The sequence below is a fragment of the Lethenteron reissneri genome, chromosome 27, assembly GCF_015708825.2.
Source record: "Lethenteron reissneri isolate LAM-NWPU_2019-01 chromosome 27, ASM1570882v1, whole genome shotgun sequence".
Classification (NCBI taxonomy): domain Eukaryota; kingdom Metazoa; phylum Chordata; class Hyperoartia; order Petromyzontiformes; family Petromyzontidae; genus Lethenteron; species Lethenteron reissneri.
Window position 1 is genome coordinate 5,978,258 of NC_083805.1, and position 144,179 is coordinate 6,122,436.

Sequence of the window (144,179 nt, forward strand, 5' to 3'; positions counted from 1 at the left end):
TGCAATTAGCCGTTATAATTGCACCCTCACCAATTACTCACTAAAGCACATTCTCTGAATGTGATTGATTAAATTTCAAACATCATAATGCTCTCTTTGCTCTTCTTGGTTCTTTCGGTAAAGTCACGTAGAAGGGAAATAATAAAATAATACAAATTAAAATAATAAAATAAAATGTTTTATTTTTATTATTTCCCTTTTACGTGACTTTACCGAAAACATAAAATAAAATGTTTTATTTTATTATTTCCCTTTTACGTGACTTTACCTGAAAACATAATAAAATAAAATGTTTTATTTTTATTTTTTTATTATTTCCCTTCTACGTGACTTTACCGAAAGAGCCAAGAAGATGAATCCCTTCAGTCACGAAAGCTTTAAATCGAAGCTCTCTTTGCTCTCTGCAAAAGTAGCACAATTTGCACAGATTTTCTTTCCTGAAAGAAAGCGCTGCATTAAGTAAGCATGTCAAGGAGTGTCGAATAGAAATGTTATTTTACTTACTTTCTTGTCAAAAACACACGGCAAATGTCACACTTGTTATAATTTGACAAACTTTTTCAACCGACAACATATTTTTTAAATTTTATTTCCCGATGGAACATTACAGAACGTTGCCTTTCTGTTCATTTCTATTCGCGAAAATGTTTAAAGGACCATCGTGGAACATTATTGACTTTGAAATGAAACATGATTGGAAAAACAATTACTGGAACAGAACACTTAAGAGGTGAATAGACAAATGTTTGCACTGTGAACCGAACGAAACTGTACATTTTTTTATATTATAGACAGCATTTCTATACTCTTTGGTTCTTTCGGTAAAGTCACGTAGTCAGACCGTGTAGCAGCACCCCCATTTCCAATTCACACGGCAGCGAAAGGTGTCGCAGTCGTAACACTTGAGTCTCACAGAAACAAGCTCCTGGGTTCCATTCCTGATCAGAATCAGAAAAGGTTTTATTCGCCATGAAAGTTCGCACAGACAAGGAATTTACTTTGGCAGGAAGGTGCATACATTCAACATATAGGAATCTCAAATCTTAAATAAGTGGTTTACAAGTCTAACTATACTAAAGGTACAACGTCTAACTAATACTAAGGAGCTAAAGTATGTAAAAATGTAATAAAATAAAATCTTAAATATACAATGGCTATAATATACAATATAAAATTACAAAAATGCAAATAGGATAACATAGTGCAAATATGGCAGGTTGTCATTGTGCAGATATTGTGTTAAAGTCAGTTTGAGCATTAAAGTCAGTTTGAGCCCCTGGCCTTGTTGAAGAGGCCAGCAGCGGATGAAAAAAAACTGTTTTTGTGGCGTGATGTTTTGGTCCTGATGTAGCTAAATACACGATGCAACTGGGCAAACGTACCAATGTTGACAAAAAATATTCTGCCTTTTTTTGTTGTTAACTCAATGGAGGTTTTTCTGGGTAAGCAAGTATATTAATAGCAATGATATTCTCACAAACATCGGCGTAACTGTTCACGGATTGCACTTTCAGCATGGCCACAATTCCGTGCCAGATATCAAGTGTGTTTTATGGCAAGGTGTTGCTTCACGGAGAATGGGATTTAGTTGAGACTTACCTAAGATGTCGTCAGGGTCTCAGGGGTGACAGGATTTTTTTTCACCCCTCTTCTATACAGATTAGGAGATGGATTTGTCCAAAGCCCCTCTGTAGCATGCATTGGATTGCTGCAATAGCCGAATAATCAACCAGAAGCTGGGGATGTGCAGGATGGGGTGGCTGGGGTTGAAGTGATATTTGCTAATGAAGGGAATTCATGCATTTACATTTAGATTTTTGTATGGAGGAGGAGATCATGGGAGAACAGGCATATGATTTGAGGTAGAGTAGTTCTTTTCATTCAATTCACTGGACAGAATATAAAGGTTTCTGCGCCTCTTTCCCTTTCACTTTGTTGATTAATGGGATGTAGTTGACAGAGCAGTGTGGATGGTGAATGTGTTTTTTGTTTTTTTATCACCTCCTCGCCCAGAGTTTGTGATACCACCCGTGGACTTTCTACAAATGCTTTTAAGTGGGGCCAGTGCTGAAAATACAAAATTAGCTTTACATAAACCCCCATCAGCCTGTTTGCCTTCATTTTTAAATGGATAGCACAGATGCTGATGACCATCTGAAAGCTGTGCGAGGGGTACGATTTATGCCTATAAAAAGGTTGAAACAAGTTAATCTTAGAAACCTAGATCACGTGCATGCTGACTGTTCGATAAGGTCAAACTCCGAAACGTCTCGGAATAATGTATTTTCGGTCGGAGTGCCTTTTCTCATTAAGGTTCATTTATAAATGTGATGCCTCGGCATTTTCCGCTGTGGTGGTTGCCAAGAGAAAAGACAAATAGAGCTTTCTAGGTGGTAAGAGCATGGACGTGGGGGTGGTGGGTGGGGGGATAATTTATTTTTTTAATTGTTGTTCTTATAGCCCAAGATCACAGTTACCACGTTCCCATGACCACAGGAAACAGCCTCGCGCGCAGTGTTCTCACGGCAAGTCTTACAGACCAAAGCAAACTTCACCACGAGCCCGCCACCCTGTGCCCCGGACATTTCTATGAACCCCATAACTCCGCGCGTTTACCCGCGGCAACCCAAGAGTCAGTTGGCTTGGTGGTGGAGTGAGTAGCTTGCAGTCGGAAGCTGGGGGAACGGGGGGGGGGCAGGGACGGTCGACTCAGCTCATCATCCCTCCAGGGTCAATCGTGGTTGGCTGTCCTGTGGATAAATCGCTCCTCCCGTAGGAATATGGATTATCCACCGTTGGCTTGGGTCTGACTCTAAAGGAGCTGCCTCAAATGCTCATACAATTTACACTTTGGCGATGATCTTAATTTTAGAGCTTTCGTGACTGCATGAATTACTCTTTGGTTATTTCGGTAAAGTCACGTATAAAGATAAAATAATAAATTAAATAATAGCATACGACGTTTCGATTGCAACACAAGCAATCATCAGATATAAATGAAATAGCAACAAAAAATCTAACCAGAAAACTATAGACAGACATATAAGCAGACAGATATCACCAAGATACATAGAGAGAGAGTAACACAGGCACAGAGAGGTAGATCGTCTCTGTGGCGAGGCCTTAAATAGACAGGGGGGGCGGGGTCTGCTTATATGTCTGTCTATAGTTTTCTGGTTAGATTTTTTGTTGCTATTTCATTTGGCGATGATGTTAGTCGAAAGGCAAACTGAAAAGCAAAACATGCCACACCACAATGCCATTCACCCAATTCAACTTCCCCGGCCACGTTTGTATTGTAAAGACATGGCAAAACAACGTTCGCATTATTTTAAACGTATACTGCAAGCTTTCGTGACTGCAGGAATCCATACTCTTTGGTTCTTTCGGTAAAGTCACGTAGGTATAAAATAAAATAAATCACGAATCACGACGTTTTGGGCGCAACACAAGCGTCCGTCATCAGGTGGGAAAGCATGGCCTGCTGCTGAGGCAGACTGTTTTAAAAGGTTTGAAATTAGTGTAACCCAAGGGTCATCAAGAAGTGGCCGGGGCTAGTGATGTGATAAATTAGCATGTAACTGTAAGATAGGAGAGCGGCCTGCTCGACGAGGGCACGGAAGTGGATGTGTTAATGTGAGAAATTAGCATGATGTTAATGTGAGAAATTTGCATTATGTTAATGTGAGAAGTTAGCATGTAACTGTAGAAAAGGAGGAGAGCGGCCTCCTCGACGAGGGAGTGCAACCCAACGGGTGCAATCCAAAGGGCCTGTGAGCATTGGAGATCTAAGAGAGAGGCATGGAGAGAGAGATACACAGAGAGTCGGATATAGCAGCTGACATAGACTGTGATGTTTCCATCCAACCTGCCTATTTTAGCCGACTCTCTGTCTCTCTCTCTATGCCTCTCTTAGATCTCCCATGCTCACATGTCCGTTGCATTGCCCTCTCATGCCTTTGGATTGCACTCTCATGCTCACATGTCCTTTGGATTGCACCCGTTAGGTTGCACTCCCTCGTCGAGGAGGCCGCTCTCCTCCTTTTCCACAGTTACATGCTAATTTCTCACATTAACATCATGCTAATCCCTCACATTAACATAGCCACTTCCGTGCCCTCTAATCTCTCACATTAACATCATGCTAATCTCTCACATTAACATAGCTACTTCCGTACCCTCAAATCTCTCACATTAACATCATGCTAATCTCTGACATTTACATAGCCACTTCCGTGCCCTCTAATCTCTCACATTAACATCATGCTAATCTCTCACATTAACATAGCCACTTCCGTGCCCTATAATCTCTCACATTAACATCATGCTAATCTCTCACATTAACATAGCCACTTCCGTTCCCTCTAATTTCTCACATTAACATAGCCACTTCCGTGCCCTCTAATTTCTCACGTTAACATCACGCTAATATCTCACATTAACATAGCCACTTCCGTGCCCTCTAATCTCTCACATTAACATCATGCTAATCTCTCAGATTAACATAGCCACTTCCGTGCCCTATAATCTCTCACATTAACATCATGCTAATCTCTCACATTAACATAGCCACTTCCGTTCCCTCTAATTTCTCACATTAACATAGCCACTTCCGTGCCCTCTAATTTCTCACGTTAACATCACGCTAATATCTCACATTAACATAGCCACTTCCATGCCCTCTAATTTCTCACATTAACATCATGCTAATCTCTCAGATTAACATTGCCACTTCCGTGCCCTCTAATCTCTCACATTAACATCATGCTAATCTCTCAGATTAACATTGCCACTTCCGTGCCCTCTAATTTCTCACATTAACATAGCCACTTCCGTGCCCTCTAATTTCTCACATTAACATAGCCACTTCCGTGCCCTCTAATTTCTCACGTTAACATCACGCTAATATCTCACATTAACATAGCCACTTCCATGCCCTCTAATTTCTCACATTAACATCATGCTAATCTCTCAGATTAACATTGCCACTTCCGTGCAAATATTAAAACAGTGGACAGAATAAGTGACGGCAATCGTGCGCATTGCTCACCGCCCCCCTTGTGCACTCAAGAAATGCTGAAGAAACAAAATGTGCCCCCGGTGTTTAATATCTTTAAATTGACTTTTAAGAGTTTAAGACCGTGGGTGGCCGAGCAGCCATCAGCAACGTGGGGAGGCGTGGGGGGGGAGGATGACCTCAGCCCCCCCCCCCATCCCCCTAGACGCTAGGGGGCTGCTGTTACCTGGTACCCAACTACAGATGGAAGCTCGCGTTGGGGTGAGAGTACGTGTGACTAATACTTCAAGGGAGATTACTCGGCTTGCGTTAATTAGCCAGCCACGTCTGTTTCTAGCGTCACGAAGAAAAACGGGGGGGGGGGGGTGCGTTCATTTTACTCGGAAGCGTTTTTACATTTGGGGCAGGGGCGGTTTCTTCATTAGGGCGATTGGGCGACGCACCACCAATGTCATTCAACCACAGAGTCACGCTAGCCGTCACTGTGCCTCTGGATATAGTCCAATCAGCGTCATGTCACGTTCTGTGGAGTACCGCCTCTTTTTGGGCGTTTTCACTCTGACTGAGAATCGCCCCGTGTGGTCACATAGACTTACATTCAAAGATGTTTTTTTTCGAACGGGGGCGCTCCAATGCATTCTCTATGGCTTCCGGGAGGGCTCGCCCTAACGTGCTTACGTCATCATACGTGCTTACGTCATCATAGGTAAGCACGTTTCATCCAACAATATAATTTATCGCCACCTAGTGGAATCTTTAATAAAATAAACTTGAGTGGTTTCTTTTAATAGTGAGTATAGAAACAAACAAGATGTATTGTAAGAGTCACTTTATTTTTCATTAATATTAAAGAAGTGAAGTTGCCTTTACATGCTTAAGCTATTAATTTATCCATTGCATGGGTGGACCTTATCCTTATCAATCATCCAGACATTTGCCCCCCCTGAGAGATTTTGCAGGAGCCGCCACTGGTTTGGGGTCAAGGGGGGCAACGACTACACTTCTAAGTGTTCACACTCGTTTGCTTCGAAGGCGGCCGCGGTGGTAGAAAGTATTTTAATATCAGCGATGCCTCTTGCCGAGCCTGCCAGGGCGGCGTAGACGAGTGAGTGCAAGTTCGAGTTGTGACTGGATGGCTTTTGCAAATTGTGAACGCAGTCAACACCCGGGCAAGCGTCCGCGTGTGGCCGAAACGGGCGCACGGTGACCCCGTGTTAGCAGCAGACACCTAACTAATTTGCAAGCAACACTAAAACGAAAGAAAGCAACAACAAAAAACAACCCGTATTACACTCCATCACAGGTTTTTTTTTTGGGGGGGGAGGTTAGATCGCTTAAATTTAACTGTGTCGTTAAACCCACCACCACCCGACACAGCCAATTAGTAAGGTTTGCCACGTAAACAGAACGTGCAAATTCGTTACTCGTACGGCACACCGGCGTGTTGAAGAGCCAAGCCACAACACCCGTTGTGGCTTGCCTCTCCGACGTAGCACAAGCTGTATTATGGATGATATTGGTCGCGAAAGCTTACGTGTTAAACTGAAAGCAACACTACTAACGCGAGGCATTTGTAACACGCGAGGTATGTGTGGGTCACAAACGGAAGGCACGCGAATTTAAACTGCATGTATAGATGACGGCAAGAGGTGCCAACACACCGGTAGGTTACATGTGCAAGTAGGCTCTATGTCATTGGTACCTCATTTGCCAGTAAAAATATAATTGTTTTTTTACCCTTTTATCTGGCAACAAAACTGACACCTTTTTTACGAGGAGTCATGTTTGCATAGACAGCAATACCTGCAGTCATAATGCAAACAAAAAAGCATACATTATCAGAGTTGTGTTTTTTGTTTGCATTATGACTGCAGGTATTGTTGTCTACGCAAACATGACTCCTCGTAAAAAAGGTGTCAGTTTTGTTGCCAGATAAAAGGGTACAAAAAACAATTATCATAGGCTCTACGTTTTAGTCTTAGCAGTGACGGACACGTGCAGAATGTATAAGTCAGGGCAGACATGTGGGAGCAAGAGACGCCAGAAAAACTAAATTGAGTCCAGGTACTTCAGACTAAAAAATACTCTCGGCTCGTGTATCCCCCCCCCCGTCCGGTTCTGAACCTGCCCTTTCATCTTCTCTTGGGCTCGATTGTTAAAGGGAGCAATTCCCTCCAGCCACAACCATCTGAGACCAGTCTTAATAACCTGCACATTGACCTTTCAACCAAGTCACGTAGGTAGAAAAATAAAACAACATAAAAACAATACTATGATTTAATTATTATTTTATTTTTTATAAAATAAAACAAAAAGTTTTTTTTATAATTTAATTATTATTCCTTTGTTATATTTTTCTACCTACGTGACTTTACCGAAAGAACCAAAGAGTATGGATTATTGCAAGTACCGAAAGCTTCAAATCAAGAATGAAGGTACTATCAATTAAAATACGCGTGCAAGATGCTGTCTCGCACCCGATCAGATCAAAGCAGCGCTACTCATCGACAATATGCTGGGAGACTCTGATTGACGAGTTCCCTGTGGGGGGGAGGGTGGGTGCTTAACTGGGCGCTGGTTGTCTCAGAGCAGGTTCTCAATCCTGGAGGGAAATACCTCTGTGACCTGGCACCTTGTGCCTTCGCCCCTACACCTGGCAGCCCGGCTCAGCACCTGACCTGTGCTCTATATAATGTGGGGCACCTCCGTTGGAATTACACTACTTGAGCATGATAAGCACGAATACCTTTATGGATGGTGAAGTTCTCAAGGTGGCCCTGCAGAATGTTAGCGGAGTGCAGTGCCTGAAGTGTGACCGATAGTACGTGTTGATGGTCTCTGCTCCCCCGGTTGGCCTGCTTGCTGGGGTTGTCGACAGCATTGTGAAGGGCCTGGAGCTCACAGATTCTCCATCATTGGGGGGTTTAATTTTTATTCAGGAGCAGGTTCTTGGGTTTTCACAGATCGTTGTGAGTTCACACTTCGCGTGAGATGTTGTCAAATAGGTGCCAAAATGACAGGATGTTAGCTACCTCGCCTTATTTACAGGAGTTCATGAGTTCGATCCCGACCCTGACGGCTGTATATTTGGAGTTTGCGTGCCCTCCAACGTGGTCGTGTGGATTTTTCACCGGGTCCTCCGGATTTTCCCTCCACATTTAGAATATGTGGCTCCTATGAATGTACACGTGATAAGCCACCTCGTTGAGCTATCATTTGTATCCAGGTCGCGACTGAAAAAGAGTTACGTACCTCATTGGGCCTTACCGAGTAAAATAAAAAAAATATTTAAATAGAGGCAATCTAGTTGGAAAGATTACAGCCTTTCAAAATTATTCGTGTCATCTCGTAGCACAAATATTAAATCATTATAGGGTTTTGTGGCGACTAACGAGATGATAGACAATATAGGCCAACGTGGCTCAGCGTTTAAAGCGAGCTACTCGCAATTGAACGGTGGCGAATTAAAATCCCGGTTGGGGGTTGACGCAATCAATTCAGTGCCACTTTGCGGGAAAGTCATCAGTGGTTGTTCCTGTGGATAGACTCACCACCTGTTGAATTTTCACCACTGACTCAGGGCTGTAAAGAGGAGGCGAGCGCTTCCTAAATGCTCATTTGAGCAGAAAATCGCGCTGACCTGACTCGTTTTCGTTCGAGGATATAATCCTCTCTGTCTTTACTTTCTGAGCCCTTGCCTTCAAGTTTTCCGCGGGCCGCTCGCCGCGAAGCAAGTTGGTGACCACCGGAGCGGGCCGCTCGCCGTGTGCGGGAAGGCCAATGACAAGAGCGAATAAGACGGGCGGCACATGATTGTGGTGGACAATTTACAGACACCGAGGCAGCGGGTTTAAAATAGAGGTAAAAATAAATTGGATGGACTGTTAACCTTTTGGAGTGGACGGATTGCAGTGACAAAGGTGACATCCCACGAAGACAAGTGGCCTCGAGCAGCACGATGTTAGTGGAAAGTCACTGAGACTATTTTCTCTGAGACCGAAAGGTTGAAATGAGACTGCGGTTGTTTTCCTGTTGATCCCACCGTGAAAGATCCTGGAAATTGTCCTTTAAATACCAGAATTGACTGTTAAATTGCTCCGCGTGTTTGGCTCGACCTGATAAGCAAATGGAATTTCTGGTTCTAATCTATCCTCGGGCAGATTGAGTAGTCACCAACTCCAGTTGTGAACCAATTATCCTGTCATTTCTGCACATATACCTATGTTCAGGTCAGAATAAATGCTGCTGCTATTTTTTTTGTACATAGTGAGGTCATTCCTTAAATATTATTTTATTACTGTGTATTTATATTTTTAGACATACACATTTTTTTGTATGTTTCTCTTTATTTTTTTGTACGAGGGTGGAGTGTTGAAATGGTGGTTCGTGCACAGCATCTATGATGAACCAGACAAACCTGAGTTCTATTCCTAGCCACAGCCAACATCAGTCACGAGTGATATACTGAATAAACTATTACTGGCCCCTCTCCACCTTCACTGAGCAGCGTGGTGAAATATGGTTAAACATTTCCAATGACTGACACGGCATGGGAAGGGCTTCATCTCGAAATTTGTTGACAAAAGATTATAAATCCTTAGATACATTTTTATTTTCGAGCTCGTAAAGTTTCATTGCACAGGACATATTTTGTGTAACAGCACTTGTGTGCGGCTTGCCTAATACAACATCACGTGGTCACACACACGCAGAGTCCAAGTCTCCACAAGGGAGGTGCCAAACGAAACATTTCATTTACGGATTGTTGGCACACTGGTGTATTTCAGTGCAATGTGAGAACCAGTTGAGAAACGAATGCTTTACAAGCTGAGTTGGCTTTAAACAGGCACTTAATGTTGCCGTTACTGTAATATAAAACAGACGAGCAAATTGTGCATATGGAACAATATCATTAACGGTAAGATTTACATACCGAGGGCAACCACTGTCATATACAAAATGTGAATACTTCACAGACCTGAGGCAGCTGTGATACCATCGTGTAAAAAAAATAATACTTGAAAACACAAGGTAGTAGTGAAGGTGTAGTGACGTTTATTGAGTCACTACGGTGTTTAGCGCCAACTACTCATACAAGAGTGGAAGTGTGCATGTTAGAGCCTCACTCTGGCAGCAGAGTATGTATGGCATAGAAGGGGGCCCTAGGGGGCATGGTTCTGGTGACTGTCAGAGAGAGGGCAGTTAAGGACGTGACAGTCTGGGTGAACCCGAGAGGGCACGTGAACAGGACAGGACAATGAGGGGGGCCAAAAGGTGGCGAGAGGGACACGTGATGTATAGAACCTTCTAGTCGGATCTAGAAGGGGGCGTGGCCGAGGGCGGAGCCAGGCCACGCTCAGGGGCATAAAAGGGAGGTCCCGAGAGCCGATCGAGGCTGTCTGTTGGAATGGAACCCGTCGGTGCTACGTCTCTTCGATCCTCGGTCTTCGGTCTTTACGCTCGGCATCGTGGGTCAGGCAGTGTGTTACTGACTGACCCAGTTATGTAGTTACCCCGTTGTGATCTAGTTAACCAGTGTACGTTAATGTAGTTATCCTGTTGGGGTGTGAGATTAAACGTGTTTCCTCCAAGTTCAAGTGTGTGCCTCCGTGGAACCCACGACAAAGGGTACCAAATGCATGCGTCTACAGGACATTGCCATGGACCATCGAGTAAACAACTGCAATCTGCGCTCCTTCAACAGGGGTGGAATTTCAAATGTACATCAACTCTCTTCTGAAGCCCTCTTGTGGCTAACAGACCTCGACATTGGCATTTAGATCCTGAACATATCGCCATACACAAGAATAGAATGGAAATGCCGTGATTTAATGGCTGGTGCGCTGCAGTTGCAATCCAGAGGTCACCACTTCGATTTGATCTCCTGGCGTGGCAGTTGCAACAATGGTACCAGTTTATAAAATCTTCCCCACCCCATCCTCAGGTATGTGTGTGTCTACCAGAGGTCGCGAACGGGAACCCAATACCCGTACCCTACCCGATACCCGGCTACCCGTACCCAGCCGGGTACGGGTACCCGTTTGCGACCCTGGTGCGACCGGGTACGGGTACGGGTAGGCCGTGAGTCACTGGTGAGTAACCGTTTGTCACTCATTTCGGGTAGGGTACGGGTAGGATACGGCTACCTGTACCCGGCCGGGTACGGGTACGGGTATCCATTTGCGACCCTGGTGCGGCCGGGTACGGGTACGGGTAAGGAATCAAAACCCGTTTGCGACCTCTGGTGTCTACCCAGCAGCATAAATGGGTCCACCAGCGTTAGTGGATTGGAAGGTCACGTGTAGTGGGCAGAGTGTTGGAACTGCATACCTCTTCCGAGACATTTGGCCGTTGTGGGTGAGTCGGCCTAATAGTCTTTAATAGGGGCATTCGAGTGCTCGCTCCAGTGGAGGCCTTTCTGCCAGGAGTAACAAAAGCAAAATTGTAAATTTTTGTTTGTCACGAAATATCCCACAATTAATCCACGTGCTACTAAACTTAACGTTTTATTTTACAAGGTAAGGCCCACTGAGTTGTGTAGCTCCTTTTCAGAAGCGACCTGGCCACAAGTGATAGCTCAACAAAGTGGCTAATCATCATGTGGAAATGTTTAGCAGCCAAATACATGTTGATTGTAAATGTGGAGGGAAAAGCCGGAGGACCCGGAGAAAAATCCATGCAACCACGGGGGGAAACATGCAAACTCTAAACACTCTAAACATACAGGCGTCAGGGTTGGAATCGAATCATTAAAGAGGTATCGTAATCCAGTGTAAAATACTCTTACAGCAATTCAACAAAATGCACAAATATACAGCAGTACCGGAGCTGCTTCGTAGACCCTTTAAATCACTCCTGTCGTCGCATGCGGACGTTTAATTAACATGATCATCGTGTAGCAATCACAGCCACTCTGCCTCCATCGCCATCACAGGATTCAGTCTACTCGCCCTCATTTATTATTCCATCAAGCCATGTGACCGTACATAAATGTTTGTTTTTAATGGTGTCCAGAGTTTGTAACATGCACAGTTTTCATTCAATCTCAGTAGGGGAAAAATGGAGAGAAGAGACTGATTCAGAGGCACGGGGAAACAGACGGATGGGAAGCTTGCCATGACTGGTTCTGCCAACAATTGTCCATTGCTCCGTGGATATTTGGTCAACCTACATTTATGAGTGTCTATTCGTGTCGGAGGACAGTGGAGTACCAAAAGAAAAAGGCACAAATTGGCAGTGGTTTCAGCAAACAGAGGAATCTGTGATCTGTCCAGCGGCTGGACGAAGTAACGACATGAAACAAGCAGAGTGACAGTGGCGGTAATGCAATGGTCAGCAGCAGCAGCAGTACCATTATTTTTTTCTTATTTTTTATTCTATTTTTCTACCTACGTGACTTTACCGAAAGAACCAAAGAGTAGGAATTGAGCAATAGCGATTGCTTGGCCTGTCCAAAAACTATTCAGCAATTGTCATGGCTTTAAGTATCCAGAGTTTGTAAACATGCATACTTTTCATTTAATCTAAAAAAAACAGCGAGATAATTATTCAAAAGCACGGGAAAACAGAGATGAGTGGGAAGCCAGCCACGACTGATGATACCAGTAATTGCCCATTGCTCCGTGGATGTTTGACCAACCTACATTCACGAGTGTTTATTTGTGTAGGAGGAAACTGGAGTACCGAAGGATAAATGGCATGAATTGGTTGTTGTTGTTGTTGTTTTAGAAAACGGGAATGAAGCAACAGGGATTCCTTGGCCTGTCTATGAACGACTGATGATACCAGTAATTGCCCATTGCTCCGTGGATGTTTGACCAACCTACATTCATGAGTGTTTATTTGTGTAGGAGGAAACTGGAGTACCGAAGGATAAATGGCATGAATTGGTTGTTGTTGTTGTTGTGCTAGGAAACGGGAATGAAGCAACAGGGATTCCTTGGCCTGTCTATGAACTATTCAGCAATAGTCGTGCTTTAAGTAACATTTTTTTTAAATAAATAAACGTACACTTACAGTGCGCTGGACATGCCACGTCAGGGCCGTATTATCCGATAGGCACAGGAGACACTTTGTTAGGAGCTACGAAAACTGAAGGGCCTACGAAAACAACCTTTTTCCATGTTTTTTTGTTGTTGAATATGTTATCAATGAAAATGAACGGCATCCTTTTAAAGCTGCGTAATTCAATATGATTATCGAGGTAAAAAAAATTGTTGAAGTAATTTTCGCTTTTAATATTTTTAGGCCTACCTTGTTTTTTTTCTTCTCTCAATAATCTCAAATTCAATCTGCTTATCTGCGGCGCACAGTGCGCTGCCATCGAATTAGGGCAACAGACTAAACAATTAACGGTATCAGCAGTAACGACATCTGCCCAGCGGCTGGACGAAGTAACGACGTGACACAAGCGGAGTGACAGCGGCGGTAGTGACACCGGGGGCAGTAGCAGCAGCAGCACCAACTGCAGAAAGTGATCACTGAAGGCCTCCGAAAGAGAAGTGCCTAAGGCCTACACGAACCTTAATCCGGCCTTGTGCCACGTGACATGTATTTGCACTCGATGAAGCTTGCCTCTCTTTTTTATGTAGTGCGCTTGAAACATTCGGCTTGTATTTCACAAGGGGCGTGTTAAAGCTGGGGAGATCTCCTTGAATCTAATTCATCTCCGAAGGAAAAAAAATTCACAATTTTATTGCAGGTGCTCGTTAAAGTCATGCAAAATGAGCTTTTAATGCACTTTGATTTACGGTGAGGACTTTACCACCTGGCTAAAAGTGTAAATCTTTGCATTACTGAAATAAAGTCCCATTTATTTTCTGTCCGACAAGCCTATATCCTCACATGATTTCTGGATTTAATAAATACTCAAACTGTAATTGAGTTCCAAGTCCACTCTGTTTTAAATTACAAATGTGCGCTTCGCTGGTAAAACATTGAAGGCATTGACTTAATCATATGCCATACATGTTTACTAGGTATGCTATGTGCGTTATTCTCAGTGATGGTTTAATCATATTGATTACTATAACAATAAACACTTCAATTGTGTTCAACTGTGTTTATGTGTGTGCTGCACTGGATAGTAATACTTGTTATGGCTTCAATAGCAACACCGGTTTAGATTCCTACATCGGTTGCCAAGTGCCCTATTGCACGCTGTGGTATAACATACGCGTGGATGTTCCTTTGCAGAGCGAGTGTTTGTCTAAGTTTTTCTCTGTCGACGCACCCCGTGTTGGTTTTTCGGAATTAAGCAAATTTAGCCCGTCTCCCTTGGCACGAGAAGGCCAACCCGGTAGAGAAAATCGAGCCTAAAAAAATGCAATTTCAGCACGTGGCACCGCCTACCACAATCTTTACGCAAATTGGGCTGGCGTTGGTGACAGCCTTGAGAGGGAGAACGGGGCCGCGTACACCTATACTACCTCCGCGACCGATTGACCAGCCACTTCCGAGGTGTGCCACGCCGGTTTGAACGAAGTGTCTGAAGCGTCGCGTATCAGCAGGACTTGGACGTCACAGCGGACAGTTCAATGGTAATTCACAATGTCTTCGACATACCTGCGGACGAGCTTGGCTCATTAAAGACGGGTCCGTTTGGCAACAGGGGCACACTCATACTCGCGTGGAGTGCGGTCAACCCAAGTCAGCGTTCTGTTTTCAGGTGTTGTTCAAGGTGTCCTCTTGACAAGGTTCTCTTCCTAGCTCTGCACTGGCCGAGTTGAGCTTGGTTTTCAGAGGTTTGGGAACTCATTGGCAGCACCTGCATGGAGGTTACCATGCAGGAATGGCCTCTGCACTCAGGGTCAACTCAAATTTCCCGAACGCAGCTTCTTTACAAGTGACACTCGAAATTTCTGTGGCTGAGCCAGTTCAGAACCTACGCCTCCTGTCATGTATTGATTTGACATCGTGGGTGTATGGATGTCATTGTGATGCATTATGTAACTGCGGCGGTAAGGAAAATGTGGAGACTCATTCGAGCGGGGTGCCAGAAGTGGATAAACATCATCAGGATGAGTTAGTGTCCGGTTGAACTGGGGCATTGATTAGATATACAGTGCATATATCAGCAATCTTGACGTTTCATGACATGCAAAAATAACTTCTCTTATCCGCAATGATGTGGGGGAGCAATATCGTGGACAATGTCAGATGCACAAAATAACACGACTTCTGATTATAACAATAGTTTACGCAGACAACAGGCGCTGCGGTTAATAGGGTTACGGATTTTTTATTGTTTTATATTTTTATTATGTTATTATTTCCCTTCTACGTGACTTTACCGAAAGAACCAAAAATATAGGGTTACGGATTTTTAAATAATGAGTTGCCCCGCCAGCAGACGACCTCTACACAACCGAGGCCAACGTGACCACAAACCCACGACGTGGATACGGTCGGCGACGGACCGAGGCGTCGCACATTTTTTGACGGCTTGGCCACTTATTCTTAGGTTTTTTTTATTCCGGTAAAGTCACGTAGCAAGCGTGCTGTGACGGTTCCACCTGAAAACGGAAGCTTGTGTTGCCTCCGAAACGTCGTGATTTTTTTATTAATTAAAACATTTTACCTACGTGACTTTACCGAAAAAAAAACCTAAGAATATGAATCCTTGCAGTCACGAAAGCTTAAAATCTGGGGTTGGCCACTCACCGGCCTCGACTGTGCTGGACTGAGGGCCCCCCGTACCTCCACAATGCTGCTGATGAAGCAGCAGCAGCAGCTGTCGCCTGGCTCGACAAGACGAGCGTTCGATAATGAAACATGTTTGTTTGTTTTTAAGTAGACAGTGCATCGTGTCCCATTACTTGGAGATGTGCAAAGGCCATGGAAACGAACGTAGCGCTGACAGCTGGGGATGCTCGCAAAGAACACGCGCCTCTCACAAACGCAAGCCGCTCACCACTCCACAACTCTCATCGCTCGTGCTCCCGACGCCGAGATTACACATCCTCGTTGTGAAGCAGCGAGGATGACAAGACCCCTCTTGGCCAACGTGAGACTTGGGCTTGGAGTCCAGTTTCAAGCTGTGTTTTGTTTTAGAGGGTGAGCACGCAGGAGACCGCGATAGTCTCATTTTCGAGAGCGACCTTGGGACATTATACTGCCAGTAGGGGGCAATGATTGCTGCTGCTGCTGCGTATACGGTAATCCCAATTGAGTGATTTGCCGGCGAATTTTTTTTTATTTGGACCCCACCATCCCCTCCCCACCAACACCGGCACAAAATTGGCCCACGTCAGGGAATCGTTGACGTTCAAAGCGAAGCAAACGGGCGCGTTCGTGTTAATTACGATTCACACATCCGCAGTAATAATCAGGGCGATTCTGTGCTGGATTCTCCAAGTAGCAAAAGTAGCTACATATGCTACGGGCCCCGCACTTTCAAGGGCCCCCCGCTAAATGCTTTCAAGCTATCAATTCCGGTTCACTGTTTCTGCACTTGCTCTATTACTATAGTACTATACCGCCTTCCACTTTTACGAACGACTGGGTGTTTACGGTTAGCGATTTCTCGTATTATCTGGGTGTATAGCAAATGAAAAAATATAATTACTTTACTACGCAAGTAACAATTTTTGTGTTTTAATGGTTTTTTAAATATATTTAGGGCCCCTTTATAACATTCGCTACAGGCCCCGCACTGAGCTTCATCCGGCACTGGGGCGACTGCTGCATTAGAACCGCAACCCACCCACCCACCCAGCCCCATCAATGAAGGTCGCGGCAAACGCGATATCGCTGGGCCATTCTCGACGTTCCCTCGGGCTGCTTAAAAGGTTCGGGATGAGTCGTGTGTGCGTCCGTGCAGCTTCGGGGGCGCTCTGAACCGATTGTCCATCAAAGTGCCGTGTAATTCGGTGTAATGCACTGAATCACTGCCCGCCAATGGAGTGCGTTGTTTTCACCATGCCCATTGGTGTACAGGCAGGATGACTGAAAAAATAAAACGTCCATAACAAATGTAAAATAACTTCTCTCCGAAAATTGTCAGCAATGTTTTTCTTTCTTGGTGAGGTAGAGCGAGCGAGTCGATCGGCAGGTCGCATCTGGTGGGGTGCAGTGTGGATAAGCCCACCTCTTGCTAGATGTCTGGGTCAGGGAAGAAGGAGTAGGCCAAAACACCCCCTTAAAGGGGTGCTCGACAACTCAGTCTAGTGGTAGTGCCCTTCGAGCCGCAGTGGTCCGAGCGAGTAATCTCAAGGCTGCACTTTTACATTTGAGAGCAAATATCTATGAATAAAATAAAATAACTTAACCTTAAACGACACCTTACAGGGAGCATGAAGGACACAGCAAACAGCGCACATCCATCTGCGAAATGCAATCCATTGGCTTTATTACAGGTTATTTTTCATCGTAAAATATGTGGTTCCTTTGATTTAGTATTTGTTTCATATTTCTGTCACTAAAACACTGATTTGCTATTACAATGTAATGCTAAATAAGGAAACCTGTAGGTGTAGTTATGGTGAGGATAATTTCCTCTACATTATTTCAACACTTGTTCATTAGTAAGTGGTGGGGATGGGTTTTGGATTAAACATTTTTGATTTTGGATGTTGTCAGATCGTCAATAACAGTTTCGAATCTCTTTTTCTGAGGTTTTAATCATTCACATTTTTTTTACTAATTTAAATGCCTCAAAGATCACAATCGTGATGTCACCCAGTGCCACATGTTTGGCTAAGCGTGGCAGTGATGTTATTTAAGGCTTTCTGATTGATTCTGAAAACAATATCGGGTCGTTCAAACTTTAGTATTCTAGGCCAGACTTTTGGAATATTCATCCTAAAATCTGAAACGCATCCCAAAAATGGGTTCGTGGCACAGTGGTGCTCCTGAAATTATAATCTGTCTGGCACTTATGCACAGACAAGCAGACAGGTTTGGCACAAGGTAGAGCACGTTTTCTACCCACAGTTCCCCCTCCATTATTGAATATCCAGTGCCTGGCTCCCCCCCCCCCCCCCCCCCCACTGCCTTTAAAATAACAGTAAGAGGCACTTTTCCCAGGAGCGGCTGTGTGCGATCTACCCACCAGCCATGCACTCCCGCTCTACAAGTGTAAAAATTCACCCCACAATTCCCACAGAAATGCAATGTTGCGTTGTTGTTTTTTTTACCATGCGGTCAATTGAAAATTGTAACGTCCTCCAGGAGCTTCCAGAGGTCACAATCACCCTTGGCGTACAATGCACACGAATCGAAAAACATCCATTCCCCCGCGCCCGCAATTTGATGCATCATTTATACCCTCCCAATTCCAACCCCCCCCTCCCCCACACAGAATCCCACGTACTGAATTAACACTTACAATTAATGCTTTCATTTACACATTCCGTTGTTTCACGTAGTGATGTGCAGGCCGAGTCACCGCTACAATGCTGCCATCGCAGCCCCGCTGATATATCTCGGCAACCGTGCGGCCGAAAACCTCTTGGCAAGAAAGTATGGATCCACCCATGAAGTCCGCAACACTCTGTCGTCGATTCACTTGTGCCGCATCCGAAGCTGCTTGTATATGAAAAATCCTGCAATGGCCAGCACCAGAACAGCGAAGACACATCCCAACACGATCGCCAGCGTATTGTCTGTGGAACAACAAGAAATCAATCTTTGAAAATGTTACGTCGTGGTCATCAGCAGCTGCAGCGACATATAAGTAATTAATAAATCTACGTGCAGTTCAATGAGCACTGAAATAACAGCAAATTATTAACAACTCCCATCTAGTGATGCAACATGGGCACATTCTGGAGAAAAAAAAAATGGCGACGATAAAACAACTCGCTTCTTCGTGTTGATCTCTCCGCCCTGAAGAAGGGCCCTTGCCAGAAACGTTGCGTCTACACGTACCATTTTCCTTTTAGAGGCAATGTTATTTCCAGATGGATATTGAGATGTTGCTATTTTGTGCACCGCTGCCGACGTGGAATCAGCACGTCGTTTCGCGCTGATCAAAGCAAAGCCGATTCACGAAGCACATCCCCTCCTGATTGTCCGTACCGGTCACGCAGGAGACGTCCTGACCAGACCACCGCCCGTGGGGCTGGCACTCGCGCGCGCTGGACCCGCTGAGCACGTAGCCGGAATCGCACGCAAACGTGAGGCGCCCACCCTCCAAGTACACCGTGCCCTCCTTGCTGCCGTGCTTCGGAGCCAGAAGAACGCCGCAGCTTACCACTGCGCAACGCACGGACGCACCGCACACGCGTTAGTTCGCCACGGTTAACCGGACAATCACGTTCGGGCCTCGCAACCTCATCCGTGCCCCAATTGAGAAGTGCCTTCAGTGCCCTTAAGACTCGTAACAGGGGAAGACCCGTGAACTAATCACACTATTCTAGCACTGGTTGATTCCCATGCACAATGTATCTAAAGCCACTCTGGAGAACACCTTGGGGCTCTGTCGCAGTGATCGCTGATCAGAACAACAGAACGGTGAGAGGACGAGAGGGGGACAGTGTTGCCCCATCTGGCTCGGTCGGGCAGGAAATCACAGACGAGCTAGAAGGCTGCCAGAAACCGGCGCCAACAATTGCAGTTAGGAGCACACTTGCTGTGCGTAATCCTAAGCGAGTAATTTGCGGGGCAATTTTCGAATTTGGCAAAAATTCGACGACACGGGCACTCAATGGCATACTCTTGCAAATGGCGACACGGGATCTTTAACGTGCCACTGTGAAGCAGACGGTGTGTGTTCGTTTGGTTAATAGACCTGCAATATTAATTAGGGTGGCTGCTGCATTCCTACCCCGAACGTCTGCAAACAAGCTGTCGAACGCACGACCTGCTCGGCCATGTCACTGGGGACGTGACGGCGTGTCCGAGACGCCTGCTCCTCGATTGACGACCCGCACGAATGGCTTGGCCCTCTTGCGCCAAGACTTTACTTTCCACCTGCCGCTCTTTCAATTTACTTCTCTCTTCTCCAATTCTCCAATTCTTCCCCTCGCTCTTCAAATTTATTTCCAGATTGCCAACTAGTGACACCCACCTTTACACGTGTCTATGCCGGTCGTTCGGAAATTTGTGCAACCCGTTTCTCTGCTTTGCTCCCTTTGCTGTTGTTGAAAATACAAATAAAATTTAAAAGAGCTACCGTGCTTTTTTCATTTACATAGAATGTGTTTCCTATGCTCAAGGCTCACTCGTTGAGTGGAAATTCGAAAATGTCACAGGAGTACGTGAATTTAGCGGGGAGATGTTAACTGCGTTTGTATTTTAGTGAGGCTGGACCTGGCTGAGAAGACTGGAATGCGAATTGATGATTACACCACAATTAATGATGACAGCGCAATGCTTAATGAGAGGCAAAGGCTTCTGGCTAATCAGTAATAGGTTGAGAAATAGTTGGAAAGAGCAAAGCCAATATCGTGTGAGCAATGGCAAGGCTCAGTAAAATGGCAATGCTAGGCACTGCCTACTAAATAAGCTGAAATGCCATTATAGCCGACGAGCCAAGCAAACGTCGTCTCTGTCAAGTAAAAGTTCAGCCCTGCAATTGCCTGCTTGAGCCGCTGCTGGTGGGAGGGCCTCCAGTAGGAAGGAACAATCGAGAACCCCTCTTCCAGCCCGGCCAGACGTCTCAGAAGAGACAGGAGGACCCACACTTTACCCCACCACACGCAACATGCCAACTGACTATCCCATGCGTACTCTAAACATGGCAAGCCACGACAAGGGGTGCTCTACGCACGGCACCAACATTGCACGTCCGTCATGCGCCCCGGTTGCAACGAAAAACAGATGCAGCGTCGCTCGTGGCAGATTGACGAGGCCGGCAGTTCGGAGAGCGTTTTTCGAACGACGCCAGGGACTCGGCAGATCGGGCGTTGCAGTGTCAACGCCTGCCCCGGGCTCGTGGGCCCAAGCGACGGGGGCCCTTTTGGAAGGCATCGCCGTTATCGGGGCAGCACTGACCCGGAGTGAGGTCTCGCACCACGCCCTGGTGCCACCGATGAGCGAGCAGCGTGGCGTTGGCGGCGCTCAGGCTCGAGGTGGCGGCCGCGTCGAATTTGCACAGTTCGTCGGGGCCGCAGAGCTGCGCCACTACGGGAGGCGACGGGCCGCCGCCGCCTCCTGCCACCGGCCGGAACTCGGGACGGAACGCCGGGTCGTGTCGCGGCTGGTGGTAGTAGCGATCCAAGAGATCTTGCGAGTCGTAGGTGAAGAGCGTGCTGGAGTTGTCTATTGCCCCTGTGATACAAACACGCGCGCGCGTGGACATCCAGAGGTCACGGGAAACATCCGAGTAAATGCACGCTTAACCTCAGTTCACTGTTACCTTGCAACGATAGAATAGGTAAATGTGCAGCCATGCAATTCTTTGCTCACACCAGTGCGAGTGGAATTGCCTCCACTCAAGGGAGCTCTAGAGAGAGCCTTCTAGAGGATATCTTAAGCCTACTGTTCCACACTGGTCTAGGAACGTGGATAAGTACCCATAGCTTATCCAACCACAAACAACCTGCTAATTAACTGACTGTACTGTACAGAGGCAGGTGAATTTAATCAAACGTGAACCATTGTTGCAATTGCCGTGCTGGCAGATCTAATTGAACCGGTAACCCTCTGGATTTTGAGTCCAGTGTGCTAACCATTACACCATACGGTTACAGTATTCCTGTGACCGTATACAATTAAAACAAATTTGACCTGTCCATACTACATTCCAAAGACCATTTGGCAACAGGACGGTTGGCCCATGGATGGTCCTGGCCCATTCCAGCACGGCATGGATCTTGTCCCAATTGTTCATGATTTGCTTGGCTCCATGAGCTCAGCCCCTCCTGTATGTTCCCCTTCAACCACCCCCCCCCACCTTCCTCCTCTCCATAGCCTGAGGGAAGCGATCTACGCTGCACTGTTGTCTATAGCCCTTGTGACAAATGGACACAAGTGGAATCCATAATCACAGTGAACCCAGTGGCACCCGTACCCACAGCTCCCTATTATCATGCGCAATGAAAACATAAGAGAAAAATTGGACTAGCCCAGGATGCTTGGCCCCAATCATCCATCAGACATGATCAATCCACTGCTGGATGGAGGTCTCCCCAAGCCATCGCCGTTTTTCACCGCCTTGCGATGAAATAATCCAAATGGCACTTGTACGCAAGAAGCTGACTCCATCACTCCATCTCCTCGGTAGGCGTGCTCTCAGACACGTTCCATTCCTAGGATATTCCTTATATTTGAAACGGTTGGAATTTAGTCTTTAACCCGTGTAAGTTCTCTAATCCACGCGTTTCTCTTTCTGTCTCTCAGTGTACTGGTAGCAGATGGATGAGAGTGAGTTGAAGCGCTCTTGGAAAGCTGAACTTGACAATGAAACGCATGAGACATTTGTGCCTGAACAAGAAGGTGCATAAGCAATGCATACTCCCTCGATCAGGCGCATTGACATTCATGAAGAAAATGGAACAATAACTGAAAAATGTTCAACGATCATAGTCATATAATTTTTGTGCAAAAATGTCGGGGCTGTGTATTTATTAGAACGTCGTGAGTAAAAGACGATTCATAATTGATACTTGGGTTAGATCGCAAAAATAAAAATGTGTTGTAAACCCTCCTCCACCCAACACACTGGTGTGTTGGAGAGCAATTTCACGACATTTAACAACCTCTACTCCATTCATACAAACCCGGCATCTACTCCACCACAGGCCATGCCACACACTCTCCTTCTCATGCAGGCTTCGCCCGCACCGATAGAACTTCTTCTATGCATGCTGATTGCACTCACAGACAACCTTATCATTGATAATCGTCATTCATCATCATTGATAGAATGGCCCTGGTCATGTGAATGTGGAATTTCCACCACAGTTGCATTGCTTGAATGGACAAGGAGAAGCTTTTACTTGTATGTATGTTGAACTTCTTTCGCACCGTACGTAGCCGGCCGTGCTAATCTTTTTTACTTGTGAAGTACAAGATGCACGGATATATTTAAATGTACACGTGTGTGTGTGTAAGTGCAGAGGAGAGCGGTAGTGTAGCAGTTAGCGTGCTGCGCTATGAACCCGACGTTACAACCAGCATCACCAGGCAGTTGCCAGAGAAATCTGAAAATGTCCTCCAGTCTCGGGCCTTGCATGAGTAAATATAAGTGAAGGTTTGCCATTTGAGCGCGCGTATAATTTCGATGCTGACCCTGTGAAAACATCACGACAGTTTCCAAGGGTTGCCTGAGAGTGTGGTGAAAGGAGGCCCTGAAACCCAAGTCTGATTGGCCCAGCAAACCCGCTGCGGGGTTTGCGAGCCGAGTTGGCCGTTTGCCCGATTTGTACAAATTTAGCTGGCTCGCTTCCCGGCTGTGGCTGTGGGTAACAAAGCGGTTGTCTTCCTTGAGACATTTGCTCCTGTCTGTCCTATCAATGGAAGAAAATAAATAAGAGTTCAGTTTGCTTACTCTCATCAGTTCCCTTGTTTCTTCAGCAAAATTATCTCGCTTTATTAGGAATTCCCATGATTGCCTTTGTCTCGCATTTTTGAAAGTGTTTCCTAGTGCTTTGTAATTATCTAATTTAACTAATTTACAGCTAATCACTTCCCAATTCATTTAAATTTGTTGTTGAACTGCAATAGCGAATGTTGGCATGTTTCGACCAGCCTTTGGCTTTTCTCACTTGCAATTGGTATCAAGCAGTGGAGCAATGATCCATTGGTTCCTGCACTATGAATCCCGCAGCCTGTGTTCCAGGTCTTGACCACGGCTAACATCAGGAGTGAGTGGCGAGCTTTCCATGAACTGGTCCTGGCAACCCCGTTCCTTCATCACCCCACACTTGCTGATCTCATCAAGGACCATAAACCATCACGAAAACTCTGGATATCCTCGCTACGGCGGCTTTTAGCCAGCCACAAAGACGGTCACTGCATCACGCACTTTCAGGTGCGCTGCTGTGGCCGTCTGGAACGCTCTTCCTTCCTATATTCGGAAGCCACTGAAGCTATGCAATTTTAATTCAAGATTTTCATTTTGTTTGGAACTGCTTATTGTCTTATTTGTTGTCCTTCCTCCGCACCTCCGATTCGCACGGTTGGCTACCTACAGTGCGAAAGAAGTGCAGCATACGTGCATACTTGCCCAGCGTGGAGAAATAAGGTCAAACAACCCCCATGACGACAAGGCCGCCTGGGAAGGCCTTCATCCAGCAGTTGATTAGTAAAGGACTGTAAACAGCAATTACAAAAGTAACAATGTAGATCGCTCACAGGCTGTTCACCTTGTGTCAAACTTGTGTGCTCCTGATTGCCACGCAAATGACTGCGCGTTTAATTCATTCATTGGCACACCGTAAATGGCATCAGCATGAGCACTTCCCCTTACTGTTTTACTCAAATGTGCCCAGAGCATCCTGCTGTGGGGCTGTGCAGAGTCCCTGCAGAGTAAAGAGGCTCTCTTGTATTCTCTGTCCTAATCTTTTTTAAATTCGCCCCCCCACCCCCACCCCACCCCACCCCGCCATCTGCATTAATTGAAAGAGAAACAAAAAGAGAGCAAATGTTGATCGTTTGACTCACAGGAGGCGCCGAAGCTGTACATTTGTTCGGGTGAGGCATCCTCTGGCAGGGTCGTGCCGTCGGGGAAGGAGAGGCCACCATCCAGTACCCCCAGCAGGCCTCGCGTTTGTCCCGAGAAGTTTCGGGGCAGCAGCAGACTGACGGCGAGCGAGCCGGGCATCAGGCGCACCTCCACGGCCGCGCCCGAGGGGAACATCACCGTCACGTTGCTCATCACGACCGAGTTGACGAACACACCTGGGCAGTCGGAGGAAATGCACGCAACTCGAACCAAACGAGGCAGGGATTTGGTCATGCATTCAACAGTGATTTCTCGGTAGAAAAAAAACTACTTTTCCAGATAAGCAAAAGGCTGTTTCTCTCTTGTGCTCAGACGCATTTTCGGGTTGGCCTACAGCGCGTTGTTAGGCAAGACGTCGAGATTTTCCGCTCCGCACAACGTGGGAGCTTCTATATTCAGCACGTGGAGCGAAACGTTGGACACAGTCCCGAACAACGAGCGGTAGTACGACCCGAAAATTCATCTGAGCACAAGAGAGAAACAGCCGTTTTCTTCTCTGGATAATGGGAGAGCCGCGATAGAGCACAAGCACGAACGCCTACACAGCACTGTCGCTTTATTGCGTGCGAAAAACACGTCAAGAATGTGCAAAAACAGACGAGTTAGAAAAGGGTCAGCTTATTGTGAAAATCATATCTCCAAAACAATCCGCGTTTTATTATGAAACCGAAATCTCTGCAAAGGTGTAATATAGCCGTTGCCAAATGTAAACAAGACACAATTATGAAAGACTTGGCCTCGGCTTTTTCACGTACACAGAGTCGAGTAGACCAGAGGGGCCAAGTTTTCCCCAGCCACAGTCGTGTGAAAGGTCACTGGAGGTTAATTGCAGTCTAACTCATCACACATCAGTGTTGTGATCAGTCCAACTTGCACAGGGTCACATCTGTGACTAAATTACACTTGTTTGGGAACAAGAGCGGTGGCGCTAGGCCCCAAGCAAACCAAGTAGAAGCTTCGAGACTGCATGCAGCTCAAGGGGCCCCAGATTCGCAGGAAAAAAATATGGATTCACACAACATCAGCCCAGATTCAGATCCTAATAAATGTAAATGGCAATTAACATTTTCATTGAAATGTATCTTTCATCTCTGACTTGTCCGCAGCTATATCTTGTCATCAAACTACGTCTCTCTGTCTCTTTCCATCATCTCCTAAATTTCACCGCATTCCCGTCTCCGTCCGCATCTCTCGTCTCATCACACGTTGCTTTACCTTCTGTCCACATTTCTCTCATCTCGCTGCATCCCCGTCTCTTCGTCTACACCGCTTCCGTCATCCCACCAGGAGCTCGTTCATCGAAAGACGAGGGCCCCCGACACAATTTCTTACTTAGGGGGCCTCCCAATAGGCCAGGGCACCGCCCGCTGCCGCCTGCAGCATCGCTCGAAACCAACAGCCATCGCCCCGGGCGGGCGCCGTACCGTGCAGGTCCATCCAGTCCTGCTCATCGAAGGTGACAGCGCCCCCGTTCAGCAGCACCTGCAGCGCCACGGACTCGCGCTGCACCCGCACCTCCACCAGATCGGAGCCGTTCTCCCGCATGGCCGCCGACGTGATGACGGTGGCATTGACAGCGTTGCCTGCGGGGCACAGAGAGTTCCACGGACATATGCGAGCGTGATGTGCCTTAGGCATATTGCCCCAAGGCCTCCGTGGCCTCCGACCCGTGGAAGAGTGGCGGGGGGGGGGGTTGCCCACAAGTGTGCATCTGCCAGTCTGTCTGTCGTCTGATTGCTGAGAGATGAGCGACGTACCGTCCGGGTCGTGGGCCACGTCGGTGCGGATCTGGACCACGAGGGAATGCGAGGCGGCTTCCAGCAGCGTGTACTCCCCACGCCCGTTAAACGTGATGCTGAGGTTGCCGAACGTCAGGAAGTGAGGGTCCCCCAGAGCCGAGCCTTCGCTCGTGACGGGGAGGGCAGGAAGAACACAGTGGACGGATGTCCTCATTGTGATGCGCGTGGAGCACAATCTTCCCAAGCGGCGTGGTCTCCCCCACCTGACATTCAGCACGCTGGCATCATCGCCAGCTCTTTTCATAACCCTGCTCGATTGAACGAACAGACTCACTCTGACCTGTTGCAACTCTGATCGTGCTGTTTGTTGCTGGACGCTTGGCATTTTGAGCCATTTGGGCACATGCTCAGCAACTGTGATTTTACAGCATATATATAAATGATAACTGCCACTGGCTGAATCTTGACTTAAAGCTTTCGTGACTGCAGGAATTCATATTCTTTGGGTCTTTCGGTAAAGTCACGTAGATAGGGTCAAAGAAAATAACAAAAAAATAACAAAAAAACTACGACGTTTCAATCGCAACACAAGCGGCCATCATCAGTTGCGATCGAAACGTAGTTTTTTGTTATTTTGATATTTTCTTTGAACATATATGCCACTGGCTGCGCACTTAAATTCAACTTTAATTTTACCAGGTAAGGCCCGCTGAGCTATATAGCTCTTTTTCAGAAGCGACCTGGCCACAAATGATAGCTCAATGAAGTGGCTTACCATCATGTGGAAATTTATAGCAGCCACATACTCTCAAGGCTTGTTTCTAAACGTGGAGGGAAAAGCCGGAGGACTCCGAGAGAAATCCACGCGACTACGAGGAGAACATGCAAACTCCAAATATACAGGCGTCAGGGTCGGCATCGAACCGACGACCTCCTGCATACAAGGAGAGGTAATTAACATCTCGCCATCATCCCGCGGGATCCACACCTGGAGTAAAGGGTGGAGGAGCGTGATGTCAGCACGCTGGACGAACCCGGCTCTGCTCTGCGGTGGCACCGCCTGCGCCCGCGCGCACTTTCCCGCTCACGCGCCAGCGAGCCAGCCAGCCAGCCAGGCAGGCGAGACAGCCACGGAATCCAGCCAGCGAAACTTTCTTCCTTAGCATCGTACAGCCATCAGGGCACCACTTCGAAGACGCCCAGGGCGCATACCGATTTTTGGAGGCACGTAGGCTCTGCAGTCGCTGGAGGGCCGATGGTGCAGGTAGTAATCGCAGTTGTCCGACCACAGGCAGCAGTAGTAGAAGGTGACGACGTCGTAGAGCCAGTGCGAGGCGGCGGGCACTCGCGGCGGGCGCCGGTAGGGCGGCGAGCCCCAGTCGTGGCCGCGGTCCGGCGTACCGCCCCCCACGGAGTCCACGGTGAGCAGCTGCACGCCGCGAGCGTCGTAGCAGCACTGCTGCCCCGCCGCGTAGCGGGGGCTGCCGCCCGAGGGTCACACAACACACGCCGGTCGACCGCATCGCGCTCCTCCTCCGATGCCGACGACGAGGAGGAGGTCCTCCTAAAACGTCGGCCGGCTTCGCATTTCCTGCGGCGCGCGACTTTAACGGCGATACGAAAAGTGTCGCCCGGTTCGAAAAGGTGGCCAGGCCCAATCGTTTATCGTTCTTTGATTTTTTTTTTTATCGGGCAAGCTAACGGGAATGGCGCTGCTGTTTCAACAGTTAGCACACTGGACTTGCGTTCCGGAGGTCGCCGGGTCGAATTTCACGCCGTGGCAATTGAAACGATGGGAACGTTTTTTGTTTAAATCCCCTCCGCCTCCGCCGCCTATGTCCACCTGGCAGTCTAAATGGGCGCACCACAGTTAGTCGATAGGCATGGCGCGTGTGGTGGAGGTGGTGGTGGTGTAAAGTGTGGGTGCTCCCACCCAGTGTGGGAGAGTGGCGTGAGCAGAGAAGCGCAGCTCTGCCTTGCACAAAGACGATATTTGTCTTGGCTCAGTAGCAAGGGGTGTTCGCTTATTTAAGTTGGCAGTGCCAACTGTTACTATTTTACTCAGCCATGCCATTGCCACTTATTTGGCTTGCTCTTTTCAACTGCCTCTCTCTCAATGAAGTCTTTTCGTATCTATGCACTTCCATCATCGTGCGTAAACAATCATCTCTATCGCCTATTCCCTGCTCTGAAAACAAACTTCAAAACTCTCGAAGTGCATTGTTGTTATGAACACGCTTGTCATTTGCCCATGGAAGGCTCTTTATCGGAATGATCCCGCCAAGATTTTCGCAGCAGGGAGCAATGTTGCTACGCGTGATCACAATATAAATAATACGCAGTCAATATTTCAACGTCGGGTTATTTGGCCAATACAAATTACGTTTTACTATCTATTTTTTTTTTTATCTATGGTTATAAACCTGAAGAAACTGGAGTAAAACCTCTGCACAACAGGGGGAGAATATACAAACTCCACACAGAAAGGCAATCTAGTTTGGTATCGAACCCGGGTCCTTTTTTCTGCCAGGCACGAGTGTTACCACTGTGCCACCCGGCTGCCAAAATAAGGGATTAATGTGATTTTTAAAAAAAACGCTGTGCCGATAAGCGGACATGACTGAGAGCGCCCATGTAGCGAGTACTTTCGTGTACGTGACACGCATGTGTCACATTCCCACCTTGCTTGGATGGCCCTCACACAGTGGACAGCCCCTGGATGGTACGTGCACTTGCTGCCCTTCTCAATGTCACATCCGTAGTCCGCCTGCGACACACAGGGCCACACTTTCCATTAGCGGAGTTCACCGCGTTGGGGGCCAAAGGGCGGACCCGTGACACGGTGGGAAAAACAAAAAAACACATCAGAGTAATTATTCAACACGGGGGCAAAGGTGGGTAATTAAAGAGCAGTGCACAGCACACAGCTTAATTACGAGATTTATCTGAGATTGGCAAGTAGTATTGCCGTACATTTAAATCAGTGCGCCGAAACAAGCCGTTAATGGGATTTGCCCACCACGAGGGCAGCGTCATCGAGTATCTGTCTTTGGTGCCCAGGAACGCGGAAAAAAAATGTGCAGTTGACGTGATGCGGACACGGGCAGGTTGGCACGCATTCGTGGTAGAAGATAAGCAAATACGTCAAACGAGTTGGCAGTTACGTATATAGGTCATGAAGCAGATAGCGATAAAATACGCCTTTCTGAAAATGTTGTTTGGTGGGTGGGTATCCGCCGTGAGCGTTTACATGGTCAGGTGGACAGGTCGTTAAAAGGTGCACGTGTAACCATGCAATGATTCAGCAATCAAAGTCCATTTTCATGCTCATGATACACGCATTGAATCGCGTGCGTGCGAATCGATTATTTACCGTTCATGCAAATTAAATTAGTATCGTGTTTTAAAGTTATATTTAGGTTTAACGCAGCAAACAATTCAAAGATGGTAACAATGACCAAAGGAACGGATTCTTGAATAAAAATGCGACCAAAAATTGTGACCTCATCAAGTCAATGAGGGGACGAGATTAATCGATATACTCTCTATTAACTCGGTACGAACTTTACCATGACTGTTGTCATGATGATGATGATTATCATTTGTGTTTGACATAATTGAAAGTCAATTGAGATGATGGAGATTCGTTTTCTATGGATATTACTTTTCTTAAACGTAAACAGGAGTGAAATGCATTGAAATGAATTTCGTTAAAACTATCGCTACACACGCAGAAACAAACGTCGCGAATGAACGTGAGAGACGGTGTTTAATACTGGGTGCTTGTGATATTGCACCTTGTACGAGCACCAATAATCTTAATCATCCGTTTTATAAAGTATCGTTACGTCATCTTTACCATCGCAGTTTTTTTATTACCCTTCAAAATTTTATTTCCCAACAAACTTTTAAATAGTCATCCCCCTGAGCTGTAAAATAAGTGATTTGCAAAAAAATTCTAAATTTCGGAGTGATTGGTGGCACCGCAATAACATCACGTGATCATTTGTGTACCTCATAGAATGTACACATTAATTTTGTAACTCGCAGCATGTGCCGTTTAGATTGCCATGCTTAGAAATACTCGTGACAGGCTTATGATAAGTGATCTGCAGTTGAAGAATAATTAGTTAATCTTTATGTGTACGAGACAAAGACACAGATCCCCCCCGTATAGACTTAGCAGACTGTTGGGGCACGTGCTGTTAGCGAGCACCTATGAAGGCTGGCACGGCACACGAGGCGGCGGATGGCTAGAACCACGCTCGGCCACATTTGTCTCCCGAGTGGCGATGTTTACACACCGCACCAGGTACTCATTTGAGCTGAGTCGACCTACGGGAGGCCCAGGACCGGTTCAGATAATCGTCACTGGTGTTGGCCGTTAGCGGGAATCGAACCCGTGTCGCCGGGTTCATAGCGCAGCGCGCTAACCGCTACACTACCGCTCCCCACAAAAAAAAAATTCGGAGTAATTGATGGCACCGCAATTACATCACGTGATCATTTGTGTAGCTCATAGAATGTACACATTAATTTTGTAACTCGCAGCATGTGCCGTTTAGATTTTCATGCTTAGAAATACTCGTGACAGGCTTATGTACTAGACGTACAGCAAAGCACACACAACGAAAATGTGAAATACAATAACAGAGTTATGAAAAACTGATATCGCGACAGTCCTCATTTCGTGAAATCGCACATCATATCGCATCGTGAAAAATTCCATCATTGCGGCAACTAGTTTGATCACAGACCTGTTGCCGGGACTATGGGAGGAAGAAAAAAAACCTGCCTGGAATCGGCCAGTGTCCGCCCGCGCCTGGGCCAAAGTGCAAGGACAGTCGGCGATCTCGGGGAGGAAAGGGGGAAGTATGGACGTCTCATTCTCATTCCAAGCCAGGCACTTCTGCAGCGCCCAGGCAGCTGGATCTGCACGGAACTTCTCCTCCAAGTGCCACGCCATCGCGTGATCGTCACTCCACGCCGCCAGCACATTCCTGTTACGCACATTGGGGTGGGAAGTTTTATTCTTGCGTGCGTATGCCACGGTAGTAATTGGCCAAAAGCTAGTGAAACTAAAAGCTCGCATTTCGCTAATTTGTATTCTTGGGTCTTTCGGGAAAGTCACGTGGATAGGTTCAAAGAAAATAACAAAAAATAAGAAAAAAACTTCGACGTTTCAATCGCAACACAAGCAATCGTCATCAGGAGGGAAAGAAAAGGAGGGAGGGAGCTGCTGAGCCAGGCTGTAACAGCTGTAACAGCCTGGCTCAGCAGATTTCCTCTTCCTTCTGTAACAGCCTGCCTCAGCAGCTTTCCAGCCTTTCACCCTCCTTTTTTTCCGCCTGATGGCGATTGCTTGTTTTGCGATCAAAACGTCGTAGTTTTTTGTAATTTTTTGTTATTTTCTTTGAACCTATCTACGCGACTTTACCGAAAGACCCAAGAATATGAATTCCTGCAGTCACGAAAGCTTTAAGTCAAGATTTAGTCAATCTGTCTTGTTATATGCACCGTGGGGATGCTGCCCGTGGTCTAATGGTTATCACGCTGGAATTGAAATCCAAAGGTCGCCGGTTTGATTTGATTTTACCAACGCGGCAGTTCAAAGGTGAAACTTTCTTAAATTGCCCCCCCCCCCTCCCCCCTCAGCGGTATGTGTGTTGGGGTAAAGTTTGGGTCCTCCGACCACTTTCAAGACATCTAGCTAGCGTGGAAGGGCAGGCCAGAATGTCAGAACGTTGCAATAACAAACAATACAAAAACAAGATAGAAGTGCTTAGGATAGAACAGGTGAGTAAATAGCGCAAAAAAAAAATATTTTTATTATACCAGGTAACGCCCGCTGAACTATTAGCTTATTTTTTTAGAGGTAACCGCGCCACAAATGATAGCTCAACGAAGTGGATTATGATGTGGAAATTGACAGCAGCTAAATACTCTAAATAATCCCAATGTGCTTCTAGAGGGGCACTCTAAAACTCCCTCTAGCGGAGGCCCCCTTTGACAGCACCGGCATGAGAAGGCTGCCCCCTTCGTGTGCACTAGTGGCACCTCCGAGTTGACTTCTTGTGCTTGTGACCTTGTAGAGAAATTCGAAGGAAGTGAATAACCCTATGAAGTCACCTGTCTGAATTATTTACACTAAGTAGTGCCTGTCAAAGTCTATTATAGGTCCTGTCACACGACTCTTAGAATCCTCTGGCATCGGGACATTTGAAAGACATTAGCCATTGTTACAACTACTTCACATAATATCCAGGTCTTTACCTCATATCTACCTATTGACAAAAGTAATTAAACTTGCTCCTCTCAGTATAATTAATGTTGCCCGTCAAATAAATGCGCGTTGACAAGTGTGACTGATATTACATCGCATCTTCGCGGCGAGCTAATTTTTTTTTTATTCCATAACACTCAAGTGTCTCAAGAGCAAGGTTGAATTAAGAGCACACATTTGGCTGTCAAAGGAGAGCGTACAATTAATTGCTAAGCCCAGGCCCACCCCGACTGAACCTCTTAAACGGTGCAGCAGAGATACGCGATCAGCCGAATTGTATGAACTTTTCGGCAAACACACCGATCGTTTACCCATGCAGTGGCATGTCAGGGCAAGCCAGCCACTTAACAGGCACTTTCATGAGATGTGCTCACCGTTGAACTCTCTGATGCGAGTGCACAGCACCACCAGTGCCATTTCGACATTAAGTAAATAAGAGTGAACCCTAGTTCACCCAGCTAAGCCTCGTTACGTCTCAAGACTCTGTTCTCGGGAGCAGGTTATTTCGTTTGAAGGGTTTGGCCGTTTCCATCGCTGAGTGTTTTTCATGAGTAGATAAAAAACGGCAGTACCCTGGAGGAAAAAAGGGCCATGAAACCAGAGGGTTGCAACTCTTCAAGCTCCGCACAGATTGATTGCAGGGTTGTCACAATCTGGTGATAACTACGATGCAGTCATACAATACCAGGTGCAGCATACACCTATGGAGTATTTCGCAGAAAGTATTGTTTTCATGATTATCGTGGCTTTTCTGATTTGTTTTTCATGGTTTATTCCCCAAAAAAGTATGCCATAACAAAAGCACAAAAGTTCAGGTTCATTGGCGCTTGGCAAAATATATTTCCAGCATGGTGATTTTATGGCCTCGTCAGTTTCATGGTTCACCTTAATTACGTGATAAATTATTGCTTAACTGCCAGCGTGAGCGTCATGAACGTTTCGATTGTGAAGTTTCAATGATTTAAATACTCAGGGCAGGCGTTGTGTTGAGTGAACCCCGCTGTTGAAGAACTTTAGCGTAGTACACCGGCGAGGAATTGACAACACAAGAAAGCTGAGAAATACGATTACGTACACACACTCGTGGGTAACTGACATCACAATAATCGTCATGTCATAAACACCTCAATTGTACTAGGCCATGAAGGATGAGACTGTTGTAGGACCCCAAATAGATGTAAATATACTTTACGAGTGAAACAGGATGATTTCTCCGCAACTCTGGCTGTCGCCTGATGAAGCTAGTTGTAATTACTGGTGAAACGTCGTACTCTAATTGTAAATGTTGTGGCTTGGCTCTCCAACACACCTGTGTGCTGTACTAGTAACGAATTGGCACGTTTTGTTTACGTGACAAACCTTATTATTTGGCTGTGTCGGATAGTGGCGGGTTTAACGACGCATTTATATGTACGCGATCTAACCCAAACAACTTCTATGATGGATATATACTGTATTGTGCATAAACGCACCGACATCTCCTGCCCACCTGACAGCTGCAGCCAGCTACGTCTGGTTATGCTCAGTCTCGCATGCAACTATTAACCGCATCAGAACATCACCAGGCCGATGCGCAAACGTCCCCTTCATACACGGAACATTAAAGACAGGCCACAGTAGTGTGACTGCAGCCATGAAATACCAAACGATGGGCCGTAGAATAAACAGAGGTCGCAACCGGGTACCCGATACACGTACCCTACCCGATACCCGGCTACCCGTACCCAGCCGGGTACGGGTACGGGTTCCCATTTGCGACCCTGGTGCGGCCGGGTACGGGTAGGCCGTGAGTCACTGGTGAGTAACTGTTTGTCACTCATTTCCCAACGTCTTGTCTCTTCTCACAATTCAAGTTCCTAGAATCAACCCACCCACGCCTGCAACATGGCTTCATCCCAGAGGTCGCAATCAGGTATCTGATACCCTTACCCTACCCGTACCCGGCCAGGTACGGGTAGGGTACGGGTACGGCCGGGTACGGGTACGGGTACCCGTTTGCGACCCTGGTGCGGCCGGGTACGGGTACGGGTAAGGAATCAAAACCCGTTTGCGACCTCTGATTCAGGGCGATTCGGCCACGGGGCAGCGTTTGCAACGAACGGTGTTTGCCCGAGACGCCGCTTACGGTTGCCCGTCGCTGTAATTGCTGGACGCGATCCGGAGCATGCCGAACTCGTAGACGGAGAACTCGGGCAGCGCTGGTTTCGGCAGGAAGGTGAACGAGCCGCTGTTGGCGACGTCCCGAGCCAACGTGTACAGGTAGAGCCACTGGGCAACCCACGCCGCGCCGTACGCCTCGCCTGAGGAGGAGACAGACGCTCGCGTGGAGCCCACGAAAGAGTTACTTGCATTCGCGCGGAGCGTCACGCAACGTAATTTAATTATTGCGGCGATTATTGCGGCGATAGAAAATGCGCACGTGATATGTCACTTTTTATATTTTTTTAGTCTGACGAGATTCAACTTGATGCCCACAGACTTATACCTTCACACACACACACACAGACATTAAAGGAAAACGGCAAATATCCCACGTATAGCCTATAACGGCATGTTGGAGCGACCGCTCTTGGCGAGCAATTGTTGAGACCGTGATGGTGCAGGAGGGGGGTGACGCGGCTGGTCCCACCCTGACCACCTTTGCCTCCTCAGTGCTAAGCTTATCTTATCTAGATTTACATAGCGCCCTATTCCAAGGCACTTTACAGCAATTATTAAATTAGATATAAGGTGATAGTGGTTGAGATAAAGATTGGAAAGGTTGGCTACGTAGGGTACAATTATTAAAAGTGGTGTAGTTATGGTGACAGGAAAACAGTTGGGAGTGGTGACGGAGGGGTTTGGGTCGTGATAGGGGTTGGTGTAGGGGTCGTGATAGGGGTAGTGATAGGGGTAGGGGTAGTGATAGGGGTTGGTGTAGGGGTAGTGATAGGGGTTGGGGTAGAGGTAGTGATAGAGGTTGGTGTAGGGGTAGTGATAGGGGTTGGGGTAGAAGTAGTGATAGAGGTTGGTGTAGGGTTAGTGATAAAGGTTGGGGTTGGGGTCGTGATAGGGGTTGGGGTCGTGATAGGGGTAGGGGTAGTGATAGGGGTTGGGGTAGGGGTAGTGATAGGGGTAGTAATAGGGGTAGTGATAGGGGTAGGTGTCGTGATAGGGGTTGGGGTAGGGGTCGTGATAGAGGTTGGGGTAGGGGTCGTGATAGGGGTTGGTGTAGGGGTCATGTCTTAAATAATCCACCCCCGTGTACTTACATCGACAAGACAAAAAAAAGACTCCTGTATATCCTGAACAGACTATTGGGGCAAGTGCTGTTAGCGAGCACCTATGAAGGCCGGCACGGCACACGAAGGGGTGGGTGGCCACCACCACACCCGGCCGCTTTTGTCTGCCTAGCGACGATGTTTACACACCGCACTAGGTACTCATTTGAGGCTGAGTCGACCTAGAGGAGGCCCAGAATCGATTCATCAGTGGGGTTGGCCGTGAGCAGGAATCGAACTCGGGTCACCGGGTTTGGAGTGCAGCGCACGAACCGCTACACTACCGCTCCCCATCGACGTACTCACATTCACCTGCACATACTTCTATGACCGCATATACTTGTACATACACAAATTTACTCAAACACAGACACATATTCATACATGCACGCATACACGTGTATGTGTGTGTAACATATAAACACATTTACTCAATCTGGAATTGCAATAACAACTATTTGGCATAGTTTTCACGAGTTAGATTTTTATGAATATAAGGATTCAAAGGTCAACTGAGTATGCACAACCATATAGGAGGACAAAAATATCTCAATGTAAAAACACCGTTTTAACACATGGGCTGGATATATTTGGGAAAATAGCAGAAAAATATTGTTTGACCTCATAAATAGATTTAGACTGCAGTGGTTAGGACACTTACGTGAATGAGCCCAGCCAATGAACCCTTACTTTGTGACACACACACACACACAAGAGCGTAAGGCAGCAGGAGTAGGCAAAAGACAGTGAACCAGGTGTCCCGACAGAGCAGCGAGGGATCAGGAAGAGAATGGATTGAGGCTGAGCGAAGCTGTGAAACTCGCTAAAAGGAAAGAAACCCGTGGCTGAAATTAGTTCGGGCCCCATCGTTTGCTCACGAGCCAACAGATGGGACGGATAATGACGCGCTTAGCTTTCTTTTCCGCGTGAAGCGCACATCCGATAGTCACGCAGGACCGTGATAATCCATCACACACCCACACACGGGTTAAATGAGGCGTCATTTGTATAAACTGCATGCGCGCGGGGCCACGGACTCGGTCTGTCGGGTGGCGATGCGTGCGTACCCGTCTCCCTGTAGCCCCACACCTCCACGTTGACTGCCGGCGAACGCAACTTGCTCGCGTTCCAGTTCAGAGTCAGCTTGCCCCCGACGCCCGGCGTGCCGTAGTACTGCCAGTGCGTGGAGTTGTGCATCTGCGCGGCAGCACCTCCTTTCACCTTGCCGGGATGCACTGCGGCACGTGGGAAAAGGAGAGCGACGAGCAGAGTGCGAGTGAAGATGTTTTGGCGAACGAGCGGTGGCCGAATTTTGACGATGTGATCAAAAGTTCGTTCTGAGCGTCACTTTGAGTCATTAAATCCATTATATTAAGTTCACTTTCTTGCTTGCTTGCATGCTTGCGTGCTTGCTTGCTTGCTTACGACCGTGCAAATCTCTCGGTCGTTTTTTAACCCACTTCCCGTGATCAATCGAGCTGACATTTTGCACACATACTCGTTGTGCGTGACAATACATTTTCGTGAAAAATGTTTTCCCAAATTTTACACTGTTTAGGGAAATTTTTTTTATTTAATTACCAATTGCTTAATGGTGGCAGACAATCATCTGACCCATAGGTGGCAGCCATCTCAAGCCAGAGGACGAGAGGACTCTAGCCGCCACGCATATAAAGGATTTATAGTGAAAAACTTTGTTTTTACGGGTCAATTTTTTTTTCGCTCCTTTACCTTCACGCTCAACTTCACTCCGAGTGTGATATCGGCGTCGCGAGACGGAGAATCTATTCAAAACTCTCGCAGAGCCGTGCTAGAGGATAGTCCGTGGAAACAGAACACAGAACTACTGTTGAGATTCCTTAAAGTGACCTACCTCTTAACCACGTAATAAACTAAACTAAAACTATTTTGTATTTTACCAGGCAAGGCCCACTGGGCTACATAGCTCTTTGTCCGAAGCGACCTGGCCACAAATGATAGCGCAACAAAGTAGCGTGGAAATGTATAACAGCCAAACACTCTTAAATGCACGTTGATTCTCGATGTGGAGGGAGAAACCGGAAGACCCGGAGAAAAATCTACGCGACCACAGGGCGAGAGAAAGAGAGACACGCAAACTCCGAATATACAGACGTCCTGCGTACCAGGCGCGAGGCAGTTAACATCTCGTCACCGTGGCACCCTCTGCCACCCAGGTGGCCTGGCAGGTTTCTCACCTGCCACCCAGGTGCCCTCGTGAGGGAAACTGAGTCCCCCGTCCACGGACAGCTGGAAGGTGATGCGTCTCGTCTCGTAGACGAGCGGGGAGACGCAGTGCGCGTGTCCATCTCCGTCCAAGTGGCCGCCCACGTCCACTTTGTCCTCGCCAAACCTTCGAGTGAGTGCGACGTGGACGTCAAGCCAGAGTTGCAAGTGAAATTACCGTCGTCGGTTTGGGGGAGCGCTGTCACAAAAAAATGGGCAATGTGAGACTGCCCTTGATTCACTCGAACGCTTAAGCCGGTGCGGGTACGAGGAAAATGTGGCGTTGCGTGCGTAACAGTTTTCAATTTAAAACCGTGATGGATCAAAACAAATCTTCGACCAACAATGAAATGGCAAAAAGAATACAGTTGCTACGCTCATTCTACAGTTTGTCCGATGGCAAAAGTCTAAATTTAATGAAAGGAATGTTCATCAACGAAGCTGCGTTGACAAAAGAAACGTGTTGATAGAGTAGTAATACTTTCAATTTAACACGTATCGCTTTCCTATTCGTTGGGTCTTTCGGTAAAGCCACGTAGAGAGGTGATCATGCCTGTGCCCTACAGCTCTGCTGTGTTTTCGAGTTGTTGGGCACGATGTTCGACGTTTCGCTCCACGTGCCTAGAACTTCTTCACGAACTGAACTCAAGATACTTCAGAAACTGACTTGGAGAAGCACCCACCACACGATAGTAAAACATCGGGCATCGTGCCGAACACGCAAACTCATCGGAGGGCCATGTTTCACTTGATTTTTGTTTCTGCAAACGAATTAAAATGTTCTGACTGCAGGTGCTTGAAATACCACAGTTTTTTCTTTAATATGCAACGCTTGTGACTGACACTACACGTGCTGGACTGTTGTTGTTATTATTGTTGTTGATCATTTACACACCGGCAGATGACGCCTTGGGTCCTATTGAAGCGAATGTTGATGATTTTTAAGTCGTCTCCGCCCACGTGACATCCTGATTTTGGGGAAATTTCCAAACAACGATGAGCAAAATCAGGGCAGCAGCTGTCCAGGGCTTGGCAGGATGAGGTGCAGGAGCAGTCTCCGAGGGTAACTTGCACACAACGACCCGCGCAGTTTCCCTCTGAAAGACAACAGACGCACACCGGAACACACGGGGGGGCGAGCAAAATCAAACTTGAAACTGAATTATGCCTAATCCAATATGCCGTTGCAAATGTCAATGTCAACAGAATGACGTGTTTATAAAATTATGCTATTAATAAAAAAAAATATTGTTATAGTCAATATGATCCGAGGTTGTGTTTGGGTTTGGCCACGTGGTTGTCTTGTGGCGAAATTTATTTCAGTAACCCGCCACCACATTTACAAATATGTCATTTTTCGATTTAAAGCTTTCGTGACTGCAGGGATTCATCTTCTTGGTTCTTTCGGTAAAGTCACGTAGAAGGGAAATAATAAAATAAATAATAATACAACATAATAAAATAATTCTCACGACGTTTCGGCCACAACGCAAGCAGCCATCCTCAGGTGAAGAACAGGTCTGTCGGGAAGACAGCGTCTGTCGGGAAGACAGCGTCTGACAGACCTGTTCTTCACCTGAGGACGGCTGCTTGCGTTGTGGCCGAAACGTCGTGAGAATTATTTTATTATGTTTAATTTTTATTATTTTATTATTTCCCTTCTATGTGACTTTACCGAAAGAACCAAGAAGAGGAAAGATGTCATTTATACGTGACCAGAATTCATAAAATTTCGAACAATAAAGCTCCAGCTCACCAGTGGCATAAGCCTTCTCATGACTGAATTCAACATCAACACACGACATCTCATTCAAACTGCTCTGAGCTTCACCGGGCAGTGAACTCATAAACCAAGTGCCCTGCTTCATCTGACTGTGCTGACATATCCGTTGCAACATCATCAACTTTCTGCGTAATTTAGTTTTATTGCACTATTGTGTTTACATATATACGATGACAAATTCTACACCTATTTCACTGCTATTGCCTAGTAGCAAGCAGGAAAATAACTCCACTCGAGTCCACCGGAGCAAAAAATCCCATAGCATGTGTCCAGAAAATTAAATTTCTAAATTGAATATAGCACAACGTACTGACCCGATCACAATCAATGGCTTGTGGGGGTAATGAAAAGTCCGTGCCGTGATATATTAGCACAATAGTGGCCAGCAGTTTACGCATGACAGACGCAAACACTCACTGTTGTAACAATGACAAACGCAAATGAATGAATTTCATTATGAAAATAAGCACCTTTATTTCTATTCAGTTATTCACTGGAGCGGTCATCACGCTGGTATGGCCACATTTTAATGAAATGAAATGAAAAATATTTGCCAAATTGGCAACAGGCGATCGGCCATAATTCTCATAAAAGGCCGTTGTTGGCATATTCGCGAAGCCTTATGCAAAGCCTTGAATCTACAATTACTACTTTAAAATATAATTGAATTTTATGATAATTGATGTATAATCTCTTTGTCTCTTCTGGCATGGAACAGGGCCTTCTGAGCTGAGCTGGACAGCTGCCTGTGGTATAAATTGTCGGGAGCAAAGACGTTATTTGCAAGTTAATGATCTCAAATTGAATCTGAAATTTAAGTGTACTTTTTAGCGAACTTAGAAGGTCTATTCATTTTTACCACCCCAATTTTATCCCAATTGTGTCATGCCATGAGATGAAGCATCCGCGAGGATGTATTGCAGCGCAGCGGAAGAGGATACCACAGAGACACATCTGATATCCCTTTAAGTCACCTTTGCCCCGTACAGTAAGGGGGCAGTGCTTTCCCACACACCCCGTGCCGCAGAGAGCAACGTTCATCGCATGACAGCTAAACCGTTGTTTTTCATCCTCATCACTGAACTTCAGACGAATTGAGTGCAGAAGCAAATGTATCCGTGACGCTTTGTGCAGACGTTGGTGACCAGGTCGACGCCATCAACTTGCCACACCTTAAAATCTGGTTTAAAAAAAAAATCACAGGCAGCTGTCCAGATTTAAACCCAGAATCTTCGGGGTGCCAATTCAGCACTTTCACATCTCGAGTCACCAGGTCACTTCATTTATTTTTAATATTTGACAAAAGGCGTGCTTCAGTCGACTTTTAAACAATGCGATTTGTATTTATTAGTTTTACACGAGTAATTTAGACGACTGAGTGTGATTGGATTTTGAACCTGCAATCATGTAAAGGACCCTGCAAATAAATAACAAAATAAATTAACAATCAGGCCAACAAGCATCTCGCGAGATTACACGAACGCGCTCACAGATAATGCAACAATCTGGTAATAGATTTCCAAACTCGTTCAGCAACAAACACAGCGGTTCATCGTTCGAGCATCACATAATTCCTGTTCCACGAGATTCACCGCAAAGCATTGGTCTCGCTCAGCAGGAGACTCGCAAAAGCACAGCTTCTGATCTTCTGTGATGAACCCACTGTGATGAACCCTATGCGAAACCAAAGAGAGCTCCATGTGGCTTAACCCAACAGAATGAATACTGAATAGACAGATGCGGCGGTTAGAAGAGGCAGTTGCGAGTTATATGGAAAACAGGGAGCCTCAAAATATGACCCAGGCTTCTTGGGGCATAGACGCTCACATCTAACCACGATTGCCAAACTCTTCAGGAACCCTGATATGGGATCGATGCAATGTTACACAATTTCGTAATTTTGCAAGCAATGTCACACAGTCTTCACTCTTACTGTCCAGTTTACAACAAGTAATGTCGGTTGATAATTGCCTGAGGAAATTACCGGATGGCTACTATAATTCAACGACTGGATCAATTTCAGTGGTGATCGTGTGGATATCTTCACATTGTTATTATCCTGTCACTCAAAATGAACACCTAAAGGTGCTCCGAGGTAAATTAAATGAACTTTGTTGGGATGCGGGTCGCCTTAGTTTAAAGGTGATCAGAATTTGGAAGATTTCAAACTTAGTTTTATTTTTTTACATGGTACATGTTAAGGCTTCATAAGAGAGATGAGTGTTAGAGCGAATGCGAAAGATGCCTTAAAACGCACCGGACAGATTTAATTAAAAGTAACCATTTCCAAAATTATCACACTTAAACAGGCGTAACCGAATGTACTTGAAAAAAAAACGTAGATTATTTCGAGTTCAACTAAATTCAACAGATACCAACAATGAATGAGATCATGCTTGCATATTAAAAACACATTAATTTCACCCTTTCAGCATCATTCTCGGGTAAACGCTTATCGATTTTTGTCAAACCCTTGCACCCTCTGATGTAATGGGTTTTAGCTCTCTCCCTGATATATAGGTATTATGTTGACTACCCAGTCACCCTGACTTGTCAGCCTCCCTTGTCAGTAAGAATCGAAAATAGCAGCGTGCGTGTGTGTGTGTGAGGGGGTGCAGTGTTTGCGTACAACAAGGGTTGTTTACTAATGTGCTTTCGTAGAGCCTGGAAATCAACAGAAAAACAATAGACGTCTTAATTCTGCCATTGCAACCTGGTCAGACCTGCAATAATGACTGAATCAATATGGTACAAAACACAAGTCATGTATTGTTACGTTGATATAATTGATGTCGCCCATTACAAAGTCGCAACTCTCACTCGACATGCATTAATTACTTCATTGTAGGTTATTTAGTTGTTTGGTGGCCATGATGATGTTTGCATTTGGGATAAAGCTTTGCAAGTGCCTGTGTGTTTTTAGAGCTGCAATGTGCCACTTGTGCAAAGGCAATGTCTAAAATGTGCACTGGTCGTTCTTAAACCGTACAGGACAACTCCTCTTATCTGGAACCCTATTACCCGTGACTCCTATTATCTGCGGTGGCTGTAGGGTCGACGAAAACTCCCATTTTCTGTGGCCATTTTCTTCGTTTTATTTGCAGTTATCCGCGATTTTACCCTTAACGCGCAGCAAAGTGGCTTCCGAATACTCACTACTTTTAATACCCCGTCGGTTATCCACAGGTTAACGAATGTTACGCCATCACTCCTATAATCCGCGATTTTTGTGTGTGTGTGTGGATAAGAGGAGTCCGCGTTGCAATTCCATCCTGTTATCTGCGGGGTTTGTCCAAGAATTGTGACCCGCGGATAGAGCCTTGCGAATAATGGAATCCCCAAGATTCAACGTGGATGAGCGGTGTTCTCATGGGTTTGCATTTGATCGCTGTGATGGGCAGTGTTGGACAGAAATCTGTGCCAAATTTATCTGACAGAGCCAACTCTCTCCAACATCGCCAGTCTTCCTCCCAAAATACACGAATAAGTAGAGACCTCGAATGGCCACAGATGTGCGAGTTTGTTTTGTGTGACATTTTTTGTCAGTATCAAAGTGTGAAAAATAAGAATCGTTTTTACCCTTTCTGGCAATAAAACGGGTGTTACGATGTTCAAGCACCTCACATTACTTGTGGTGAACATGCAAACAAACATGCTCTGATAATATATGCCTTCTAATGAAGGTTGTCTGGTGGAGGCCGATCAGTTTTAAAGACAATGCATCATCAGAGCATGTTTGTTTGCATTTGATTCCTTGAGAAGTGTTTGCATGTGATTCCTTCGAAAATGGTTAAAATTTGGTGTTTGAACATCTTAACACATCTGTTTTATTGCCAGAGAGGGTTAAAACGTCTTCTTATTTTGCACGTTTTGTGTGTTCACAAGCAGCATGACGCACGCTCACACACAAAGAGAATGAAATACACGCTACTTAATCACTCACCCACATCAGTGGTGGTAACCCACTCTCCCAACAACACTCGCGTATACATTCTCTCCGGAGCACAAGTGATATTTCGTGTCTTGATTTGTGTGTTCACGGGAGACTTTGATACACTCACAACCGCATACGGAACAGTAGTAGCTACTTTATTTACAAGCAACTTCACACAGCCCTGCTGCACATAAGCTATGCTCAGACAGACCAAACACTTTCAACACATTCCTGCGGAGGGAGCTGGTAGGAACGTTGGGTTGCTCAGTCAATGGCCAGGGTCAACGGCGGCGTGGTGTATTCCGCAAATATGCCCGACTGTGAGGGCGGGCACAAGCCGGCGTGAGTAGGTTAAACGTTGAGTTTTATAAGGGCACCACGGGGTGACCAGCCCCTCCCCACCCAGCCCCAGGCCTTCCTCACCCTCCCCACCCAGCCTCCCCACCCAGCCCCTCCCCACCCTCCCCACCCAGCCCCTCCCCACCCTCCCCACCCAGCCCCTCCCCACCCAGCCCCACCCCTCCCACCCCCCACCCAGCCCCACCCTCCCCAGCCCCACCCTCCCCACCCAGCCCCTCCCCACCCAGCCCCTCCTACCCTACCCTCCCCACCCAGCCCCACCCTCCCCACCCAGCCCCTCCGTCCCCCCCCACCCAGCCCCTCCCTCCCCACCCAGCCCCTCCCTGCACGACGGACGGACACAATAATCCCCTGTGGGCTGATGTAACCAGGATGTTCCTACCAGTATAATCTGTTTGTACACAAGAAGAGCTATGAGGTATTTATTGCCTTCACATGCCACACTTTACACACTTTACACACCACCTACAGAATATTTACAAACACATAAAGACACACACACATAGGACACATCGGTTATGGTCAGACACTAATGCCAACCCTTCCCCCAACACCTACTGCTATCATATAATTAACTGTGTAACAAAAAGTAAGTGTTATTTTCAAAAGTACAGAAGATGGTTATTATTCCCCACAAACTTTGCTTTTGTGACATGGACAGTGACATTTTTAAATATGCTTATTTTCAATGAGAAAACGTGTGCTTTTGTGTCATTCCTTCACATAATGGTCTGGTCACAAAAGCAAAGTTTGTGGGGAATAATGGCAATTTTCTGCACTTTTGAGGCATACGCAATTAGAAAAAAACACTCACTCCCCAGGAACAAAATCGTGTTACACAGCGAATTATCTGTGTCACTTTACCATACTCACAACACAAGGAAGGATATCAGAACAACAAAGACAAAGATGCCCACCCCACGTATTGTCTGCAACAGACTATTGGGGCAAGTGCTGTTAGCGAGCAGTTCCAATGAAGGCTACCGGCACTGTGGCACACGAGAGGGTGGGTGGCCGAGCGCCACGCCCGGCCGCTACACCGGGAACTCATTTGAGGCCGAGTCGACCTAGGTGGAGGATGCCCAGGGCCGGTTCAGATAATAATCATCACGGATTGTTGGTGGCCGTGAGCGGGGATCGAACTGGCCGGGGTGAGGTAGCCGGGTTTGTAGCTACACCAACACACACACACCAACACACACACACCAACACATACACACCATCACACACACACCAACACACACACACCAACACACACACACAACACACACACACAACACCAACACACACACACCAACACACACACACCACACACACACACCAACACATACACCATACACACCACCAACCAAACACACACACAACACACACCAACACACACACACCAACACACACACACCAACACACACACACCAACACACACACCACACACCAACACCACACACACACACACACCACCACACACACCAACACACACACACCACACACACACACCACCAACCACACACACCAACACATGCACCAACTACACACACACACCAACACACACCCACACCAACACACACACAACAGCAACACACACCACCAACACACCACCAACACACACACACACCAACACACACACAGCCAACAACACACACACCAACACAACACACCCACACACACACACCAACACACACACACCAACACACACACCAAGCACACATCACCAACCACACACACAGCACAACACACACCAACACACACACACCACACACAACACACCAACACACATACACACCCAACACAACCACCACACACAACCAACACACAACACACACCACACACACACCAACACACACCAACACACACACACCAACACACACACACCAACACAACACACACCACACCAACACAACACCAACACACACACTAACACACACCAACACACATACACACCAACACACACACACCAACACACACACACCAACACACACACACACACCAACACACACACACACACACACACACCAACACACACACACCACACATTCACACCAACACACACACCACACACATACACACCAACACCACACACACCAACACACACACCAACACACACACACCAACACACACACACACCAACACACACCAACACACATACACACCAACACACACACACCAACACACACACACCAACACATACACACCATCACACACACACCAACACACACACACCAACAAACACACACCATCACACACACCAACACACACACCATCACACACACACCAGTACAAATACACCATCACACACACACCATCACACACACACACCAACAAACACACACCAACACACACACCACACACATACACACCATCACACACACCACCACCACACACACACCACACACACCAACACCACACACACACCAACACACACCAACACACACACACACCAACACACACACACACCAACACACACACCAACACACACACACACACTAACACACACCAACACACATACACACCAACACACACACACACACAACACACACCACACACATCACACCAACACACACACACCAACACACACCAACACACAACACCAACACCACACCAACACACAACACACACACACCAACACACACACACCAACACACACACACCAACACATTCACACCAACACACACACACCAACACACACCAACACACATACACACCAACACACACACACACCAACACACACACCAACACACACACACCAACACACACACACACACCAACACACACCAACACACACACACCAACACACACACACCAACACATACACACCATCACACACACACCAACACATACACACCATCACACACACCAACACACCCCAAAACACACACACCAAAACACACACCAACACATACACACACCAACACACACACCATCACACACACCAACACACACACACCAACAAACACACACCATCACACACACCAACACACACACCATCACACACACACCAGCACAAACACACCATCACACACACACCATCACACATACCAACACACACACCAACACACACACCATCACACACACACCATCACACACACACCATCACGCACACCAACACACACCAGCACACACACACCAGCACACACACACCATCACACACACACCATCACACACACACCATCACACACACACCAACACACACCAACACACACCCCAAAAACACAACACAATCACACACACACCAAAACACACACACCAACACACACACACTAACACACACACCAGCACACACCAGCACCAGGACACACTCTATCACACACACACACCAACACACACACAAACACACACTAACACACACCAGCACCAGGACACACACTATCACACACACACCAACACACACACACAAACACCAACACACACCAACACACACACACAAACGTCGGTGTTTAACTGTACCTGCTTTGACAGGACCCATGGCCGCAAATTGCACGACTATGAAAGCGAGCCCCAACCGAACAGCAGCTGATGTCATCGCCATTCGAATGACCAATGTGCAGCAGCAGCAGCATGCAGGGCAGGGCAGGCAACAGGGCAGGCGAGTAAGCTTGCGTTGTCGTTGGATCGACGTGGGGAGAAGACGAGTCTGGGTTGGTGTTTGGCTGTGGTGGTGGTCGTGGTGTGAGCAAGGGACTGGCTGGGTTGATGCAAGAGGTGGGGGGGTTGGGTGTTTGGTTGAGAACGAGGGGTTAAAGGGGGGGATGCCATGCACACAGAAGGGGTGTATCTTGTTCCGAAGGTCAAACTGAGAACGTGTGTGATGATGATGATGATGCTGCTATTGCTGTTAAAGTGGGTGTTTGTTTGTTTTGCAATGAGTGTAAGGAGGTGATTGGGTTTATTTATTGGACAATATTTTAATGCGAGCTCTGAAGCAGAGTTCAAACAGCGGCGTCGTGGTATGGATTTGTTACCAAATAAACTTGAAGAAATGCTATTCAGGCCAATTTTAGTTTTTTATATATATAAAACTTTAAGTTTCAGTAAAACTGAGCCAAAGCAACAAGGGAGAAATTGGCTTTTATTGCAGAGATAGCAAATGTTTTTCCTCATTGTATAGAATGTTCTATTTTTTTCTAAGTATGAATGTGATGATGAAGGCACTTTGAGTGGCAGATTTGTAAAATCCTAGAAAAGCACCAGGCGTTTGAGTAGAAATAAAATTGATTTGACTTGAAAGAATCATACGCTTTGGTTCTTTCGGTAAATTCTAGATTTGAAGCTTTCGTGACTGCAATGATTCATATTCTTAGGTTTTTTTCGGTAAAGTCACGTAGGTAAAAACATTAAAAAGTAAAATAAAATAAAAATCACGACGTTTCGGAGGCAACACAAGCTTCCCTCTTCAGGTGGTACCGTCACAGCCACGACAGCTGTATCAAGTAAATGAGAGATTGCAGGAGCTACCACTCCGTTTATATAATGGTCGGAGAAGGTGGTGGGGCAAGGGCCGCATACTTATTATTAATATGGTAAGGTGAGGCTTGAGACTAAGAATAGACTGTATAACAAAGGCTGAGCCTTTGTTATGGAGAGGTGCGGTTTGTGACTCAACCTGCGACAGGGAGACCACCACTAAACATGGTAAAACAGTAATGGTTGTCTGTCAAATAAGATTGGCAAATAAGTGTAGTTAAATCTTTTTTGCATGGTTAATCACATCTTTCCAATGATTACTCAGTTTGTAACCGTCATCACGGTTGAAATTATGTCTGTGTTTGTATATTTGTATGGTTTCGTGTACAAACCTTTGATGGTAGCCAGGAGGTTTGCAGAGAACCTTGGTCACGTAGGTGCCAAAGAGTATGATGGATTCCTGCAGTCACGAAAGCTTCAAATAAAGATTGAAAGAATCAAGCAAGAAAATGTTGGCTATTTATTGGACCAAAGTACCGATATGCTTGAGCGTGTTGATTTTTTTCTGGTGAAATTTTTGATTCGAAAAAGTTCCAGTTTTTGTTTTAATAGAGGACATAGACATCCTGAACGCAATGAAGGATCGACGGCTTTTTTTGATAACTAACAAAAATCACGTAGAATTTTCCGGGTGAAAAAAAATTATTGTGAAAAATCTCCACGTTTACGTTCATATAGAGCTCAACTAAGTTTGAACACAGTGGAAACATTAACCTTTGGACAAAAGTAAAACTGTAGCATTTCAATTATTTAACGTGAAAAACTGAAAATTCCCACTTCCCTATGTTCTATATAACATGCTAAGCCCGAACACATCGAACCTGCTTCCGTTAGTATAAAATTAACTTTTCATGAAAGATAAAATATTTTCCCCCCCATAATTTCGTAGTTCTATTTACGTGCACTTTTTAAATACCGGTTCTCTACATTAGACATCCGAGGGGTGTAGGATAGGTCGACTTCGATTCATTGGGTGCATCACATCCACCCAAGCCTGCGATGACGGCACCCGTTAGGTGCTTCTGGACGACTCACTTAGGGGCCGGCCATAAATGACGTCATGCGATTTTTACCCCCCCAGCATCACAAAAGTCAACCCCCCCCCCCCTCAAATATGACGTCAAAAAGCTCTGCCCCCCCCCCCCAAATAAAACATGCTTTAAATCGCTTTAAACTATTGTCATTGTAGTGCGTATTTAATGTGCCGCTGCACTCTGATTTTGTAGGAGAAAACATTTATTAAAAAGTCTATTTAATTAAGTAGAACGTGTTGTCTATATTTATTTAAATTTGCGCATTTTGATGTGATGTCACATTTCTCAACCCCCCCCCCCCTCGTCACACATCGTCACAAATGTCTGACCCCCCCCCGCTCCCTAGGTGCGTGACGTCATTTATAGACGACTCGCTTAGCCACATTTGGGGATCGGTGATTCTCATTTACGGTTTCGTCCAGCGAGCCTCACACGTCGGTCGGGTTCTCATGCCCAACCTGCACTCCGCAACGCGCGTTGTCCATTCGGTGTACAACAGCAAATAAGTATAACCCGTAAAAACAAAGTTTTTCACTATAAATCCTTTATATGCGTGGCGGCTAGAGTCCTCTCGTCCTCTGGCTTGAGATGGCTGCCACCTATGGGTCAGATGATTGTCTGCCAGTATTAAGCAATTGGTAATTAAATATTTAATTTGTTTTCCCTAAACAGCGTAAAATTTTGGAAAAAAAATTCACGACAATTAATTGTCTCGCAGAACGATTCTGTGTGCAAAATGTCAGCTCGATTGGATCGCGAGAGGTGGGTTAAAAAACGACCGAAAGATTTGCACGGTCGTAAGCAAGCAAGCAGCACGCAAGCAAGCACGCAAGCAAGCAAGCGAACTTAATATAAAGGATTTAAAAAGCAAAAACACGTTCCTGCGGAGGGAGCTGGTAGGAACGTTGGGTTGCTCGGTTAATGGCCAGGGTCAACGGCGGCGTGGTGTATTCCGCAAATATGGCCGACTGTGAGGGCGGGCACAAGCCGGCGTGAGTAGGTTAAACGTTGAGTTTTATAAGGGCACCACGGGGTGACCAGCCCCTCCCCACCCTCCCCTCTCCACCCAGCCCCAACCCTCCCATTTTTAGATGCACGACGGACGGACGGACACAATAATCCCCTGTGGGCTGGTGTAACCAGGAGGTTCCTACCAGTAAAAACAGCCAAGTCTTGGCATTGCTGCAGGAAAAAGTGCAGTTTACGCTCTAATCTCCATAAGTGGGGGTGGGGGCGATAATTTCAAATGCTATGACAGCCAAACCTTCCCGTACATTTTGTAGCAAGAGTTACTTTATTTGATGAGCGGATAGAGTCCGTGTGTTTTTTTTTATGTTTTCTGACAAGACTCGCGGTCGAGTTCTCTCAAACATCGGGTTCACGGCAAGCGCTGGTCCACATCAACATCCCGCTGTTTAAGAAATATCAAGGGTATTACGTCTAATGTTCTGGACATAACGTGTTCATTATTGCTGCTTAGAAGAGGTATTAACACTTTAAACGAGGCTTTCGACTGGTGTGTGGAAATCAACATGCATACATCATTGCAAACCATTCCATCACCTGTGCCCCTTTCGTTACCTAACTACACACACACACAAAGCAACCGTGTGCATTTTGTATTGCACGCCTTTATTTCACGTTGTTGCACTTAAACATACAAAATGTCCCGACATGAACAGCGATTACACATGCCATTATATCGTGTCCGTTAGCGCTGTGTATGAAGTTATATAATGCATAACCCCGTGTTCGAAGCAGGCCCGACATGAAGACAGTTGTAAGCATCCTAAACCTCACGTGTCATCCCTCATAATAACTCACGATTCAACAATGTAATTCTCCATTACATTTTTGTTACAATTTGTAGGCATAGTGCAGCGTGTTTTTTATGTTGATGATGAGAGTAGTAACTGACCTCTATACTGCAAAGTAGACAAACTAAAGTTGCCCACCTTGTTACATCAGCTATGCCAAACCCCATGTTAACAAAGATAAAATGCAGTACTCTTTGTTTTGTTCGGCAAAGTCGCGTAGGTTAAAAAATATATAAATGAAAACTAAATTAAATCACGTTTCGGAGGCAACACAAGCTTCCGTCAATAATTTAGTTTTTTCATTTATTTATTTTTTACCTCCGTGACTTTACCAAAAAAAAACAAAGAGTATGAATCCTTGCAGTCACGAACACTTCAAATCTAGAATAAAATGCAGTATATGAGATGTTGGTTATTAGCGAAATTCGTACGACTTTTGAGTGCTGTCATATGAGACACATTCATTTGTTTATTGCTCATTTCGTACAAAAACTTGCAAACAATAAATATGTATTTACAGCCCTCCGTCAATCCACTGCTGGAAGAAGGCCCGTCCACACCTTTGTGTGCATCCGTGATGGACTGGACTCGTTTGAGCGTGCGAGACAACAAGTGTTGGGACTTTCTTTGGTCATGGAAGTTCTCTGACCATACTTTACCACTTTGATCAGTGCAGTTTTCGTTATCAATGACCCCAGATGTTAGCCATGGCAGAGAATGGTGCAAAAACCACCGCTCCCACAAATGCAAAAGTATATCAATTACCCCCAAATACAAACTGGCAGACACTATCTTAAATTCACAGCATACAGTAATCCGACACATGAAAAGAATCCACGCTTCCATGTACAACAGTCTAAATCTGCCTCGTGTATCTGTCCAGTGAAACGCACCTGACGTAAGGTCTCCGCTGCGGTATCACAGCCATTCATGCGAGGAACAAGTGAGGTTTCTGACTCGGCAAATCCAAAAAGATACTTTGACCTTTGACCTTTGATTAAGGGGTCATGGCTTGAAAACATCCTTACACTTGACTGACAAGTCCAGTCCGTTTTTCTGCTTCATCTGGTGTTTGACGCATTGTAGTGCTTTTTAAATCCTTTATATTAAGTTCGCTTGCTTGCTTGCGTGCTTGCTTGCTTACGACCGTACAAATCTTTCGGTCGTTTTTTAACCCACTTCCCGTGATCCAATCGAGCTGACATTTTGCACACAGACTCGTTGTGCGTGACAATTTATGTTCGTGAAAAAAAATCCAAAATTTTACACTGTTTAGGGAAAACAAATTAAATATGTAATTACCAATTGCTTAATACTGGCAGACAATCATCTGACCCATAGGTGGCAGCCATCTCAAGCCAGAGGACGAGAGGACTCTAGCCGCCACGCATATAAAGGATTTATAGTGAAAAACTTTGTTTTTACGGGTTATATTGCTAGTGAATCCATGTTGACAAAAACGCAGCTTGCTTGTAGCTGCCATCCTGATGATTGGCTGGCACAGGGAAGGTTCGTGAATGACTGCGTCCCTGATGACTTTGCTACGGGCAGTCTCATCAGCCACAGACACTAATCATCAAATTTAATATGCAGTGAAATACAGCACAAGCATCGAAGTATGTATGATGGTTTAACCGTATTATGCGAATGCAATTATTGAACTATATATTGCACTTAAGTTATACCTCAATAAATAATGCAAACTGCATGGAATGTTCTCTGTACTAAAGTAAACAAGCGATAGTAATAAGGGCAATACAGTATATATGACTTCACACCATCACTACAGAAAAGGCCAGCAATGGATGTAAGAAAAAAAATACGTTTCAAACATAACACAAAAAATTAAGGGTAAAAAACACTCATGTGAAATTATCTCAACAGACTTCCAACTTACCACTTGTCCACTTATATTCACTATCATTCCCAATCAGGAATATGCTCAGCAGTGCTTTAGGACAGTGAGTAAACATTAATTAGGATTGTCTTGCCAATGGACAGGCATAAAGTATAATCCCTTCTTTCCTCTGGCAAGGGGCATAAACAATAGTTGAGTACAGCATCAAAGGATACTCTTTGATGAAAAGAAAGGCAGTGCACGAATCAAACGTTCAACTTTCAACAAAAAACCACATTGCAACCCTCTCACCGTAGACTTAAAAAACAGGGCACTGCCTTGCGCACACACAAACAAACCAAGCCTTACAGAGAATGCGAGGCGGGTGCTCTTTCCCCGTTTCCCATAGGAATTGATGTGACAACCTCCACGGAAGTGCCATGCCGTGTGCGAGACGTTCCATTCAAACTCTTGTTCTGAACGTGAGTGAAGATTGGGGTGCCTGGGAAAAGGTTTGGTCTTGTGCTCCACTTGCTGGCCATTTGTGATCCAGCACCCACATCCAAGTGTGCGCTCTTTACCTGGTTAAGTCAAGTACACATCAATGACAACAGTGGATTAGTTTTTACAATCCGTAAAGTGATGTACAATTATTTATTTCGCATTGCACATTTTAAAAGTTGCATATGGAGAGGTGCATGCTGGTCAACAACAGTGGTGGAGTGGCAGCCGAGGAACGGAACACATCCAAGAGTGAAGAATCGGCAAGATGGATAACTGCATCGCAGGATCATCAGAGATGGTGACGGTTTTGGGAAACCTTCATTCAGCAGGGCGCTGATCATGCCTGTTTGATGATTGTGATAATGAAAAAAAAATTGACGTACAGAAATTGTGCAAAGCCTACCTCATCTGCGCCAACAACTTCCTTCTCGCTGGGGTCAATGGCGGAGGCCAGCCCCAGCATCTGGCGATGCACGAGGCGTGCGTACAAACCGCCCTGCTGCATCAGCTGAGCGTGAGGTCCCTGCTCCACCAGGCGGCCGTGATCCAGCACCACAATATGATCAGCACGCTCCACAGAGCTCAACCGGTGGGCGATCACCAACACGGTGCGGCCCCGCAACTCGCCATTGTACAGAGCTTGCTGCACCTATGTACATGAAGACAGAGATCGCCTTTTAAGGCCCGGTTATACTGGCAGAGAAGTATACAAGTGCAGCAAATTCCCGTTGTTGGATTTTCCTTTGACGGCCCCCGTGTCTTTGCTCCCTGCCTGTATTATTCTTACGCAGTTTGTGACGGAATAATTGTACGGTGAATTGCACTGTAATATGAATCCGGCAACCTTAGTTCAATTTCTGACTACGGCTAACATCAACGGCACGTGATATCTGAACTGGTTCTGGGCCCCCCTTCGTGATCTTTACTGAACAGAAAACAACCCCTATGACCCACCCAGTATTGGGAGGCCCTCATCTAGCAGTGCATTGAAAAAAGGGCTGATGTAGATATGCACACGATTGTGGCATGTGCAGTTCATGAACATGGCATGCATGCAGCGAGTGCGGCTGGTACAATATGCAGCATACAAGCACATCATCACAACAGTGGATCTTAGTGCACTGCTCTTCGCTGCCTGCCAAGTGACAAATAATATAAACGTGATTGTAAACACTTTGGTTTGGAAGTGAATGGTCCTGAAGTTCATAAAGCCATTTGACTTTGATCTACAGTGAGTTGATGTGACAATGCGGAATGTGGTGTGAAGACTGGCCATGTGCTCGCTCTCTGCGTCCAGAGCACTGGTGGCCTCATCCAGGATGAGGACGCGTGGGTCCCGCACCAGCGCACGCGCTATCGCCACGCGCTGCTTCTGCCCGCCCGACAGCTGGGCTCCTTTTTCCCCAGCCTCTGTTACACAAAGCGGCAATGCCGGAAAAAAATTAGTACCCCTGGCAAGTTGAACAAGGTCTATAAAAACACAATGAACAATTCGGCTTCGCCCGGGCACAGTTTTAATTAAGTCTTGAAAGGTCCATGCAAGGTAGCCACTGCATGAATGCAGACTTTCCACATTTTCTCATTTGTTTTGCTATTTCCCCCAAATTACGAATTCAATTGTGATATTGACTTCATAGCATGAAAAATCGTTGATCTGTAAATCTTGCAGAGTGCATCACCCAAGGATAGGGACTGACCTCTCACCAAATATTAGCTGGTGCACTTTCTCACTGGCCCTACTATAGAGGTGTTCACCACATGGCAATCAATCAACATTTGTATCATTTTTAATCTTGTTTAGTCCTGAGAGGGTAAAACAAATATTAAATGAAAATTACAACTTAATATGTTCTGTTTAACACGTAAGCTTTCGCAACCAATATCATCCATAAGAGGTTTTTGGGTTAGATCGCGTAAATATATCAATGTGTCGGTAAAACCCGCCACCACCCGACACAGCCAACTAGTAAGGGTTGTCACGTAAACAGAACGTGGCCAATTCGTCACTAGTACAGCACACCGGTGTTGGAGAGCCAAGCCACAACATTTACAATCTGAGTACGACGTTTCACCAGTAATTACGACTAGCTTCATCAGGCGACAGCCAGATTTGTGGAGAAGTCTAACTGTTTCGTTCCTTATATAGAGGCGTCGATGTGTTGACCACGTGCTCTTGCACAATGTGGGAGGGGGATTACTGAGGCAACGTACATTATGCATTATGCGAGCCCTCTGATCTTGTCCTTCCTGTCTATTGTTGTTTATTAAAATAGCCCTAACAACGGTAATCCCTATTGAAGTACGCTGCCCTTTGTAGGAATGCATTTAAATAATGTATTCTTTGATGATTCGCTTCCACGCAACACTAAGGCGGTAGCTATCCGAACGGTTAAAGTTATTTTGATTTCTTTCAATTTCGATAGATTCTCTAATTAGTCTTGGCCAGTAGTAGCTAGTTTTGCACAAAACTTCAACATTATCAAAATCAATTGAGTGTCCTTGTTGCCACGCGTGTTCTGCTACTGCTGACAGCTGTATTTGGGAGAATTTAATATTTCTCTGATGCTCTTTTAGTCTCGTGCTTATCATTCGTCCTGTTTGCCCAACATAACATTTACCACACGTGCAGTTAATCCTGTACGCACCTTCTGTTGATAGCTTCGGTAATACATCTTTTGTACCAGATATTCATTTCTGTATTTTATGTACCATGCCAAATCTGACTCGGATGTTTTGTTTTTCCAAACATCTGGCTAGTTTATCAGTTACTCCCGCAATGTACAGTATTTTGATCGATTTAATTACTTGGGCAGTTTCAATGCTCTTGTTATTTTATTTGATTTTGTATTCAGTGCCCTGTTGATTTGTGCATCATTGTAACCGTTCACTTGCAGCGCTTCTTTTAACATGTTTAATTTCCCTTCTCAAACTGTCACCATCTAACACTTTGTTAGCTCGATGAATGAGCGTCTTGATAAGAGCAGATTTCTGTGCGGTAAAAGGGTTTGCATAATGCACATGCATAATGGATGTTACCTCAGTAATCTCCCCCCCCCCCCCCCCATATTGTGCAAGAGCGCAGCTGCGTGGTTAACACATCGACGCCTCTATATAAGGAACGAAACAGTTAGACTTCTCCACTAATCTGGCTGTCGCCTGATGAAGCTAGTTGTAATTACTGGCGAAACGTCGTACTCAGATTGCAAATGTTGTGGCTTGGCTCTCCAACACACCGGTTAGTGCTGTACTAGTGACGAATTGGCCACGTTCTGTTTACGTGACAACCCTTACTAGTTGGCTGTGTCGGGTGGTGGCGGGTTTTAACGACACATTTATATATTTACACGATCGAACCCAAAAACCTCTATTATGGTTAATATGTTCTGTGCACCATTGGAACCTCATTTGGCAGTAAAAAATATGATAATTGGTTTTTTACCCTTCTATCTGGCAACAAAACTGACACCTTTTTACAAGGAGTCATGTTTACATAGACCACAATACCTGCAGTCATAATGCAAACAAAAACATAACTCTGATGATGTGCACTGCCCTTGAAGTTGATTGGTCCACACCCGAGACAGCTTTCCTTAGAGCCTAGTCTCACATGGGTTGGACCAGATGACGCCAAAAGGCGCATCTGGTCCAACCCATGTGAGACTAAAAGGCGCATCTGGTCCAACCCATGTGAGACTAGGCTCTAAGGAAAGCTGTCTCGTGTGTGGACCAATCAACTTCAAGGGCAGTGCACATCATCAGAGTTATGTTTTTTGTTTGCATTATGACTGCAGGTATTGTGGTATATGTAAACATGACTCCTTGTTAAAAGGTGTCAGTTTTGTTGCCAGATAGAAGGGTAAAAAACCAATTATCATGTTCTGTGCAGTCGTTGGTGACTGGGCAGAGACCATTAACTCACGAAAATTGTGAACCTGGTTTAATCAAAGGTGACTGTCTGGACTCAAGCCCAGGATCTCATTAGTGCGCTTCCTAAGTCCTGACAGTATTAGCTCACTGAGTAACCCTACCACCTTTCTTCCAAGTGCTGCGCCGTGTAAAGTTGTTCACAAGAGCTATTCAAAAACTTTGGCTGATCCGCTATGATTTTAAACTTCATTGCACAAAGTTACTTAATAGCTGAGGTGACGCTGAAGGTTCTCTGCTTGTCGGCAGCCAGTCCACGGCCACCCTCCACCCCCGTGTGTCCCTGCCGAGTCTGTTGGATTGTCTCTGGTGCGTCTATCTGTCTATCTTTGGCAAGTCTATCTTATCCAATGACGGTTCTGCTTCTGGAAAATCTAGCTGCCTCTCACTTGTCTGTCTTTATGTCTATCCATCTTTGGTGAGTCTGCCTCTCTGTCCCTGGCGAGACTCTCTCCCGCTGCGAGTTAGAGCCCCATCTCTATGCAGTGCTTCTCTGATGTCGTCCATCTATCTTCTGCTTTGCCATTACCAGGCAAGAGGATGCTTGGAAACCCTTTCACTGCTCACCCAGACCACATGTGCAAAGTATGATGCACATCGATGCATAAAGTGGGAGGGCTCATAAAAATAAAGGTGCCAGGCATGAGTAACCATAGTACTTGCCTGTTTGGTAAGCAAGAGGCAGGTCAGAGATAAATTCGTGAGCATTCGCTTGCTGTGAAGCAGATATTACTGCATCCTCTGGGCAGTCTTCCATGCCATAAGCAATGTTGTCCCGAAGAGAACGTGCGAAGAGCACGGGTTCCTGTCCTACCAGCGCCACCTGCCAACAGCCACAAGCAATGCAGCCCCGCCGCACAGCCAAATGTTAACGCAAAGAAGAACCCAATTCTCCCCAGCCTTCTCCGAGTGATAACGCCAGCGTGAGGTCGTTAAATGCCAGTCAGGTGACTGTGATGCGTCCGTACCTTAGTGTGCAGGTAGTGGTGCTGGTACTTGTGCACTGACTGGCCATCGAGCAGCACGCGGCCGCCCAGAGGTTCATAGAGACGTTGAAGCAGATGCACGCAGGATGATTTGCCGCTCCCAGACGGCCCCACCAGTGCCGTTACCAGCCCAGGCCGCAGCTCAAATGACACGCCCTGTGGCTCGGATAACCACGCAACAATTTGGATTGTCAGTTAGTCTCCCATTGAGAAAATTGTTTTTGTACCTGAAATTTTGCTCCAATGTTACAAGTGCTGTCGGTGCCACGATACGAAGACTCCATTTGTAGCTCTCACACAGCAGTGCAACTCTGAATGTTAGAAAATGGCCCAAGAAAGCGGATATCACAGAGCCACGTCTGAGATCCGTTCAAATCGCCTGCAGAACACAGTAAACCGCAGCACTTTCCCACCCTGCCTGCCATATGAGAGTAATGTTTGTTGCATGGCAGTCAAACTTTGAGCTGGAAATTTTGCTAGATTGAGCGCAGAAAAATTTGAATGCACTGGTTTTTTTTTTAATTGGTGACCGGGCTGAGACCATCAACTCACGCCACTCGAGAAACTCACTTGAATCAAAGGTGGCTCCCTGGATTCGAACCCAGAATCTCAACGGTGCCCAGCTCAGCGCTCTCACCTCTAAGTGACCTAGCCAAGGAACTGTGAAGTGGGAATGTGAGCAAGTAGGCACCATGTAGCCGCCGTGGAGGCAGAGGGGTTGGGCAGCTGGATGAGGGGAAGAGTTTTTAGTGCTGACCGTGAGAATGGAAAACAATGTTTTGCACTCCCATGACTGAAATGTTAAATTCAGTTTTTTTCCCTCGTGTAAAAAATTTACTTTAAAAGCCATACGATACAAGATACATCGTAAATGGATTTATTTATATACACATACTGTGATCCACTTACGCTTCGTGGAAGACGTTGTTTCACCCTGATCTGGAGGAAATGGACAATGGATTGGTCCACAATGACCTAACCTTGCAAGAGTTATGTGCAAGCCAAACCTAATGAACCGTGCATGCCAATATTTTAACTGCTCTGTGAACGATACTCGGCATCCAAAAGTAAAATTAAATTATTTTTAGATGGGCACTGCTTTACACGGATAATTTGCACTGATTGTCTCATCGGATTTCTATCAAACTGAAGCTCCGTCTCCACTGCAGCAAAATTTCAATAACAGCAAAAGGCATTAGTCCCAATGTCCTGGTTGAAATACTGCTAAGTGTCAATTAAATTCCATTGAAATTCCTAACAAAAATGATGCGTTCCTCTTTCACAACTAGGTGTCCTTTGTGAACGTCACGTAACTATCCCGTCGACATACCTTGTACATTCTGAATGAGTAAGATTGAATCTGCACCTCAACAAAGAGACACAATTTACCATTCACCGAGGCCTCACTCCCGTACCTTCAGCACAGGTGCGTCAGGCCTTGATGGGTACGCGAAGGTGACATCCTTGAAAGAAACTTGCCCCTCCAACTGCACAGGTGCCAAGGTTCCATCGGTGCGCATGCGCGGCTCCCGTTCGATGTACTCGAACACCTTTCCGGCAGCACCAACTGCCTGCATCAGCCCTGTGTACACCGAACCCATGTTCTGGGTACAAATAAGCGGCGTTGAGGACCAAGTAAATCCCTAGAAACTCCCGAGACTTAACAATCAGCATTTATAATCCATTAATTTTACATTTGTCCCTACTTTTTTTTTCATCTATTAGAAATAATAACTCTCAAGTGAAATGAACTAATTAGCCAATTTTTACTTTTCAGTGGCACAAGTTGCATTAGCGAGTTTAACTTCTGCCTTCTGCAATCGCAGTGAATAATGAGTTTGCAGTTCCCATAGACTTATTAACAAACGCTCCGAGTAATGCCAATGGCCAAAGATAGATAAGGAATATTAATTTGGGGGAATAACCTTTACTCTCCATAAAAACAGATACACGTTTTTTTCTATTTATACCTTTCATGCTTTCTTCCAGTTATAAATGCTGCATTCCCACGAGCATTTACAATCCGTGTCATGCATTTCAGGAACAATCCAGTAGCGCGGTTGGCTACGTACGGTTCGAAACAAGTCTAGCATACATACAATCAGTACGGCTCAAGCGTTGTCCCAACACACGGCCCCATGGGTGCAGTCCCTCCACTCCAACCTACCAACGTCCTCCCATCTCTTCCCTTTTGTCAAATGGGGAGCCATGGTGGCAACATGTTAACTACCTCGCCTGGTATAAAGGAGGGTGTGGGTTCGATCCCAACCCTGAAGCCTGTATATTTGGAATTCGCATTCTGTCCCCGTGGATTTTTCTCCAGGTCCTCCGGTTTTTCCCTCCACATTTATAAACATACGTTTAAGAGTATTTGCCTGCTATAAATGTCCATGTGATAAGCCACTTCATTGGGCTATCATTTGTGGCCAGGTCGGTTCTGATAAATAGTTACATAGCTCAGTGAGCCTTACCTGGTAAAATAAAAATAGTTTTTAATAGTTTAATATGTGTTTATTAGCATACACTATCCCAAGAAATAATTGGCTTTAAAATTTCACGCTTTGTGTTTTTTTTATAAATACAAACACAGCCCTCAAGTTGACATACGTGATAGACATTGCAAAGCGCTTTCGTGTTTTTCGATCTGATGTTCTGACGAGACAACTTTTTCCAAGCTCTGCCCGGCTGAACGCGGATAGCCCCACTTGACACAAAACAAACTGAGCCACGTGGCTCGGTTATGGCTCGTAGGCTGCCGTGGGAATCCGCGACTATTAACTGGGCGTGGGAATGCAACGTCAAAGAGCCCTGTGTCCCATGGGTCTCATGCAGAAGGCTTCCTCCGTTTGTACCTCCAGACAGGCGCCTAGCTCCATCTGGTACAGGATGAAGGAGATAAGGTGTGCGCCTGATATGCGGTCAGTCACCACCAAGTGTCCTCCATAGTATAGGATGCCCACCTGCAGGGCCAGCTGTGTCAACTGTCATGCACGGAAACACAAAACAACATTTTTATATGACCGCTGGACACAAGCTTTGATGGCATGCATGCTCAAGGGATGGAGCTATGGTGCAGTGATTTACACGCTGCCCTCTAAAACCGACAACACAAGTTCAATTCCTAACAATGGCGAATATCAGTGGTGATATCTGGACCAGTACTGGATACACCCCCCTTAACACCCAAACTTCATTAATCTGCATAGCGCAGCACGGTAAAGTATGGAGAAACAACCCCCAATATCAACATGGCATGTGGAGGCCTTCATCCAGCAGTTGACTGACAAAGTGTGGTAATCTATTATTTTATCTGAACAGAGCACACTGGCCAATCAAGGTGTTGGTTGGGGAGGGGGGGGAGGGGTAGGTAGTTATTTTTCGATCAACAATCCGACGCGTCGTTACACGCCTACTGAGCGCAAGCCCAATGCCCCGAGAGGACCATAACGCAAATCAATCGGTGCATAACGAGCGTCCCTCTCCTACGGGCCACTCACGCTGTTGCTGCACGAGAAGCCGGCGTAGGCGAGGGCCTGCCGGCGGTTGTGGTGGTACGTGTGCTGCAGCGCGTCACGGTAGCGATGGCACTCGGCCTCCTCGCCAGCCAGGCTCCGCACCGTCCGGACGGCCGCCAGCGCCTCCTCGGCAGCGCCGCTTGCCACCGCCAAGGAGTCCTGCACCGCCTTGGACAGTTTCTGCGACGCCACGAGGCGACTCGAGTGAGCGTCACGCCAAGAATCACCAAAGGTGTATTGCTTTTATGTTAATACAGTAGGATAATTTTTACCTGGACAGAGTTTTGTATCTCTGCATATACATTTAAAAAGAAATGTATTCCATCAGCGTATCACCTGGCCATGCTTGTATAACTGAAATCTGTACTGGATAACATTTGCACCATCGCGGGGTCCCAATGAATCATGGCCTAGCAGCTCATTAGGTCCTTCGTGCTGAAATAAATACAATCTATCTATATAATCCAGCAGCATTTGGACCTTATGGCGGTACCCCGGGGTACCATAGTACCCCGGCTCTCGCATAATGTCTGTGATGCAGTAATTTTTAGTCTGTTGATGGTCGGTGATGTGGCAATCGACTCATCTCGACGAGCTGTACACGATGCACTATGATGTATACGAGCGTTCAGGGTTTCAGCGCAATCGTCCTCGCTGCGTAGCACTGATTTAGGATTGATTGGTACCCCAGTCGTGGAGTTAAGTACACCCCTGGAAAAAAGTGTCAATTTTGTATTATTTGGTACCCCGGGGTACCACCATAAGGATCATTTGTTTAAGCAAGCAAACTCTCTTCCGGTTTTGATCTTCTGTGTCTCATCAGCAGTCAGGCTTGTTAAACAAACAAATGTAGCTGGACTGCCAGATGCTATTAACAAGGACACTCCAAACTGAATGATGGTGCCCTGTTCGTCAAAAAGAAATATTTTACATTATTTATTTTTCATTCGTATACAATCAGCCACAAAATAACAATGTCGACATTTTTTTACGTTAAAATACACCTTCACACAAAGTATCCGAAGGGCTTCAAAATAACGTGCTCAGCTTTTTATACAATAGACCGTTTCACCGACCAACGTGCTCCCTTCTAGAGGTGACATTAAAATTTTTGATTTTGAGATTATGGAAAATTTACATTGTGATAATTTAACATGTCTTCATGCAAAAAAAATGACATCACCCAATTCCACACGAGAACCACCGTCGGTGTGAAACATCTCTGAAGTGATGCCATTTCTTATGACATCATAGACTTGGATCAATCTGAAACAACTTTTTTATTTGGGATCCTAAAATTTGTACCCGTGCCCGATTTTTTCATCTTTATGATTTAATCGGAAAACCAGGAACACATTCCTATCATCCTACTGCCGACTGTCTGTGAATAATGACCTCATATTTTTGAAAGAAAATTACTTTACACAAACAACCTTGCGTGTGTACTGCGAAAGATGATACCTCATAGAAGTCTCCGTAGAACTTGGAGACAAGTGTGACGATGGGCAGACCCAGCAGAGTGAGCAGACTGAGCCGCCAGGAGAGACCGAACATGAAGACGCACACTCCGCCCGCCTTGACCAGGCTCCGCAGGAAAATGTTGGCGTTTTGAGACACGACGTCGCTCACCACAGTTGTATCCGAGTTCAGTCGTGACGTTATGTCCCCTTGCGCAGAAAACAGCAGGAAATGCGTCAGCCGTCAAGAGGCACAGATGCGCCGGGCTCTTTCAAAAGAAGCAAACAAAGCGCACAAAGACCAACACATTGTACGAAACTCATCGAGCGGCGAGCAACGCTGACACACCTGTGCGGGTGGTGTCAAAAAATGCCACCTCCTGGTGGATGAGCGAACGGAAGAGCAAATTGCGAATGCGGATGTTGAGACGAGAGATCGTCAGCGTGAATAGGCCGCCTCGAAGTCCAGCTGCTATGGAGCTGGAGTTAAGGGTTAAGATTACATCCATGGAAGGTCAAAGAAGCACTGCGAAAATCACTTGCATTGTATTGCACTGAAAACAGAGTATATACTTTGTAAACAGAATAAAACATTCATTCATTAAAGCAAACGACTTTGATCATGCAATACTACATGGAAACAATGCCAGTTAAGGCACATTGTGCTGCTCCTAAATACATAATTTACACCTCCTTCCAATGTTTTGTCTCTCCACGTAAAAAAATGAAAATATTTTTACACACCTCATCAACCAAACAGCCTTCTGGGAGTGCATCTTATCAGCAGCATTGGTTCAATACAGGCTAACTCTGAACCGGTTTCGACATTCAATGTCTTATTCAATAAAATCCAACTCTGGAGCAGTTTAAACAAGCAGTCTCTCAAGATTTTTCTTTTTAAGAGGAAAGAAAAAAATGGGATGTAAGGATTAGTTATTGTGTTTTTTTACAATCTTCACAATGATAATATTGTGTTGTGGTATGGCATGTTACTTTATAGAAAAAAAACATATCCAACACTATGGGGACCTCATTTGCCAGTAAAAATATGATAATTGGTTCTTTACCCTTCTATCTGGCAACAAAACTGACACCTTTTTACAAGGAGTCATGTTTGCATAGACCGCAATACCTGCAGTCATAAATACAAACAAAAGACATAACTCTGATAATGTGCACTGTCCTTGAAGTTGATTGGTCCACACCCGAGACAGCTTTCCTTCGAGCCTAGTCTCACATGGGTTGGACCAGAAGACGCCAAAAGGCGCACAACTCAAAGACAATGCACCATCAGCTCTCATACTCTGATGGTGCATTGTCTTTGAGTTGTGCGCCTTTTGGCGTCTTCTGGTCCAACCCATGTGAGACTAGGCTCGAAGGAAAGCTGTCTCGGGTGTGGACCAATCAACTTCAAGGACAGTGCACATTATCAGAGTTATGTCTTTTGTTTGTATTTCTGACTGCAGGTATTGCGGTCTATGCAAACATGACTCCTTGTAAAAAGGTGTCAGTTTTGTTGCCAGATAGAAGGGTAAAGAACCAATTATCAAACATATCCAAGTTAAAATGTACGATATTGTTTTTGCATTCTACACAGTTAACACAATTCCAAACTATATTTGTAAGTGCACATACATGGTGTCAGGTATTTGTTTCAACCAAATACTGAGGAATTTCTTAAATCATTGTTCCCATCAGTGTAAATCTTGACTGTATATAATGAGTGGACTTCCAAGCTTACCTGGCTATGGCAATGAGAGACATATAGAGGATAGCTTTGCTGAATGCAGCCTGGCTTTTCTTTATGACAATTCCATCGATCACCTGGCCCGTGTAGTAAGGAATAAATATTTCTCCTAATTAAATACAACATGCACAGTGTGAACAACAATAATATGACAGGTAAGATTTCTTCATTCTAAAAACATACCAATGTTCTTTGAACGATGGTAATAAAAAATGTATTAGGCTGCGAAAAGATGTGAAATACAAAACACAAATGTATTTACAAAAAGGCTTGTCTTTTTCTCCAATTTTATCTGACGTGCTATCAGCATTATGTCACCAGACCAATGATCCATTCAGAGCTCTCGCAGAACAGCGAATCGCCCTGTATTAAAGAACAGTCTGCTGGCATCCCTTCAATTGACCTCTTCTTCACACTAGGGAGCAGTACTTTCCCACCTCTGATGCGCACGGTTGGCCACGTACGGTGCGAAAGAAGTTCAAGATACAGACATCTGCCATGCTACAGAGTAACGTTGGTCACATGGGAGTCAAGTTAATAAAAATGTAAATCTCAGATCTGGAATTTAGCCAAATTAAGTGTGAAACCAAATGTAACATGACACTTTTTTGTGCAGTCATGGATGACCAGGCTACTAAGATAATCTACTAAATACACTTGAGAATCCAGTTTCATCACAGATGGCTGCCTGGATGCAAACCGAATATCTAACTTGTGCTAGCTCAGCATTCTGACCTCTGAGCCACCTTGCCGCCTACTGTTTTTCCATTCATTAAAATATTTGACAAAAGCCGCACCCAAGATGACTTTTAAACGTTGTAAATTGTATTTATCAGTTTTACAAGTGTACTTTAGACTGCTGACTGTGAGTGGATTTTGAAACAGCAATCATCTAAAGGATCCTGGAAATAAATAAATAAATAAGCACATTGTGAGTGCCTTCCAGAAAAGCGTACATCACAAAAACACAATTACAGATAATGCAACATTTTTGGGAAATAGAATTCCGGGCTCTTTTGAGAAAACAGTTTAATCGCGGTCACCTGACAGGATGCAAATCAGGATCACAGCAGCGCCAGCTCAACATATTGAGCTCTGAGTTAGCCAACCATCTCTAATAGAATATGAACTAAACCTAAAAGTACCACTCTGTATGCTCTATCATACGCTTGTCCATTATTATTAGTCAAATCGTTATTGAGAGCATGTGACGTACAGTACCAGCCTTGTTTTCATAGGGGTTTTTTTTGTTTAAGCAGTTCATGTTAAATTCATTTCTGTATCATGTGTTGGCAATCTACTGTGAACTCACCTATAGAGCATATGACCAGGAATATAAATGCAGCAGCCAGATAGACAGCATCCGGTTTGCACTGGGAAAACAATCGCTGAATGTTGGTTCGAGAGGCCTTCTTGTTTCCACGATCCACATCCTGCCCTTCCAGTCCACTGCCATCCACCCCCTTCCCATGCTGGTCCAGCAGCCTCTGCCGCTCTCTCTCACTTCCCTCCTGCCTGTCGCCGCCTTGCCGTTGGATTCTGCTGGACGACGACCTCAAGCCGACGCCATGGACCTTGGCCAGCTGCAGCATGCCATAAAGCAGGAGCGAAGAAACCAGCGTCCACACATACAGTGCCCAGAACCACGGGTCGAGGTCCCTGTGGAAATATAGTGGCAGCACCGATGTTACTGAGAGTGAACGAAATGCAGGAGAGTGATGAATGTCGCTTTATTCTGTGTGAGACTTTAAAATATGTATTGCGGTGTTTTTATTGGGCCATATGTGAGCAGCTGTTAGAGGAGTAAAATGAAAGGAATGCACAATAAAATGACTTAGTCAAACAATAAGCCTGCCAGACACTTATTTGGTGAATTAAGTAGAAGTCGAGTACTCTGCTCTAATTGCAAGCGATTTACGCTCACATAAATTATCTGCAAATTTATATCAAATTTATTTGAAGTGAGATCACTTTTACTGCACCTCCTAAGAACTAATTTAAAAGAGCTGCAAGGATTTTAGTATCCAATAAAACTTTTAAGCAAGATAGACACTAATGGAATGAGCATGAAATGAAGAAAAAAGGATCCAAAGACACAGTATACTTTACGTGATATCAATAAAGCTTTGAATTAATTAGGAAACTTTTCACGAATATATTATGCAATTATACATCAATACAAATTATGAAATTGTCTTGTCGCTACTAAAATTTCACACTGCACATTTTACCAATTTGCATATTATTATTCTATTTAGATATCGATGTTGCCATACTCTTTAGGCGTACCAAGAAAATAAACATTTCAAAAGCAATATCAGAACACTCTGACAATGCTATTTATGGCTAAGTTATTAATCACCCGTCTCTCTCAATATTTGTTATAATTGAATGACTGCTCGAAAGGATGATTAACAACGGGGAAACATTAAGACATGCCACTGAAAATATGTTTGCAGTACTTACAAACATAAACTTTTTTTGGCCTATTGTAAGGCTCTCTTGGCCTCCCTTTAGTTGATACCCTTTCGCCAGCAACAAAGCAAGTAGGCACTTGTGGGGCTGTGCCTCTACATTTCTAGGGACCACTCTTACCACGGGCAGCTCAAACTCACCGCGTCCCTTCAGAGCAAATGAGCAACTTGACAGTGGCGTAGATCGGCATGGCACAACACAGCACGGTGTAGAGTGTCACAAGTCTGCGCAGGACGTGTGTGGTCCGGTTGGGGCCACACGCTAGCCCCAGGCACACCACCAGCGAGGTGAATACCCGCAACACGCACAACGTCCACAGGTCAAGCAGCGCCCGCGCAGGGCTGGGGTCCGCCACATCTCTCCGGAACTGGTTGACGGAGAATCCGCAGGAATATGCCGCCGTGCTGACCAAGCCATCTGTGGCCAACAGGGCCAGACAGCTGGCCAGAACCCACTCCAACCGTGCCATGTGAGCATGTACACTGAGCAAACCTGCGTCGCAGACACAAAGTGGATTGTTAATTTAGTTCAATGTCACGAATGCTGAACCCTTGCTTCGTTAACGGTTTGACTAATTAGTTCAACTGTTTAAATGTGTCAGCGTCTGTTGGGCTGACAGTATTGCGGGCTGTGGTGCAATTATGGCACAGCTGTTTTCTGTGCAAATGACAGGACACGCCTGGGAGGACGTGTATAGGCCACGTGCGGCTGGCTGCTGTGACAGGCAGCGCACGTTTTACTGCATCACGGAATTGCCACTGTTGTGCCTTGTCCCGTGTCTCCTAGCGCATCGCCAGCTGTGTCTGCGCATTAATTCCATCCCACTGTGGTGCACGCTGTGGCTACTGAGCCCCATTTAATTCGGGTGACAGCCTCTGAATAACTATATCTGATTACGCAGAACCCTCTGCCAGGCGTGTTGGCTAATGCCTCTAATCCTGAGGCATGCGGTTGATGTGTCAGGTAAATACTGCAATTGTGGCCATAAGATGATGGCAAGTACACCAAGTGGGTTCGTCAACCTGTCCGTGCAGTCATTTCAAGTGTTGTCTCCCCTCATTTGCGAGGTGGGTTTATTTACGCCGCTCCGGTTTCCTCTAACCGAAGTAAAACAGTCCCTGTATTTTAGACAGAACTGGCCAACACCGTATCCCATCGCAAGGACCATTGCAAGAAAATGAATCGTGCGAACTCATTGTTTCCTGGATAAACACATTCCTGCGGAGGGAGCTGGTAGGAATGTAAAGTAGTAACTCGGCAGGAGACGACTTCACGGGTAGCACACTCTTTATTTTCACCAACTTGTAGTTACACGGGTGACTAACACCCCACTTAGCTACTCGGGTGACTAACACCCACTCAGCTACACGGGTGACTAACACCCACTCAGCTACACGGGTGACCAACACCCACTCAGCTACACGGGTGACCAACACCCACTCAGCTACACGGGTGACCAACACCCACTCAGCTACACGGGTGACCAACACCCTCCTTAGCTATTCGGGTGACTAACACCCACTCAGCTATACTGACACGGGCTCTTACGCCCCGTAGCCTTCCGGGACCCACCCAGCCGGGGTGCCCGTCTCGGCTCTGGGTACCACCGTCCCGACCCACACGGGCGTCGGACTACGGTCCCCCAGTCTCGGCTCCGAGCCGCACAGGGCCCCGGTCCTCACAAGGACGGCGGGACTAGGGGTCTCGGGCCACTACCTCCTCCACCCCGTCTTCGGTCTTCAACTGGTTAACACTGACCCTGAGTGCTCTCGCGCGTCTCCCTTTATACCCCTCCTGTGGACGTCGCTGAGAGCACCCACTTATCTGACCAATCACTGCGCACTCGCTACGATCCTCTTTTCCCAGCTTGTGTCAGCGCGCCTTACCACCGGCGCGCGCGTCCATACCACGCCCACATCGCGTGCCCAACCCCGCGCCCCGTGATCCATCACTGTCGGCGCACGTCAATACCACCACTACAGGAACGTTGGGTTGCTCGGTCAATGGCCAGGGTCAACGGCGGCGTGGTGTATTCCGCAAATATGCCCGACTGTGAGGGCGGGCACAAGCCGGCGTGAGTAAGTTAAACGTTGAGTTTTATAAGGGCACCACGGGGTGACCAGCCCCGCCCCACCCAACCCCACCCCTCCCACCCCCCACCCAGCCCCCCCACCCTCCCCACCCAGCCCCTCCCCACCCTCCCCTCTCCACCCAGCCCCACCCGTCCCATTTTTGATGCACGACGGACGGACACAATAATCCCCTGTGGGCTGGGTGAACCAGGTGGTTCCTACCAGTATAAAACAAATGACTGGACAACACTGCAGTGCCAACACCATGACCAATCCTTATCCCGCTGCGGCAATTCTACATGGCCGTGGCCTTGACGTCGACCTCTCCAAATATCGATCAGCCACGTTGTGACCAACTTGCTGACCCTTTAAACGCCGGGAGGGCCCCGTGGGGGCAACGAACGAGGGCATCCGAGACGTCATCTTCACAACCCGGTGGGCCTTTAACGATGCAATCAAATATATATATATATATACACAAGACACAAAAAGTATCGTGAAGATGTGTGAATATATTGGAGTATTGGAAAACTGTCCAGTCACTTTAAAAGCGCAGAATTGTTATTATTACACGCTTTTATTTAACTCACTTCGTCTGTTGTATCCTCAAAAAAGAAATCTTGTAACTCAATTTTTACACACTTCCCAAATGTGCTATCGACTGCAAACTTGAAATAGCTATGTCATACTGATGACAACACGATATTCAATCATAAAAAATCTAAAACATATTTTTTTACTTTTTACACGCTTTTATTTAACTTACTGTGTGTTGTTGTATCCAAACATATTGTAACTCAATTTCAACCGTATTCCCAATGTCGTATCGACTGCAAACTTCGTATAGCTATGTCATACTGATGACAATACTATATTCTATCATTAAAAATAAAATATTTTCTTTTTCTTTTATTAATTGTCCACGCTCAACTCACGTTGCCTGTAAATCACCATGGCCCCTTACGTCACGGCAAGCCTCGGGGAGGCACGCCCAGGGGCGGGGCATGTGGAAGGAGGGGAGGGGCGATGGGGGAAGGGGGCAGGGGGATGGGCAGCTCGGACAGTACATTTCATTAAAGCGTGTTTTTTTTTTAAGTACTTTTTATATTTTATTTTTCCCTCGCTTACGAAGAGAACATCTACCAGGCATTCAGCGCGGAACACACAATCAAGGCACGTACTGTTGTATATCCACAAATGAGAGAGACGCTTTGATGTTCATGAGACGGGATTGTGTCTTCCTGAAAGCAACAACAATAACAACTAAGGTCAGAAACGCAAAGCGTGTCACCCCCCTCTCCCATCATCTTCCTCCTTCTCCACACTCTTCCCCTCCCTGTCCCCTCGCCTGACCTCTGCTATCTCTTCCTCCCTTCCCCCCCCCCCCTGTCCCTATCTCATCATCATCATCTCCCATTCACTCTTCCTCTCGTCTTCTCCTGTCCTCCGCTAACTCACCTTACCTATCCCTCTCTTCTCTCTTCCCTCCTGTCGCCCCCCCCCCCCCTCACTCTCTCCTATTGTTAGCTCAACTATTCTTCTTCTTGGTTCTTTCGGTAAAGTCACGTAGAAGGGAAGTAATAAAATAATAAAAATAAAACATAATAAAATATTATATTATTTTATTATATTATTTTATTATTTTATTATAATATTTAATTATGTTTTATTTTTATTATTTTATTACTTCCCTTCTACGTGATTTTACCGAAAGAACCAAGAAGATGAATCCCTGCAGTCACGAAAGCTTTAAATCGAAGCTCAACTATTGTTAGCTCACCTCTCACCCACCCCCCTCCTCTATTTATTGTCTCTTATCTTCCCTCGTTCTTCGCCCTCCCTCTGCTCACCTGCCATTGCCGCGTCTCTCCCCTGCCTCTCTCGCCTTCTCACTCTCCTTCCCAGCCTCTCTCCCCACTCCACGAACCTCTCTTCTACCTCTCCCCTCTCCACTCCCCATCTCCCCTCACCTGTCATCTCCCCTCTCCACCCCCCTAATTCAACCTCTACCCTTCCCCTATCTCCCTGATCCCTCTCCCCTCACCTGTCATCGTCCCTCCTTCTCTCCATTCTCCCTCGACCTCCCTCTCCGTTCCATTCCCCCATCTCCCCCCTCCATTCCCACCATCTCCCCTCTCTCCTCCCCCACCTACCTCTCACCACCCCCCACCCCACCTACCCCTCACCACCCCTCCCCCCACCTACCCCTCACCACCTCCACCTATCCCTCATCACCTCTCACACCTCCACCGACCCCTCACCTACCCCCCCACCTATCCTTCACCACCTCCGACCACCCCTCACCACCTCCACCTACTCCTCACCTACCCCCCCCCACCTACCCCTCACCTCCCCCCCTACCCCTCACCTCCACCCCCTACCCCTCACCTCCCCCCCCTACCCCTCACCACCTCTACCTACCCCTCACCTACCCCCCCCTACCCCTCACCCCCCCTACCCCTCACCACCTCCACCCACCCCTCACACCTACCCCTCACCTCCCCCCCAACCCCTCACCACCTCCCCAACCCCTCACCACCTCCACCCACCCCTCACACCTCCACCTACCCCTCACCTACCCCCCCTACCCCTCACCCCCCCTACCCCTCACCCCCCCCCTACCCCTCACCCCCCCCCCTACCCCTCACCCCCCCTACCCTTCACCCCCCCACCCCCCCCTACCCCTCACCCCCCACCCCCCCCTACCCCTCACCCCCCCACCCCCCCTACCCCCTCACCCCCCTCACCCCCCCTACCCCTCACCCCCCCCTACCCCTCACCCCCCCTACCCCTCACCCCCCCTACCCCTCACCCCCCCTACCCCTCACCCCCCCTCACCCCCCCCTACCCCTCACCTACCCCTCACCCCCCCACCCCCCCTACCCCTCACCCCCCCACCCCCCCTACCCCTCACCCCCCCTCACCCCCCTACCCCTCACCTACCCCTCACCCCCCCCTAACCCCTCACCTACCCCTCACCCCCCCTACCCCTCACCTACCCCTCACCCCCCCTACCCCTCACCCCCCCTACCCCTCACCCCCCTACCCCTCACCCCCCTACCCCTCACCCCCCTACCCCTCACCCCCCCTACCCCTCACCCCCCCTACCCCTCACCTACCCCTCACCTACCCTACCCTCACCCCCCTACCCCCCTACCCCTCACCTACCCCTCACCTACCCCTCACCCCCCCCTACCCCTCACCTACCCCTCACCTACCCCTCACCCCCCCTCACCCCCCTACCCTCCCCTACCCCTCACCCTCCCCTCACCTACCCCTCACCCCCCCTACCCCTCACCTACCCCTACCCATCACCCCCCCTACCCCTCACCTACCCCTCACCCCCCCTACCCCTCACCTACCCCTCACCCCCCCCTACCCCTCACCTACCCCTACCCCTCACCCCCCTACCCCTCACCTACCCCTCACCCCCCTACCCCTCACCTACCCCTCACCCCCCCTACCCCTCACCTACCCCTCACCCCCCCTACCCCTCACCCCCCCCATACCCCTCACCCCTCCCATACCCCTCACCCCCCCTACCCCTCACCCCCCCTACCCCTCACCCCCCCCCATACCCCTCACCCCCCCCATACCCCTCACCCCCCCCCCATACCCCTCACCCCCCCTACCCCTCACCTACCCCTCACCTACCCCTCACCCCCCCTACCCCTTACCCCCCCTACCCCTCACCTACCCCTCACCCCTCACCTACCCCTCACCCCCCCTACCCCTCACCTACCCCTCACCTCACCTACCCCTCACCCCCCCTACCCCTCACCTACCCCTCACCTCACCTACCCCTCACCCCACCTACCCCTCACCTACCCCTACCCCTCACCTACCCCTCACCTCACCTACCCCTCACCCCCCCTACCCCTCACCTACCCCTCACCTCACCTACCCCTCACCCCACCTACCCCTCACCTACCCCTACCCCTCACCTACCCCTCACCTCACCTACCCCTCACCCCACCTACCCCTCACCCCCCCTACCCCTCACCTACCCCTCACCTCACCTACCCCTCACCTCACCTCTCCGAGTCTCCCCCGCGTCTGTTCGCCGGTTCCGCTGCGCGCCGCACGTGGGGGAGGGGGGCGTGGCCTCGCGATCGCCGCGTCCGATTGGACGAGCCCGCGGCATCGCCGCGCGTCACGTGGGTCCAGCGATTCCAAACGATTCCGATTCTCTAAGATCGTCGCGATTCGATTCCTCGTTTTTATTTATTTGTTTGTTTGTCAACGGCTTGTCTGTGGTTGCGCTACGACCTCGCCGCGTCTCCTTTCCGCTCTCGTCTGCACTAGCTCGTCTCGCATCGCCCAAGGCGACAACCTTGTCGGTTCGCGTTTCACTTCGCGATGTAATCGATTCTTGCGAAAGGTGTTCGTAAATGTAAAAATCGATCCGCGCCGAACTAACCAGTCACCTTGGCCCGTTGCGAGCTGGGAAAACGTCGTCGCCCCCCCCCCCCTCCCCCCGTAAGGCCGTCCCCTAGCAACGCGGGGCACGTGACCGAGCTGTTGTTTTTTATGTAAGAAGGGGCGGGGCAGGGTTGCTATTGGTTGCTATAGAAGAGAGGGAGGGCTCCTATTGGTTGCTATGGAAAAGGGGGCGTGTTGCTATTGGTTGTTATGGAAGAGGGGGAGCGTTGCTATTGGTTGCGATGGAAGAGGGGAGGGTTGCTATTGGTTGCTATGGAAGAGGGGCGTTGATATGAAAGAGGGGGAGGGTTGCTATTGGTTGCGATGGAAGAGGGGGAGCGTTGCTATTGGTTGCGATGGAAGACGAGGGTTGCAATTGGTTGCTATGGAAGAGGGGGAGGGTTGCTATTGGTTACTATGGGTAACGTCATGCGCAAGCCACTTCCCTAAACATTGCCTGAAGGAGCTGTGCATAACCCTGCAATGAAACCTGGCGTGCAATCTCTCTTCACGTTTAATTCACAGTTCTAATAATTATTTTTCATTGTTTGGCTGCGAAATTATAAATCACTTCGTTGAGCTATCATTTGTGGCTAGGTTCGCTTCTGATAAAGAAGCTTATAGCTCAGTGGGCTTTACCTGATAAATAAAAAGTATTTTAGTTTTATTTGTAAAAACGTGTCTTTATTTTTCGATTTAAAGCTTTCGTGACTGCAGGGATTCATATTCTTGGTTCTTTCGATGAAGTCACGTAGAAGGGAAATAATAAAATAAAAAAAATTCAACAATCAAATTTGAAAAAAGTGGCGTATTTTTTAGTTAAGAAAAAAACGCCACTTTTTTTAAAATTTCTTGCTGTGGTTTTCACATCTGATGATGATTGCTTGTGTTGCAATCGTAATGTCGTGAGAAATTTTTTTTTTTTTCCCTTCTACGTGACCTTACCGAAAGAACCAAGAATGTCTTTATTTGTTTACCTTTCTATTGTTTTTGCATTGTTTCTTGTAACGTTCTGACCCGCCCCGACTGAACATGGGGCAAAGAGCTTTATAGGTCATCGGATTCCCCCTCCAGGAGTAATACATCTTCTGATTAAATTCGCAGTTGTGAGAATTGTACTTCAAACTTACCCGTAGCGAGATGAAACAATCATAATTTGTCGCGTTAAATGAATTGACGATTTTATTTTGCTCGCTTGCGTCGGGTGGTGGAGGGAATTTCACGACATCAAATTTGGCCAGTTCATTCCGTGGCCGAGCCCAAAATAATCTATTACGAAGCATATTGGATGAGAACCCCAATATGTTAAGTTGCATCCTGTCTAGTTGGACAAGTAATTTGAATCTATTGCTTGAGCTGGCATAACATCAGATTACTTTTAATCTAGAATGGATGTTAACCTTGGTTTCGACTGCATTTTAACCGAGCAATTTTAACCAAGCAATGGAACATGTCCGAGAGGACCCACACCGCGGAGATTGAGCGATGAAATCACTTCACGTGCAGGGTCGAGTTTTCCCATCGCAGGATCGTACGTGGTGGGGGTGGATTGGGGAGACCTTCATCCAGCAGTGGAGCGACCACAGCTAATTAGATGACACGCCATGGTGATCATGACCATGACCGATAATTAATTCAAACGCCAGATTGATTCCAACTCACGCATTCGTCAATATTCGCGTTCTATAGGCGGCAATACAGATCAAGATGTCAAGTATATTTTCTTAATTTCTCCTGTAATGCGGTTGTTTCTGCTCAGTTTTAGTTTTTATTTCCCTTGCCTTATTCATTATTGTGATTTTAGTTAAACAAATTACACTATCCTGGTCTCTTTTCTCAACATTTCCATGGGCTGAAAATCCACAAATATAATGCGGCTATTTCGCCACGTTTCTACCCAGGTCTCTCACTCCACCACCTGGCAACCTCACGCCACCCGCTGGTCAAACTCGTGCATTGCCGCCTTCAAAATTAAGGTGGAAATATGCAAAACAATACAGCACTTTACTCGCCGATTCCTCTGCACACGAATCAGAGGAGTTAACGTTTGAGTTAATTGAATCTAAAAAGTGGTCGGTTTTTACTGCGTACAATTTTTTACTCACGATATAACTGCAAACATGTATATTCTTTGGGTCTTTCGGTAAAGTCACGTAAATAGGTTCAAAGAAAATAACAAAAACAAAAAACGTCATCAGCCTGATGACGACCGCTTGTGTTGCGATCGAAACGTCCTAGTTTTTGTGATTTTTGTTATTTTCTTTGAACCTATCTACGTGACTTTACCGACAGACCCAAAGAATATGAATTCCTGCAGTCACGAAAGCTTTAAGTCAAGATTTTCATACATGTATACAAGATGCCAGTTACTCCAATTAGTAAATGCCAGCTTCAATTTGGAGTTAGGAAATATGAATATGGATACAATGAGACATGTTATCTTTTGTTACTTTGTATACAATTACATCACAAGACAACCCATTAAAGTGCATTTTATTTTTAATACCGTAAATCAAAATGACATGACATACATGTTTACAACAATTACACAAGTCGAGCACTATTATTTTAGGAGATTGTTATTTTAAAGCACATTCTGACGAATTAACGAAATTAAAATGTACACATTTTGGAACATGTGATGTTCTCACAAACGTTCACTCAACACACCAGTGGGTTTATCCAAAGAATATACATAACTTAAAGGATTAGCTGTGTTGTTCTCAAGTGTTTTTCAGTTATATGTTTCGTTCAATGTGTTGGGTCCTACACTTAATTAATGCGCTCCCAGCATGTGGATTGAAACGTCGGACATGTTTCTGAAAACACGTCGTACAATGCAAAGCATATCGCAGACCGATACAACACAACTGGAAAAACCGAAGTAGTATAAATACAACTGTCTTGATTACGTCCAAGTAATATTTTATAGTGGTCCAATAATACAAACCCAATTCTGCCCAAAAAAATCATGAATCATTGCTTTTATTTCACTAATTTCCATGGACAAGGGCATGCAAACAGGGCTCAGTGTGGCATCTGCGTCCAGTAGTTTGAGAAGACAGAAACCTGGAGGAATAAACGTTCTTTAATAACAATGTTTGCAGGAATATTAATTTTAAAAAACACCTAATCCAAAGTTTTGAGTGCAGAGAAAAACATTTCCACCCTTACCTTATCTTTAAGTTGCTGACACAGCTGCAGGGCAAGAGTGAGAAACAGGAGTCCATCTCCCAGCCATGGCACAACACTCTCTACCTTGTGGGTCTGGATAACCTCATACTTCTGCCCCATGAATTCGCTGAGCATCACACAAGCAAATAATTGCAATCGGGTTTCAGAAGGTGCAATCTAATAGCAGTAGACATCAAAGTTTTATCAATAACAATAACTTTGATTGCAAACATCAGATATTACGTGCAAGTTATGAATTTTGAAAAAAATGTTTGCTTCGAAATAACACTCCAGTTAAGAGCATGTAAAATGAGTAGACGCCACATGTGAAAATCTGATGAACCTTTAACTTGTCATATTATCCAGGTCACTCACAACATGGAGCCAGGAGCATGACAGACCGAGCCTCCTGATGGCTTGAAATTCTGTAAAATAACACAAGGTCACATTTTTTTTTTATATTTGACAGAACAGTTAACAACTCTAAATTAAAAACCTGCCTGCTAAAAACAAGTCAATATTAGTTACTAAGGAAACAGCAATGAGTAAAAATACATATTCAAGAGCTACATCAAACAGGTTGGTAGTTCACCAAAAGCAGCATACTACATCATATTTATCTTATGTCAACAAAACATTTAACTGTGAGGTTCACATTTTTCAAAATATTAAATGGTACAATTTTTCTGGAGCGTGTGTTCCCAAACCTTGTTTGCATTTGGCTGCAGAGTGTGCACTTGGTAGAGCACCAGGCAGAGCTTGTTGTGATGAATGTAGAAATTAACCAGCAGATCCTGCGGCAGTGCAGGGTTGAACATACACTAGAAAAGTGACAAACGCAAACACGAAACACACGTGCCGGGCACTTGGTGGCTTTGCACGTAACCGATCTGTTCCATCTGTATGGGTTAGAGTTTGTCCCACACACTCATGGGTTTTCTTCGGGCACACATGTGAACACTTTATTTAATGGCCAATATTACCTTAATAGGACAATTTCGTGTCAGCTCACTGCCTTGCTGCCTTTCCCATTTGCCTGTGGTCTCTCGCTCCTATGAGTCATTCTCTATATTCAAGTGAGCGAATACTGTGCACGTTACATGCTGAAATTACGTATCATATACAAACATAACACAAGTGTTCCATAAAACACAAGTGTCAACAAAATCATGCTCAGCATGGCTTGTGAATAATTATCACTGACCTCTACACTACTGCTCATAACATATATAGAACAAGTTGACGTGAGGACTTACGGCAGCACTGCCATTTGCGAGGTCTGGCAGGGTCATAGCGGCTGGTGTTGCTAGGCGGTTGCGGGCACGGTTCAGCTGCAGCATCACCGCATCCATCAGCTGTAGTCATTGCATAAGAGGACATGAAACGTTACACAATACATAAATCAAGCAAGAATATCGATACAGTCCGCAGTGTTAGCTGCGTCAATGATTAGTATGCGGTTATTTCACCTTGTTTACTTCAGTGCCCGTCTTGAACTGGTAGCTTTGGTCCTTGCTGTTGACGAGCCGGTATGCCTGATGAAGGTGATTTCCAGCATCCTGCACCTGTGTAAAAAAGGAAAATCATCTCCTAGCACTTCTCATTCATGGTTCATACTTTATAGCAGAGAACGCAAGGGCTAGAGAGGTGTTGGTCACAGATGATGTGAGAGTCCTCGGCAAAACAAGTGGGTTTTTTTACTCTGCGTACATGTAAATCATGCGCATAACATTGCAGTTTGAGTTGTAAATAGCTTAGCTGTGCTGTATTTAAAGTACTGAAATATGTCAAACATGATAGCATGGAAGGGATGTTTTATAAACATCGAAAAAAAACGTATATTGTGTACAATATGCATTCATGTAAATGTATGTGTTGTGCGTGTATATGAACGTGCATATTTCAATATTAGTGCTTTATAAGTCCATGTGGAGTGGCATCGAATTGTTCACTAAGTAGCATAGCGCTGGCTGCTGGCAGGGAAGGGGATCTGCAGCTTGTAGCAGCCCTGACTGACAGCAGGTCACGTGATAGACCCGAGGGGGATCTAGGGTAAAGGTTACGGAAGGGACACGTCGAGAGCCCGCTAGTAGGTTCCGGAAGGGGGGCGTGGCCGGGGCGGAGCGAGGCCACGCTGACAGGATAAAAGGGGACCCCGAGCTCCCACTCAGCGCTGTTGTTTGGTGTGGGATCCCTGTCGTTGTCGTCGTTGCTGTTGAAGATCGTCGCCGTCGCCGCTGTCGTCTCGCGCCTTCGTCGCTGTCATCGTCCGCTTGATAATTGCGCTGCTAGACGTAGTTGGCTGTCTCGGTTCAGCGGCGTCAGTGTCAGATGGCTAGCGCTGTGTGTAGGCTAGCAACCAGTGTAGAGTTGCGTATAAGCGAGGGACAGAGAGTGTGTGACAGTGTAGGGTGTGTATTGTATAAAGTGTACAAAGTGTGCTCGGTGTCTAATTAAATAATTGCCTCCGAGAATGATTTGAAGCTTTCGTGACTGCAGGAATCCATACTCTTTGGTTCTTTCGGTCGTCATGATCACGTCGTGATTTGTTTCATTTTATTTCTAACTACGTGACTTTACCGAAAGAACCAAAGAGTATGCCTCCAAGAAGTTAAGTCTCCAAGTCAGTCACTACGCATGTAAACTGTTGAAATAGCAAATGTCTCACAAACCTGTTGCATTTTCCACTGCTTATCTTCTCTGAATACTGTGTGTAGTATCTGGTTTGCCTTCAAAAGCTTTATGTGTAGATCCTGCACCACCATTCACAGGGAAGGGAAAACATTTATTTGCCATTAATTCTGGCTTGACATTCTCTTTGTGTACACGGTGATCCGTTTACACAGACACACCCCACGAAAATAAGAGGGAGAAACTACAGAGAAAATACCATTTAATTTCAAAGTCTCTACATGTCCATCACCAATCCCAAAACGTGTATTATTTAAATATAGTAACACTCTTCAGAAAGATATTGAGGCATTGCTATCACAATTATTCAAGCATCTATGAAGAGGGTGATTAGAAATGAGTGGGACATCAAGAAATGTATCACCAAGTATATATCAAATATCTGTCCAAGGGATACTGTCAGCAGTGTAAACCTAACATTCATTAAACAAGTGCATACTGACTATATTCCCTCAAGATTGGCTTGCTCATTTAATCAATTTTACCAGCAAACATTAACTATTCAGATGACTGCTGGGGGGGTCCCTTGGTGAATAGGACAAACGTGTCAATATTTTGCTGCCAACAATAGTACATTGTAGAGATGGTGGGCTGATCAGACATGGGCTTGTCGATAAGAAACGCGAAATCCTATTGGTCAAGAGGTATGACGTCACCTACCAGACGCTTCCGTAAACACTGTTTAAAGGAGCTACGTATACTTTGAGGTGTACGTTCATCTGGAGATTTGCCATGTATCACTGCTGCCAGACCTCTCCTAGTTTTATCAATCGACATGAATTTCATTGGCATGTACAGTAAGCATAAAACACAACACAGCCATTCATCCTTGCCTTCCCCTCCCTCCTACACTGCACAGGGTGTGCTGATGGGGCCCAGAGTAGGCTGATGAGCTCAGAAAGCGTGGGGAAGGTGGACAAAGTGAAGGAGGGAGATGTGAATAACAGGAACAAGGGAGCGCAGTGGTGGAGACAAGCAGACAATGCCAAGGACAGAGCGGGTATGGTCGACAGGAAAAGCAGCAGCAATCACCACAAATAAACTATTCTGGTGGCACAGAAGGGGTATAACATAGAGGTCAGGAAAGGTCATGTGTCAGTAGAAATAATGGTTATAACAGCAGATGTATCTTCTTGGTTCTTTCGGTAAAGTCACGTAGAAGGGAATTATTTTATTTTATTATGTTTTATTTTTATTATTTTATTACTTCCCTTCTACGTGACTTTACAGAAAGAACCAAGAAGATGAATCCCTGCAGTCACGAAAGCTTTAAATCGAAACAGCAGATGTAGTTGAGGGAGATAAACAAGCAATAAGAGACTTGTAAACAAAGGGTACATATTAGTGGTCACATGTACAAACGTTATGTCAGGACACCATGTGACGTGACAGCGTTCCACGTGGGAGATAACATCATATGGCCCACCGGCACAAGCTTATTTTATTACATGGCCCACCAGTAAATATCGTTGAAGAACATTCTTATTTATTTACTGTATATAGAAGCTTAATCTGCGTGTCAGTCCCTCCATGTTCATCAACAGACTTACCGCCTGACATAGAGTATCTCCATTAAGAGTCAGCACACCCTTTACTGCATCAGATCTGTGTGGAGAAAAAAACGTAAAAGGTAAACTATAAAAAAACAACATCACTCGCTGTTTGATTTTCGTTCTTGCTATTGCAATAGAAATGTATTAATTAACGTAAAAACAATAATATATTTACGTGGAGCTGCCGAGGATAAAGTTTTCTTGTTTCACATGGCAGTCTTCCTCCCTACCTGGCAACACAAACCGCTTACATCCCTCCTGCAATACACAGATAAACACATGGGACATTCCACGTTGAGAACTTTTTTATAATTCATGCATCAATGCTGTCCTCACAGCAGTTGGAAAGTAAAAATGTCAAAGTGTCTCTATGCTCAAACTACTGTGGGAAAGTGCTCATAGCTTCAGAATACTAAACGTGCTATGGCAGTGTATTATTAAATCAACGTGGGATTCCATATTTCAAATGCCACCTTCCCATGTTACATAACCACAAGTCAGTGACCTTGATTCTCATTGACACATTTAAAAATGAAGACTTATTTTACCGAACTATATTGTGCGCGTATAGCCCTTTGTCAATCCACTGAACGAGGACCTCTTATCACCATGAAAATTGTGGAGGTTATTTCACCATACTTCACCATGCTGGTCAGCGCAGGTTGGTGAAAGTGGATATGAGACCATATAGGTAGAGTACTTTAGATTTTGCTGCGATATCCTCTGCTGCACACAATGTAATCCTGCGGCAGGCTACAACAAACAGTTTTGCATGCTGGCCACCAATCCAAGCCCTATCCAGGCTCAACCTCTGCTTCGCTTGACATCGAACAGGATTTGGTACATTGCGGGTGATTTGGTTATAGGTGAAAAAATACTGTATATTTTATTTCAGTTCATTTGTTTCCACTGACAAACCTCTGGTATAATTCAATGCTGCAGTTACACCGCCAGTGTTGTATAAACAACAAAGCAGGCATCACTGAACAACTTGTGTCCTGGTTGACATGACAAAAAGCGCTTTACTGGCAAACAGGCTTGATTGCATCAACACAGTATGATCACCTTCAAAATGTCCTGCAGGTGACTGAGCACGGAATGGACCTCCTCTCTCAACAGCCACTGGAACTCTTCGTGCTGTAACAACAACAAAAAACACCAACACACAATCATTTACACTTACAGCTTTGCAGTGGGGTTTGTGTCCGTGAATGTCTTACGGTATAGCACTGTAAATGTAACGTTCTTTTTGTTTTAAATTAATGATTCAATCCTCAATTGGTTGCGAGCTTTGTGTCCACCAAAATAATGCCGTTGTTTTAAAATGTTATGAAGTTAAGAGAATGTTTGCTTCATATAATTTTGACACTGGACTTGCAGTAAACTGGGGTTGTCAATTCAATTAAATCTCTTGGAATGCCAGCTGAAACACTGGTCAAGTTGTTTAAATCCATCTGCCTTTGTCCACACAACAGAATGATTATGGGTATACCACAGCTAGGCAATCGGCAGTTCACTTGTGGTAAGGTAAAATGTGGGTACTCCCACGATCGAGACATCTGGCCAACATGAAAGTGTAGGCCAAATTCCCTCTACAGGTACTCTGTAGTGGAGACCCGTCCGCCAGCAAGTCACACGAACGAGTAACTAATGGACCCCTCTAGACTCGAAGAGGGTATTTGGCCTACTCTTCCACATTGGCCAGACGTCTTGAAAGAGGTGGGAGAACTCACACTTTACCTCACCACACGCCGATCAGCTGCGGTGTGCTCATGTCTACTGCAGGGTGGGCAGAGGTGTTTAGAAGGGGTATGGTGGGACAATTGAAGAAACTTGCCCATTCACCATTGGAACCTCCTTTGCCAGTAGCAAGATATGATAATTGTTTTTTTTACCCTTTTATCTGGCAACAAAACTGACACCTTTTGGCGTCATCTGGTCCAACACCATGTGAGACTAGGCTCTAAGAACAGCTGTCTCGGGTGCAGACCAATCAATTTCAAGGACAGTGCACACATGTTTTTTGTTTGCATTCCGACCGCAGGTATTGTGGTCAATGCAAACATGACTCCTTGTATAAAAAGTGTCAGTTTTGTTGCCAGATAAAAAGGTAAAAAAAACTATTATCATATTTTACTACTGGCAAAGGAGGTTCCAATGGTGTAAATGCTTACCCTGAGCTCTCATACTCTGATGGTGCATTGTCTTTGAGTTGTGCGCCTTTTAGTGTCATCTGGTCCAACACCATGTGAGACTAGGCTCTAAGAAAAGCCGTCTCGGGTGTGGACCAATCAATTTCAAGAACAGTGCATACATTATCAGAGTTGTGTTTTTGTTTGCATTCCGACCGCAGGTATTGTGGTCAATGCAAACATGACTCTTTGTAAAAAAAAGTGTCAGTTTTGTTGCCAGATAAAATGGTAAAAAAAACAATTATCATAACTTGCCCATTGTTTCAACTGCCAGGCCGGGCGATATAATCGATCCGGCGACCTCTGTAAACAATTCCAGCGTGCTAACCATCCACACCGCGGGGCTGCATCCACAAACAACTGTGCAACGGGGTCAATGAAATCTACCGCGTCCTCTTCTCCCGCACCTCCGATTAGCACTGTTGGCTACGTAGGGAGCGAAAAAAGTTCAACACATAACGTAGATATCGACGTTTCAGATTCAATTTTCGATTTAAAGCTTTCGTGACTGTAGGGATTCATCTTCTTGGTTCTTTCGGTAAAGTCACGTAGAAGGGAAATAATAAAATAATAATAAATATTTTTTATTTGTATTTTTTTTATTATTTCCCTTCTACGTGACTTTACCGAAAGAACCAAGAAGGTTTCAGATTCAGTTTCATTCATTAGGTATAACCCCCGTGAGCCATGCGGCTCTTGACGTCCATGCTTCCATTCATTCACGGCCAAACAGAAATGTTTAACAGATTGAACCAACGCATTCTTTACAGTCGTCCAACGTTGGCGCTCGGAAGTCGGCAACGTTAACAACTCACAACACGCCGGCAGATGCGGATACATCGTCTCTGAACAAAGTGGAAATGTCAAGACCCAGGCCACTCCGAGCAGAACCGTGGGGGACATGCGACCCCCCCCCCCCCCCCAGTGCCTGCCCGATTCACAAACTCGGAGGAGGCATCCATCATCGACAAGAGCGATAAACTCCGCCGACTCCCTGCCGCAAGCGTCTGGATAACCACCTCGATGTCAAATCGTAGTCGACACATGGCGGTCCGGATGTCTTGTGACACCCCCCCCCCCCACTCACAATGAACTGCCCAACACTCCCTAACTCTTACCGACTGATTTCTGTTTTCACACCCGCAGGTTTAGAGAGTTAAATGGTGGTGGGGGGGTGACAAGACATCTGGACCACCCTGTACAATGATTTAAACGAGCAAGCCACCACACGAAGACGACTTGTCCGGCCTTCACGCACAACGCCGCATTGGACGCTCTACCGACGTAATACAATCCAGCATCATCATCATCCAGTCAAGAACATGGAAGTCGTCGTCGTTAATCATAATAATCGCCATCACCGCCACCAATCATCATCGTCACGATCATCGTCGCTGTCGTTACCAGCACCGCACGCTCCGCCTCGGACGCGGTCGCCATTGTCCCCCCGCAGCTGATCGCTGACCCCGCTGACCCCGCCCCCGTAAGCCCCGCCCACATCTAGCCCCGCCCCATTAGCCCCGCAAGCCCCGCCCACATCTAGCCCCGCCCCCATTGGCCCCGCAAGCACCACCCCCCGCAAGCCCCGCCCCCGCAAGCCCCGCCCCCCCGCTGGCCCCGCCCCCTGTAAACCCCAGCCCCCACCTCCCCCGCCCCCAAACCCTCCCGTTTCAAATTCCCCACTGCGCATCGACGCGCTCCGTCTCCGATTGGTCGAGCGCTGCGACCGAGGCAGCCAATCGCACGAGTGCGCCGAGGCCAATGGCGGCGCGCGTACGGCGAGGGTGGCGCCTATGCGCTGTGCGATTTCCATTCGCGTTGACAAACCCGGAAGAATCCGATAAGCTGCAAAGCTCTTTGTCCCGGACGTTCGCAGTAGGAGCTGGGTCCTAACGTTACAGCAACAATCAACGATACACAAACACCGTAAGGGTGCAAAGTATATTTCGATTTAAAGCTTTCGTGACTGCAGGGATTCATCTTCTTGGTTCTTACGGTAAAGTCACGTAGAAGGGAAATAATAAAAATAAAACATCATAAAATAATTCTCACGACGTTTCGGCCACAACGCAAGCAGCCGTCCTCAGGTGAAGAACAGGTCTTGCGGGGAGACAGCGTCTGAATGAAACAGCACCATGCTTGGAGCGTATATTTAAACTGGGTTGGAAGGGGGGGAAGGGCGCCTTGACAAAATAATTTGCATATCAAGAGGAATTTAGCATATTTATGGGAAATGCAGGTATGTGATTAGTACTACTTGTGAAATGCGTAGGTTTGGCGGGGGGTTTCAAAGTCATATTATGCCCGTGCATTATGCAGGATTAGCAGCATCAAAGGGAGGGGATAGGGGTAGCATTAATAAAGGGAAGGAATGTTAATAGTATGTAGCTGCAGTAACTAAACAACCACGTAAAAAACTGAAGTATAAACTACATAGTATCAGTATACTAAATATACTCTCCAATAAGCTGAGCTACTAACAGTAAGTAATACATTACAATTCTATATCGCAAAAAATAGAATATGCTTCCAGCTAAGCTTTTTTCCCTTACATAACACGGGTCTACCCCGTACTATATGCTGCCATAGACAAACCCAACATTTAATTATATACTGTATAACTATACACCACCCTATACCTTACAATAATACATAGTGTAATATTACACTGTATTATTCTATCCACCCTACTGTATATCACACTGCTGTATATTCACTATACAATTACGATACTATATATTGCCTTATACATTGTATAAACATTACAATTTTATACTATTTATCATTATACAATCTGCTATACACTATACCATTGACCGTCGAGTGAAAGTAGTACTAATCACATACCTGCATTTCCCATAAAATGCTAAATTCCTCTTGATATGCAAATTATTTTGTCAAGGCGCCCTTCCTCCCTTCCAACCCAGCTTAAATATATGCTCAAAGCGTGGTGGTGTTTCATTTTGCTTCCTCTTAGTATATTGCACTTTACCGAAAGAACCAGGGTCCCTTTCGTCATGGCAAGCTTCGGGGCCACTTCCTGGAGTCGTGGAGTTCTGCCATTACTAGTAGGGTACATTTCATAAAAGCGTGTTTTTTTAAGTCTATTTAAATACTGTACTGTATTACTTATTTTTTCTTGAGCTCTTGTGGGTAAGTGCCTCGGAATGGTGACCACGATGAGGGTGGGGATGATAAGACGTCAGTGAGCAGCAGATGGCAGTGCAGGAAAACCCCATCGTGTCGTTTTAGAAACCTTTTATTTAATTTTGAAACAGTACTGTACTCGCAACACGGGTTACTGTGGCCGACAGTCGACCCTAATGAGAGAATGGTAACCCAATTTTTTTTAGGAACGATACCGCTCCCAAGAGGACGCCTGTTGCGGAGATGGAGCGATTAAATCAGCTGTTGTGCGGAACGGCTTCCGATGAATGTTTTCGTCGCAGGATCGTGAAACGCGGCGGCTTGCGGAGGGCGTTGATCCAGCAGTGGAATGACCATGGCTACTGATGAACAGTCGTATTACAAGCACACGAAATGAGCAGACGATATCTACGCCTCCTCCACATATCTGGCTTGCCACGTGTCTATTTTTTACTGGGAGGAACCTCCTGGTTACACCAGCCCAAGGGGATTCTTGTGTCCGTCGTGCAGGGAAGGGCTGGGTGGGGACAGAGGGGCTGGGTGGGGAGGGAGGGGCTGGTTGGGGAGGGTGGGGCTGGGTGGGGAGGGGCTGGGTGGGGAGGGTGAGGAGTGGCTGGGTGGGGAGGGGCTGGGTGGGAGGGGTGAGGCTGGGTGGGGAGGGGCTGGTCACCCCGTCGTGCCCTTCTAAAACTCAACATTTAACCTACTCACGCCGTTGACCCTGGCAATTGACTGAGCAACCCAACGTTCCTACCAGCTCCCTCCGCAGGAATGTGTTTTAAAAGAAGTGTTGTTTACACATCCCATCAGCCGCCACACACTTCTGGGAATGCATCGTTTCAGCAGCATCAACACAAGTTCAAGTTCATTTATTAGGTATAGCCCTGTGAGCCATTCAGCTCTTGAATCGGGTGCAACCGCAACAAACAAAAAACAAAAACATGAACAAAAAAACATCTTAAAGTGAATATGTGACTAAGTGCAAACAGAAAATCCAAGAAAAGACAGCAAAAATATTGCAGAAAAAACACCGTACACCAACGCTGTGTGCAAAAATCCCAGTGGGATGCAAGTCAAACAACAACAACAACCACAAGACAACTTAGATTAAGGCCATCAGTCTAACTCTGTACTACAACAACACAAACATGGCTAAACCAATACACTTTTCGAAATCACCAAAATAAAGCCATGAAGGCAATGAAAAAGCAATCATAGGAACTGACGGAATTTTCACAATAAATGGCATAAACAACATGTACTACCAAAACCCTGCAGCCATAGCTGGCTGCATGAGTCACTCCACAACAGCAGGAGCATCACGAGCAACAATAACAACAAAAAACTGGACCGGTTTCGAAATTCAGTATCTCATCATCAGTAGTCGAGGCTCGCTTGGCCCAGTTGCTGGTGATGAACTGCCAGATGTTTTTTAGGCAAGGGCACTCTGATATGGGTCATAGTTCGACACAGAACTGTATATATATATAAAATACAACAATCCATGCAGTAGAATTATTTTAGCCACATTAACAGTGCAGTAAATGTGAACTCAATAGACGGAGGGGTTGGGGGGGGGCTTTCCAAACCGTGGCCTCATGGGGCGCTGATTTCGCGATAGCTTTCACTGGACCGACAACGTCACATTGGGGACTTCTCGTTGGCACTAAAGGGGGGGGGCGGTCGTGACTCCCACCGATTGTGTGTCCTTCCTGGCAACCATGGGCCACTGGCTCAACGGGTTCACGTCCCGAGCCAGGATCCATCCGCGTGTAGCCGACCCTCCCATTGCACCCGGGGTCACCGTGACCGTCGCTCAACTCGGTGGATGTGGTCAGCGAGTGGCCAGTGAACGATCGTCGTACATTATCGACGGGTTTCACCACCCCCCGACCCACCCACCTAACCTGACTCAACGAGAATCAGAATATTTATGTATACTTGTTGAGGAATAAATAAGCGTAATAAGAGAATAGGTTTTCCCCCCTTTTTTCTGGCAACAAAACAGTTAAGATATCCATATTCTTGGTTATTTCGGTAAAGTCACGTAGAATGGAAATAATAAAATAATGAAAATAAAAAAACTATAACATTCTCACGACGTTTCGACTGCAACACAAGCAATCATCATCAGGTGTGAAATCCACAGCAAGAAAATTTGAAAAAAGTGGCGGTTTTTCAAATTTTCGTGAGAATTTAATTTTTTATATTTTTATTATTTCCCTTCTACGTGACTTTACCGATAGAACCAAGAATATGAATCCCTGCAGTCACGAAAGCTTTAAATCAGGTGTTAAGATGTTAAAACACCAAACTGAAACCTTTTACAAGGAATCATGTCTGCATTAACCACAATACTTGTGGTCAGAATTGCAAACAAAAAGTACTGTGATAATAAAGGCATTGTCTTTTAAACTAATTGGTCCACACCAGAGACAGCTTTCTTTTGAGCTTAGTCTCAAAACGGTGTTAGGTCACAAAAAAATGGGAAAACCTATTCTCATATTTTGGTACTGGCAAAGGTGGTCCCATGAAATAATCGTGAATAACGGTGCACTCGAAGCGCTGCCTCCAAACGACCGATGAAACGGCGTTGTCGCCTGGCTTTGGCAGGTTCGAGCATAAGATAAATGCCACCAATATAATTGCATTCGAAGCACGCCGCGTGTTTTTTAATTGATAGCAGATCATCATTAGTTGCACGCCCCTCGCAAACAGCAAATGCCAACACGGCATTGTGAAATTATGTAACCAGTCACGGACCAATGCCTTGTAAGGTCAAATTGTGTGGGGGTGCGTGGAGACGGGTGGGTGTAAATTCATACCACGCGACTGCATATAAACCAGTCTGGAAGAATAGGAAAATCATAACTGAGGAAGGCAGCATGACCGACCAGTGCAAAGGAATTTCTCCCACTTTGGAAGATGTTGGCTCCTCAAGCTTGGTCGACCACCACTAAAGTGTAAGAGTTTAGGAATAATTGAATCTTCCCAAATGTGGAAGTTAAGATGCATTCATAAGTTAATCCAATTATAGAATTATGAATGTTGATGAAAACCTGATTGTAACGCAGCTTTTCACTTTCCCTCTACTCAATGGAGTTGCCGCCTGTTCAAGTTTGACCCAAATCTGAAAATGGAATCAGCTCAGGTGACACAAGTTGATGTACTGAGATCTGGTAGTTATATGTTGAACTTTTATCAGTTTTCTGCAAAGTCTTGGCAAACCGAGGCAAAAAAAATGTCCGCCTTTGGTTTGCTGAAAAGGTTGCAACTTTACTCATAAATGAGCTCATTGAAGGGATTTGACATTTAATGTTGCGAACCTGCACAACAGCCCCCTCCTCTCTGCGTCTGCAAGTGAATAGCAGTGACATTACACGCCACTCCATTACTCTAATTTTAGCTCCCCGATATATGATACTAAACCAGGCCAGGGCAACCCTATAAAAGCAGTTGCAGAGTGTTGGAGAATCGTATGAAAGCGGGTTGGGTTATATGCGTCGAAACGATTATACGCAGGTCAGCCAAGGGAGCCCTATCAGCTCCCCCTCCCCCCACCTGATTGATGCAGCTATGGTCACCAATAATAGCGCAACGAAGTGGCGGCTCATCGTGTGGACATGTCTCACAGCCAAATACTTTAAACGCATGTTGATTCTAAACGTGGAGGGGAAAACCGGAGGACCGGGAGAAAAATCCACGCGACCACGGGAAGAACATGCAAATTCCAATTTTCAGGCGTCAGGGTATTGACCGAGTTATTACTGTGCTGCCAGACCTTATACAAATTATAGATTCAGATCTTTAAAAATTGATTTTTACCTCGGTAGCACCAAGAGATTCCACCCTCCCTTTCATGACAGCACAGGAAGTATCTGCACAGCGATAGTAAGGGGCATTCGGTAGGGAAAGGAACCTTGAACTCGATTGGCATGAAAAGTTTCAGCGTACAGGCAGAGGTATCTCTGAAAGGATTCGAATGGTTAATCTGATCCAAGTGGTGGTTAATCGAGCCCCACACTATTAGGGGCAGAGTGGTCCAGTAAATAGTTTCTGCATGACCTGGAGTTATATAATACCTAATAGTTCGTGCTGTAGGTGCTGTCAGCCTACACTAATTAATTAGAAGCACTAACACCTTGTGATCTTGGGCCACCATTTCAATCAGCACTGACCAAACATCACTCAAAACTGACACCGCACAGAGAGGGCTTTGATTCAGGAGGGGATTGATAGTGTAGTCTTCATTTTCTTTTGGATGCCATGTGAAATGCAACGGATGAGTTTGTCGAGTTTCAAACAGCATATTAACGGGGTCTGTCACGGCCCCCCACCCCCCATAGATTATTTGTACATCCTACAAATGTACAAACTATTGGTGACGAGTGCTGGATTGCATTTCACCAGTCACATTTAGGCAACTCTTAAATACCTCGATTCCGGTGGTGGCAGCCCCTCCTATATATTGCTCGAACAGGGTTACGTATCGTTCAGTGTTTGATAAGCCAGGGATAGTTCCTTCGTTGGATCTTCAAAAAAATATTTGTTTGGGACATTGCGGGCTGAACATTCTCTCTGTTAGTTAACGATGTCTTTGCCGGTTAACAAAACGATTAAAGCATGTCCAGGAAAATAAAGTAAAAAGTGTAGTGTGGCAGTTGTAACAAAGGGGTGTAAAATCATGAAGAGCCATTTCTTCTAACCATGACTAACCATTACACTGAAATGAGAGAATGCACAATTGTAATTACAGTATACCTTTTCTAAAATTGGTATAGTGTTTAATAGTTTTTCATCAGCACATGTAAATAGTAAAAACTACACTACAGCACAACCCATATGCAAAGTGATGTTTTATTCCTTTTTTATTTAGTAGTACAAAACCTTCAATTCCAATTGTTAGCCTTTTTTTCCTGTTTGTGTTTATTTTTACATAGCAGCCACTTCCAAAGCATCAAAACAAGAGCACCGACTCTGTTTCAAACTGAAATCACAAATTACAAAACAAAATTCATATTTCACATTCTCTTACACACCAGCCTGGGGCATGGCTAAGGATCAAAATATACAGGCTTTATTTCATATCGTGTAATTTTTTTCGTCTTTTTAAAACAAAGAAGACACATTTCTCCATACTGAAGACAGGAAACTATTTACCATTAACAGAGTATGTGTCCAAAGCACTGGGACAAAAAAAAACACAAGAGAACATTCAGAAAGTGTAAATGCATGTAAAGTATATTTTACCAAGGCATTTAAGATTCGCTGCTGCATTTTATTACTTTATTTGTATGCTTAAATTTGTTTTTAAAAATTGTTTATGGATACAGAATGTATCATGTACCTACATTTTCGGCAGCAAATCATCAACCCATGTACTTTATGAATTGTGGAGAAATGTTGTATACAGCAGAATCCAACTGATTACAAACGAAAATGCAAATAGGACAAACTAAACTGTTGTTTGCCAGCAGACCTAATTTACCATTAGCTAGAGTTAAAGTATTTAAACTTGTACAGCACATTCAATTGCAATTAACATTCTTTTAATACTAAAGTTCTAGAATTTCCAGTGTAAATATTTACTTTTATCATTCAGTTACTTATTTTAATTTAGCAAGGAAAAAAACTATTTTCAATTGTGAGCGACAGTAAATTTAATTTAAAATAATAGAATGTGGGTGCAGAGCCAACCTTGCGGTCTTGACATTACATGCACTGGAAATGCAATACGCAGTATGTGATACTGGCTAGACTAGGTTATAACCAAATCATCTCCGAGTATAGCAAAAAATTTTGTTATCGAATAACACATTTACTGATTAAGCGAATATTAAAAATGAATAAATAGGAACTTGCTACACAAATCATAACTGAAATTGTACTCGACTGGAATCTAAGAGCGCTCATGAGTAATACGAGGATAGTAATTTACATAGAAGTTAAACAGGTGCACATACTTCATTCAACCAGTCTGGCAATGAGTTGCATATTACAACCAAAGATACCGTTTTATTAAAATGGGTTGAATACTGCCATTAGTGGCACAGAAATTGGTTCAGATTAAAGGAGAGAAAACAAAGAGAAAATCTATCTACGTTAGTTAATAATGCTATTACCATAATCTGAATTACTGTTAAAGAATCGGAACATGTGCCAGTAGCTTGCACTTATTCCAGTGGTCAGCAAGGGTCGTTCACACCACATTGCTTAAAATTCATCAACACAGGTGCTCATTTCAGGTTGGGCCAACCTCTGGGAGTGTTTCATTTGATACAGAACCCAATTTTAAACTGGAATGTTGCCTGGGTAAATATATTTTGGTGCAGCAACACTGCATTCTGCCACATATGGGAAGACTGTCAATAAAAACGATGAAATATGAGACTAAGTACACCTTAACAAATGCAACCATAGGTACGCGTTTTATTGTAAAAGATAAAAAGCTTTAAGCGAGCATTTACAAAAAATTGTAAATCCAAATATACGTATTAACTTTATACCCAACATAGGCCAATATGAATTGTAACATTAAATATATTTTCGGATAGAATCGTTTTACCAATTGTTTATAATAAATTCCATTAACGCAGTATGTACCTCAATTGCAGAATGCAACTACATAACTTATATGTAAATGGGAAAAAAAAGTTCCTTACGAAATATGATTTATTTTAAGGTTAACTCTAATTAGATCCCCTGGATAGCCTATGTATCTATTGGGTGGTTTCAGGATTGTTCTAACGTGCAGCAATAATAAACAGTCAATAAAAATGAATACAGCAAATGTTTGCATTGTTCAGAAACCACATACAACTATTAATTTCACTACAGTTTTTATAATGAAGCATTGCAATATCACTAAATTGTAAACAAAAGGTCAAATAAATTATAAGCATTTTAAGCCAATGAAAATAAGGCCTTACGTATGTGCAAACTACGATGTTCAATGCATTGTCAACTACAAATTTGAATTTTTGTTCCAATTCTTGGTGCGCTTGCCAATTCCACAACATGCAGTTCTGTACAATTTATCACAATCGGCACTGACCACTTCCCCCGCCCACCCCTTCTTTCTCCTCATAGGTGCCACATATACAGCATTTACATTTCTTTCGTTCAAGTCAAAATCTATTTGGTGCACAGTATTACCCAGGACTAGGAATAAGCAAATGTGACACAATATGCTGCCATCATATCCACACTGTACAACTGAGGTTTTTAGCGTTTACTCAAACATTTTCACCATTTACAAAAAAACATTCTGCGCTTGTGTTTCTAAGGCTGGATGCACAAGTTTTTGTTTAATGACACCTTACAAACAAAGAGTGTGAGGCTGTACAGAGGCCTTCTCTCTCAGCATGAGTGCTGGAGGTACGAAGCAAGAGTACGCAAACTCTGTTATTCCTAATCCTCAGGCCGGAAACAAATGTCACATACTCTGCACAAACAATACACCCCAACCTTGCTCTTTTCAGGTCACGGACCACTTGCTCAGACACTCTTGCCATTCTCCCATCATTTACCGATGGCATTTTAAAGTATATTCCCATGACAATAGACGTACCCTTATTACAGTAGCTTTTAATCTTTAACCCACACCAATTTCTTCATCCCTAAAAGTTACATTTATTTTTAGATAGAATATGGGAATTGTTGTAGCTCTGGAGAGGCCAAACTCGAAGTTTACATGTAAAGTTTTATGTGCGCATTTGCAAGGCAGCTGCAATGTGGACACTTAGTAGGACAATCATAATAGAGATAGTTCTTTCCAAAACTGCTAAGCTCACCAGAGCCTGAGGAATAACACCCTGCTTCTGTTACAAAAAAGCACAGTCGGCTATTTCTTTGCAAGTGCCATTAGGCGCCACTTTAAAGTTAAATAAGCAGAACAGCAAACGTGTTTAGCTGGAGCAAATATGCATTTATTATAAACAACGTTTATCATTAGTCCTACAGATATTACAAGTTTAAATGCAATTACTTTATTGGCAATATTAAAATGTGCAAGGTGTGCACTCAAAAGAGTTTACACGTGTTCAGCTGGAGGAGGCGGCGGTCTGAGGCGTCTCAAACTCGTTGACGCGAGCTCCGTCTTTCCGCACGCCATCGCGGCACGTCCCGCACACGTCCAGGGGCTTCTTGCTCGGCGGGGACATTCGACCGTCGCAACAGCTCGCACAAAAAACCTTACCACAGCTCCTAGACAAGTAACAAACCAAAAAAAATATATAAACACATTTGGAGAAATGAGGAGTCGAGGATTAAATACACCTACATATTTCATTCACAATTAAGGCTGCCAAAACATTGACCAGCTTTGTGAATTTTGATCCAGCTTGAGCTAAAAAATGGTGCGAGAGGCAGATTTTGCCCTTCTCAAAAAATAATAAATTGCAAATAATGAAACACGAACCTTGTCGTCCCTTTTTTGTTTTCAATATATGCTAAAGAAGCTCATGCACACACTGCCTGACCGAAATACATTTGTAATAACACTACTTCGATGGATGTATAGATGCTGTAAAATAAAACAAATATTGAGTAGACAATACAAACACAACTACGTTAAAACATACAAATGTATTAAAACTGTCAATTGATTGGTTTAAAAAATATATTTAACATAGCATGAAATATCTCCTTGGGTCAATAAAACACGCCCTAAGAATACAGTAAACAGACCAATGTGCCCTTTCATACAACTCACCAGCATAAAACTGGCTTTGGTCTGGTTGTGCTGGATTAAAAAAAATTTGCAACACCACATCAACTGTACACACATTCTAAAGCATAAACATACAAGGCTGAGCTTTGGAGAGAAAGAAAAAACCAAGCAATACAAAAGGAGCACATGCATGAGAGGAAGAAATGGAAGGAATAACAGCTCACCAGGACTGGGCAGACAGGTCCTCATCCCTGCAAGTGGGGGGAATTGACAGCTCAGGAGGATTGTCGAGGAAGTTTTGGTATCATTGCGATATGAATCACTGCATAGTGTTTGAAGCCTAGGCCCACCGACCAATTAAAATTAAGCGGAGTGCTAAGATTTGCAACATGGAAACATAAGAGCAGACACAAAAACTGTTCGTAGCTATGTGATGTCATTTCGTGGATTGCATTTTGGACTTGAAACCAAATGAGCGAATGTTGCGTTTTGTGCAAACGTTGATGTCACTGCCTTATCAGTTTCAATCAGGGCACATTGACAAGGCAGACAGGACAGAGTTAGGAGACAAGGACATGGATATATAAACACACACACACAAACAGCCCTACTGAAACCTTGGTGAGCAAGCAATTTCAGTTATCAAAAAAACATTGGTGAACACTAAATGGTGTTGCAGAAACTCCTAATCCAGACAGCCATTGGACACAACGGTTAACTAAATTTCCGTTTACTGTTGGGCATAATTAAGTATATTCATGCACGTAATAAACAGTAAGTGAAGGTTAGATTATTTGTCAATTGAAATTTAAATGAACCAAAACTAACCAAAGTAGTAGCTTAAGCGGTAAGCTTAACAAATGTACATATTCATAGTTACATAATTTGGAAATGAGAGGTTAGTTTGCTTTTCAACCCAAGCAAGCCATGCAAGACTGTCGCAAACAGACAGAAGCTGGATCAATGGACCGAGAAAATGCCTTATTAATTTTACCCTTGGGATGCCAAAGCACAAATATGTAAGCTTTGCATGAGTTCACAAATAATAGATACTATTGCATCTCATTTTCACTTAAATATGGCCTATAATTAGAAAATTCAACTGTTCAATTAAGCAGAAAACTCCATAACTGCTAAATATTTAAAATGAGAAGATTTACAAGCACATATTGGACACTGCTTATTGATCAGCCGTTGCCTTTGTACCCTATTTGCCCGGGCAATTCAACAAGTCCAGGACACTGGGTTCAATTATTTTCCACAGACTGTTCAAATCTGGCACACATAAATGTCTGTGGGGTTAACTCATGTCAGCCACATGACTTACAGCACGTGACAAAGCAATGACCAATGCAATGCAAAGGCAATGCACACCTGCAGTAGTGTTCCGTGCTTTGAAGCCAGACGGGCCCCTCGCAGCTGTAACATTGGGATGGCACCAGCTTTGCCATCTACGTTGCCATTGCACACAAACAGAGCAACGTGCAAATATTATTGCCGCTATATACAAGATTGCAGTTGGCTGTAATTCAAATCGCGTAAAACGTCGCGACATTCTCGCTGGAAATAATGGAACAAAACTGCCACGTCAAATACACGATATAATGAGCAGTACATCTTAATTTCGTTCAAGAGCAGATATATTTTTAAAGATGATCACAAAAAAATGCGAATTTTGCAAAGGTGGCACCTGATGTCCATCCTGCGTGTCGATGTGCTCCCAACTGGTCTCCGACACCATCCCAGTACTGCACTGAGACAGCGGACCTGACTCCACCTCACTGTCCAGGTCCGAAATCGTAGACTGATACACACAGCACGCACACCAGATGCACAAATATTTTACAGGACATTTCACGTGACATTTTTAATATTGCTTCCATTATAACTATGGGTGGCCGGGGGGGGGGGGGAGCAATCTGGATGAGCTACATTCTTGTACGTTGCAAGTGAACATTTTCTGGGGGGTGGAGGGAGAGTTATTCATTGCGATTTGAAAATAACAAGGCTAGCACCGTAAATTTCTAACAATACAAAAGTACCACTGAGCATTCTATAGCTCTTCGGATTGTGTACCGTGTGTTGTTTGGGTACGATGTCTGACGTGTCACTCCACGTGACAGGAGTTTCTTCAGGAACTTAATAGTTCGGTTTAAATCCCTGAAGAGACTCCCAGCGAATGAAGCAAAGCATTAGATATGCCAAACAGCACAAAACACAACCCGAAACACAATGTTGAGCTACGCAGCACAAGTGTGGAAAACCGACACAATAATTGCACCGAGCATTCGTGGCAATGTACTCACCAACTCCTCAGGGCACTCGGGTTGCCTCCTGTTCGGCCCACCAGACATGTCCAGCTTTGGCCGCTCCGCCTGCAGATGCTGCTGCCGCTGCCTTCCGCTGAGCTGAGCCCGAAGCTCTTGCAGAGCACGGCGAAGTAGCAGCGTTTCTCTGCGGTGCTGAGCGTCCATCTGGAGCAATCGGCGCTGCACGGGGTCTGGTGCGCAGGGCAAGCCATCTGGATCTCCTTCGCCTTCCTCGTCTCCTTCAGCCTCCTGCTTCTCTTCTCCAGGCCAAGATTCAGTGGCCGTGGCCGATGCAACCACCGTCGTCATTGCTGCCATTGTTGAAGATGCTCTGGACCAGCGCGTGACATTATCACAATACTGGACTGGGTGCGCAGCATTTTTTTCTAACGCTCCACCTTGCCGAGCGGAGCAACCGCAGTGCACGAAATTTTCAGAGGCAGAGTTAATGGAGCTGCAAGCTGAAGGGTGGCACACGCCATTGGAGTGTCTTCTGTCTGTGCCCATGTGAGGCACATAGTCCGCAAGTTGTATCCAGTCATTCCCAATGCTACTGTTGACAGAAACACACCTGCTACCAATTTTATGATGCGTGCACTGATGATGTCCACTGTTAATAGGAATGGTCGATTCGCAATTTGTATTTTTCATGTCAATGGATGCAGTACACTTTTCCTGCTCTGCATCACCATTTGTTAGAGGCCAACCCGAGTCCGCATATCCTTGGTTCTGTCTATTGCTACATTGAGTCAGCCCTGATCCTACAGAGCTGCTAGCCTGAGGATACATTCCTGAACAATCGTTGGGCTTGGAACGTACATGATTCCTTTTAAGATCTGCCAAATGCCTTCCACAGGATAACGGCACCATGTCAACAGCAACTGTCGTACCAATGTCTTTCTCAATGCCTTGTTTACTTTGCTCTAGACCTTGAGTTTCTGTCAAACTGCAATTAGTACACTGCTTTCCAGCCCTGCATCTTCTGGGCTGCTCAGTTGCTCTGTGTGCCCGGTCAAGAGCAAACTTTCCTTTGCAAGCTCCACAGTTATTTCGCCTCCGCCCTCGCTTTTGCTTATGCTCCCCATTAATACAAGACTTGCTCATGCTGCCAGCTGTACCCAAAGCTAGGCAGGCTTTTCGTCTTTCTACACTTCTCAACCCATTGGACTTAACGCCTTTGCAGGACCTTACATTCTCCTTTGCATCCAGATCGACAGACTTTAACTTGTGCATCAGACAGCAGACCTGTGCACTGCGAATATCTCGGGTTATGACCACTCCCTGGCGGTTCTGACCGCAGATGTTATCACTGCTCAGTTCTTGTTCTGTCTGTACTTCATCTGTGATGGTCTCAGTTGAGCTCTCCATGACGGACTTCCTTTCTTGCACCATGCCTTGTTCCACAGCCTGAGAGGCAGAGGGCTGAACTGGAGAATTTTCAGCGGACACAGAATCTGAATTACCATTGACATTCTCACAGTGCCCATTACTCATTCCAGAAAGATTCTTCTCTTTGCGGTAGTTGACAGTGCTATTTACCATGTCAGCGTCGACCCAAGCGAGGTCATCATCACCATTTTTGTCTGGTGGGTGGCTTGTTCCTGCATCACAGGTCTCAGAGCTCCACGTGATCACAGCAGGAGATGAAGCACTGTGTATAACAGTCTGTGCGGAGTCGAGCTTTTCAGAAGCTTGCTCTGCAGAAAACTCTCCAAGCAACTCATGTGGGACATTGATCCTGTTAAGAGACTGAACACATTGTGAAGCTTGCTTTCTCACTTTACCGTGCATATTGTGTCCCATTGCCGGTTGCAAAGAAACACCAGAATCACACCAACACGTGTTTCCCAAAGAGCTATCAGCCTTTGCCACTACATCCAGTTCAAATCCAACCTTGTTCACCAAGGGCTTGTGGTCGTGCATATCTGAGGCGGCCATGCGCTCTCTCCTATGGTGGTCCACCTCGTGACCGCTGCATATTGGCGCGCAGTCAGGGTCCGAGGCCTCGAGGCCCGAGTCGCGCGAGGGGGCGCATGTGAACGTTTCACTTTGCGCCAGGAGGCCATCTTCGGTTGGGGTGTCCGACACGCAGCTGATGATTTCCATGGAGCCGCGCCGGTCGATGCGCAGGCCCAGGCCCTGCAGGCTCGGGTCGCTGAGGCGTCGCCCCCCACCTGGGCCACCCGCCTGAGCCACCCCCTCGGTCGCTGATGGCAGGTCCTCAAACGAGCGCGTCTTGGACAACCTGCAAGCGGCCGATAAATGCGAGGCCGGGCTCAGCTGCATACAAACTACCAGCGTATATGACGCTGACCAGTGTGAAGCATGGTCTGGGTTTGTCGTGATACGAGTACCAATTATATTTGAAGGGAAAGGGGCCATAGGCAAACAAAAATGTCAGAACATACAAACCTTGTTGTAATTAGAGTAGTACAATCTGATACTCCTTTACAGAGTGGAAAGATTCGGAAATATAGTACAGGCTTTACAATAAAAACAGCAATCTGAGATAACGGTGCGAGGTAGAAATCTACACACCTCGGGTGCGGCCCCTCTTCAGCTTTGGGGTTCGGTAGTGGGAAGGTGGGAGGGGGCGCCGGTGGAAGGTCTCGTGGAGGAGGCCCGGCAGAAAAGGGCTCTGGGAGGTACACTCCTGACCACAGCAGCAGACTCCGCACATGGTAGACAGGCCGCAGCACCTGTACATCGCAGAGGGCATGACGGTGGTGGAGCAATCATAAATGTTGAAGTGGCAGAGGAAGCAGATGGCACTGTATACACACAATGGACTTTTATTTAGTACTTGTCATAACCCATTATCTGGATCTGATGTCCACACTCCTTGACTCATTGCTCGAAAAGTGCATTCTTCCCAATTGCTGGCCAGTGCTGCATTTCACCTTAATCAAGCTGAATACAGTCACAATGGATCCCCTGCTACAGGGTGCCTCGAGATTTACTGTATGCGGAGGCGTGGTAAAAATATTAAGTGACAATGATAAATACCGTGTCAGAGCCCGGGGTGTACAGCAAGTTCGTGAATGCCTTGTTAGCAGGCCGCAGGAGCAACCACACGGAGCAGCAGCGGTTGGCTATGCTGCGCTCTGCTCGCTCGCGTGTGCTGTTACACAGAAACGTGCCATAGAGGCACGAATACGTGTGCTGCACCAGCTTCACCTGTAGGCCGGCACAGGGACATGGGATGCGTGTCAGACGTGTGTACATACATCATTGTTCATGCGAGAATTCTGGCCAATGCAAAGCAATATTTTTGTAGACGGAAAATGAAGACACTTTCATATTTCCCTTAAGTGTCAACTATATTTAGTTTAATTTAGTAGTACAGTATAAATATATATAGAAATTCACCAGGCAATAAACACATAAAAAATGTATATATTTCGATATATTAAAAAAACAGCTAAATTTACTGTTACTTTATATATTAATGCAACAGAACATTTGGTAAAAATGTAATGATCTTTAGCTTGGTAATGACAGTTGTATGTACGTATAAGTTGAACTTCTTTCGCACCATACGTAGCCAACAATGCTAATCGGAGGTGCGGGGTAAGGATAACACCACTTTAAAAAAGCAGTTCTAAATGAATTCGTTTTCAATTTAGATTTAAAAGTGCATAGCTCCAGCGGCTTCCTAATATCGGAAGAGCATTCCGGATGGCCATAGAAGCAGTGCATCTGAAAGCGCACAATGCAGTGGGGCCGTCTTTGTTCGACGGCTAAGCCAAAATGTTTGATGGCAAGTCAGTTGCGTGCAGGGGTGTGTTCTATAGCAGTGCTTGTGGTTGGTAGCTTATTAAACGAGTTTAGGCAAGTCGCTTGCTGGTGCTACATATAGGCAGAGAACATTATCGTTAAATTTACCCACTTGGATAGAGTTACTTGACAACATCGCAGCAATAAACATTCTATAAATTACCCTTCACGTGTAAAATCACCGTGCGTTCATTTCCACCGACAAGAATTCTTAAGGATGTGTGGGGGGTTTAAAAAGGGAAGCCAAGGTGGAATGATGTTGTGTGGCTTGGCAAAAACTCACAAGGAAAGCCTCGTTAAACTCAAAGGAGCATGGGAACTGGCGCTGCAGCTGGTGAACGCAGTCGAGCCACTGCAAAAAGACGGGGCAGCGCTCGCTGGCATCCTCGGAGCCATCTCCGTGCCCACATCGGTCCGCAAACTTGTGCCCGAAGTCCAACCACTCCATCTCCACCAGCACTTGAAACCCCTGCACAGCGTACAAGTGGCACAATGTTAATCACCAGAGATCCCTATGCAAGGTTAATTGCCACCATCTTCTTCTCGGCCTTCCTGCCTACTAAGTCTTCCCTCCTTCTCCAACAGATGTTAAAGGCCTCACACCCCAGATCATTATTAACCTACTCCACAATTCCCACACTTTTCCTCTACTTTCCTGACTCCACTGTCGACTATTGCTGTCTGTTTAAATGTTTCTCTCCAGTCTATAAATCTCTCTATGGTCTTTCCCCACCTTATCTTGTTTCTGTCATATCTTACTATTTCCCATCCCAACCTCTACGCTCCCAATCTCTACCGTCCCTCCCTGTGCCCCCCCCCCCCCCCGCCTTACACCCAGTCACGCTCTTTCGTTTTCCCTTCTTGCTCCCTTTCACTTGAACAAACTGCCACGGGCATTTAAAACAATCATTTTCGCAGAGCAGCTTCCGTTCCTCCCTTAAAACAACCCATCTCTACTCCCTGCCCCCACCCCCCAGCTACTGATAGGCCTACCCCAACCCCTCCTTAACCACTTCCACCACCTGTCTCCATAACTACACCTCCACTTTTAATAACCCCACTCTTTATTTTAACCACTATAATCTTATGTACAACTGTATCATTATTTTAAAGCACCTTGGACTAAAGCACTGGATAAATATACATGTAAGTTTAGCTAAGAATTGCTCAGTCATCTGAAAACCAGCAATACGAAAATGACTTATACTTAACTAGTTGCTCTTCGGTAAGTTTCACGTCAACGTAGTCAAAGAATCTCAAGTATGCGAGGGTAAAAGGGACCGACTCGATCAATGTTAAAAAAGACCACATGGTCCCCAACTCAAGCGGCTGGATTTTCATGCCCAGGATTTATCTACGCTCACGCAAACACGAGAAGACAAGTCTGAATGCAATGGGCCTGGAGCGTTTTGCATTGTACGTGCCTGGATAGTACGGTAGTAGGGATCAAGAAGTAACTTGGCCAGTGCCACAATCTGCGGAGTACGGTCCCAGCCATCGGAGCAGTGAACAAGCACGGGACGTCCCTCCCCGGCCACCGCGCCAGCTACAGCACAGCCAGCCTTGAGCAGCAGGGACAGGTGCTGAAGCCAGCGTGTGTTCTCCAGGGCCGACAGCCAGCTGAATACATCATACATGTATATTATTTTTAAAAAATAAACTTGACACACACAGGACAACGATGCACCTATGCAAGAAAATATATTTCAAATGTGCCCGTGTATGAATACATAGCCTTATTGGCATAGTAATATTTACAGAAACATACAAATGAGTGTCTGTACATAAAAAAAGCTATTATTCAATGTCATACACAAGTTCCTGGTGCAGGAGGAAATAGGTCTTTCTCACCTGTTGGGATCTGGCGGTTGGGAACAGAGGGTGCGTAGGCTCTGAAAGCTCTTGCGAATGTAGTGGATGTTCGCCATGGACATGAAAGTAATTTCGCAGTTTGGGTAGTACTCTGCAGGATATGCAAGAATGCCAAATTAATGTCACATTCGCAGCTGCAGATTGTTTTCTCAAATTTGAACACAAGAACGTAAAAAAAACAACCGCACGACACTCATCCACAATTGAACATGCTCAAAACACACAAAGTAGCCAGCACCATAATAAGCATAAAGTTATAGACAGCACAGATAATGTTTCCATTCCACAAACGTTGTGCATCCTACAAATGTGTCCGCACCTGGGCACTCGCAGCCACCCCCCTTGGCTCTGTTGGCCACGGCCGCTGGGTAGGAGCGGGCATCCATGATGAGCAGCGACTGGGCGGCTGGCACCTGGGATGTTTCTGTTTTGGGCAATGAGAAAAGCATACCATCTAGGAGCAGGAGCCAAGGAATGAAAAGTACACATCTAACTATTTAAAAGCCTCGGCTTATGCCATTCTCCAAGGATTAACCTATGCCTTTCCCAGTTCGCAATAGCACAAAGCACCCCGTGCTGAAGGAATGTACAAATATCCACGTGAACTAGGCCCAGAAAATGTCATAACATAAATCCATAAGTATCCAAAGTTGTCCTCGAAACTGAATGCCATCTTTGTCAACTGGATGCTCTCAACCACAAATGCCATTTGAGGACATCGATCATCATTCAGTAAAATTTGCAGCTGCAATGTAACTCTGAATGAGTTATCCTCATATGCCCTGAACATTGACGCCAGGATAATAATTGACAATAGATCCTCTGGTTCCCATAGCACATGGTAGTGGATATCCTGAAAAAAAGCTCCCAATTGGTAATTTAAGATTTAAATACCATGTACAAGTAAAATTAACATCGATTCAAATAACACAATTCTGCAACATAACATTCACAGTACTATTGCAAAGCTTTTCACAGCCACAAACAGGAACTTAATTATAGTTGCATTAAAGGACAAGGCTGCTCAATAGATGACTTATTGAAACGAGTGATGTCAAAATAGCTCACAAAAATAAAAACAGACAATCTAGATGAATTAAAAGTTTTACAATGGATGTAATTTGTTAAAATGACAGGACGCTTTATCTGAAACATCATACTATATGCCAAACGGCTCCTGTTCGGACTACAACACTCACCATATTCACTCTGAAGAGAGCTGAATTCAGCGCCATAGCCATTGCTGCCAGTGCCACCGCCCCCTGGCTCCCATTTATTAAGGGCGCATGCGCGTGCCATTGACTGGATGAGGTGCTCATCCTCTGGGCTCCGCCAGCCCCACCAGCTCACCTCTGGCTGGCTACTGCGTGCTATCACAGCCCCATTGTGCTGATGCCTGCACACACGCGAGCACGTGCAAAGAAAATAAAATGAGCACATTATACCGTGTCAAGTCAGTAAATTTAATGGAACCAAACACTTCATTTTATCATACACAGTAGTGTAACCGCTACAGATAAATTCACCAGCAGAGTAAAAGTATCAATCATTGAAATTACAACTCCGGACATTTAAATTGCAGTAATCAAATTTCTTTTCTGAAAAATGACCGACCCAAAAATAGTGACCTTACTCTAACCAATGCAACTATTCGTATCAGTATACAATTTGACAAAAAAATACAATTTCACACTGTAGTAAGACATTTCATTACCAACATGATAATAAATATATTCAGACACTTCTCGCTCTCAATAGGGCAACAAAAGTCATCTTGCAACATCCAAGGCTCTTACCGGTAGACGACTACAGGGATTCGCTTGCCCGAGCGGAAGGAGGCCACTCTCTCCAGCTCCTTGTCAGTGATCCAGGCGGGCACAAGAAGCTGCTGGGGGTAGCTAGCGCACAGACGGTAGCTGGTGTTCACCTCGCTTGTCCTCCAAGCATTTTCAAGGTCGTAGCCCATTCGCTCCACCTCATTCTGAAACCTTTCCACAATGTGTTCGCCTGTAAAAAGCCCAAGTGTAACACACAAAGGCGATCCATCATTTCATATGAAAGCAGTTTATAGCTACCAGAACTAACGTCAGATCTGCTCATTCAAGATGCAACAGGTATCCAACACAAGGACAGCAGTAGTGTAGAAATATTGCAATTGTTCTCCATCAACAAACAGAAAAATTAGCCTTTGCTCAAACATTTGGTAAATTAATGACTCACTTCCTCAGCCAATGCCCGAATATAAATGGCGCATGTGTGATTTTAAGGCTGAAGTTAGATTTACTGTGTCAAGTCAAACATGCACTGCTGTTCTTCTTCTTATGTAACGTAAAATGAGGTGCGAGGGCGAGGAAGTCGGGAGGTGGGGGGATGGGTGTATGGGGGGGGGGGATCGTGCCCCTCGGGCGAGAACGGGTGGAAGCGGAGAACTGCTATGTGGGACGTTAGTACTCATGTTTATATGTCGTGTGTATATTATTTTATTTGCAAGTGTTTTTTTTTTACATGCTTCCCCCTTCCCCTCCCACCGGTTCCCCAGTCCACCCGTCCCTTTCCTTTCCCCAGTATTTTAGTTACCTTCCCCCTTACCCCTCCCCATATAAAACTTCATATCCATGGGAACTTTTTTTGCCAGTATCAAGCATGTTTGTTTGCATGTTTTGCCAAAAGTATGTGTGGACTTGATGCCTTGCAAAAAAGGTGTCCATTTGGTGGTTCAACATATTAACACCTGTTTTAGTGCCAGAAAGGGTTACATCTATTCTTATTTTTCGTATCTATTTGGTGCTTGTAAACTGTAATGCACCCGCACGTGATCCCCACCTGGGTGGGGCAATGAGCCCAATGTTCCCCCTTCATTCAGGCCGTCCCACCTAAATCGGGTCACTGTTCGCCGAGTGTCTGTTCCCCCCCCCCACCCTCCGTTTTGTAATATAAACTTATTTTTGTTAAACGCAACACACTTCTGTAATGGGAGGCAACAGTGGCCCTCTTACCGGGCTGACACAGCGTGGCCTGCCCATCACCTGAACCCCCGTCCTGACACGTGGCGTGGTGAGCAAATGCAAAGAGGCCATCTAAGCCAGGTGGCAGCAGTGCCATATTGGACAGCCGCTTGCACAAACTCTGACACTCCTCAAATGTCTGCAAGCTGCACCTGCAACACAGCAGTCCAACCCAACCACAGATATGCAATTTGTTAAAAGATCAGTCAATTGATTGTTTTTTAGATACTTTACCTTATTGAATGCAGCAGACCTGAAAGCTCGTTTTTTTACTTTGCAGTCTTGTTTTCTAAAAGCTGTTCACTTGCTCCAATGATTTCAAGAATAAATGAATGCAATTTTACGTTAGCAGGCGTCAATCATGTTTTTGACAAGGTTATGCAATTATGTAAATAACAAAAGAAAGAAACCTTTGAAACATTATCTATCAGTCGAAGATACAAGAATGTCACATTGTATGGAAGAAAATATGTACTCCTCTAAAACTACATCAAAACATTGCAATGGCTTAACAATATTTTACTCAGCTTAGAAAAAGCTTAATTTTAAATGTAGTTACTTTGGTAGGAATACGTACATGTAAACACGGCCATCCTTGCAGGTGATCTGCAACTGAAACATGTCTCGGCTCTCCACACTGTCAATTAATCGCAATGGAATCTGCAAGGAACAATGGGGCATTTTTGGTTAGAAGCACATCAAACTATGTTTTATATATATTTATACTAGCTTTACTACCCAGCTTCGCCCGGGACTTGGGATTCTTTTCTTGGATTAACACACTACGCGAAGGGTGGGGGGGGGGTGACGTCAGCAGGCACACTGCGTGACGCTGCCGCATGCGGGTGACATCACAGATGTGACGTCACAGCTCACTTGCCATGCAAAATATATGCATTATTGCACCATCCCCAAAAAAATACAAAAGTGTATTTTTATAATTTTTGCATGGTGTACAGTCTGGAAAGTACCCACATGGCAGTTTGTTGCATGTCGGGAAGCACGCTAAACATTTTGAACAGACACACGTGTGAACAAATTTCCCTTTTATATACATGGAGATAAACGCATGTTTGCTTCTCCCCCTAATTCTATTTCAGTATCATGCCATGAGACAAAGACTCACGTTCAATCTCATAACCAGTCGTGTAAGTCTGTGCGAGGGAATTACTCTGGAAGATTCCGTAAAAGAACTACTTCTGACGTCAAGAGGAAGCACGCATTGCTTTCATGTGTAAAGAAGTTCAATCAAACCGATTTAACTATTAACAACTGGAATATGCCAAATTGCATGCAACCTATACTCTGTTTTTTTCGGTAAAGCCACGTAGGTAAAAGATAAAATAAAATAAAAATCACGACGTTTCAAAGCCAACACAAGCCTCCGTCATCAGGTGTGACTGCTCCAGCAAAATTACTGGATCCTTGCAGTCACGAAAACTTCAAATCTAGAATGCATGCAAACTGTAAGATATTTTTTTGGTGTGCAGTTATTGTGGTGAGACAATTCATCTCAGTGCGGCACAAGAAGCCTGCTTGATGACAGGTGTGGATCCAAGCTTGGGATGAAAGCAGTGCTGGTTCAGTGCTCTGACATGTATTAGCCTCCTAAGCTATCCAGCCTCCCCCCCACACTGTGTTTATCTTTGAACTGTGTACATTCCACCAGTTGGTCAAGAACAATAACCTTAGCAGTGCCTTTTCCCCTCTTATTTGTTTAGAATTGTATTTGCAGTATTTTTATGTATAAACAGCCTTCAAATAGAAGACAAAAAACACAAGTTGTGGTGGACGAATTAAGATAGTTTGTTTTTTATGTCTCACCCACATTTTGTCATGTATTCATAAACCTTGGTTCACGCAACATTCCACAGCACTGCAGCACGCATGTCTTAAATATTCGGCACCGTGTAATGCCGATGGCACACCTATATTCCCAAGGGATGCATATTTCTACACCATTTCAGACAAGCATTCTTTTTTTTTAGATAAAACTACTCTGCCTTGTGTATATTGCACATTTAAAATGATAACTGCAACATGTGTGCATACAGTCCGTTTTGTCAATCCACTGCTGGACAAGGTCCTCTCCACATCGTGTTGGGAGTGAGCACTCTTTGACCATACTCTACCAAGCTGGTCAGTGCTAGATGGCGAAGGTGAGGAGAGCACAGAACAACAGATTGTGCCGCACTGCCCTTTAACTACAACTGGAAACAAATGACAAATATACCCATTATACAATTGCTTGTGATGGTTCTAGATTTGAAGCTTTTGTGACTGCAAGGATTCATATTCTTATGTTTTTTCGATAAAGTCACGTAGGTAAAAAAACTATTTTTAAATAATAATAAATGAAAATAACTAAATTAAATCACGACGTTTCGGAGGCAACACAAGTCTCCGTCTTCAGGTGGGACCGTCACAGCCAAATTTTACTGTATCAAATGAAGGGAAATCCAAGAGACAAGATCTTATATACACTGGTTAAGGGGAGGGGGGGACAGTAAAATTTGGATGTGACAGTCCCATCTGAAGACGGAGACTTGTGTTGCCTCCGAAACGTCGTGATTTAATTTAGTTATTTTCATTTAATATTATTTTATTTTATAATTATTTTACCTACGTGACTTTACCGAAAAAAACTAAGAGTATGCTTGTGATGGTATATGCATAACCCTAGAGTAAACTCAATGTTATCTTTGTTAACATCCATCATTGATCAGTACATGTGCCATTTCAGATACTCCGCATATGCTCTTGATGAGGCACATTCGTTTAACGCACACAACAACCAATCCACATTTCGTTTTAAGATCCAAGTGAAAAGCTTCAATGTTGAGGTTTGCATGTAAAAGCAGATACTTTGTCCACACGTATCTCTGCACCCCCTAAAGGTAGTCTCCACTGTGACGGTTCTCTATTAGATGGACAAGTGCGCACGTGACGGGCATGCACTCACGTTGGTGGAGTGACGGCCACGGACGATGTGGAGGCGGTAATTTGTGAGTGTCAGCACCGAATCGGCCGCCCGCTGCACATGCTGCACATGTTCTCCACTCAGCACCGCAAAGCGGACCTGTGGGCAGACACATACACACATCAGCGGCATCACACAAATACCTGTTACACACACCGTGGCTTGTAGCTGGTGGGGTGGCAGTTTGGTGTAATTCCATAGGGACCATCCATTTAGTACGTACGCATGAAGGGGAGGTTAACCCAAATGTGTACGCTTGCATATGGGGGGGTATACTGACAATGTACGTATGCATAGGATACGGGGGGGGGGGGGTGTGGATCTCGATAATAATTTGTCTACTTGTTGCCTTCAAATGAGCCACAGTTCAGTTTCTTCAGCTATCAGACAAGTACTACCGGGAAAAGTAGAACTGGGGGCGAGGTGTCACTTGTGTGTACACCGTACCCTGATGGCTGGCTATGCAAAATAAGTAGCCAAGGTACGCAACTTAATTCTTTAATGCAGCCGGCGGTAGACTGTTTGCTTAAACACGTTCATATTATTAATCGTTTCTGCGTGGATTAAATATCGGCTGTTCTATAGGATTCGAGGGGGTGCGTCAAGCGTACGTACGCAGGTTGGGGGGGGGTAAAAAGTACGCGTGCGTACAAGGAGGGGGGGGGGGGTCAAGTTGACAGATTTTTTTTGCGTACGTACTAAATGGATGGCCCCATATCGGAGGCAACCCCCCACTATCGATTGACATTTTGCTTTAAAAACAAACAAAAAACCCCTCAACTATTCCAGCTGAGTTGACTTTTAGAAAAATCGACACAAATTATAGTTTCTCCTCACCAATAATATCTAAATATCTTTCCCACAAATGGATTTGTTGGAAAACACAATAACAGTGTTTGATCCTATGGATAGCCCAACAACCACCATAAGAATTAAATTTATGCTACTGGCTCCGGACCATTAAGAGGTTATGGGTAATCTTGAGCTGAAGCTTTCGTGACTGCAGGAATCCATACTCTTTGGTTCTTTCGGTAAAGTCACGTCTGATGACGGACACTTATTTATTTTTATACCTACGTGACTTTACCGAAAGAACCAAAGAGTAAGGGTTATGGGTAGCGCCTCAATACTATTGAGGAAGAAATCACTTTTGTATTGACGGTCTTATCAGCTGGTTACCTTCAAGCACTCCTCCTCCCCACCAGCACTTTGCTCAACCGGACTCTCCTTGGGAGCAGCAGTGTTGTTGTCCACGCCATCCATCTTGTTCTCTTCTTGCGACTGTAGGAATACACAGTAAGCAACCGTGGGAAATGCAATATAGTTTGACGGAGGTCAGCTACGTAGCTGTTGGCAATACCAATTACATTCTAAAGGCTCTTTAGTTATCAGTACATTAATCAAACTTCTCTGTTTATGTCCAAGTTAGTCATTTGCAAGGGGAAATGAAATTGTGAAGAGGAAAGTCAACATGTGAATCACATCTCATCTACTTTTAGAGATCAGTGCTGGTTGATGATTATTTATATGAAAATGGGTGGAGCAGTGGCACAGTCGACTGGAAACCGCTCTGTGAACCCTGCAACCTTAGCTTAAACTTTGAAAGGGCATCAGCGGCGTGTGATGTCAGAAACAGTCCAGAGCCCCCCTGCATCGACTCACAGGCCCAACGTGGTCAAACAACTCCCATAACCTACACGGCCATAGGGGAGTTCCTTCATTTGGACTAGATTGACAGAGGTGTCTTACTTTATTATTAGATTATACAAACAGCAATACTTCATGTTCCAGAAGTTCTAAATGTGCCGATGACATTCAAGGCATTTTATTAAATGGCTATAGCGTGAGCACACTTTGACGTGGCATAAGTATTACAGTGTATTTCTCTCTTGTCATGCTGCGAAAGATCTTTAAAGAAAAGTCATAAACATCGTTTAAGATAAAAGAAAATTCAAACGATTTAATATATTAATTCGTTTCAGGCTTGCACTCATTTCCACATTCTAAAGTGTACACATCATCATTCATATAGGGAGCTGCAGAGCTGGGGGGAGAGGGGGGGAAATTTGGTGCCCTGCACCTCTGTGTCAGCCTCTCTTCGACAGTGTGCGAGCGTTGCAAGTTGAAATTCACACTTTGAATGTTAGGAATGTTGTAAAAACCGTTTAAGGAATTCAACAAATGTTGTTTGCAAAATTCCACGCATGAATCAGGATGTAATGTTGAACAATGCGGCAATAAATAATGAACCCAAACTCGATGAATGCAAATGTGTATATAACCGATTAGCAAAAGGCCTGGAAAAATCTTTACCTGCTGAGACAATACAACGTATGAATGCATTAAAATCGGAATATATAAAGGCCATAACACCACCAGTGCTTACGTCACCGGCAGAAGGCAAAGCCAAATGAAGGCACGAGCCAAAACTGGTGCAGTGGAGTGGCTCCAGTCCAAATTGGCAACAACGTATTGTCGACGAGGGCAAACCACCAACCCGAAGTAACATTCTTCAGCACTGCTCATCTGGTCATGCTCATTATCACTACCAGCTGGTGGGTCAGGCGACTTAGGACAGTACTAGGCTAATACTCTTCCCAACAATATTGGAGTTACATGACTTTCAGTTGAACGAAATAATACATAGGCAAGTACTGAGCGTTTTGTAATAAACTCGCAAAGAGCGATGACGCACTGAGTTCATGAACCACGCCCTGAACCCAGTGATCTCGGTTCAATTCCCAGCTGTGGCTCGCATCATTGGTTCGTGATATCCGAACCGGCCTAGGCCTTCTTTACCAACCCAAACTAACCGGTGTATTGAAGTATGGTAAAACAATATCAATGAGCACCGCAGCATGGAGAGGCCTTAATCCAGCAGTGGATTTCCAAAGGTTTGTAAATTATTATCTTTTTTTATTGCTGATTATCTCACCACACACAGGTCTCAAGACCATGGGTATTAAACACAGACGCATTATTAGATTGCTATACTCTAGCCAGAATGTATGTACTTTCATGTTATGTATCAATTAAACTGTTACAATTATATTGGCAACTTCAAGATGAGCTCTTACCATACCTTAAACGAAATGAAGTAAAATTACTTTTACCTCCAGGCAATGTATACAAATTGGTTTATTTTAGATTTGTTGCGGTTAAGAATATTTTTTTTCTTTAAATTCTCCAAGTTTATATTTTGTATGCACAGATAACTATGCTTCATTATAACAGGAAAAATGTAAATAAAATTCTGCCTCCAAACATCACAATCAGCTAGTCTTCCAGGATACATAACAACCACATCGTAACCATTAAACCCAGTCTACAAGTGTCAAATTGTCGCATCAGAAAAAGAGCATTTCAACATTCACAATTAAGATACTGGACTGAACAAGTTACACGGGCGATGTGTACTCAGTTGAGGAATCTTCCCACAGGACGATTACCTCACTGTTTGCCGTCTCTTTTTATGCCATCCTAAAAACCCTGAGTCTGGGCCAGTAACCTTGAGTGGGAGCAATAATAATTATCAGACATCTTTTTGTGAAACCTGAGCTACTGCAAATATCACTGGATGTCTATAGAGTTTGGCAAAGACAAAGCTCTATAAACCCCTGCTTGAATTGTATAATTAGAGTGCTTAACATGGGGCAAACAATGAATAGCAAGTCTACCAATTAATTGCATAATGCAAATATGCATGCAATGTGCCTTTGTTTTCAGAAAACGAACCAGAGCTCTTAATCCTGAGAAGCTAAATGAAAACTATGCCAAGACAAATGAGTTGACTCAGAAGACCGCGTCTGTATACTTAAGTTTTTCAATATATTTTCTTATAACCCAATCACCTCGAATGCATCTGAACTCCATTACATCTCCGAAACTAAGCAGAGCTGAGCGTGGACAGGCCGAGGGGGCTGTGCATGAAAATCCATTACACTATTCTGTACTTCTATTCAACCACATTCTCCCCACCTTCACCAATTTGCACTGACCAGCATGGTGAAGTACGGTCGAATAACCCCCACAAAGGGTGGGGAGGGCTCTCATACAGCAGTAGACTGGCAAATAATGTACATGCACATGTATAACCCTAGTCAACTCAATGTTATCTTTGTTAACATCCATCATTAATCATTAAATGTGCCATTTCAGATACTCCACATATGCTCTTGATGAGGTACATTCGTTTAACACACAGCAACCAATTCATATTTAGTTTTTAGATCCAAGAGAAAAGCTTCAATGTTGAGGCTTGCATGTGAAAGCAGTTTCTAGTTTGTGTATTACATTTGCATCTTAAAGACTGGTCTGCGGTTTGTTAGGGTGTTAAAATGAGTTGGAGTGACTTAACAGTGTTTTCTAATGGAATGGTATTACATTTTGTTCAATAAACCCAACAGCTGATTAAAGCTCATGGCAATTCACCTGGAGAGTCCTTGAGGTAACGAATGGGAATTGAGGAGATGGCTCTAGGAGTTTGGCTGATGGGCATTAACAAGTAATTAAATTAAATGATTGAAATCGAACGCAAAATTCGAAATGGACAAATCTACCTAAACTAGATCTACAATGGGATGCGATAAAACTTCCTTGAACATAACCGTGCCGTTTGCCATGGTTCACGAAAACACAAACCGATGATCCAGTTTTTCTGCTGTGAACAGTACACATTCTGACTTCAGTGACCATAAACGCACTTGGAATCTACTGTAGATGTGTTCCTTATCACACACACACACACACCACGTGATGGGCATGGGAACAGTGAGAAGGCTGCATTTTTCTTTCCAAAATGCCACAAAAAAACACTATGCACTCATTTCAGGTCGAGTCGACCCATGGGAGGAGGGCCCTCGGTGTATACAGAGGCCAATTCAAAGATGGAAACTTCAGCCTGGAAAATTGTGGGCAGGCAACATTCACTGCACTGCTCATGAATTAAATAAACTGGAAGGACACCATTTAATTTACCAACATCATATGCCGGTTATCGTGAATTAATAAATCACGTTCAGAGTTTGACAAAATTACTGCTGAAAAGAGGCCTGTTGTTCAAAGACGTTTTTTTCAGCATACTTCACCACAACTAGTTCAGATATCGCACGCCACTGATGTTAGCATTGGACAGGAATCGAACTAAGGTTGCCAGGTTAATATTACCATGTTAGACTTGCGCCACCACTCCATCTATAATTACTCCATCCATAATTACTCCATCCATAATTACGTAAGAAAATACTGTTAATAATCCAGAGAGATATATAGTTACAGAATTTTCACTGTAAGCGATACATGCCACTTCATGTATATACTTACATCAAGTTAGCCGTCTACTTTATTAAGTTAATTAAAACCCCAGAAAGGTCATATTGTGTTCATTTTTCGATTTAAAGCTTTCGTGACTGCAGGGATTCATCTTCTTGGTTCTTTCGGTAAAGTCACGTAGAAGGGAAGTAATAAAATAATAAAAATAAAACATAATAAAATAAAATAATTCTCACGACGTTTCGGCTACAACGCAAGCAGCCGTCTTCAGGTGAAGAATGAGACACTACCAAACTAGGAGCTTATATATAAGCTGCGTTGGAGATGGAAGAGCGCCTTAACAAAAAGAATGTGCATATGAAGAGGAATTTAGCATATTCATGGAAAATGCGTAGGCGTTGGACGGGGGGGTTTCAAAGTCATATTATGCCCATGCATTATGCAGGATCAGCAGCACCAAGGGGGGGTGCAGGGATTAGCAGTAACAAAGGAAAGGAATGTTAATGATATGTAGCTGCAGTTACTCAACAACCACGTAGAAAACTAAAGTATAAACTACATAAAAAACTAAAGTATAAACTGCATAGCACCATCAGTATACTTACTATACTCTACAATAAGCTGAGTTACTAACAGAAAGTAATACATTACAATTCTACGTCGTAAAAATTCTATAATATGCTTCCATCTAAACTTTATTCTCTTACATCACACGCGCATATACCGTACTATATACTGCCATAGATACACCCAACATTAAATTATATACTGTATTGCTGTAAACCAACCTATACCTTATACATTTTAATATAATACTATGTATTATTCTACACACCCTAATGTGTATCGAAATGGTTTATTACGTCCTTCCAATGATTGCTAAGCCAGAATCCATCTTCTCGGTTAAAATTGTCTCTGTGTTTGTATATGTGGATCGCCTCATGAACGAATCTCTCATGATAGCCAGATGGCTTGCAGAGAACCTCTGTCTTGGAGAAGTCAATATCATGTGAGCCCACTGAGTTGTAACAGTGATCTGCCACGGCTGAGGTGTTTGTCCTACCGTGTTTCAGGTCAGCTTTATGTTTACGGATGCGGTCCGAGACATGTCGTTTGGTTTCCCCAATGTAACTGCTACCACAGAGGAAACTTAGTTTGTAGACGCCAGGGTACTGTATGTCTGGAACCACATCTTTTACAGACGGTACCAGATCACGGATTTTATGTACTGTGTTGAATCGGACCTGGATCTTGTGTTTAATCAGGATTTTGGAGATCTTTTTTGTGACCCCAGCAATGTAGGGTAAGGTGATGGTCTTGAAAGGCTCCTCAACAGGATCCTTTTTGATGGTTGGAGTGATGGCTTTGCGAATTGTGTAGTCGGAGTAACCATTAGCCTTAAGAGCTTGGCGTACGTGTTTGAGTTCACTGGCAATGTGTTCATGGTCGGAGATGCATTGGGCTCTATGATATAGAGCCTTGATGAGGGAATTCTTCTGGGATGGATGGTGGTGGGAATCCGGTTTTAGATAAGCATCCGTATGGGTGGCTTTCCTGTAGACAGAGTGGCTCATTGAACCATCAGGTCTCCTTTTGATTAGGACATCCAAAAAGGGTAGCTTGCCATCTTTTTCGACTTCCATGGTGAATCTGATGGCTGGGTGTATGGAGTTGATGTGGTCGAGAAATTGGTCTAGAGCAGCACGGCCATGTGGCCAGATGACAAAAGTGTCGTCTACGTACCTCTTCCATAAGGTCGGGCGTAGAGTGGCAGTCTGGATGGCGTCCGTCTCAAACTTCTCCATGAAGATGTTGGCTACAACCGGAGATAGGGGGGGAGCCCATTGGGGTGCCCTCAGTTTGCTTGTAGAAAGTTTCATTCCAGGTGAAGTATGTATTGGTTAAGCAGTGTCTCACCAGGGGGGGTACCCCAGCATTCAGTCCATGATGAACCAAGTCTTCAATGATTGCGATGGTGTCAGGTACAGGAACCTTGGTGAATAAGGAAACCACATCAAAACTGACAAGCAGGTCGTCTGGGGACAGGGCAATCCCCTTGATTGTCGATACCAGGTCAGTAGAGTTTAGTACCGCAGAGGTGGTTTTTCCAGTGAAAGGCCGTAGGATTTCAGACAAAAAACGAGCCAATTTATAGGTGGGGGAGTTGATAGTAGAGACAATGGGACGAAGAGGTGTATCTTCTTTATGTATCTTTGGCAAGCCGTATAATCTTGGTGGCCTGGCTGCAGAAGGTTTCAACGAGAACTGTTTGGTCTGATCAAATAATAAGGTGCGTATTCTTGTGAGTGGAGTGGTTATTACTGATGCGGAGTAGAAAAAGCATCTGATACATTCACACAATGCATCACTACTCAATAGTTTTTTTATTAAATATTTGGGAGCAAGATAAATAACCTATTACCAAATAAAATATTACCAAACACTATATTGATTGGTCAGCGCAAACACACAATTGTTGAAGTTTAACATGGATGCTTTCGCGACCAATATTATGCATAAAGGTTTTTTTGGGTTAGACCGCAGAAATATAAATGTGTCGTTAACCCACCACCACCCAACATAGCCAATTAGCAAGGTTTGTCAAGTAAACAAATAGTGGCAATTAGTTACTACTTCAGCACACCAGTGCGTTGGAGAGTAAGCCCACAACATTTATACTGGTAGTAACCTCCTGGTTACACCAGCACACAGGAGATTATTGTGCCCGTCGTGCAGGGAAGGGCTGGGTGGGGAGGGGCTGGGTGGGGAGGGGCTGGGTGGGGGTGGGAGGGGTGAGGCTGGGTGGGGAGGGGCTGGTCACCCCGTGGTGCCCTTATAAAACTCAACGTTTAACCTACTCACGCCAGCTTGTGCCCGCCCTCAGTCGGGCATATTTGCGGAATACACCACGCCGCCATTGACCGAGCAACCCAACGTTCCTACCAGCTCCCTCCGCAGGAATGTGTTAATTTGAATACGACGATTTGCTGGTGATTACAACCGGCTTCATCAGGCGATTTGGCAGAATTGAGAAGAAGTCTTCCTGCTTCGGTCTTAAATTAGAGTAAAGGTGACGTCATCGCTGTGATCCTATCAGGTGCGAAGACCAGAGGGGGGTTAATGCAGTGATATAAATAAAACAATGGATTATGTTAATCTGAGAATAACTTTTTTATTTAAAGCTTTCGTGACTGCAGGGATTCATATTCTTGGTTCTTTCTGTAAAGTCACATATAAGGGAAATAATAAAATAATAATTAAGCATTCCCTTATACGGACTTTACCGAAAGAACCAAGAATCTGAGAAGAACTGTTGAAGATTTCACCTTAAGTGCATCGACCCAAGGAGTTTTAGGAGCATGTTCCCTATGTAAACACGCCACTGGCATTTGTGGAAGGAAATTCCTCAGTGTGCACGAGGCTCATTAACGAAAACATCCGTAACCATTGCATTCACCGTGGTTCATCACAAACCATGATAAATGCCGTTCATCACAGAGTAGATGTACATGTGAAGCTTTCGTGACTGCAGGAATCCACACTCTTTAGTTCTTTCGGTAAAGTCATGTCGGTGATTTCTTTTATTTTATACCTACGTGACTTTACCGAAAGAACCAAAGAGTATGGATGTACATTCTCAATTTTCAGAGGCAGACCAGTTCTTCAGTGATAACTACCATTTTAAGCAAGGCCATTTTTAAATTGACCCAAGCTTTGCAGATGCAGAAGATTCAACAGATCCAATGTGGGGTTTTTCATTACTACAAAATTTGAGCCGTCGGTGGCTTAAGTAAGAAGTCCTCATGAAGTGTGGAGTGAAAGGAAGTCTTAAGGCGTTTCATACCATTGTCTGCATAAATGTTGTCTGTTCAAGATGGGTCGTCACTGGGCTCGTCTTGAGATCTTGGGTGTATCTCCAGATTTCCAAATTTTAAGTACACCTGCAGGCACAATGGTGACAATTAGTCAAGAAACCTCCACTTACAGCTAACATTCATTTAAATAAAGTCTACATTACCCTTGGAAAACAAGAGTTTTATCATATTTTTTAGAGTTCGTGATTTTCAAATTTCATCTTAGAGAAATACATAAAACAAACAAAAATCATCAATGCAGAGCACATACATTAAAGTTAACCAAGACAAATCAAAACATAACTTGTTTTTTGTGAATTCCACGTAAAAACATAAGAACCATTACGTTCTAGCAAAGTGAGATTCTTTAAAACAGCAGTCTCCCAAAATTCACAATAGTCGCCTGCCCTGCTTACATTTTATATTCACGAGCCAGGCACATCTCTTTGTAAACAACGTATAAATCATCGTTCCAAAAGGCTACTCCAACAAAAGCACCAGATGCACACATTATAACAATCCATATAAAAAAAGAGCATAGAACGTTTTAAAAAAACATTTTAAATACAGTACTCCAAAACAAAAGTAGACGCGAGGTTTGCTCGGCTAACAATAAAGAGGCTAAAAATAACGAAACATGATTCATCACGAAACCATTGCGAAACGGTACAGTGCGTTGAGCAATTCACCAACTAAGCGGGCAAGGCCTAGCGGAGTGCCCCAAGCGAGGGCATCCTTAATGACAAACGTCAATGCAAACGGGGGGGAGGGGGGGGCAAATGTACGAACTATAGTTTCCTCACGTCGTACAAGAAGAGCAGAGGTGCCAATTCATGCTAGGGAGGCCTCCCCTGCCCCCCACCCCCTGACACAAACACATTTCCACATTCACAATAACTCGCAACCTAATGGGGAGGGGGGGGCTGCAAGCGGCCTCCCGACTGCAATCTGCACAACAACAACGGAAGTGGCCAAATGCCTAGAATGCGGAAGACTTTTGCGGGGCTTTCAGACGAAACTGTATTAATCACGGGAACGCCACTGCAATATAAATGAGGAAGATGCCATCACCATCCCCCCCCGCCGCCGCCAACCTCCCCCCCCCCCGGTATCTTAAACACAGGGCTCGAATGCCATCAATTGTTTGGTTCTTGAACATTTCCGCACTCTGTCAACTTAACCTGCATTAAAACAACAGAGTTTGTTTGTCAATGTCTTGGTTCTTTCGGTAAAGTCACGTAGAAGGGAAGTAATACAATAATAAAAATAAAACATAATAAAATAATGCTCACGACGTTTCGGCCACAACGCAAGCAGCCGTCCTCAGGTGAAGAACATGTCTGTCGGAAAGACGGCGCCTTTCCCTTCTACGTGACTTTACCGAAAGAACCAAGCAGATGAATCCCTGCAGTCACGAGAGCTTTAAATCGAAATTTAAACTTTGTTTGGTTCGCAACAACGACGTGTACGCATCTCAAGTGTAACATCTCGGTGGTGTTTGGAATGGTTGAAACCCCTGTAAAAACATTTTGAAGTGCGCAAAACGTAACCAAAGAAGAATGTCAGTACTGCGTAATGTGCCTTACGTAGCGTACAGTAGAGTGCAGAGGTGGGACAAAGTCATTGTTATGCAAGTCCAAGTCGAGTCTGAAGTCATCAAATTCATGACTCGAGTCTGACTCGAGTCCAAGTCACATGACTCGAGTCCACACCTCTGGTAGAGTGCCTCAAGCCTAAGCTTTGTCTGCATCAATAAGTGGCTTCTAAAAACAAAACAAACGCAGCCAACACTGCATTTGCGAAATGAGACGAGGCTATTGAATCTATACTCATTATGAAGGCACAGAGAGGAAAACAAACTGATTTAATAAATAGTTATTATTCAGACAACTAAGAAATGGCATGTCGTGTAAATTGGAAGACCGCTAGAAATGTATTGTTTTACCGCTAACATCACGGCGGGTAAATCTAAGCTCTCCATGGGTTGTCTCAGAGGTAAACCAAGACAGAATAATAGAGTCTGGAGTTTGCAAGGCTGAAGTAATGTGAAAATTAGCAGCACACAAAAAAACCTAGATGAAGATATCCTTTGAGATAAGAACACTCATCTTTAACATGTAAACTCTTAACTTATTTTAACAGCACATCAGAATGTTAATCAACATATATTTTGTTTGATCCAAAACTGCAGGTATTTCTCAAACATAAAACACATTTACCACAGTATACTGTAATGTTTTCTACTACAGTGCAGTGTTTTTTTCAATTTTTTTTTATTCAAACCACATAAATACGTCCACTATTATTCAAAGTCTCGTAAAACTAATATTCAAAAACGAGTTAAATAATCCAGTGTTAAATAAATTGTAATGGACCTCGATTGAGTCGTCAGCTTAAGAACATGTGGCAAATAAGGAAAGGAATGTTAAACTCTGCACAGATGCCATTCTTGAATCATTTGCATGGACCAATGCCACTACACGTAACTTACATTATAAGACGACTAACAAATTATCCTTATGGCGGTACCCCAATGTACCAAATAATAAAAAATGGCCCAGGCAATTAAATATTTTATATCTGGGACACTTTTTTTTCCAGGGGTGTAACTGAACTCCACCACTGGGGCACCAATCGATCCGAAATCAGTGCCACACTCCGTGATGTCGAAACGCCGAACATTAGCATAAAAAATCCGTTATCGAAAAATTTAAAACTTTAAAGAGTGCATCGTGCACAGCTCGTGAAGAGGAGTCGATTGCCGCATCGCCGACCATCAACAGACTAAAGATGACTGCATCACGGACATTACGCGAGAGCCGGGGCACACTATGGTACCCCGGGGGTAACGCCATAAGGTTCACATGCGGTATACAGCACAGGTAGAACAACCACCACTGTTCGAGGTGGGATACTACCGTACATTCACCTTCGATATCCTACAGACATTACACAACTGTAGTTAAATGTTGTTACTGGTTATAGCCGTGACAAATAAAAAAATGTTTATGAAACAGAGAATTGATCCTCGCCCATTAAAACCAATACTTCACCTCGCAACTGTCATTCATCTCCGTATTTAATCTGCATTTGAGCAGTCCCTGTACCAACTAAAAAACGGCTGCAGTTGCAATTGGCTGTTCGGGTATGCAGTGCAAATCAACTTCAGAACTTTTCTTTTCGCTCGGTCATAATTTTTTGAATGTCTCCTTCTACAGGGATACGTTCAAAAGACACCGTTTTAATATACTACACGACACACGAGCATGCGGAAGTAGACACGCAAATGTCCTGCATCCGTATTTAATAAATTCAGGTGCACGGACTGAGGCCATGTGCTGTCACACAAGATGCATCTTATGTTAAGTCTTTAAAATTTTCACGGTAACCTTGAGGAGGAGCCTACAAATAATCGAGGAATTTTCTTTTATTGTACTGCAGCGGCTACCAGAAAACTACATCTAGAAACATGTTCAACATTCAGCATGTTATTTTACAGTATTCTGTCAAAGCTGGAAATCAGTTATTTTTGTTTAGTTTGTTGTCCGTCACTCCACGCACCTCCGATGCGTACGGTGCGAAAGAAGTTCAACAAGCATATACAACCAGATGATGTCAACAAGTAAAAAAACCAAACTTGCTGACAAAAAATAATATTAACCCGATAATAAATGTTGTTTATATTGACCAGTCAATATTGCCCCCATTCCTTCTGGGCACTGCGCCAATACTAGTTACGCAATCCATCACAAGCTATGATCAATCCAATGCTGGATGAAGGCCTCATCAAGCGAACCACTTCCCTTACATTTCTGTAATGCAACAGTCCACCTCGCACAGGGATCGGCAACCCTTCAAAGAGCCATCTTTTATTTTTGTCTTTGACCAAAATAGTTCCCAGAGCGCATCACATGCAGATCGGCTTGTACACAAACACAGCAGCAGGTATACAGCAAATGACAAATAAATTCTGACTTAAATAAACAAAATAAATGGTGGAATAAACGGTGTCTATTTGGTTTATTTACAACTTAGTTATTCTTTCACAACACAGTTTTGCTGTACATTTTATACAGTAAAAAACCCAACCGGTAATGGATACCCATTATAATTTCTATGCATTCATTAACCTCCCAACCCCGCTGGGCCTTTGCAACGTGAAGGGTTCACAAGTGACGACATCACATCTATCCCTCTATTTAAGAACGAAACTGGAGGATTTCTCCACAAATCTGGCTGTCGCCTGATGATGCTAGTTGTAATTACTGGCGAAACGTCGTAATCTCCAACACACCGGTTGTGCTGTAATAGTAACGAAGTGGCATGTTCTGTTTACGTGACAAACCTTACTAGTGAGCTGTCCGGTGGTGGCGGGTTTAACGACACATTTATATTTACGCAATCTCACCCAAAAAAACTCTATTATGTTAATGTTGTAGTCACCAAGACATTCCATAAGTGACCCACTGCTTGCCATATTCAATCAATTATCTTTACGTAAAAATACTTTTATTTTTTTAACGACTGCTCGCAAGGTGGACGCCAAAGAGCCACACGTGGTTCCGGAGCCGCAGGTTGCCGAGCCCTGATCTAGCAACCGGGTTCGATTATAATCGCTCCATCTCAGCAGACGCCCTCTTAGATCTTGTTCTGTTCTTTGGCTGTCACTCCTGTTAGTCTCAACACTGGCCATCATCTCCTCTAGCTACGTGACTTGCCTAAGGCGACTTCTTTTCTTAACACTTAAATGCTGTTCTTTTTACTTGCGTATTTCCTCAATTCCAAGTTCTCCCATTTCTGTCTCAATGGAATGCCTAATATGCATCTCGCGCTCCTGCGCTGTATACTTTTCGCACATGCACATTTATACACAGGTATAAATACATTTTAATAACAAATGTAGAAATCCTGGGAAATGTGTCAGTTTTCCTGGAAATTTAATTTATGACAGTGGAAGAAAACATTTTGTAAAATCAACTTACGTATTACTAAATTCACTTAACACACAAAATGCAATACTCTATTGACCACTACATGATGGTAATGTTACCCACTGTCTGCTAGGAAGGTTCCTCTTTTGAACGACTCAAAAAATGTATTATGCAACATAGCTGCAGACAAACTAGAGGTCAATCACTATACATAGCTTTCTTGAGCAGCTGTTGACATGCTCTCTTTCCGATCTTAATCTATGAACTCGTATCTTGCAGATGCATTCCGCCAAAAAAAAACAGCAACTGAAAAATAGTTAAGGCCAAGGCACATTTTCTGCCCTGAAAATGTATACTGGAAACAATGCAATACTTTCCAGGTTATGGCAAAATTAACACAACTGTTGCCCCAGCATGTTGCATTGAAACGCCACACCATGGGCAACTGCAAAGCCTAAACACTTCATTCAACACATCAACCAGAGGTCGCAACCGGGTACCCGATATCCGTACCCTACCCGTACCCGGTCAGGTAAGGGTACGGGTACCCGTTTGCGACCCTGGTGCGGCCGGGTACAGGTAAGGCCGTGAGTCACTGGTGAGTAGCCGTTTGTCACTCATTTCGGGTAGGGTACGGGTACGGGTACCTGTACCCGGCTGGGTACGGGTACCCATTTGCGACCCTGGTGCGGCCGGTTACGGGTAAGGAATCAAAACCCGTTTGCGACCTCTGACATCAACCTACGTACTTTGCAGCACACACTTCCCGACCTCCAATGCAGTGGTGGGGATGGAGGTAAGGCAGGGAAGTATGTCAACGGCTGCTCAAGAAACAAGAGCTGATTTTCTTTCGAAAAGCTCCGCCACCTTTTAATCTTGATCCATGGCCTCGTATCACAGCCTCAACCATTCTTGTTGAGGCAAAATCACGAAACTGAGATTGTACTCCAAAAATATCTGCCCATTCCTCCTGGTCAAGCAACTGCCAAATCAGCCAATCCTCTGCCTCAATAATAATAATAGTTCAATTTGTAACGCGCGCAAATTTGCAGACGTAGTGGCCGCAACTCAGAGGCGCGGAGCCAAGCTCAGAGTCACTCAAAAGCATGATTGTAGAGGTGAGTTTTTAAGTCTCTCATTGCCCTGCCAAGCAATGAGGAATTCTAGGATGATCATCTGCTCTGCCTATGACTGACTGCAGGCAAAACGCCTTCTGCATCAAGGTTCCTGTGTTGGTGAACCACGTTAATTCACCATGGCCACTGCCATCCCATTGTTACAACAAATCTGACACTCACAAGGCCCTCTTGGAAGCACTTAGAGAACCCTTTGGATCTGTAACTTTACTACTGGACATCTGTACCTTACGGCGTATCCCGAGGTACCATAGTACCCCGGCTCTCGCATAATGTCCACGATGCAGTAATTTTAGTTTTTTTGATGGTCGGTCATGTGGCAATCGACTCATCTCGAGGAGCTGTACACGATGCACTATTCAAAGTTTAATTTTCCGACGTATTTTTTTTATGCTGATGTTTGGCATTTATTTCGACATCACGGAGTAGCACTGATTTCGGATTGATTAGTACCCCAGTCGCAGAGGTAAGTACACCTCTGAAAAAAAGTGTCCCAGAAATTAAATATTTAATTGCCTCGGCCATTTTGTCTCATTTGGTACGCCGGGGTACCGCCATAAGAATCATCTGAGAAAAAGAGCATCGGTCACCAGATTCCTCCAGTTTAAACAAATATTCTGACATTGCAGACCAAATGCCCTGCACTGCTGTTCAATATGCTGCATTTGTGGCACCAATTCCACTACTAGATGGATCAAACACAGGAGCCTCCTCCGATACGAGTATTATTTTTCTGTCCTGATCAATTAGCGCAGGTCCACATTGGAGATTGTGGATAACTCAATCTTGTCCCAGGGGGACCCAATCAACTTATCTCATTGGCCTGCCCAGCTGCAAAAATGAAACTTGGCAGTAGGCTTAAAACATACAAACAGACAACCATTTGTCCACTAACCGATTACAAATACAACTTGATATCCAAATATTTGGTTTCTTGGTTATAAAAAATAAATGTCTAAGCAATGGAACATGGCTGGCAGGCCCGAACAGCTCAACTTTGAGCAAACAAACGACTGTTCTCCAATCCACTTGAAGCTCCAAAGGTAAATTTATAGGTGTCAGAGGCAAACAAGACATTACATAAATGTGCATACAGGACACCAAACATACGAGATATTAAACCCATACTTTTTAGTATGTATGCAATCACACAACACAGGAAGATCTTCTTGGTTCTTTCAGTAAAGTCACGTAGAAGGGAAATAATAAAATAATAAAAATAAAACTATAAAATACAATTCTCACGACGTTTCGGCCACAACGCAAACAGCCGTCCTCAGGTGAAGAACAGGTCTGTCGGAAGGACAGCGTCTGAATGTGGCCGAAACGTCGTGAGAATTGTATTTTATTATGTTTTATTTTTATTATTTTATTATTTCCCTTCTGCGTGACTTTACCAAAAGAACCAAGAAGATGAATTCCTGCAGTCACAAGAGCTTTAAATCGAAACACAGGAAGATATAAAAGTTTAACAAAATGGAGCAAAAAAATTATGAATATAACCCTTTGATACTAATATGTGAGGGGCTTCTACAAGCATGATATGCCCACAAAACAAGCCTATACACAGGCTGGCCACACTTGTGAAGAAGCAAGTGTTCCCCATCCTGGGAGCAAGCAAATCTGCATTCTTCACCCAGAATGGTCCAGTCCCCAAGCAATGTATTTGGATCGTAAACCTGTAACCACAACCATGGGTGCAAAACATCCTAGCGTTTGGTAAAAAAAAGTATGTTTATAACACTATGGGACCAACATCAAAAATGATTTAAAAAAGAATGGGTGTCACCCTTTCTGAAAATTAAGGTGTTAAGATGTTCAAACACCAAATAGAAACCTTCTGCAAGGCATCAAGTCTGCATTAACCACACGTACTTGTGGTGAACATGAAAACAAAGTTGCTCTAACGATATATGCATTGTAAAACCTATTCTCATTCTTTTTTCCATCAAAAAGTATGTGTATAACTACGTATTGAACCCACCCACAAAAAAGTACATTTGGGTTTATTATAGGATACAAGCACACTATTGCAACGATGGTTGGTTTCAAATGCCAAATTGCTGTAATTGGCTTTTCAAATAAACATGTTGAGTGGAATAGAGTAATAAGTATAAATGCAACATTTACATTGGACAAAGGACATGGGGGGTTATACAGTCAAGTCTTGGAATTGTGGTATTGTAGGTCATTTGACATTATTTGAGTACTGTATTCTTGAAACTTGAGCAGTTCCGCTAAATTCGAGCTTGTTTTTTAAAAAGTTATTTTAAAGTGGCTTGCATCATCAGTTTCAGGTCCCTGTTCACTTAACAAAAAAGGCAAACGATTGGATTTTAGAAATTCTGACAAAAAATTTCTCTTGACAGCAATTATACTACCACCAACTCATCTGTTAACATTCCATTGTATAGTGTTAAAAATGCTACACGTTTGTGGATTGTAGTTAATCATTTGCCGCCTATACTAAAATGAGGTGATCAGGAACTTTACAGATAACAAGCAAGTGCTTATATTAGTGGCATTACTATATATGGTGTCATTTAAAAACGTGCATATTACACATCAGGGTCCACAAAAACTCCTATCATTCAAGGCCCGAAGAGCTCAACTTTGAGCAAACAAACGACTGTTCTCCGACCCACTTGAAGCTGCAAAGGTAAATTTCTAGGTGTCAGAGGCAAACAAGACATTACATAAATGTGCATACAGGACACCAAACATACGAGATATTAAACCCATACTTTTTAGTATGTATGCAATCACACAACACAGGAAGATATTAAAGTTCAAAATGAATGGAGCAAAAAAATTATGAAAATTATGAATATAACCCTTTGATACTAATATGTGAGGGGCTTCTACAAGCATGATATGCCCACACAACAAGCCTATACACAGGCAGGCCACACTTATGAAGACGCAAGTGTTCCCCATCCTGGGGGCAAGCAAATCTGCATTCTTCACCCAGAATGGTCCAGTCCCCAAGCAATGCATTTTGGATCATAAACCTGTAACCACAGCCATGGGTGCAAAACATCCTAGCGGTTGGTAAAAAAAAAAGTATGTTTATAACACTATGGGACAAACATCAAAAATGATTTAAAAAATAACAATGGGTGTCACCCTTTCTGAAAATTAAGGTGTTAAAGATGTTCACACACCAAATAGAAACCTTCTGCAAGGCATCAAGTGTGCATTAACCACACGTACTTGTGGTGAACATGAAAAACAAACTTGCTCTCACGATATATGCATTTTAAAACCTATTCTCATTCTTTTTTCCATCAAAAAGTATGTGTATAACTACGGATTGAACCCACCCACAAAAAAGTACATTTGGGATTACTATAGGATACAAGCATACAGTTGTACCGATGGTTTGTTTCAAATGCCAAATTGCTGTAATTGGCTTTTCAAAATAAACATGTTTAGTGGAATACAGTAAGAAGTATAAACGCAACATTTCCATTGGACAAAAGACATGGGTTATACAGTCAACTCTTGGAATTGTGGTGTTGTAGGTCATGACATTATTTGAGTACTGTATTCTTGAAACTTGAGCAATTCCGCTAAATTAGAGCTTGTTTAAAAAAAAGTTATTTTAAAGTGGCTTGCGTCATCAGTTTCAGGTCCCTGTTCACTTAACAAAAAGGGCAAGAAACGATTGTATTTTTCTAAGATCATTTTAGAAATTCTGACAAAAAATTTCTCTTGACAGCAATTATACTACCACCAACTCATCTGTTAACATTCTAGTGTATTTTGTTAAGAATGCGACACGTTTGTGGACTGTAGTTAATCATTTGCCGCCTATACTAAAATGAGGTCATCAGGAACTTTGCAGATAACAAGCAAGTGCTTTTATTAGTGGCATTACTATATATGGTGTCATTTAAAAACGTGCATATTACATAGTAGGGTCCACTAAAACTCCTATCATTCAAGGCCCTATGTCCTCCTATTATTCGTGATTGTACCCATAACGCATAGCAAACCTGCTTCCTCATACTTGTGATTTTTATTTGCGGATAATAGCGAGTGGCAAATTACGCCAAAAAACATCCGGCTGATTATCCGTATTTTTTTACATTAAAAAATGCACCATGATCAAAGGAAATGCAAGGGCGGCACTTGCTTTCATCATGAGACAGACACGCAAGACAAATACACCCAGATACGGATACACAAAATGAGACGCGCATATACATGGAGAGAAGACACGGAGACAAACAGCAACCATCTGCCATTAAGTGTAGGTGATGTCACCACAGCGCTTGTGGCAAGCTAGATGCACGTTGAGTGCCACTTGTAGTGTTGAAGGCTTGCTGGCAGATCAAAGGTCAAACCCAGGTCTTATGAGTTCAGTGAGATGACTGACAGATGAACCACCTGTGCTCCCCACAATGCCAAATTGCTGTGTTTGGCCACCTTATGCTGCGCTCGTTGTTCTGAGGATTGCTCCTTCGCATCCTTAACAAGCCTCCTCCACCGAGGTCGATTTTGACACCATAGGTACCAGTCATCCACGGGTCCAACCAGCTTCAACATCCTCGTGTACCTTATCAGCCCATCTCTTCTCACACTCGCCCACGCCTGTTTAGCCCTCTCTATCCAGTCAAACAGAAGCTGCTTGACCATGCGGAAACTGGGCATGCAGGCTACAGGACTCACCCAGTCCCATCAGTGAGGAGCTCACTGATGGGACTGGGTGAGTCCTGTAGCCTGAGGAGCTCACTGATGGGACTGTTCAGTCCTTTCAAAGATCGGCGAGTTCCTCACAATCCAGCCTGGAAAACCCAGGATTGATCATAGTTAGGCCAACAAACCAGCAGATGTTTGTTTAAAGGGGTCCACGTTTTACTAGCATAAAGGGCATAACTGTGGCCGATATGACACAAAGCTTTGTATGGAACAATATGCCATGTAGTTTCCACACAGCGTTATGCCACCAATGAAAATATAACGCCGCTAGACTAATTCCGATTGAGCCCTCTGCTGCCAAATCGGAACTTGTCACAAGCACACTGCTCAGGTACGGGAAATTCATCCACCCTATCCACAACTGCCCCATAACTTGAGGAGTTGAGGGTGTAGAGCATTTAATGACACTAAATACCCAGGCAGGTGCTTTGTTTTGGTGGGGCTGATGGTTAGGCTGCCTTTTAGTTGCACGCTCCAGGTTCAACAGTGGAGTCTCCAACTCCTCAGAGTAAGGAGTAATTACCAAATCAACACACATAACATGGTTAAAGAATTGCCAGCCATTCCTCAACTGTACAAGGGCATCGATAAGCCTGCCATTGTATGTGTACCAAATGGCAATTCCTCCGGTAGAGCCATGGAAAGCTGGAATGACAGTCAAAAATATGTTAATTAGGATAGAGGCCATAGGACATCGCTGTCGCACCAATGTGAAGAGGTAATGCCCCAAGACTCCTGGCCATACAGCTATACCTCAGCCTAAAAAACATCAAGATATACACAAAGACAAGGAGACACGCAGACATGGAGACACAGAAACGAAGATTGACACAGAGATGGGGAAACACCCTTTTCTATAAGTGGGATTTGGCAGGACATGTTGTTAACCACCAATATATCTCCAGCACACGAGTTAGAGACGTGTGTACTGTGCGCATCTCCGTGTCTTTGTGCGTCTCTGTTTCTCACACGGAGATACCTACTACTGGGCATCGGTGAAAGAGTGCTTCATAAGCTCATCGGATTGTTCCAGTCTAAATTAATAAAGATAATTATTCTGCTACAGGGACAGACATATTACCCGTTTGCACTTTCATGCTAAGACGTTGTGCTTCATAGACCTATGCCGCGCAACGACTATTTTACCGACAATTTATTCACAGAAAGCGTGGCAAAGTCACGCGATTACCCGCAGGTTATCTGCAGGTAATGGCCATTATGGCACGACTACCAAAGTATTCACGAGTAAGAGTCACGTGGCAAATTCAGTCTATTATCTGCAGGTGATTAATAATTGTAGTTTTTACGACGCTGATACAAGTAAAATCACAGAACCCCATGAATAGGATCTGTCATATTAGTCCCTCATCACCACGGACAAGAGGAGTTCACCTTCACAATATTTCACTACAATGTACGAGTTTAATGCTACGTGAAAAAAAAAACTCCTGCTGGCTCGACGCATCTATAAAGAGACATGCAATGTTATACATTTTTATCTTAAAGATAGCAGATGGAAGGAAACATACAGAAACCGATTACAGCTACAATACCTTGCCCGCAATATAATTATAAAAATCTGAGGCAGCACACACAATCTACAAATGCTGCATTGCTTTTAAGATGAAGGCATTGATTGACAAGTTCATAGAACCACGATAATATGAGTGAATGCTTACCTTTGCTATATTTGGGACTAGCCAAACGTCAAAGTTAGAAACCCAGTTTTACTATTAGTTAAGTAGCAACCAAAAAAAACTTTAAAACGTGCTAAAAACCCACCCCGCAAAAAAGGCTTCTCTCACGGCTCGGTTATAAAAACAAAGTGCACACAGGCGGTCCCACGATGACGACGATGTGGGTACCTTGCGGAAGTCTGCCCTGACCTGGGCAGGTAACAAACAGCACAAATATCCAAATACGGGGGGGAGGGGGGGATAAGTTTCACATAACGTGTTTTTTTTATATATATTTGTCAAGATCTGGCTGAGAGTGCGTCTAAACAGATCGTTTTACTTTTGGTTTGGCGACGGGAGCGGTACTGTAATATGGCAGACGTGATCAATCTTGATTTCAAGCTTTCGTGACTGCAGGAATCCAGACTCTTTGGTTCTTTCGGTAAAGTCACGTGGGTAGAAAAATAAAAGAAATCACGACGTTTCGGGCGCAACACAAGCGTCCGTCCCTGCTTTCCCACCTGATGACAGACGCTTGTGTTGTCCCCGAAACGTCGCGATTTATTTTATTTTATACCTACGTGACTTTACCGAAAGAACCAAAGAGTTTGTAGATATCACTTGTTAACAACAGCGTAGAAAGGGACGTTAACTAAGTTCAACATTCAGACTGTCTTCTCGACATACCTGTTCTCCACCTGAGGGCGGCTGCTTGCGTTGTGGCCGAAACGTCGTGAGAATTATTTTATTATGTTTTATTTTTTTATTTTTTTATTTCCATTCTACGTGACTTTACCGAAAGAACCAAGAATATAAGTTCAACTGACCGGGTCGAACCTCCCCCCACCCGCCGTCCCATCTTGGGTCCATTGACAATTTGTTACAGGAACTTGATCAAATAAGGACATCATTCTTCCTGAGGGACATAATGCCCACCAACTTGTGAACATTAAGACTTGTGACATAATTCTCAAGAGTTAAGCCATGCTGTCCGAACAAAAACTCTTGTGTTAATTTGACAACTTCTTTAGTTTAAAACTCAAGAAAACATTTTTTTAAACAAGTCACCACATTGGCTCTTTTATAAAGGTATCCTTTGTCATATGGCAAGGTTATATTCTCCAGTGTGACAATATCAATTTAGTTTGGTATTTATCCATACAACGATGAGTTACTTTGCAAACAGTCGCACTCTTCATGTCTGCAAATGGAATTTACAGTGTAAGAAGCGGCACAAAAACACCCCTGCAACGAATTCACTTCCAGTGACCTTCATGGTTTGTAGTTGAAACATAACTGGTTCCTTGACTCAGCAGTAATGGGTAATGTTAACCTCTGTACTCGGCACCAAACTCCAGTTAAAATATATATATGTTAAATATATAATTTTATAAGTACCATATTTGTGAACATGTTAAAGCACAATGCATGTGGATACAATTACAGATGTGTCCTCGACAACCTTTGCAACTACACAGCTCTCCACATCCCAGCGACGACTCGGGAAATACAGCAAAACAAACACAAAAAAACCCCTCATTTTATTTCCTGAAAGCCGGCACGGCACACGAGCGAGTTGGTGGTCAACACCACGCCCGACCACCTTTGTATCCCTAATTAGCACTGTTTACACACCGCGACAAGGAACTAATTTTAGGCTGAGTGGACCTAGTGGAGGGCCCAGGACCGGTTCTGATAATCGTCACTGGTGTTGGCCGTGAACGGGAATCGAACTCGGGTCGCCGGGTTTGTAGCACAACGCGCTAACCGCTAAACCACCGCTCCCAACTAGTAACAACAACAACGCAACAATCATAGTAACAGTCACACAACCACCGAAGAAAGTAGTACATTAGTAAATGCCAAAGTGATGGCATTTACTAATGTAAGCATCAAGTGGACATTAACTATATGCATGTGTTTTTTCTAGCCTTCGTTAAAACACACACACACAACAACGACGACTGGGTGTTTTTTTATATTCATCAAACAGATGCGATAGAGAAACGTCAGGGCAGTAAGAGGGTTGGGGGTACGGGCTCAGTTACGGCAAATGGGGGGGGGGAGAGGTAGGGGCTCAAAAGGCAATGGTTGGGATACATCATGTACTGTACAGTATTTATAGTTGGTTCAGTGCCAACTTTACTCGTTAGAATGGGTTATTAGGTTCGCTGCACGCAGCCTTTTGGACGTGTTTACAATACAGTATTTAAAACTGGCGTCTGGCAAAAGAAAAAAAAAACAGCGAAACTGAACATCGAAAATTCCCTGCAATGTAGCTCTCGTTACAAACTTCGAACAATGATTCAAACGATAGAACCCTATCGCACAGTGAAAATAACGAGACCGTATAGAGACCGCTCTGTTTAGTACTCCAGACAGAATTCTGACAGATGCGCTGGTCAACAAGCATATGAATATTCACACACCTACCCTGGCACGTACGATGTACAATGGATGTCAAGTCTCTTCTTGTAGGCGAGTGGTTGGGTTTGGAGTGCGAGTGGGGTTCACATACGGATGCTTTGGACACTGGGGAGGGACCCTTACAATAACTTTTCAAATATGACGTTGATGATAGCAGTGATATGCGATGGGCTTAGCACACGGTTAAAACGGAAGTTGTTAGCAAGACGTCAGAATGTGTGTGAAGTGGAGGACTTTCTTAAGCTAGGTAGTAATTAATGTGTATAGTACAGGGTGCTGCTGCTGCTGTGAAGTAAAAACGATGCATTAGCAGAGTAGGGTTTTCTTACGGTGGAGAAAACCCACCGAGTACCGAGGTTAACATGGATGTTGTAAGGCGAGTGCATGAAGCGGGATTTATCCAGGCACACTAAATAGGTGCAATATCTGGCCTTCAATGTAGAAGCGTCTAAAGATACTTCTGACTGCAGGTGCATATTGGTTTGACCACATACATTTCACAGGACGGGCTTAAAAGCTAATAAATAAAAATTGAGCATATGAGAGGTTTAAATTAATTTGGAGAGAACAAGTTGATTTGGAGCTTTCGTGACTGCAAAGAGAGAACAAGTTGTAATCGATGGGACGTGGATGATGTGCCATTGGGTTGGTGATCGATGGGAAAACCAAAATGTAGACATGGGGGACACGAAACCTCAGGAAGTCGAGCACAGACTTCACAATGACTTTGAGATATAGCAAAATAAATGGAACGATGGTGAGGTGTGTGTTGGCAAGAATAAAGCCATTAACCTTCACATAACCTTCGAGTGTTCAGATATATTTTGAACCTTTGTACGTGATTCACATTCTTTTAGAGGGTGGCTGGCAATACTATTGATAAGCAACAATTAAAGTTGCTATCAGTCAGGACTTGAGTCCCAATATCAATTAAATAGGGACTCTAAACCGTAAAACTGACAGAGGCACGCCCACCCCACAAGACCACCCCATGCCTCAACATAAACACCGCCTAATACAAGATAATAACGTGAAAGATCGCTCTCCGCGTAAGCGCTCTCACGACTAAAATAAACATTCCAGACAGGACAATGATGAGTCCCCCATCACAATCAACACTACTGGCTGAAAATGATGCTGAATTAGCTTCCTTTCCAAGTGCTACGAATGACAATTGTGTTGAGGCTTTTCAAATTGGAATGCTATTATGTAAACCCATTACCTCATCTTGATGTGAACACTGCTGTATAAAATACCAATATGTAACATGATACTAAAGCGAATGTAACGAGAAGCCACAGAAGCAGTCTCTGTTGCACACACACAAATTAAAACGCATGTAACAAATTACACAAGCAACTTCAGTTTTATCTGGAATGCTCCTAATATCTAATAAAATGTACACATTCTGAATCCAAATGCAATTTTAAAAAATTCCCGTGATAACCACAAAGCACAATACTCTACAACTCGTTGGAGCATTTCATAAATACATCTTAAAAGGGCGAGGCAGAAAATTACCTATCTCCCCCTTTTCAGGACTTCAAATAAATACAGGGTATCCAAAAATAAATATTACAAAAAGATGAAAGTTTTATTGTTATTCGAGATACTACATATATTTGATACGAATGGTTTGCATTAAACGGATACATTTTAATTTGTTGTGAATATAGATTGGTACTTTATTTCTGTGTTTCAGCAAAAACCCCATTTTCTCATGTAGTGACAAGTCGACTGAACACCATAAGATGTTTGTTCCATCTCTGGAGTATTTTAAAAAAAGAAAAATCTACACTTAGCAAACCATGGGGATCTTGAACAACTTAAACCTCTTACTGTTGTTGATGCTGTGTCATCATTCATCCCTGCATTTGAATGCCGAATTAGATTGACGATCGTGAATGATGGAGGACATTTGGATGATTAGTCATAACACGAGAATGCCCTGAAAATTTTACTTATAAGTCTATTACATTCATATTCATGTTAAATGTCTGTCAGTATCTCCAATAACAATCAGTATCTCGAATATCAATAAAACTATTGAACGTAATTTTTGGTATATTCATTTTCGGACACCCTGTATATGCAATGTGTACTGCTGCATGTTTCTGGAATGGTTTGTCCTAATTCTATTTCCTTCTTATCAAAATGGTCATGGCTACTATATACGGTACAGTACATGTACCTGTACATCGTAATGACAAAGCAAAAACGGAAATGGGCACGTTCGGATTTGTAACGCTGTACATTTGTAACGAATAAAAATGTATGTCATTTTTAAGCAACAGCTGTTGGCTAGAAAGGGAATTCATGTGCACAGAACTGTAGAATGAAAACACATTTAAGCAATGACGTTTATTGGTAACGATACCCAAGCCAATTTTATATTCCTGAGTTTGTTTATGAATCTTATGCATCGTTAGTAAAGTATAGCCTGTACTTTCGTGCAGAACATTTTTTTTCAATAGGAAAAGGATAACGTGCTATAATTGAGCATTCAAATAATAGATATAAACTTACTCTGGAACTTACCAAAGCTGACACATACGCGGTGATGTTTATAGCAATCGACCCACGCGATTTGAAGTTTTTGATACCAAACGAGACATGCAGTCGTTTCAAGCACAGTATAATTGTCTTTTTTACACCCTAAACCTTGTGAGAAATCAATGAGTGTACAATGACCCCAAAACAAACCACCAGAGGACAGGGCCTTGATGGGGTTTGTGTTGCAGTGCCACTCACTGCAAGCGACTAAAAGCTGACCAACCCTCTGTGGCATGCACGGGGTGGGAGGGGTTCAGCAGTGGTGGCACGTCACCACCCAACATCAACAACAAAATACAAAGATCCACCCTCACCACCCGTATAGCCTTAACAGACTGTTGGCGGCAAGTGCTGTTAGCGAGCACCTATCAAGGCCGAAACGGCACACGAGGGGGTGGATGGCCAGCACCACGCCCGGCCGTCTTTGTCTCCCCAATGGCGATGCTTACACAAGGCCCAGGATCGGTTCAAATAATCGTCACCTGGTATTGGCCGCGAGCGGGAATTGAACTCGGGTTCCCCGGGTTCGTAGTACAGCGCGCTAACCAACTACGCTAACATCAACTACGCACGCAACACACAGCAGAACCACAACGCGATGTTGTTCGTGGTGGTGGCGGTGGGTGGGAGGGGGAAGCCTACGCCAGTCACATGGCGACCACCGATTGGCGAAGCGGCCTTTTTTTATTATTGCCCATCGAGGTTTGTGATTGGTAGAGAAAGGTCGGTCGGTGAAAGGGCTGGCTAGCCTCCCAACCGGAGCTATTGAATGTTATTGAGAAAAAGGAGGTCATCATCACAATGTATAGTGTACACACACATATAGGCCGTATTTATATCTACACTTGAAATGCACAACACTGTGTGGAGGAAACTCTACAGCCCGTTATCTTTAAAAGCGCCAAAATGGTTCTGCACTCTGTTACTGCACATTTTCAAGTTCCTTTTTCATACTTTCATGTTAAGTCCATAAACACAAATTGCCCAAAGAATCGGCCATATACCTTTTCTTTACAGATGTAGGCACATTACAATAAGCATTTTAATAAAACATTAATGTAGCATTTTCATAACTACATAAGTCTGTTTGGAAGTTGAAATGTATCATATCTTAATGTTAAGCTGGGAAAACTTTACTTTGGAGAAATAGTAAAAAAAAAGATCCTAAAACTCATTCATGCACCAAAATTATGATTTGTATAACTCTCTTAAAGGGAAGTAATAAAATAATAAAAATAAAACATAATAAAATAATAATTATTTTATTATGTTTTCTTTTTATTATTTTATTACTTCCCTTCTACGTGACTTTACCGAAATAACCAAGAAGATGAATCCCTGCAGTCACGAAAGCTTTAAATCGAAATCTCTTAAAGAGGTAAAGTATTAAACCATAGCATTCCCCGTGGCAAGCAAAACGAAACAACTTGAGAGCAACCAGTTTTACTGGAATGGGTTCAAATGGGCCACATGGCCAATGGTTTCAGAAAAAGGTGTAAATTCAACTCTAGAACAGATGGTGCTTAAATAACAGTGCTGGCCAATACCCTCTCAATATCTGTGTGTGTACATCTCAGTTGTACATTATATTTTGGAATACGTTTATTCTACACCGATAGAGTTGACATTTAAAGGGAAGCTGTTCTGTATTAAACATCACAAGCTGTCACTATAAATTACCTTACTAGACATGCTGAAACACACAATCACCAACGGTGGGTGAGAACACCCCTTCGTCATTGCTTATTGTACGAAAACAACAAATCTCACTCGGACACTGGCAACACACACGATGTGCCAATATTCAGTATCGTCAGCAATGTGCCACAAGGACTCCGAACATGTCCGCACAGACATGAGCCATCAGCTGACTTTAGAGTTACAAAAAGGGAAAAAACGACGCATCTATTAAAATGGATTCATGGAAAATCATTTATGTTTAATTGTTCAAATGACACGCATTTTATGCCGTTTTGATGTTATACTATTTCCCAGACTCACACAGCACACGTGGATGGGTAATGCTATGCAGACTGAATCAGGCAAACAGAACTAAACACACAACGCAGATGAGATCGCAAAAAAGATAGCACTGTACAGAGTTGACGGCAACAGGCAGTACAAAACAGATGCACACAAAAAACAATAAAAAAGATTAAACGGTGCAGACGGGACAGAAGACAGGACACGTATAAGATGAACACAAACCGTGAGCACACATCACCACTGGACTTAAATCAATTCAGAGAAGATAGCGGAAGAAGGCAGCAGCACTGCAGGAAATGTTACAGTGACAGAAATTTATAAATTGTTCAATTAAAACACTTGAAATCAACTTAACGAAGAATTACTTTATTTCGCATTAATTGGTCATGCAAAATAGTAACATTCATTAAAAACGTCAACAGCAACACAATCTCCGTTGTGTTAGGAATAAATTATTGATGCACGAATCAAAGAACCACCTCAGATTTGATGCTTTAAACCTCCAGGAGGTACAATTGCATCGACTCCACGGTACCAGTGCCAAGAACAAAACTTGGGGGGTGGTGGGGGGAGGTTAAAACAGGTAAGATTTGCACTCGTATACAACCTTGTCCTACAATAATAAAGAAAAAGTGAATATGCCCAGGCAACTTACATTTATATGTCTGCAACATTTCACTTCAGTGCGCAATATGTAAGTTTGCGTTAAAGTCTCACGAATATATTTAATTGGCAATCCACAAGATGTATCCGACTACACAAAAAAAGGTACGGCATCGTGTAAGATGTCTAAAATATATATTTACATTTTACAGAACTTGCTCCATAAAGGTCACCCGACTGAACAAAAATCCCAGGTGAACAAACACTTTGGCACAAGATTACCAAATCTACCACCATGACAAAATACGTGCAGACAGAGGCAGTAATCAACAATGACTTTTACCATCACTGTATATTCTTTAAAAACAAGCGCCAAGAGGCAGCTTATACAGTACTGTAATGTTATACGCCGAGTTGGTGTTGAAAGGGGTCACAGCCTGAAATTAAATATATGCAGACATTCTTCCTTATAGACGAGGGGGGGGGGGGGGCACGGTTACCAATCATAACCCTCAACAACAAAATGTGCCTTGGATTCACTAACCTGTGCACACAAAATATCTGCTAACCATGTTTACACAGCACTGTCTTTTCAAAGAAGCAATTTAAACAGGCATGTATGCACTTTGCACACAAGAGTGCCAAACTGTTGGTCCAGTAAATGCAAAGCGCAAAAAACCCCGATAACACGCACAAATAACACAGATGAGTAGCAGATTTTAAAAGCAACAATTTTAAATTGTTTTCACGATGATGACTTCTCGTCGTTAAGCATAACGCGATGCACCCCCAAGGTTGTTTTATATTTGTGAAGTGAAGTGTCCCAATCCAGGGCCGCCACAGGCGCTGGCTGCCATCACCGTGGGCTTAGTGCGCTGCGTCAGGTCACATACATTATGTCTCCAACAGAGTGCGACAACTTCCACCACACACACACACCCACCCACCCCAGACACACCCCACACATGCCCTACACATACCCACCCAGACACACACCTCCCAACCCTCCCCCCCCCAGACAGGAGACACTCTGGAAAAATGCCGACTCAACTTTTCTATAACTAGCCAAAATGTATTGGTCCAATTTATGGTGACATGGTAGGACAGGACAGAACAGCAGCACATGCATATCCCATTCAAAGTTCATTTATTAAGTTTGCAGGCATTAATGATCGTGTGGCACTTCAGAAAAGCAGGTCATTGTATTCTATGGCACCATGGTTAACCCCTCAATAACCAATTAAAAAGACAAGGCAGTAACTTCCTACTCGAACCAAAGGAACACTGATAAATTATCATATGCCAGATGTATCTCTACTTGCAAATGCAAAATGTGTAACGCTTATTTTAAAAAATTATGCGTGCCGCACTGCATTTGCAATCTCCATATTCATTACGGGTTTAAGTCTGTAAAGGTGCCCTCAAAGGCAAGAAGATTCTTCTAGAAACGGCATTTTACAATTATTCCATTGCTACATTTACGAAAATAAGTTTTGCTAGAAAATGTTATCCAATTCGTATCACACTTGGGTATTTCAGTGGGTCCTGGTTTTGGTGAATAAAGCCGATGGGGCCTCATGCATCATCCACACGTCACTTTTAACTCGTGACCAAGTCGTCTGCTCCGTTTTTTTAAAAGGAAAATATAAACAAGTTGAGCAAACAATGCTGTATTCAACTTTCATACTCGTGCTCTTTCCACTTGCCAACTTATTTGGACTAAACGACTTGTGATCAGAAAAATGTTAATTCACAAAGATGCGTACCGAATACACTAAACACACCGAGGAGAAAACAAAAACTCACATTCGTCAATAACAATTTCATTATAAACGTGTTCAATAATTTGTGAAATTTTAGTGCATTTCTAGGACGTGGCCAATCGGGAATGTTCATTCAATGTTCTAACACATTCCACCGTAAACACATTTGCTAGTCACCATTTAAATAAAACAAACTCTCTAAATAGGTCATTTGTAAGATGCAGCAGTCAAAAGTCACTATACTATGCAAGGCACTATACTTCCAAGATTGTCTTTTGGAGACGTGGCTGGGTGCACAGTAATTAAATATTCACAACGCACCCAACATGGGCAAACAGGTTCCAGTCTCGGTCATAAACTGCACGGACGCTGAATAATGAAAACCACGCCCTTGCCACGATCATCTAAAGCTTTTCCTCCTTTGTTAAAACACCTCTCCACACTGCACTATGTAGTCCCGTCCTTCCACGTTACCCCATCGCAATTACAAATGAACAACACTGTACGACCAACATTTCATCAAACACAGTGCAGAAGACATTTTTTTTGTACAACGCCCCTGCAAATGCCTTCTCCACACCTCAAACCACCATCAACATTTCACGTGCCCCACCCTGCCGAGGGAACTCAAAGCAGCCTTAACCGGTCAAGGGTTTTTACTGTTTAATTGCTTTCAGCAAACCAAACTCCAGTAGGTGCGAATGCACGTTAAAGTGTACGCCTCGAGTGTGCAAACTCCTGGAATGTGCGTTATATTCACTGCGGGCTTCCATAATTTTCTTGCAGCAAGACGACAATTTGACTCCAAGCGGACCGGATTACCCGAGTGTAAGAGTCGCGGCCACGGCTAAGATCCGTTTCAGAGTGATATCAGAACCGTTCTGGCGCTCCCCCTTCACCAACCCGAACTAAACAGCGCGTAGTACGAAAAAAACAACCCACAAACCCAGCGGTGAGTCGACAAAGTTGTCAATTGCTTCATTGAAATATTAAAAAGGAGATCCAGCGAACCTGCACGGCACGGGGTCCGTCGCTTGGACTTCGACGGTGTAAAATTCTGCGAATGGATGACTCCTCTACGTAAAAGGCCCCGTCTCCAATGCCAATGCTCCCCGACACCCACAATTAATTACAAACAAAAACCCACTTGTCAAAAGGCGAAAGGAATAGACCTCGCCGACAGTCCGTGTGACTCAATGATCACTCGGCCGTCTCATTTACTACCACCACAGCGAACAACCCACCCAACCGAACGCCGTACTGTAATCTCAACATGATGTCACCGCATTAAAAGGCCAGCGGGAATCCTCACAACACAACATGCAGTTATAACAAGGGCGTCCACCCTGGGTGTGACCACGTGCTTTTATGAATGAATTAACCTCGCGGTGGGGGGCGTGGTGGACTTCACCCCCCCCCTCTCTCCCCACGCGCCCATAACGCGCTGTCACTTTCTATTGGCCGACCGCTGTTGCAACCGCCTAAAAGGCGTGCTCCGATTGGCTGCGCCGAGGGATGCGTTACGCGCACCGCGGTTGGCTCGCATTAAGTATACTAAGCACGCTGTTTGCAATACGCAACGGGGGCGGGGGCGGAGGGAGCGTGAGGGTGTGGGGGAATTGAGGGGCGGGGGGAGAAGAGGCGGTGTGGGTTGAGGGGTGGGGCGGGGTGGGTTGAGGGGTGGGGCGGGGTGGGTTGAGGGGTGGGGCGGGGTGGGTTGAGGGGTGGGGCGGGGTGGGTTGAGGGGTGGGGCGGGGTGGGTTGATGGGTGGGGCGGGGTGGGTTGAGGGGTGGGTTGAGGGGTGGGGCGGGGTGGGTTGAGGGGTGGGGCGGGGCGGAGTGGGGAGGGGCGGAGTGGGGAGGGGCGGAGTGGGGAGGGGCGGAGTGGGGAGGGGTGGGGCGGAGTGGGGAGGGGTGGGGAGGGATGGGGAGGGATGGGGAGGGATGGGGAGGGATGGAGAGGGATGGGGAGGGATGGGGCGGGGTGGGGCGGGGTGGGGCGGGGTGGGGCGGGGAGGGGCGGGGTGGGGCGGGGAGGGGCGGGGTGGGGCGGGGAGGGGCGGGGTGGGGCGGGGAGGGGCGGGGTGGGGCGGGGAGGGGCGGGGTGGGGCGGGGAGGGGCGGGGTGGGGCGGGGAGGGGCGGGGCGGGGCGGGGCGGGGAGGGGCGGGGCGGGGCGGGGCGGGGAGGGGCAGGGTGGGGCGGGGAGGGGCGGGGTGGGCGGGGAGGGGCGGGGTGGGGCGGGGCAGGGTGGGGCGGGGTGGGGCGGGGCAGGGTGGGGCGGGGAGGGGCGGGGCGGGGAGGGGCGGGGAGGGGTGGGGCGAGGAGGGGCGGGGAGGGGAGGGGAGGGGCGGGGCGGGGTGGGGCGGGGGAGGGGCGGGGTGGGGCGGGGAGGGGCGGGGAGGGGCGGGGAGGGGCGGGGCGGGGAGGGGCGGGGCGGCGAGGGGAAGGGCGGGGAGGGGCGGGGCGGGGAGGGGAGGGGTGGGGTGGGGCGGGGAGGGGAGGGGTGGGGCGGGGCGGGGAGGGGAGGGGCGGGGCGGCGAGGGGAAGGGTGGGGAGGGGCGGGGTGGGGAGGGGCGGGGTGGGGCGGGGCAGGGTGGGGCGGGGAGGGGCGGGGCGGGGCGGGGAGGGGCGGGGCGGCGAGGGGAAGGGCGGGGAGGGGCGGGGAGGGGCGGGGAGGGGCGGGGAGGGGCGGGGAGGGGCGGGGAGGGGCGGGGAGGGGCGGGGAGGGGCGGGGAGGGGCGGGGAGGGGCGGGGAGGGGCGGGGAGGGGCGGGGAGGGGGGAGGGGCGGGGAGGGGCGGGGAGGGGCGGGGAGGGGTGGGGCGGGAGGGGTGGGGCGGCGAGGGGAAGGGTGGGGAGGGGCGGGGTGGGGAGGGGCGGGGTGGGGCGGGGCAGGGTGGGGCGGGGAGGGCGGGGCGGGGCGGGGAGGGCGGGGAGGGGCGGGGCGGCGAGGGGAAGGGTGGGGAGGGGCGGGGAGGGGCGGGGAGGGGCGGGGAGGGGCGGGGAGGGGCGGGGAGGGGCGGGGAGGGGCGGGGAGGGGCGGGGAGGGGTGGGGCGGGGAGGGGTGGGGCGGCGAGGGGAAGGGTGGGGAGGGGCGGGGAGGGGAGGGGCGGGGAGGGGCGGGGTGGGGCAGGGTGGGGCGGGGAGGGGCGGGGAGGGGCAGGGTGGGGCGGGGAGGGGCGGGGAGGGGCGGGGCGGGGAGGGGCGGGGCGGGGCGGGGAGGGGAGGGGAGGGGTGGGGCGGGGTGGGGCGGGGCGGGGAGGGGCGGGGCGGGGAGGGGAGGGGCGGGGCGGGGAGGGGCGGGGCGGGGAGGGGCGGGGCGGGGAGGGGCGGGGCGGGGAGGGGTGGGGCGGGGTGGGGCGGGGAGGGGTGGGGCGTGGAGGGGCGAGGCGGGGGGAGGGGCGAGGCGGGGAGGGGAGGGGCGGGGC

At 45.2% G+C, this 144,179-nt stretch overlaps 4 protein-coding genes across 14 annotated transcripts in view; all 4 read right to left on the minus strand.

Moving 5' to 3' along the window:
* Positions 1-17,991: 17,991 nt before the first annotated feature.
* SUSD2 (sushi domain containing 2) lies at positions 17,992-47,907 on the minus strand. The gene is made up of 14 exons (XM_061561225.1): positions 47,671-47,907; positions 39,048-39,249; positions 38,125-38,279; positions 36,976-37,143; positions 34,774-34,948; positions 31,161-31,365; positions 29,047-29,132; positions 27,578-27,846; positions 26,384-26,527; positions 26,051-26,209; positions 24,566-24,802; positions 20,954-21,229; positions 19,037-19,213; positions 17,992-18,621 (listed from the first exon to the last, which is right to left on the minus strand). Exons 1-14 carry the CDS (start codon positions 47,750-47,752, stop codon positions 18,521-18,523), a joined length of 2,436 nt encoding a protein of 811 aa, XP_061417209.1. The 5' UTR covers positions 47,753-47,907; the 3' UTR covers positions 17,992-18,520.
* Positions 47,908-51,342: 3,435 nt separating this feature from the next.
* Positions 51,343-74,516, minus strand: ABCB9 (ATP binding cassette subfamily B member 9). 5 transcript variants are annotated; one of them, XM_061561227.1, is made up of 15 exons: positions 74,091-74,462; positions 71,237-71,296; positions 68,124-68,475; positions 66,821-67,167; positions 65,503-65,617; positions 64,111-64,241; positions 63,766-63,971; positions 62,287-62,484; positions 61,642-61,770; positions 60,205-60,393; positions 58,772-58,945; positions 58,467-58,626; positions 55,153-55,289; positions 54,283-54,528; positions 51,343-53,956 (listed from the first exon to the last, which is right to left on the minus strand). In XM_061561227.1, exons 3-15 carry the CDS (start codon positions 68,450-68,452, stop codon positions 53,741-53,743), a joined length of 2,577 nt encoding a protein of 858 aa, XP_061417211.1. In that variant the 5' UTR covers positions 68,453-68,475; positions 71,237-71,296; positions 74,091-74,462; the 3' UTR covers positions 51,343-53,740. The 5 variants fall into 5 exon arrangements, with proteins under 5 accessions (XP_061417211.1, XP_061417212.1, XP_061417213.1 ...); XM_061561228.1 differs by lacking the exon at positions 74,091-74,462 and adding an exon at positions 71,906-71,964; XM_061561229.1 differs by lacking the exons at positions 71,237-71,296; positions 74,091-74,462 and adding an exon at positions 74,483-74,516.
* A 2,442-nt stretch (positions 74,517-76,958) lies between these two features.
* On the minus strand, positions 76,959-85,551 carry ROGDI (rogdi atypical leucine zipper). Its single transcript, XM_061561231.1, has 11 exons — positions 85,492-85,551; positions 82,961-83,032; positions 82,071-82,153; positions 81,893-81,947; positions 80,324-80,404; positions 79,121-79,216; positions 78,908-79,006; positions 78,359-78,472; positions 78,027-78,076; positions 77,652-77,778; positions 76,959-77,546 (listed from the first exon to the last, which is right to left on the minus strand). The coding sequence occupies exons 1-11, from the start codon at positions 85,525-85,527 to the stop codon at positions 77,505-77,507; spliced, it is 855 nt and encodes a 284-aa protein (XP_061417215.1). The 5' UTR covers positions 85,528-85,551; the 3' UTR covers positions 76,959-77,504.
* Positions 85,552-92,077: 6,526 nt separating this feature from the next.
* LOC133348436 (myotubularin-related protein 3-like) overlaps positions 92,078-144,179 on the minus strand; it is a 56,204-nt gene continuing 4,102 nt past the window's right edge. The window contains exons 1-19 of one of the 7 annotated variants that reach the window (XM_061561236.1): positions 141,764-142,217; positions 118,964-119,060; positions 111,028-111,129; positions 109,831-109,947; positions 107,446-107,528; positions 106,860-107,020; positions 105,660-105,870; positions 105,063-105,259; positions 104,183-104,287; positions 103,843-103,954; positions 103,416-103,611; positions 102,275-102,460; positions 101,221-101,391; positions 100,753-100,913; positions 98,212-100,459; positions 97,596-97,709; positions 97,233-97,356; positions 96,130-96,156; positions 92,078-95,439 (exon numbers count right to left, since the gene is read on the minus strand). In XM_061561236.1, coding sequence (XP_061417220.1) covers positions 95,267-95,439; positions 96,130-96,156; positions 97,233-97,356; positions 97,596-97,709; positions 98,212-100,459; positions 100,753-100,913; positions 101,221-101,391; positions 102,275-102,460; positions 103,416-103,611; positions 103,843-103,954; positions 104,183-104,287; positions 105,063-105,259; positions 105,660-105,870; positions 106,860-107,020; positions 107,446-107,528; positions 109,831-109,947; positions 111,028-111,129; positions 118,964-118,975 — 4,500 coding nt within the window. In that variant the 5' untranslated portion in view covers positions 118,976-119,060; positions 141,764-142,217 and the 3' untranslated portion in view covers positions 92,078-95,266. Of the gene's footprint in view, positions 95,440-96,129; positions 96,157-97,232; positions 97,357-97,595; positions 97,710-98,211; positions 100,460-100,752; positions 100,914-101,220; positions 101,392-102,274; positions 102,461-103,415; positions 103,612-103,842; positions 103,955-104,182; positions 104,288-105,062; positions 105,260-105,659; positions 105,871-106,859; positions 107,021-107,445; positions 107,529-109,830; positions 109,948-111,027; positions 111,130-118,963; positions 119,061-136,385; positions 136,591-136,882; positions 137,008-141,763; positions 142,218-144,179 lie in introns of those variants that run through there. The other 6 variants (XM_061561234.1, XM_061561235.1, XM_061561237.1 and 3 more) reach the window with 6 other exon arrangements.

Bases quoted from the DNA above. Each gene is read 5' to 3' on its own strand.
- SUSD2 (XM_061561225.1), bottom strand. From the start codon at position 47,752: ATGGCGATGACATCAGCTGCTGTTCGGTTGGGGCTCGCTTTCATAGTC. The intron at 38,280-39,047 runs GTGTGTAAATGA...ACTCACTCGAAG, and splicing joins ACCCAAGGCGTCATCTGCCG to GTTTGGCGAGGACAAAGTGG. The intron at 27,847-29,046 runs GTGGGAATGTGA...CTCGGGCGGCAG, and splicing joins GTGAGGGCCATCCAAGCAAG to CCCCCGCTACGCGGCGGGGC.
- ABCB9 (XM_061561226.1), bottom strand. From the start codon at position 74,199: ATGCCGCGGGCTCGTCCAATCGGACGCGGCGATCGCGAGGCCACGCCC. The intron at 58,946-60,204 runs GTACGGGAGTGA...TCCGAGCCACAG, and splicing joins CTGACGCACCTGTGCTGAAG to GGCGTGTCATTTGAGCTGCG. The intron at 54,529-55,152 runs GCCAGTCTTCAC...TCATGTACATAG, and splicing joins ACGCAGAGAGCGAGCACATG to GTGCAGCAAGCTCTGTACAA.
- ROGDI (XM_061561231.1), bottom strand. From the start codon at position 85,527: ATGGCGACCGCGTCCGAGGCGGAGCGTGCGGTGCTG. The intron at 81,948-82,070 runs GTAAATATATTA...TTCTCCACACAG, and splicing joins TTTATCCTCGGCAGCTCCAC to ATCTGATGCAGTAAAGGGTG. The intron at 77,779-78,026 runs GTGAGTGACCTG...TGTGATGCTCAG, and splicing joins CATGCTCCTGGCTCCATGTT to CGAATTCATGGGGCAGAAGT.